We start from the raw sequence: 144,179 nt of genomic DNA, 5'->3' as shown, positions 1-144,179 counted from the left end.
AATAATAGCCACAGTTGCAGCTGCCATTCTGGACATATTTATTGTTGCCATAGATTAAATAGACCTCAGATTCATGGTATACAGCTGTTGATTTGGAAAATACATTTATTTTTATCTCAACAGAGAAGAAGTTCCAAATCATTCCATACCCCCTGGACTGTACAACAATATTCATTTACAGTTTTGCCCCAGGCCTATGTTATATTTCCTTTCCTCTGTTCAAAGTGCTCTAGACCATCTGGAAATCCCATAGAATATCACTCTGAATCATTCTATCAATAGCATCATGTTGATCAAGCCGGATAAACATGAGATAGCTAGCCTGCTGAAGGCTTTTGTAAGCTACATGCACTCCATACAGTGACAGATAAACATTTTGAAGATTGAAGAATCTGCAACTTCTGTAAAATATTTAAGGATACATCAAACGGAATACAGCAAGAAATTCCCTCCAAAGTAAAAGTCACTTTGCTGCATTTTGCATCATCTACTGCAAAGGAGCCACACTGCATGATAAGCCTCTTTACATTTTGGAGGTAATACATTTTACAGCTAGGGATACTGAAACTGCCCCTGTTCTCTGTGACATGGAAGTCTGCCTGATTTCAGTGGAGTCAAATGTAAGAAAGGGCTCTTCTCTAAGTTAGGGTACAATACAAATAGCCTTACCCCTTTGGGCTACACAATTGGAGACCTTATGTTGTTAGAGGTATCATTGGTGGGATATGACCCAGTATGGAATGGATGGCCAGACCCAGTGACAGAATCACAATGTGAGCCACTGGACCTTTGGAACAAAGCCATGCTACCTGTACTGGAGTATTACACCTTTCAAGAAATAGGTTTTAGTATGTTAGTAGTTCTGATAGAGACAAATGTTTGACTCTGGGTTACTAAGTGCCCATTCATTTGGAACTGCTCATTATGAGCTAAATTCTATTGGACCTCCCAAGACATGAAGATGGACCAGCTCAGCATTAGTCCATCATATGATGGAAATGATACATATAGTGTCAAGCCCCAAGAAGACCAGAGAGCATGAGTAAACAATACAAGCAAGTAGCTCAGACTTGCATGAAACTCCATGGTATAAAAAAGGGTCCTTAGCTTACATATATGGCTACAAAGAAGGGGGCTGGTTCCCATTCAACTATGGGAATGAGGAAGAAAATCTTGAGCTATGTTGATAGGTCTGCTCAGTGGGTGCATGTAGCTGAAAAATGGATGGCAGCTACATTACAGGGGCATTCAGGGTTTTCCTTGAGAGGTAATACTGAGATAAACTCTTAGCAATGAACAAAAAGTTCATTCAATGAATGAAAAGTTTCAAGAAGTGCACTGATCATCCACTTCCGTGAGAGGTGAAGTGGTCTGAGGTAAGAATATATACAGAATTCTGGGCAGTGGCTCATGACATAGACTTCTGGTCAGGTTCTAGAATAACAGTGTCTAGAAGATCTGAGACAAAGAGGTGGAATAGAATCATGTACATGGACATATGGGATTAGACAAAAAGTGTGAGCATTTATGTATTAATGTTAAGGCCCACCAGAAAATATCCACCATGGAAGACACACTGGAAAACCAAGAATACAAAAATGAACTGGCTAATCAGTATCAGCCAGCCTTTGTTATTAGCCATAATGGAATGATGGCCACAGGAATGGAATGATCACAGTGGCAGATATAGAGGCTATATTTGGACCCCAAAGCATAGACTCCTTACCAAGGTCAGTCTAGCTATCGCCTCATGTGAATGTTTAGTCTGGCAGAGATTAATACAGATTCCCCCACTATGGCACTATTCCTCAAGGAAAATAACCAGCCACTTGGTTGCAAGTTGATATCTTTGGGCCTCTTCCCTACTAGAAGAGCCAGGGGTTCATCCTCACAGGGACTGATACATTTTCTGGGTATGGGTTTCCTTTTCTTATTTGCAGAGTTTCATCTAGCAACACTGAATGGGTCCCTACCATGTGTTTGACCCATAGCCATAGAATCTTATAGACCTTAGCATCCAGCTAGGAGACATTCACAACAGTGGAGGTGCAGAGTGGGAACATGACTTTTTGATCTGCTGGTTGTATCATATGACACACTATCAAGAAGCAATCGGCCTGATAAATCTTTGGAATGACCTATGGGAGACAAAACTGTAGCGTCAGCCAGAGAATATAAAGTACCAGAGGAAATACTCTGGTACCATCCCTACCCATGACCTCCTACTAGAGAACTTTGGCCTCCTGTCCCTGAAACTCTAAGCTCTGAATGATTAGGAATGCTGGTTTCCATAAAGGCCACACTCTTGCCAGGGGACATAGCAAGTATCCTATTGAAATGTATATTATAGCTGCTATCTGGGCACTTTGAATTCTTTGAATCCATTGATTAGTGGGTGGGAAGAGTCACCCTTTTGGCAGGAATAATTGATTCTTATCAACGGGAGAAGCCTACTGTTTTGACACAGTTGGAGCCAGAAAGTATAGAACCCCAGTGATTTACCTGTTTGCCATTTGATTCTCTCTTGCCTAACAGATACGGTGAGTAAACAAATACAGCAACCCTGGCCTTTAGAAGCATAATATTATCTAAGGCTCAGAGGATTAGTGAATAAAAGTTTGGATAACATTACCAGGAAAGTATTAATAAAGACCTACAGAGGTGATAGCTCTGAATAAGGGGAATTTAGAATGAATAGTGCGGGGAAGAAGATGATTAACATTTGCAGCCCTAAGACCATCACTAGTGACATGAGCTATAATTTGTCCAGCTAACTTCCCTCTTCTAAGTTTCTCCTCAGATGACAGGCTACAGAAAACCTGGAGAATTCTATGCTAAAAAAAATGTGGAGGATTGATGCAGCTCAAGAGGTGTAAGAAGTCAGCTATACAGGCTAATAAGTGTGCCACCCAGATCTCCCTTCAAGTGAGAAACTGATCTGAGAACTATAGACAACAGCCTCTAGCTTCTATATATTTCTATTGAATTCATTGTAGCACCAAGGCCACATTCTCTCTGGGCTGCCCCCAGCCAATGTCTAAGCATGGCAAATGTACTAGAAGTACTATAGCTGTAGTCTAAAGTGCTTCCTACTATCTACTTTCCCTTTCTTCCCCTTCTTGTTTCACAGCTATTAGATGTTCGTTGAAAGTTTTTCTTGCCAACCCCTGATCCTTCTCCTCTTCACCTTTCCTAGACATTAACCTTAATAAATCCCATTCATGTTTAATTCTCTCCATGCTTCTACTTCTTATAGGACCCAACATGGCACACTAACTCTACCAATCTACTAACTCTTGCACCCAGAGGAAATGAAATAAGACCCATAGCACTAGTAGTACCTTAGTTCAATTATAGTTAATCCATCACAAGGTACATTTTCTAACTGCCACAATATGGCAGATAGATATAGATATAGATATAGATACAGATATAATCTCCAACTATTGTCATACATGTGCACATATAAATGAATGAGATATGGTCTTTATTGTCAAGAAACAAAGGGTCTATCTGGAGAGACAGATACATGCAAAATTACTAAAATCACATTCATTCAGTGATAAGACCATGTCATAAAGGAAATGTATCAAAGTGTTTTGGGAGGAGAGAATCTCTGGGAGGATTTTATAGTGAAAGATTCTAGCACTGATCTACTTGTGGTACATTATATTTTCCAAAAATGACCATAAGAGCATTTGTAGTCTCACATGATCTTTCAGAAACTTGTTACTCTCTCAAAAGGTAGAGTCCATTTCCTCTCCCTTGAACCTGCTATTGTATTTGAAACTGACAATGAATAGAATGGAGCAGAAGCGATACTGCATAGCTGCTGAGTTCTAGGTCCTAAAAGGCAATGCAGTTTCACCTCAGGATAGATGAACTAATGCATAAAAAACAAAACAAAACAAAACAAAACAAAACAAAACCACTACCTTAAAGATTCCATGTTGGACAGACGCAAGGAAAGACTGAACAGAGATAGAGGAAAATGGTCAAGGAGGCCCAACTCTAAAGCCTCCTAGTCCAGGTCCCAGACACATGAGTAAACAACTCATCAGATGATTACAGCAAGCAGCAGCCTTCCAGCTGCTCCAGGGGCAGCAGAGCCTAGCTTTCCTTTTCAAGGACTTTCCAAACTGCAGTCCAAATCACGACTAAAACAAATTTTATTTTAATCAGTTAAGATTTGATGTACAAAATGAGGTCAAATCTACAAACTTCCAGTTATAAATAAATCATGACAATGTAATGTACAGCATGGTGATTATAGTTAATAATACTGCACTGCATATTTGAAAGTTACTAAGAGAGTAGATCTTAAAAGTCCTCATCAAAACAAAAAAAGAAAATTTATAACTATGAATGGTAACGGATGTTAACTAGACTTATTTTGGTGATCATTTCGCAGTGTATACAAATATCAAATCAGTATAGTGTACATTTGAAAGTTATATAATGTTGTATTTCAATTATACTTCAATTAAGAAATTTGGTGTAGTTTTCTAGATTCAATTGTAAATGAATTTCAACAGTTTTTCAATTGATTGATAAATAGAAGTGTATATGAGTGTGCATGTATTATCTGTTCATCATATATTCATTACGGGGACTTCCACTCATCGATTTGTATGAGTTCTTCATTTTTAAAATATGATATTAGTATGATTCATAACTGTTATTTTCAAATGACAAAAAGTTTCTCGACTGAAGCTAAAATGGAACTTACCAATTCATAGAGCCAGAAGGGCCAGGCATTTAAAAATTCCAGACATAGACTCAAATGTTCAAGCGATATTTTAAGAATCTTCCATTTTATCTTTCAAATGTAGTCTTATTTTTATGTTGTTCATTTTCAATCAGTCTCTCTCTTTGTGGTACTAAAAATGGCCCTCAGCAGCTCTGGATTCCATGATCCACACAGTCAATTATACCATCAAACTCAGACCATTTCTTAGAAAGCCGTTGTAGCATACTTCCTGAAGATGATCCCTTGGGTTGGCTGGAGAAATATATTCATCTGTGAATTGATACGTATGGCCTGAGAGATGGATTGCCCTCATTCCCTCAATCTTAGGCCTAAGTCATTGGTTAAGCTCCACCACAAAATACAGACAAATTCACTGAAATATCCTTTTAAATCATTTATTACAAATATATTTTCCTGTTTCATTTTTGGCCATTTTTTAAGGTATTTCTTCTTTGATTAATAGTTTTTCATTTTCATGTAGACAAGAGAATTTCTCTTTACCTCTTTTCTCTTTCCTTCAGCAATTTCTAATGACTTTGTGTATTTGATAGAAGTTATTTTCTTCTACTTTTAGACAGTTTTTGGTATTTATTATATTTTAATTACATAAAATTTGAAATTGATCTGAGCATCTATATTGATTTATTTATCCAAGTGTTAGCATCTTATCTGAACATCATTTGTTGGATAATTCTTCCTTTCTTCATTGATTTGTAAATCGTCTTGTCATAAATTAATTTTATATGCATAGTAAGTATATTAAGGATTATTTGGGGTTATGAATGTCACTAAGTTGTTGGCTCTATTTTTTATCAGTAGCACATTTCTTTGACTTCTATATGTTCTCATAATTTATTATTCAGGAGTTTCACTGATTCTACCAATTTAAATTACTCATTTTTATGCCATGCATTAGCCAGTAGTTCAACCCTCAGAAATATATTTGTTGTAATGAATTGTCTCAGCTTTCTTTCTTTTGGAATGAATTACACTTACTTTGTAACAGCTTTATTGAGGTAAAACTGACATACTATAAAGTCCACATGGAAAAAGTGTAAAATTTGATGTTTTGACATATGCATATAACTGTGAACTATCACCTCAATCAAGGAAATAAACATACCCATCACCCCCAAAAGATTCCTCATGCCTTATTTTAATCCTTCCTTCCTGACCTTTTCTACAGTTGACGTCTTGTAGTAAGTGGTCTGCGTTCTGTTAATACATGTTAGTTTGCATGTATAAGATTTTATATAAGTGCAATTCTATAATATGCATTCTTTTCATCTGGATTCTTTCACTCACCATAATTGTTTTGAGCTTCATCCATACTGTTGTATTAACAGTCTCCTCCTCTATATTGCCAAACAGTATAATTCATGTGTCAGATTTGCCACAATTTGTTTATCCATCCTACTGCTTATAGCTATTTGAGTTGTTTCCAGTTTGGGGCTAAAACAGAAAAATAGGCTTCTATGAACATCTGTGCAAAAGTCTTTGTGTAGATATAAGCATTCATTTTTCCAGATAAATAAATATCTAGAAATGGAATGGCTAGGTCTCATAGCAGATGAGTGACTGACTTTCCTTTTCAGTGTCTAGTCGTGTTTTAATCTTAGATTTAAAATGAGGAGTCAGCTTTATACCTACTTGCTTTCATAGGAATTATCATCTGTTATGAATCAGATGAGCAAGGAAAACAATACAAAAAGAGACAAGACCATGGGGTCCTAGAATTTAAAGCAAGAACAACTCTTGATGATCACAGATTCCTAAGCCCTCATTTTACAAAGGGAAACAAACTAAACAAAACAAAACCTCAATATCTGAGAAGAGTAAGTGACTTGCCCAGAATCAGGACAATTTCCAAAGATAATTGCTGATCTATTTATTTTACCACTAACATTGGCTTTAAATTTTTTTTTCAGTCAGCCTTTTTAGGCAGGAAAACATGCAAAAAAATTTTTTTTAATATTTAGAGCAATTTCACATTCACAGCAAAACTGAGCAGAAAGTACAGAGATTTTCCATATACTTCCCGCCCTTAAACAAATATAGCCTTCCCTATTATCAAGAGTCTCCACCAAAGCAGTACATTTGTTACAACTGACGAATCTACATTGACATATCTTTGTCACCCAAAGTCCTTAGTTTACATTCGGGTTCACTCTTGGTGTTGCACATTCTATAGGTTTGGACAAATGTATAATGACATATACTCACTATTATAGAATCATACAGAGTATTTTCACTGCCCTAAAAATCCTCTGTGCTCCGCTTCTTCATCTCTCTCTCCCCCTAATCCCTGGTAACCACTGATCTTTTTACTGTCTCCATAGATTTGACTTTTCCAGAATGTCACAGAGTTGGAATGACACAGTATGTAGCCTTTTCAGATGGGCTTATTTTACTTAGTATGTGTGCACTTAAATTTCCTCCACGTCATTTCATGCTTGATAGCTCATTCCGTTTTACTGCTGAATAATATTCCATTTTATGGATATTCCACAGGCTATCTCTTTACCTACTTACTGAATGGCATTTGGTTGCTTTCAAGTTTGGGCAATTATGAATAAAACTGCTATAAACACCCTTGAGCAGTTTTTTGTGTGGACAATAATGGACTTTTAAGGAAACTACAAACTGTTTTCCAAAATGTGTAATTTTACATTTCCTACCACCATTTTATAAGCATGGAGCTTATTTTCCAATTGGAGCAGTTTCTCCAATTCTCAACCAATACTTAATATGGTCAATCCGTTTCATTATAAATATTCTAATAGGTGTTTTCGTGTATCCTATTGTGGCTTTATTTTGCATTTTCCTTACAAGTATTTGTTGAGCATCTCTGAAGGAGCTTTTATGAGACCCAAATATCACTTGACATCCAAATAGGATATGATTTGACATCTAAATATCAAATAGTTTTCTCATTTTTGAGCTTTCTGGTTCCTTTACTGATTTTTTCAGAAATTTTGTATATTGTGGATCAAAGTCCTTTATCAGATAAATGATTTGGAAATATTTTCTATCATTCTATGAATATTATTTGTCTTTTCTTTCATTTGACATCATTTAAAATCAAAAAGTCTTTCAATGATGAAATTCAAAATTTATAATTTTTTCCTATTTTGGATTGTGTTTTTTGTACTGAAACTAAAAAATCTTGGTCACTGAAAGTAACAGATATTTTCTCATTTTATTGTTGGAGTTCTATACTTTTAGGTATAGACTTATGTCTATGATCCATTTTGAATTTCCATTTGAATTTATATATGAGGCAAGGTATGCATTCAAGTTATTTATGGTTAATTTCCATTATGTACATAGAATACATTCAGGAAGATAAGTTTTGATAAATTGAATACTTTAACATTATGAAATAAGATTCTTTAGTGCTTTTATCATGATTTTATCATCTGAAACCTACTTTGTTTGATATTAATGTAGTCACTCCAACTTTTTCTTTCAATTAGTGTGAGCATGTGTGTCATTTTATATCCTTTTACTTTTAATCTATTTGTTTATTTATATTTAAAGTAGGTTTCTAGTAGGTAGCATAGAGTCGTGCCTTCCTTTTTGTTCCAATCTGACAATTTCTGCCATTTACTGGGGTGTTTGGATACTCTATATTTAACATTATTATGTATATGTTATAGTTTTCAGTTTAGGTCTGTTCTTTTGACATTTCCTTTGTATTTGTCCCATATGTTTTAGTTCATTTTTCCTCGTTTTTCTAACCTCTTTGGATTAATTGAATATTTTTTATAATTTCATTCTATCTCTTTTACCTATCACTCACCAAACGCTGATGGCAAAATGACATTCATTAATGTTTCCACAGGGGAATATCTCTGTTTTATAGTTCCTACAGATTATATAATTGTTTCACCATTTTTTTCCATTAGGGGTTTTGCATACAATAGTTCATCTTATTTTTTTAGACAAATCATTAATCTCTTTTTAAACTATAGTTACTCTGTTATTTATCCAGTTAACAGCTGATGTTTTCTGCAGTGATAGGCTATTCAGGTCTTTCTCCTGGATCACCCAAGATTTTTAAAAGAGAAATGCCCAAGAGTCCTGGTCAACATGACACAAGATCACAGTGAGAAAATATATTTAACTACCATCCACCTTTGGTCACACCATTCTCTAAACTGAATGTTAAAATCAATTGCATATTGGGTTTTACAAATGATTTTATTCTTTGGCCCTTTAATTCTATTGATTTGGGCACCCTACCCCCAAACTTCACTTTGCCTGACATTCGTTGTCCATTCCCTAAATCATACCATCACTTCCATCTCTGCATCTAGTACAATTTTGTTGCCTAAGAGAATACTTCCAAATATTATTTCACTCTAAATTATTTTGAACTATTTTAAATTGGTTTAATTCTATTAAAAGTCCAAGGTAAAAAAAAAAACACACTTAAATATTTAAATGTTAATTAACTATTATAATTGTAATTGATTTGACAAGTCCATAAGACCCTTAAATGTATTTATGTAGTATTTTCTCTAATGTGTTCTAAACATCAGTTTATAATGTACTGTTAATTCAGCAAGAATATTTTATTAAGCACATGCTATAAGCCATGAACTCTGCTAGATGCTCTGACAATTCATGACTCAGAGTATTTCTCAATTAGGTATTGCTCTATCATTTACAACCACTCAGATTTATGCTTAATGTGTTTATTTGAGCTGCACTCCTTATTAGGAAAACAAGCATTTGAACAGACCATACCATTCACCATATTTATTTCTATCAGTTATTTCTTGCAATTTAATATTAAATAATTAAGATAGAAATGAGACTATTTGCATTTGTATTAGTAAATTGATAAAGTTATGGTAATAGGCTCAGATAAACAACTTCACATTATTATCTGAAAAAAGCTATGGACAATGACAAATTTCATGAATTAAATATATAGAGGTGTTTATCATCACGACAATGCAAAAATGGAAGAAAGTTGACGTTTTTAAAATTTATTTTTTGATTTACTCATTTGTAATTGCTTTGTCAAATATTTGAAAGCTTTTGATTCTTGCTGGTCATCAACATAAAATTAAACACAATAGGTGTTCTGTTTGATTCAAAATAACTAAAATTTCATTATAGTTTTATCATCTGCAATGAAGCTATGACAATGAATAAGTAATTTAGATTTTGCCAATCTGAGATTTTATGTTGTAAGAAAATACATAGTGATATCAAAATAATTGCTTACAGTGATACTTTTTTTGACAGTTTCTAATTCTATCAGCCTCCTAGTATGGTATGGAATTAAATATATGTTATATTTTGCATAAGATAAGGGCCTCACAATATGCAATCATCAACCATATTGACTATAAATTGGCATATGTGAAATTTCTAAGAGGAAAATCTTTAGATGTAAGTCTGTGAAGTAGAGATAATTATCCCATCTTTACTTTGACTTCTGGAATGGATATACTACAGATACATATATATATATATGCATATATATGCACACACTTAAAAGCCCTTTTATTTTTCAAGGACAGATGAATAAGATATAAATAACTGTCTAATTCAATGACTCACAGTGAACACAAATTAAATTACTATGGTATATGAATAGGAATACTCTATGCAAGGTCTGGGACCCAACCCAAAAAATAACAGTACTATTCTGTATCATAGATATGAAGATTATTGTTTTTATTTGGTAGAAGACAACTCAATATGCCTCCAAATTTCAGTAGTGCCAAAAAGGCAAAGAGGTTAACTATAAAACCATTTGTGGGGAGTGATGATAATTTATCTTAAATATCAAATTAAGATACCATTTACAAAACTAACACGACATTGTACATCAACTATATTTCAATAAAAAAAAAGAAATATCATTTGCAATTCAGGAGAATGCATTTATCACTGCTGCTAAGGTATAGTTTATTGGGTGTTATAGATTTTGAAAAAAGATACACAAGGTTTGATATATATTCATACTGTAGAGTGATTTCCTATTGCAAATGATTGGAATACACTTCTGGCATCCTAATGTTCCTGTGCTGATGGGCTCTTGTTTTGTTCAACGTGTCTAAAGCAATAAAATCTGCTTGTAAGCTCTCCTCTGGCAGCTGAGCACTGCATGCGTTCAGGTCATTATGGCGGTAGGGATGCTCAGTTGGGAAAATGGTACATAAATAACGATAACGTGAGCAGAGTCTGATTAATCCTTACTGGCCAGTGACTATTTTTAGGATCCTCTTGCATTTCGAAGGATTTATTCTTCCGAGGAATTGAATGTAAGAGTGTGAATGCTAACTCCATTCTGACAGCACAAGAGGAGCTTTTAGAAAACAATTACTTTAGAAATGAGTCATGAAAATCAGAGCATTTTTAAGTATACTTATGTAGTTTTTAAGTAAGTATGCACTATGTTTTGAGAACTATTACTATGAGAATATTTTATAAAAGTCCCCTCAAAATGTAAATCTCAGGGAAAGACAACAGTTGTTTTCCATTAGTATTATATTCTATTTCTTAGTGATAACTTTTTGATGTAGTCTCTGCAATTCATTTTATTTTATTTTATTTCATTATTTAAAAAAAATATTTCTACCTGGTACGCTTTCTCATTCCCTCCTTTCTTCTCTCTCTCTCTCTCTCTCTCTCTCTTTCACACACACACACACACACACACACACACACACACACACACACACACACCCCATAGAGATATAAAACATTTTTTCCCAAATAAAGAAATAAGGTAGAACTCAAAGAGCTGGATACATATATTCATGCATCTGATATTTGGGATATTTATATAATTGCATTTCCAGTTATACAAAGCAACATGGGTAGCTTCCAAACAATTAAGTATTTTAGCTCTATCAATTAAGAGAAACAAGCTTATATTGTCAGTTAATAGCATACATCTTCATATCAACTGTGACTACATATTTTAACGTTTTCATTACCTCAAAACCACAAAACATCTGATCAAGCTACACCTGTCTATTATTTGAAGCTTCTTCTGTGCTGGTAGGATCTAATGTTTGACAAACATTATATAAGCTCTATCAGACACTTAATTTAGATTTATAAGTACACTACCACAAATATTTTGTGTTGATGACTTAACCAGATTGATAGTTATCTTAATTCCAATATGATAGACTTATTGGTGCTTTCGTCTAGCCAGTCTTTAGATGACCAATAATACTGACTGTGATTATTTCTCCTGGTACTAGCCACCAATTTTTGAACATTTGTAAGAGATGCTATTCCAGCTATTCACATTTATGATTTATAATTATCAGACCTACTGTGAATGTTATAAAATATTATCCCTATTATACAAATAAGAAGGGTACTACAGTTCAAGGGTAATAGCTTGACCTATATAACAGAACTAAGTTAGTGAGCTAGGTCTATAATGTAAAGCTGTATGTTTCCAAAGCCATGTTATTTTACACATTATGTCATGCTACCTGAGGTTGATTTAATTTGATTTCTATTTTTAAATATTTTTGCAATCTATCTGAAATCTAATCACAATTTGTCATTATCTCTTACCATAGGCAAAATGAATTCTTAAAACTAGTCACAGCCATTTATAGTGAACATTTGTGACTCATGTTGGCCATGGGGCACTACAAAGATGAATGTGATAAGACCATAAAAGAAACACATTACAGATTATAATGAATAGTATTAATACACAGTTGGGATTTAAGAATGCTATAAAGGAGTAATTAATTTTAACTTGTACAATCTAGCAAGCCTTGTAGGAGAAATAGGTCTTGACAAATAAGTAAAACTTGAACACATAGATATGGGGACAAAAAGGGGAGATAAAAGATTTTAAGCAAAGGCACTGAAGTTGACAAACATTAGACTGAAGACTGCAAACATGGACAGAACATAGTTTTGCTTTCCTGAGATGGTATATGTCTAGGATTTGTGTTTGTTGTAAGATACAATGATAATACCCTCACTACCACCACCACTACAACTTCTTTACTTCTTTCCCTTCCTTCTGAAAATACTAAAGTCGACAACTAAATATAGTAATTGACTAAAATTATAGATTCTATAATATATAATGTGCTTTTATACACATTTTAGGTTATTTTCATTATAAAATAGTAAGCCAATTCTATATTTCAAAATTACCTTTATGACCTATTGAGAGTTGTTATGAATGAAACTGCTTGGACACTGGGAATAATTTGATTTGATGATTACAACTCACCACATTCTAAGGAAGAATTAAACTTGGAAAGAAATTGAACCTATGAAAGAACATGTATATACATGAGCACATTTATTAACTCTTATCTCCTATATCATCTCTCAGCATTTTGTACCTGCTTTTAATATATCAGTTAGAGAACTGTATTTGAATTATTTATTTTTCATGTTTGTTTCTCCCCCCAAATTCAGTCTCTTCTGAATGAAGTTCCACATATTTTCATTCTTTAGATTAATAGGACAAAATACTTTGTCATATTTTCATCTTTTGAAAAAGTGTAAAGTTGATTTATATTTAATAATGCCTTGTTAAATTCAGAGAATAACCTTTACTATGAAAGCACAAGTATTGTCATATTTCCTACAGAAAAATATGCACGTGTATGACTCTGAACCAAATGCATCTATTTTATGAGCACTATCGTTTTTGTAGTTTAAGAAAGCTCAACAATTATTTCAAAAATGATATCTTCAATTAGGGTATACTAATGTAGATAAACATGCATAATTCATCTGGATAAATGCCTAATGAAAAACAATGAGATAATTCTATTTTAAAGAAGGAGAGACATAAGTCATTTACAATTGTTAAAAGAAGTATAATTAAAACCATAACAAAGAACCAAACAGAAATTATGGAGTTGAAGAATAAAATGAATGAAAAATTTTAAAACTGCAATGTAGAGTGTCAACAGCAGACTTGAAGCAGAAGAAAGAATCTGTAAACTCAAAGACAAATTATTGGAAATTACCCATACTACCCAAAGTGATTTGTAAAGTAAAAGCAATCCCTATCAAAATTCCAATGGCATATTTCATAGAAGTACAAAAAGCAATTCTAAAATTCATATAGAACCAAAAAATATCCTGAATATACAGATTAATCTTGAGAATTAATCTTGAGAATCTTGAAAAAGATGAACAAAGTTGGAGGCAGCACATGTCATGATTTCAAACTGTATTACAAAGCTATAGTAATCAAAATAGTATGGTACTGGCAAAAAACAGACACATGGATCAATGGAGCAGAATAGAGAGCCCAGAAATAAACCACACATATACAGCCAACCAAACTTCAACAAAGATGGCCAAGAAGACCCAGGGAAGAAAGAATAGTATCTTCAAAAATGATGCTGGGAAAACTGGATATCAACATGGAAAATAATTACATTGTACCCTTATCTTACATCATACACAAAAACCAACTTAAAACGAAGTAAAGACTTAAATGTAAGACCAGAAACTATAAAACTTTTAGAAGGAAACAAAGGGGACAAACTCCTTGACATTGGTCTTGGCAATTTTTAAAAAATTTGATACTGAAAGCACAGACAACAAAAGCAAAAATAGACAAATGGGACAGCATCAAACTATAAAGCTTCTGCACAGCAAAAGAAGCAATCAACAAAATGAAGAGGCAACCTATGGTATGGGAGACAATATTTTCAAATGATGTATCAGATAAGGGGTTAATATCCAAAATATATAAGGAACACATTTACTCAACAGAAAAAAAAAAAAAAACAACCAAAAAATGCAATCTGCTTAAAAATTCAGCAAGAACCTAAATAGACATTTTTCCAAAACACATACAAAGGGCCAAAAGGTATATGAAAAGATGCTCAACATACTAGTATTTCAGAGAAATGCAAATCAGAACCACATTGAGATATCACCTCACACCTGGTAGACGGTCATTTCCAAAAAGTGAAAAAAAAAAGTATTGGTGATGATGTGAAAAAAAGGAACTTTTGTACTCCATTGGTGGCAATGTAAGTTGGTACAGCCATATGGAAAACAGTATGGAGTTTCCTCAAAAACTTAAAAATAAGACTATCAAATGATTCAACAATTTCAATTCTGGGTATATATCCAATGAAATAAAATCACTATCCTAAAGAGATATTCTTCTCCACATTATCCCTGACCTCCAGTATCATTGTCCTCTCTCACCAAATGCACATACTCTAATATATTTCAATTCTGTCCTTGGGTATATATCCATCCTCATAAAATATTTAATGTTGTGTTTGTTTATAGGAATGTATGCATATTTCCCTTTTTATTTTCATAACTGCTATAACTCTTTAGATTTTATTTATTCCTTGCTCTTTAAATGTACATAGTTATTAAAGTACATGTATATTTGCATTTGTAAATGCTTTTCCTTAGGATTCCCTAACCGAGCAGCAATTTTAGATTTTTGTATTTTTTTCTACTTTATTTCTATTTTTCTAAATTTTAACATATCTCCATCCTAATTTTAACTTCCGCTTTAATCATACTGAAACTCCTTTGGTCCCAGGCCACTTGACATGCTTTTCTTTCCTTTCCATCCTTTTCATCTTCCTAAAATCCCTTTTCCTTTCCTGTGTGCTTGAAAACTCTCTTCCAAATACTGTTTCTTTAACTTTTGACATTGCCTACATTATTAGTAAGTTAGTTAAATAAATGAAGTAAATTAAAACTTAAATTGACTTAAAACACACACACACACACACACACATACACACACACATATACACTCGTTAATTTACAGAACCAGAGTCTTAAAGAGAAGGCAGGTAGATGATTAAAGCAAGGACAAATTGTTTTGCTAAAATCCTGGCTTTGCTCTGTCCCCAGCAAGTTGCTACATCCTGAGACTGGACCCTTCATAACTGCAACAGCTATTTGGGCTATGCTTCCTCATGCATAGCTGTGAGCAAGGGAACCTGTCTTCCTCAGGTTGTATTTTAATGGTAAGGAAGCTTCTTTCCATGAAGACTGTATCAAATTCTTCTCAGGTTAACTGACCAAATTTGCTTAGGCTTGCCCTTTTGTATGTCAGAAACTTGCACGGGGGAATGCGTTTACCAGGATTAGATTAGACTGTTTTGAACACATCAATCAGTTTCCCTTGAAACACATGGGTTGAGATCTTGAGGAAGCATATGTGCATCAATCAGGTTTCTCTTACAAAAGGAGAAAGCAACATTTGTACACTGAGAAGAAGCAACATGGATACCAAACAGACTCACTCCTTACCCTGTTTAGTAAAAGTAAATAAATGTTCCTATCTCAGACTTACACAGCACAATAAATATAAACATGCATATGGGTATCATATGTTTCATTGTGGAAGATCAATACTTTTAAAAACTGGATGAATATTAAAGAGTTAACTTTATTAGATTTAGCTTCCTCATCATTAAAGAAGGGACATGATGTTAATCGCCTCAATGCACGGTTGTAGTTTTTAGCACCATTATTAGCACATCATACTTGGTATCGTCCTAAGCCTGGGTTGATTATTCAACAGTGCTATTATTAATAACTCTCCATTTGAGATGAGCATGAGCTCTGCAGTTTACCATTTTCTAGTATGATTTAAGTTATAACATTTGGCTAAAGTCAAAGTTTAAAAAAAACAGCCTCTTTCACTCTTGTTAAAAAATTATATTATAATTGCAGTTGTTTTTGAAACACACATTTACACACACACAAACACATACACACACTCCCATACACACCCTCAGTGTAGAGATTCTCAATTGCAGGTGAGATAGTATCAGGATTTCTTTTCAGAGATATTTAGGAACACCCATCTATTACCTTAATGTATATTTAATGTTTTTCATTCTCAGATATCCTTCCTGTCTTAGTACACTCAAACTTGCCTATTTATCTTCTTTTGATCTTTCACACTTTAACACGAATGTCTTTTCAGCAGAGACAGCTTCATTGGCCCACCCCTCCAATACTAGGACCGTGTTTTAAACAGATACCTAGGACCATGTCCTTTGTATTCATAATTCAGAAGATTTATTAAGTAATAAATTATACATTTATTTGTAATGATTTGATTGTCATGTTATTTTCAACAACACTCTTTTTGGATTTTGTTCATAATATTATTCATTTCCTACCACACATTCAATAAATATTTGTTAAATATGGTGTACTGGCTAAGACTCTCTGGAGGCTGTTAATTTATGAGTGTTCTGTGTGGCCTGGGGGAAAAAGTCAGTATTCTAAATGGATATCAATCTCAGGCTATAACCTCAGGTATTACAAATGTAACTTCACTTTTCTATTAAAGAACTTAATTTATAAATGAGCTTTATTACATTACATGATAGAGAAACATTATTCAATCAATAATGAAAATCTCAACCCATTATGTGTTTCCCCAGTCAAAACAGGGCTCTTTCACCCCATAGTGAGTTCTATTATCTGGGGCTTAGGTAGTAACCTACTTGGAGGGTGAGATTATAAGTTCTTTGGGTATAGTCACCTCACCCCACTGGCATCTGCTGAGTCATCTCCATCCTCACCAAGTATCACAGAGTCAGACCATATAAAGTGTTGTTGAGGCCTCCTTCTCCCAATCACAAGACTTCTCTAAACCTGGTTGTCAACACCATGTCCACACCTTTCTTGGGCACAACTGAAACATAATGTTACTCATACTGGTACATAAAAACCTAACAACACTTTCTCAGGCCCCTCTGACTAAAGAGCTCTTGCTAGTGTTTCTATCCTATGACGTCTGAACTATGCTGGATGCCATAAATGCAATGAGGTGTGCCAACTTCTCAGGCAACATAAAGAAAGCAAGGCTACATTAACAGTGTCAGTTAGAAAGGTCTGATTGATAAAGAAGAATCATATGACCCAAAGTAAAAATACTTACATACTCATAGTCTATTGCAGGAAAAAATACAATGTGATGACAGCATTAAAGTAAGGATATGTATCACAGATGAAGGATGCCTCATAGGAAAGTGTCCAAAGAAGCCAGGTGTGAGCCACAATTGCCCTGCTTCTGTAGGGTTTATCAAACAGATTTTCCCTCTCAGATCGGGACCATTATATGTATACAAAATACCTCAGAAACAGAACCCAAAATGGGGACTCCCTTGAGGTTTCTGATGGTTATGTAAGCATATTCTACCTAATCAGACCCAACTGCAAATTGTCCCAGAAACCTCACAGATAGCAGGTACAAATCATCAATCTCACTGTTATCAATAGAAGAATGCTGACAAGCTGATACAAACCATCTCCAAACTCCATAGACCTATGGCTACCAACCAACACTATTTAATCAATATGTTTCATGCCTCGATCAGCATTCAGTGCCCTGCAGGTAATTCAGCAAACAGAGAAGGCCAATTCCAGGGTGGAATTAAACTCAGCACAAAGGAAGAGCCTGGATTTATTTGAGCAATGTCTTCCAAAATATATTTACACCTAGATTATTTCTCTCCTTTTATCCTCCAACAACAGTCTATAAATATTTAAATCATTTGGAACTGCACCAGTGTTCTGGCAGGAAAAGAAGGCACATTCAAATACAGCAATTAAGGAGCCTTCAATAAAGAGACATTTTCAAATGGCGGCTGGTTTGACCAATACAGGATGTTGCTATTCCCAGAACTAAAAACAATGGTAAAATATTAGCAGCCCTAGGTCAGAGTAGCCAAGGAAATAATACCTTCTGGAAATAAGAAAAAGTAACTGTATGGAAAGGATACCTGATGGAAGGTCCAAGAGCTGTGCACTTCAGATACTGGATGCAGCCAACTAATGTTGATCAATACCAATATGGCTCTAGGGGAATGAAGAATACATACCCTGGCTGTATTCTCTTCCTTGACTCTGATACTCTTCCAGAGGGCAGGGGAAGTCATTGATACATTCAATACTGTGCAGAGTCAGAGACACACAGCACGCGAAGAATATGAAGAATGCATCTGGAGAGGCAAGAGGAGAATATCCATTATGGTGTCAGGGAAAGTTAAAAACCTGGCTCTTGGGGGCTTCCCTGGTGGTGCAGTGGTTGAGAGTTTGCCTGCCGATGCAGGGGACAGGGGTTTGTGCCCAGGTCCGGGAGGATCCCACATGCCGCAGAGCAGCTAGGCCCTTGAGCCATGGCCACTGAGCCTGTGTGTCCGGAGCCTGTGCTCCACAATAGGAGAGCCCATAACAGTGAGAGGCCTGTGTATCAAAAAAAACAAACAAACAAACAAAAAAAACTGGCTGTTATGTCATGGTGTATTTTTGAATATCCATAGTATCCATGGAATATAATTTATGCTCGACTACCCTCAAGGATTGTAAAGTAACATTGCAGGACAAAACAACATGAAACCATAGGCATTTCATACTCAGAGTCATTTTTTTTTCTTTTAATTGGGGAGATTTATTTTATTTATTTATTTATTTATTAATTATTAACATCTTTATTGGAGTTTAACTGCTTTACAATGTTGTTTTAGAGTCTGCTGTATAACAAAGTGAATCAGCTACATGTACGCATATATCTCCATATTCCCTGGCTCTTCCATCTACCTCCCACCCTCCTTATCCCACTCCTCTAGGTGGTCACAAAGCACTGAGCTGAACTCCCTGTGCTATGTGGCTGCTTCCCACTACCTACCTATTTTACATTTGGTAGTGTATATATATTTATGCCGTTCTCTCACTTTGTCTCAGCTTACCATTCCCCCTCCCCGTGTCCTCAAGTCCATTCTCCATGTCTGCATCTTTATTCCTGTCCTGCCCCTAGGTTCTTCATAACCATTTTTTTTTTAGATTCCATATATATGTGTTAGCATACAGTACTTGTTTTTGTCTTTCTAACTTATTTCACTCTGTATGACAGACTCTAGGTCCATCCACCTTACTAAAAATAAATCAATTTCATTTCTTTTTATGGCTGAGTAATATTCCATTGTATATATGTGCCACATCTTCTTTATCCATTCATCTCTCACTGGACACTTATGTTGCTTCCATGTCCTGGCTATTGTAAATAGAGCTGCACTGAACATTGTGGTACATGACTCATTTTGAATTATGGTTTTCTCAGGGTATATGCCCAGTAGTGGGATTGCTTTGTCATATGGTAGTTCTATTTTCAGTTTTTTGAGGAACCTCCATACTGTTCTCCATAGTGGCTGTATCAATTTACATTCCCACCAACAGTGCAAGATGGTTCCCTTTGCTCCACACCTTCTCCAGCATTTATTGTTTGTAGATTTTTTGATGATGGTCATTCTGACCGGTGTGAGGTGATACCTCACTGTAGTTTTGATTTGCATTTCTCTAATGATTAGTGATGTTGAGCATCCATTCATGTGCTTGTTGGCAATCAGTATATCTTCCTTGGGGAAATGTCCATTGATTTCTTCTGTACTTTTTTGGATTGGATTGTTTGTTTTGTTGATATTGAGCTGCATGAGCTGCTTGTATATTTTGGTGATTAACCCTTTGTCAGTTGCTTCATTTGCAAATATTTTCTCCCATTCTGAAGGTTGTCTTTTGGTCTTGTTTATGGTTTCCTTTGCTGTGCAAAAGCTTTTAAGTTTCATTAGGTCCCATTTGTTTATTTTTGTTTTTATTTCCATTTCTCTAGGAGGTGGGTCAAAAAGGATCTTGCTGTGATTTATGTCAAAGAGTGTTCTGCCTATATTTTCCTCTAAGAGTTTGGTAGTGTCTGGCCTTACACTTATGTCTTAAATCCATTTTGAGTTTATTATTTTATATGGTGTTAGGGAGTGTTCTAATTTCATTCTTTTACATGTAGCTTTCCAGTTTTCCCCACACCAGTTACTGAAGAGGCTGTCTTTTCTCCATTGTATATTCTTGCATCCTTTATCAAAGATAAGGTGACCATATTGTGTGGGTTTAACTCTGGGTTTTCTATCCTGTTCCATTGATCTATAGTTCTCTTTATGTGCCAGCATCATACTGTCTTGATTACTGTAGCTTTGTAGTATAGTCTGAAGCCAGGGAGCCTGATTCGTATAGCTCCAATTTCTTTCTCAAGATTGCTTTGGCTATTCTGGGTCTTTTGTGTTTCCATAAAAACTGTGAATTTTTTTTGTTCTAGTTCTGTGAAAAATGCTATTTGTATTTTGATAGGGATTGCACTGGAACTGTAGATTGCTTTGGGAAGTATAGTCATATGCACAATGTTGATTCTTCCAATTCAAGAACATGGTATATCTCTCCATCCCTTTGTATCATCTTTAATTACTTTCCTCAGTGTCTTATAGTTTTCTGCATACAGGTCTTTCATCTCCTTACATAGGATTATTCCTGGGTATTTAATCTTTTTGTTGTAATGGTAAATGGGATTGTTTCATTCATTTCTCTTTCAGAATTTTCATTATTATCATATACAACTGCACGAGATTTCTGTGCATTAATTTTGTAACCTGCTACTTTACCACATTCATTGATTAGCTCTAGTAGTTTTCTGGTAGCATATTTAGGATTCTCTATGTATAGTATCATGTAATCTGAAAACAGAGACAGTTTTACTTCTTCTTTTCCGATTTGGATTCCTTTTATTCCTTTTTCTTCTCTGATACTTGTGGCTAAAACTTCCAAAACTATGTTTAGTAATAGTGGTGAGAGTGGGGAACCTTGTCTTGTTCCTGATCTTAGTGGAAATGGTTGCAGTTTTCACCATTGAGAATGATGTTGGCTGTGGGTTTGTCATATATGGTCTTTATTATGTTGAAGTAAGCTCCCCCTATGCCCACTTTCTGGAGGGTTTTTATCCTAAATTGGTATTGAATTTTGTCAAAAGCTTTTTCTGCATCCACTGAGATGATCATATGGTGTTTCTCCTTCAATTTTTTAATATGGTTTATCACATGGGTTGATTTGTGTATATTTAAGAATCCTTGCATTCCTGAAATAAACCCCACTTGATCATGGTGTATGATCCTTTTAATGTGCTGTTGGATTCTGTTTGCTAGTATTTTGTTGAGGATTTTTACATCTATATTCATCAATGATATTGGCCTGTAGTTTTCTTTTTTGTGACGTCTTTGTCTGATTTTTGTATCAGAGTGTTGTTGGCCTCGTAGAATGAGTTTGGGAGTGTTCCTCCCTCTGCTATATTTTGGAAGAGTTTGAGAGTGATAGGTGTTAGCTCGTCTTTAATGTTTGATAGAAATCGCCTGTGAAGCCATCTGGTCCTGGGTTTTTGTTTGTTCGAAGATTTTTAATCCCAGTTTCAGTTTCAGTGCTTATGATTGGTCTGTTTATATTTCCTATTTCTTCCTGGTTCAGTCTCAGAAGGTTCTGCTTTTTAAGAATTTGTCTATTTCTCCCATGTTGTCCATTTTACTGGCATATAGTTGCTTGTGGTAATCTCTCGTGATCCTTTGTATTTCTGCAGTGTCAGTTGTTACTTCTCCTTTTCCTTTCTAATTCTATTGACTTGAGTCTTTTCCCTTTTTTCTTGATGAGACTGGCTAATGGTTTATCAATTTTTTTATCTTCTCAAAGAACCAGCTTTTATTTTTATTGATCTTTGCTATTGTTTCCTTCATTTCTTTTTCATTTATTTCTGATCTGATCTTTATGATTTCTTTCCTGCTGCTAACTTTGGGGTGTGTTTGTCCCTCTTTCTCTAATTGCTTTAGGTGTAAGTCTAGGTTGTTTATTTGAGATGTTTGTTGTTTCTTAAGGTAAGATTGTATTGCTGTAAACTTCCCTCTTAGAACTGCTTTTGCTGCATCCTTTAGGTTTTGGGTTGTTGTGTTTTCATTGTCATTTGTTTCTAGGTATTTTTTTGATTTCCTCTTTGATTTCTTCAGTGATCTCTTGGTTATTTAATAGTGTATTGTTTAGCCTCCATGTGTTTGTAATTTTTACAGTTTTTTTTTCCTGTAATTGATATCTAGTCTTGTAGCACTATGGTCAGAAATGACACTTGATATGATTTCAATTTTCTTTAATTTACCAAGGATTTATTTGTTACCCAAGATATGATCTATCCTGGAGTATGTTCCATGAGCACTTGCGAAGAATGTGTATTCTGCTTTTTTGTATGGGATATCCTATAAATAGCAATTAAGTCCATCTTGTTTAATGTGTCATTTAAAGCTTGTGTTTCCTTATGTATTTTCATTTTCGATGATCTGTCCATTGGTGAAAATGGGGTGTTAAAGTCCCCTACTATTATTGTGTTACTCTTGATTTCCCCTTTTATGGCTGTTGGCATTTGCCTTATGTATTGAGGTGCTCCTATGTTGTATGCATAAATATTTACAATTGTTATATTTTCTTGGATTGATCCAATGATCATTATGTAATGTCCTCCTTTGCCTCTTGTAATAGTCTTTATTTTAGTCTATTTTGTTTGATATGAGAATTGGCTCTCCAGCTTTCTTTTGACTTCCATTTGCATGGAATATCTTTTTCCATCCCCTCACTTTCAGTCTGTATGTGTCCCTAGGTCTGAAGTGGGTCTCTTGTAGACAGCATATATATATATGTGGTTCTTGTTTTTGTATCCATTTACAGTTAAGGTAACTATCAATATCTATGTTCCTATTACCATTTTCTTAATTGTTTGTGTTTGTTTTTGTAGGTCTTTTCCTTCTTTTGTGTTTCCTACCTAGAGAAGTTCCGTTAGCATTTGTTGTAAAGCTGGTTTGGTGGTGCCAAATTCTCTTAGCTTTTGCTTGTCTGTAAATATTTTAATTTCTCTTTCAAATCTGAATAAGATCCTTGCTGGATAGAATAATCATGGTTGTAGTTTTTTCCCTTTCATCACTTTAAATATGTCCAGCCACTCCCCTCTGGCATACAGAATTTCTGCTTAAAGATCAGCTGTTAAACTTATGGGTTCTTTCCAACTCCAATGTTGAGTGGAGTTGGGTCTTAACTTTGAGATGGAGAACTCTGGGAGAGCTTTTGCTGATTGATATTACATGGGCTGGGAGGTCTCTGGTGGTCCAATGTCTTGAACTCAGCTCTCCCACCTCAGAGCCTCAGGCCTGACCCCTGGCTGTAGCACCAAGGCCCTGTCAGTCACACGGCCAGGTACGTTGGGAGTTTCTTGTCTTTTGGGAAGTCACAGGTCTTCTTTCAGTGTTGTTCTGTAATTTTCCACATATATATGTATTTTTGATGTATTTGTCCATTGGAAGGGAGTTGTTCTCCACGTCTTACTCCTCCACCACCTTGAAGGTCCTTCCCTATAACATCTGAGAAGCAGGTGTTCTGGCCTGGGTGATCTGGCTTTTTGTGTCTCTGTGAAACCAGCCTCACTGCATCATGCTCCATCAGATGAATTTTTAATAACCCAAGGGGCACTGCTGAGGTCCCAACACATCTTTAACCTGATGCTGTTTTCAAACTCATAAACTCAACATATTGAGAGGCCACCCAGAAAGTATTCATATTCTTAATTTTCTTTATTAGCAGTATATATGAGAACAAGGTTCTCTTTTTTTCACAGCTCTCCCAGGAATCATGAACTGAAGTATGAGAAAGGCAATTATGTAGAGCTGTGATGGAAATTATCAACTAAAGCAGTGCCATTCGAATTGAACTCTGGATACAAATGCTGGTCCAGGAACCATTTGATTCTGGTCTTTAGATGGCTTGCATGAAATAGATTTTTGGTTAATTATAATAAGGTAGAATGGAGGAGACTCCTTGCCTGACAGCTGTTTTCCAACAGCCAGATGAAGAGACACATAAGGCGGGGTCCTGAACAAAGGAGCTCCTGTCTTCATGAAGTTTGGGGATCTCTTTGGGTCGGTGGGAGTTTCTCACCCTCCTCCCCTTCTCGCCCATTCCCAGCAACTGGAGAGGTAATCACAGAAGGGACCAGAGAGTTGGCGGCAGGGAAGAGGGCAGCAGCTGTTGCAGCCTCCTCTGGCTGTGGTGTGGTGACTCCCGCATAATCATTTTCTCTTCTGTTTTTTTAGGGTGGAATTCCGTCCTGCATGTAGTGATAAATTGGCTGGGGAAAAGGCTATGGGGCAAAAAGAAATTACCAAAAGCATAAAAGACATTGTGTTAATATACTAAAGTATCATTTACTACTATGGTTATAAATCCTTTGATTTCTATTATCTCATTTTAATTGATAAGGTATTTATATCTTTAAATAATGTTTTGATATTTATATATTTATCAATATATTTAAGCTAATCTTTTCTATAGTTGGACAAATAAGGATATTTAGGCTCCAAGAAATTAAACCGCTCTTCTAAAGTCAAACATATAGTGGTTGTTTAGTCATACCTAGAATCCACACCTTGTTCTCTGATTCATTTTTCTTTCTACTATAAATCTGACTATATAAATCACTTATTTGATGTAGTATAATAAATAAATAAGCAAACAAAAATTGGCCATACCATTTCTTCTAAATTTCAACATGACACTGGGGCACAAATATTAGAAAAAAATACAAAAGTTATGAATTTTGAAAAATGAACTCAATTATACAACAACATAATAGAGTATACTACACTGTGACTATTTACATATTGGGATAATATTAAGAGTCAGAGATTGAATATTTTAACAGCATTCCAAATGCTACAAATTAAAATATATATAGTTACCATCTCATTTTATGAATTAGATTTTTATAGAAATTACAAAATGAGATATTTCAGACATGAAACTTATTGATTAACATGCCCAAATAAAAATCTATAATTTTTTTGAAATTAATGTTTAAAGTCCATCACAGGTAAGTGTTACATTGTTATTTCCTGGAAAACTTTTGAGTAGTCAACTATACCTATATGGTACTAAAATGAATTTTCATGATTTAAATTGCAATGACTAATCCAAAAGCTGAATTATTGGGTGTGATGACAAATTTTCTATGTCAACTTGGCTAGGTACCTAGATAGCTGGTCAAATATTATTCTAGAAGTCTATCAATATGTTTTCTACTTTCTTGTCCAGGTTCACCATTAACCACTATTTCCTGTTCCAGGGCCTCTAGGTAAATAACCCAATGAAGTTTGTATTCATTGGTTCCTAAACATTTCATTCTTTATGCTTCTTAGTCTTAGCTAACTCTCCTCTCTCCTTGTCTTCAATGATTTTTCAGCCCTTTCCTTCCACTCTAGAAAAATCATTGCTTATTCTTTAATAGACTGCCCAAAATTGCACTCTGTTAAGTCTTCTTTAACTTTTCCAGACAAATTTGTCATTTCCTTCTCTGTGCTCCCACTGTATTACTCACACTTGACATGTACTATTAAATATTTCTGATATTCAAAAGCATAAACAATAATTTGAGAGAATCATGCTCACACAAGCTATTGTAAGAAATAAAATATTATCAGTAAAATAGAGGCCACCTTCTTCTCAGAGTTAACCATTATCTTAATATTGGTATTTGTTGTTTTTATAGATATTTTATGTTTTTATTACATTTTATATCCTTAAATATATAGAGATATACAAATATATAATATATATATATATATTATTTGCATGTCTTAAAGTTTTAAATTAATATTCTCTATGTATGTATTAATATGTATGTATTAATATATATAATATATGTGTATGTACGTGTGTTTGTGTGTTCTTTCTTCTACAACTGATTTTTTTGGAAAAGAGGTTCAATAAATTTGTGGTGTATATATTTATGAGGAAATTTGTGGTATCTTTGCATGGCATAGATGTAACTTATTTAATTGTTATCCTGATAACAGACATTTTGGATGTCTGTAATTTTTTTTGCTGTTACAAAATCTGTTGCTCCAACATCTTTGTACATATATGTGCATTACTTTCTCTAGGCCTCACACTAAGAAGTGGAATTGTTAGCATCTAGGACATGCATATTTTACCTTAAGTTTTATATACTATCAAGTTGTTTTCCAAGGAGGTGTTCCAATTTTATCCAACTAACAATGCATAAAAGTTCCCATGGCTCCATATGTTTGCCATCATTCGGTGTTGCTAGATATTTTATTTTTCATAATTTAATGGATGTGACATAGTATATCACTGTGCTTTTAATTTATTTTCCACTAACTTCATATCCTCTTGGTCATTTATTTTTTTCTCTTCTGTAAATTGTCCATTCATTTTTTTTTCTTCCAGTTTACAAGACATCTTTTCTGTAGCCTGTGATAGCCTCAAAGACAGAGGCAATGTATTATTCATTTTTCCACCCTGGCATTTTATGATGCTCAATTAAATGTTTGATGATTGAAAATCATAAGTTCCTGATAGGGGCTAGTGCAGGCTAGGCTTTTGGTATCTTTCTCATGTGATAGCCACTATATAAGTTCTTACATTTATGTTTCCAGTCAGGGTACAGTTTCCTATTGTGCTTTGAATTTGATGTGCTTGGTTAAAAATGTTAATTCAAAAAATATTCTAGTGGAGAAGAATGATACATTTACTAAAAATGCTGCACATGGCTTCCTCTGCTTAGCTTAATTATAGCAATTTTAAGTAGTGAAATCCTGTGGTGGAAAATACTTTTTAAAAGTCTGTCTTTATTTTTGTAGTCTTAAGTATATGGCTGGGAATTCATAAGGCATAACATTTATGAAAGTCATAGTGGAAATATTTTCCTTTGTTTTCTTTTGAATGTTGCTGCAAATAAATTGTATGTTAGCTGATGCCTATAAGTATTTAGATTTTATAATAATGCTGTAGTTTAAATAGAATTTGTTCCAAATGATTTTGAGCTTCATATGAACACACTGTCCAATATTTTTCTGTCTATGCCAATTTTTATACTTAACAATTATTGGGCTTCTGTAATGTACTGTTTGAAAAATATAAATTATATAAAGCATTTAGTAGAGATAATTCACATTGTAGAATTTAGAATGTAAAGATGTTCAAATTGCTACATACAAGGCAACCAAATTTTGACATATTAAATGTTGTGACCTTCCTTTTTATTTAGGAGGTATTTGGAAAATTCTGTGTTCACTTCTTTCATATAAAAAATGTGACTCTAGGGGGCTTCCCTGGTGGCGCAGTGGTTGAGAGTCCGCCTGCTGATGCGGGGGACACAGGTTCATGCCCTGGTCCGGGAGGATCCCACATGCTGCAGAGCGGCTGGGCCCGTGAGCCATGGCCACTGAGCCTGTGAGTCCGGAGGCCTGTGCTCCACAACGGGAGAGGCCACAACAGTGAGAGACCCACGTACCGCAAAAAAAAAAAAAAAAAAAAGTGACTCTTCAGAACAAAAACATTGAAATGGTTGGCTTTTGATTTTGAAAGCTAAGGTCTAGGGACATGCAAAAAAAAAAAAAGGGGGTCAGTAAAATGATGACAAAGTTTGCTTTTCCTAACATTGAGTATTACCACAAATTAGTTTGACAGGGAGGAGGGAGAATATAAAGTAACAAGAGCAATAGAATAGATATAGTATAGATATCTGAATAGAGGGTCTCTGAATTGCAGGGTACTCTGGAATGAGGCTGAAAGGCCCATAATACTGTATGAAGGAGTTCAGATTTATACCATAAGGAATGACAAGGCATTGCAAAATATTAAATATGGGAGTAGCAGGATTAGATTTGCATTATACAATAATTAATATGACTGAAGAGTGAAAGATAGAGGAGGCAGTGGTTAAAAGTAGGGGCACTTAGACATCAATGGCAGGTCTTAAGGAGAAATGGAAACTGAACAATTGATATACAATTGGGAAAGGGAAGAATAAAATCTAGAGTCGTTTTCCCAGATGAATTGAGAGGGCTTAAGAGTAAGAGTAAAAATAGCTAACATTTATATTGTGGTTGCAATATGCTAAATAGTAGCTAAGCAATAGTGGCTAGTAAATGCTTAACCACCAGCTCTCTTGAACCAGGGCTGGGTCAGGGGAGGGCCCTGATTTGTAGTTTGTCCATTGTTTTGGTGTAAATACCCCCAGTATGACCAACTTCAACCTACCAATAAAATATCACTCAATAGCAGTTGGTCAGAGATGTGAAAAATCTGCTCTCACAAGCTGCTGTGAGTTGGCTCCAATATGCCACTAAAATTTTTTTGACATGTGTTAACTTATAATCCTCATGACATGTCTAAGTCAGGGTTTCTTAACCTCGATACTGTTCACATTTTGAACAAGATAGTTGTTTGCTGCAGGGTGCTGTCCTGCAAGTTGTTGAATGTCTAATATCATCCTGGCTTCTACCCCCTAGATGCCAGTAGTACATCCCCCACACTAGTTGTGACAACCAAAAATGTCTCCAGTCATTGTCAAGTGTTCTCTAGGGGGGAAAAAATCAACTCCAGTTGAGAATGACCACTTTAAGGCATATAATTTTCTTCTTCTTTTCCATCTTCTTTTCTTCTTCCACTTCTTCCTGATACTTTATTTTCTTCTACTTCTTTTTATCTTTGCAAATGAAGAAATTGAAACTTAGAAAAGTTAGATACATTTCCTGTTGGACCATTCAATATATAAGCTGATAGTCTGACCCCAAAGCAGATAGATGGAAGGACAGATAGATATATAGAGACATAGACATAAATATGTAATCTCAATGCTATAATTATTGGATAGGAATTATCACAAGTCAACCAGTCCTTATACTGACACCCATTTTGCATGGTCATTAATTTCATCCTTCGTTTAATAGAGAGTTTCTGCTTGTAGAATAAAACAATATATTAAAATTAATAAATGATTAACATTATTTTAAGATAAAATTTTTTTGTGATTGTTCATAATCATATCTCTGTGACTCAGTTTATTTTTTGTGAAAATGGGATAGTAATATATCTACATCAAGAACTGTGATGCAAAAAGTAAAATAAGAGAAAGACAACTACTATATGATATCCCTTATATGTGGAATCTAAAATAGCTGAACTCACAGATACGGAGACTAGAATGGTGGTTACCAGGGGCTGGAGGGCAGAGAAAATGGGAGACATTAGTCAAAGAGAACAAATGTCAAGTTATAAAATGAATAAGTTCTGGGGAATCTAATGTACAGCATAGTGATTATAGTCAATAATAATGTATTATACACTTGCAAGTTGCCAGCAGAGTAGTTACATCAGTACCTGTTTTCACTAACTGAAAGAAATCTGAAGAGGATTTCCACTTAAGAAAAAAGCCATTACTGCACTAATACAGATATTTTGGACAAGCAAATTGGCATGACTGGAACTTTTGGAAAGCAGGGGAACACCCTTTGCTTTAGGCCATTTCGGCTTAGGAAAGGTTTCAAAGGAATACTCGACTTTCAGAAAGCATGGAAAACCTGTGTTAGCTAACATTATGGTAGTAATCATTTTGCAATATATAAGTGTATCAAATCAACAGCTTGCATACATTAAATTCACACAGTATTATATTTCAATTATATCTAAAAAAAAAAAAAAACGGAAACAATCGGCTTGTTATGCATATTAACTAAGAGACCTACCCTGCTTAGAATAGTACCTGGCACATAATTAGCTATGAATGAGTCTTAGTATAAAACAAACAAACAAATAAAAACAATGCAGAGAGATACTATTAAAGAGTAGCAATGGTTTGCGTGTTTTCAGTTTTATCAGATGTTAGGAAAGTTTCAGGTACAAATTTGGGGAATCATTGGTTTCTAAATCTACAAGATAAGCAACAAGACCTTGCTCTAAGCACATCACAAATGTTTTAAGAAAGTGTTATGACATAAATTGTCCTACATGTATAATATATTATACGTCCTCTAAGACACATAATGTTATGGATATGCATACCTAAAAGTTTGGATTGGTAGTTTATCAAAAGAAGAAGAGGAAGGAGTAAGAGGAGAAAAGGAAGAAGAAAGAAGAGGAAAGGGAGAGAAAAAAATTATTTGGAAAATTTGTCTACTTCAGTGTCATTTTTTTTTCAAAATTTTTAATTATTTTGGAGTATGTTCAGAGGTCAGTAGGAAACTCACCATAAGTCGAAAGAACAAGAAGCCTGGGAATCAACTTAGGAAATTATTCTGAACACATGTGCCAGTACATGGTTTAACTCTCAGTAAGCAGAAAAAGTCTAAAGCAATTTAGTACAAGTAACATTTTTTATATGTCCCTTTTAGTTTTTGTTTAAATATCTATTGTGCCTTGATTAATAAATGTGATTAAATACAATGCTCTCTAATTTCCCCAACGAAGTTAAGGAGAAACTGGACTGAAGGTACAAAATTCCAAGTCCAGCTGCAAAATTATATTATAAAAGTTTCCATTAAAGGAAAGTGTTTTCAGTCCCCTCCCATCCAGACCTACTGATATCATCTCCATAAAACTTAACATTTCAAAAGCTTTTGTTATATATTTGATTTGTTTTTGGTTATTTGAATGAAATAATTTTTAGATCTTCTAAGGTGAAAATTTTCAAACATATTTTGTATAGTCCTTTTATCTTTATATTATTGTATTGAATACTGCAATATCTCGATCCTGGTGAGTTAGGCAAAACAGAGCTTTCAATCCAATTTTTAGAATAAAGAAATTGAGACTCAGGGAATCTTACATTATAACTTTAGTACACACAGCAGGTAGCTGCCAGAGATAGTAAGAATGTGATCTTCCTATCCTTAGTGACTTAACCAAGCTTGCTTTACATTATAAAAATTCATTCTGATTTCATTTATGAATGTAATTTAGTTCTCTGTGAACCCTGCAGGGGTTCTTTCTTTTCCTCCTGGGTAGTTATAACTCATAATGAGTATGTCATGTTTGCAGATTTCATATTTTAAAAAGTTGAATTAAAATATACTTTCCATTTTAAATTTACTAACTTTTGATATTTCTGTCATAATAATTTCCAAAAGTTGTGAGCTTTCAATAATTAAACTATCTAAATAGTTTCCCCACGTTTCCAATTTTGTAACACTCATCCAACAAATATCAAATGCTGATTAATGCCAGACTTTGTTTTAGGCATAAGGGATACACTGGAGAATAAGGACTAATCCTCTCCTTTTTGTGGAAATCATGGTAGAGCTGGAGAAGCAAGTAATAACGAGATAAAAAGACATACTTTAAAACAGTGATAAGTGTTCTGAAGAAAAGTTAGGAAGGGAAAGTGGTAGGGTATTTTATTATAAGATACAAAGTAACATGATACCCCTAGAATATTACCCCAAGAATTTGGGAGTTGACATTCTTTATAATTTGGGAATTTCTGTCTAATCATAAATACAATAAATTATCAATAATTTTATATGCAAATATCTACCCTCATCCCAGGAATTGGTTGATTAATTTGGCTGTTCTTGTTTTGTAAACTACCAAGTTTTCTTTTAATATATAACTTATATTGGTGTCCTTAATATTAGTTGACTTTATTCTTCAGTCTAAATCTCTAATAGTTGGATCATAGCTCACAAACTTAGAATTTTAAAAGTAGGAAGAGATCTAAACATAGAATTCCAAAGTAGGAAGGGATTAAGGAATTATATTTTGCTGATAAGGGCCATTTGGGCTTAAAGAAGTTAACCAAATTTCTGAACTCCTAAGGTGACTTGAAAACCCAGCTTTCCATTTCCTATTTTATTATTTGTTTTATATTCTTTGTGTTGATATGATACACCTTACACATACCTATAATAACCTGTCATCTATGTGATGCAATCTTAAGGGGAAATATTAGAGACTCCCCATACCCTCAAAAATCACCTCTCACGCTGGATGATGCCTATAACCCACACAGTTCATGAACAGTTCATAAATATTCCTTCTTAAATTTCACAAAGCCCTGGCAAGTGTGATATAGTGAACATTACTTGTTATTCACCCATTTTTTATGAATTAAGCTTATCATATGATTTCTGAGATCAGGATTTAATAGTGTGGAAATATAAGAAATCTTATTACCAAGGGGATGAGGATTGATAGGCAGCCATATGGAAAACTCAAAAAGCAAATGTTGCCAATTTCACAGTTTGGTTTAATAAACACAGCCATGAGAGTAGAGAGGTTCTCCAAACACTGAATTGTTTTCTGTGAGAAGGAAATGTGGAGGTCATATCCTATAGGAAATCTTTATCTCCTGCTTCCAGTTCAAACACTCCCTGTCCATTACCTGAACTATTTCTTAATTCCTCATTCAGTCTTCCATTGCTATGCTCTATTCTAGTCCATTGCATGGATACCAGGTTAGTTTCTCAAATTCAGATCTAATTATATCACATTCTTCTCAAAAGCCTAACTTTTCCCTCCTTCTATTATCTATGAAAAGAATCAAAATTTCTACTGTTAGTCAAGATTTTCCCAATCTAACCCTGCCTATGCCTTTTTTCTCTTTACACCTTGTATCATTATGTGTCTTTCTATAGCCTCAATGAACATGCTCTTTAAATATATTTTCAAGAGAATCTTTAGAGGTAATTGTTTTATGGAACAAAAATAATCATGCTAAGGTGGTATATGGTTCAGAGAAATAATAAAGGGAAGGAAAAAGAATTATATAAGAAATGGTGAACAACTAGAAGAATGATTTCTAATTATATCTACTATAAAATGATCTTTTCATAAGAAACATGAATTATGCATTGTGTTTCAATACAGATGCATAGTTATGTTATAATAAAATATTTCACAGCTCTAAGATTTGTTTCTGGCCCTCCAAAGTTCCTGGTCCTCAAGTTCCAAAATAAGCTTCTAAATTTATTTTTAATCCTACCACTCAGGTAGGTTAAATCCCAGGAGGAGGGCATAACCTCCTCTCTGATCCTCTGTTTATTCAGAAAGTAAATTTTAAAATTGAGAACCTTTAGTTATTATACAGAGAACTTACCTACCTTGAACAGATGAACTAAATGGAGAAACCTCAATCTGGATTAAAGGTGGGAAAAAAAAGGGTTTCTAGAGAGTAGGCTTTTTAAAAATAAAGTTATAAAAGACTCAAGATGATTCAGAAAAGCATTATGCAAGGATGGAGAGAGTAGAATAGGAAGATAAAGAGGAGACCTAGTAATGGGTTAGGTCAGGGATACCCTAATATATATTATTAGAGATCTAATTCTGAAACTGCCTTTATTCAACAAAATCAATTTTTTTCTCTACATTTTCATATGTTAATATAAGTAACTCTTATAAATCTCTTCAGAGCATGGATCTGAAAATTGGAATTATTCAACACCAGGGATAACCCAATTATTCTGGGAATTGTCACTAATATCTGCTAAAAACTTGTTTTCTAGTATAGTGAATGCTAACAAAAGGTTATTATCACTATAGATTATAAAGCGATATGCACACAAAAAGTTCTGTTAATTTCTCTGGAGAATGAGATAGTGGAATTTGAATTGCATTTTTATATTTAACTCGCAACTAGAATATCAAAATATAAGAACAACATGAAAGAGAAACCCTTTGAAATCTATTTATTTTTCCATAACTGTATATTATATTAGCTTTAAGAATGCACCACCCAAGACGTATACATTAATTGATACTTTTGGTTCAAAAGAATCGTAGTTCAAACAACACCATTTTATTTGTATTTTCTTAATAATAAATGACACATCTTATCTTGAATTTATTATATTAATTTGAGCCTACCAACCTGCTGTAATTAACATTTAAACACTTAAATGTTTACTGAATTTACCTCAGATGCAGCACAGGTACATCTTTATTTTTACTAAAGTGTGGAATTGTGAGTTTACCCAGACAAAATATTGTACAATTCCCACGGGCCCTATCTTAGCCTGAGTCCCATACAAAATAAATTGATATGAGGCAAAAGTGTATGTGCTAACAGTTAATTTAGTAGTATAATTGCAAGGAAGCAAAAGTGAGAGATAAAAGGGATATAAAATGAGGGAGAAAGGAGAGCAAGTACAGGAGATGTTTTTCTAAACTAGCCACAGTTTCCAAACGAGCTCAATTTCATAGGGCAACTTCATAGCTTCCCCTTGAATTATTGTGCCTGACAAAATCCCATGGGGGCTATAAGTGGTAGAGAAGCATATGTCTTATTTCTAACCACATTTTCTTTCCCCCTTCCCCTTCCTATCCCATTTGATTACATTTGCCATTATCTGCCTTGCACTTCCACAAGGTCCTGTCACCGGTCTCCTCTAGGTGACTGATGCAGAAGCCAGACTCTGCTATGCACTGTCTGCCAATGCATAAATACTTCAGTGTATACCTCTTTGTCAGTCTGTGCTGCCCATAGCGCCTAGGGATCTGTAGGAACAGGAGTGGCAGTTAGCTAACACCACAAACTTCTGCTAGAGCCACATCAGAATCTGGAGTAACACATGGACTGACTTTTGTAGAGATTATAACCTTTCCTACTGTAGTAAAATATTTTGGGTGGTCTTCTTATAAAAAAAAAAAAACCACAGTTGTTTTTGTATTAGTCACGTTTCTTCAGAAAAACAGAAGCAATAGAATGTGTAAATATAATATATTAAGAGATTTATTTTATTTTGACACAAACCATCATGGGGACTGGCAAGACCAAAATCTGTAAGGTAGACTGGAGACCCAGGGAAGAGTTAATATTGCAGCTGAAGTCTGAAGACAGTCTGCTGGCAGAAATTATTCTTTCTTGGAGACCTCAGCCTTCAACTGACTGGATGAGGCCCACTCACACTATGGAGGGTAATCTGCTTAACTCAAAGCCTACTGATTTAAATGTTAATCACCTCTCAAAAAAATACCATGACAGCAACATCTAGACTGGTGTTTGACCAAAAACTGTGTATGATGGCCTAGACAAGTTGATACATCAAATCATCCATCACAGTCACCTTACCTTAAATGTATAAAATGTGTGTACGTATGGGTATATGTATGTGTGTATACATATATATTTCCTTTTCGTTCACATTTCACTGATCTGAAACATCTTCCTGAGGGTTCTTCCAGAGGTCTTTTTGATTTGCAATCCAGACTTCAAAATCAAATGAAAAATTTTTCCTCATTTTAGGTTACCTTATTCTCCAACCTCATGTTTATTTCTCTGATATCTGTTGTGTCTGATGCTAAACCTCATTCTTGGTCCCTTTCTTCAATTATTTCAACCTTAACCATGCTTTATTAACATTCTCCACTCTTGGAAGAAGTAATTTTGATGATTCCAATGATCTAAACTCACCTATATTTTTATCTTACCAGTTAAAAATTCCTACAAAAAGTTTTTTAAATTTTTTATTTATTTATTTATTTTTGGCTGTGTTGGGTTTTCATTGCTGCACATGGGCTTTCTCTAGTTGTGGCGAGTGGGGTTTACTCCTGTTGTAGTGCATGGGCTTCTCATTGTGGTGGCCTCTCTTGTTGTGGAGCATGGGCTCTAGGTGCACGGGCTTCAGTAGTTGTGGCACGTGGGCTCAGTAGTTTTGGCTCATTGGCTCTAGAACGCAGGCTCGGTAGTTGTGGCACACAGGTTGAGTTGCTCCACAGCATGTGGGATCTTCCTGGACCAGGGCTCGAACCCATGTGGCCTGCACTTGCAGGCAGATTCTTAACCACTGTGCCACCAGGGAAGTCTAATTTAAAAGCAATACAGCTCATCAATGAATTCAGTAAAGTTTCAGGATACAAAATTAATATACAGAAACCTGTTGTGTTTCTATACACTAAAAACGAACTATCAGAAAAAGAAGTAAAGAAAACAGTCCCATTTATGATAACATCAAAAAGAATAAAATACCTAAGAAAAAACCCACCTAAGGAGGTAAAAGACCTGTACTCAGAAAACTATAAGACACTGATGAAAGAAGTTGAAGACAGCACAAACAGATGGAAAGATATGCTGTGTTCTTGGATTGGAAGAACTGTTAAAACACCACACTACCCAAGGTAATCTACAGAATAAATGCAATCCGTATCAAAATACCAATGGTTATTTTCACAGAACTAGAAGAAAAAATGTTAAAATTTACAGGGAAACACAAATGACCTGAATAGCCAAAACAATTTTGAGAAAGAGAAACAAAACTGGAAGTATCATATTCCCAGATTTGAAACTATTCTACAAAGCTACATTAATCAAAACAGTATGATACTGGCACAAAAACAGACACACAGATCAGTGGAACAGAATAGAGAGGCCAGAAATGAACCCACACTTATATGGGTGATTAATCTACAACAAAATAGGTGAGAATATACAATGGGAAAAAGACAGCTGCTTCAATAAATGGTGTTGGGAAAACTGAACAGCTACATGCAAGAGAATTAGATCAGACTACTCTTTCACACCATGCACCAAATTGAAAATGGATTAAAGATTTAAATATAAGACCTGAAACCATAAAACTTCTAAAAGAAAACATAGACAGTACTCTCTCTGACATCAGTCTTAGTAATATTTTTTGGATATGTCTCCTCAGGCAAGCAAAACAAAAGCAAAAATTAAAAAAAAAGTGAACTACATCAAACTAAAAAGTTTTTCCACAGCAAAGGAAACTATCCACGACATGAAAAAGGCCACCTACTGCATGGGAGAAGATATTTGCAAATGATATATCTGAAAACTGGTTAACCCTGAAAATATACAAAGAACTCAACATTTAAAAAAACTCAAACAGTCCAATTAAAAAATAGGCAGAGAATCTGAATATACATTTTTCCAAAGAAGATATTCAGTTGGCCAATAGGCACATGAAAAGATTCTCAATATCAATAACCATCAGGGAATTGCAAGTCAAAGTAACAATAAGATACCATCTCACCTCTATCAGAATGGCTATTATCAAGAAGACAACAAATAACAAGTGTTGGTGAGGGTGTGGAGAAAAGGGAACTCTCTTGCCCTCTTGGTGGGAATGTAAGTTGACACAGCCACTATGGAGAACAATATGGAGACTCCTCAAAATTAAAAATAAACTGCAATACAATCCATCTATTCCATTCCTGGGTATTTACATGAAAAAAAAAACACATTAATTAGAAAAGATATATGCAGCCCTATGTTCATTGCAGCATTATTTAGAAGCAACTCAAGTGCCCATAAATAGATGAATGAATAAAGAAGATGCAGTACATATATACAATGAAATATTACTCAGCCATAAAAAAGAATGGAATCTGGACATTTGTGACAACATGGATGGACCTAGAGGGTATTATGTTAAGGGAAAGAGAAAGACAGAGAAAGACAATGATGTCACTTATGAGTGGAATCTGAAAAACAAAACAAATGAACAAACATAACAAAACAGAAACAGACTTATAGATACAGAGAACAGTTGGTTGCCAGAAGGAAAGGGGAGGGTGAGGAGAGGGAAGAAATAGGGAAAAAAATGTTAATAAATAAAAATAAAAGCAATACAAATTTCCTGTATCAAGATGGTGAGGTAAGACATTATACTTCCCCTTATTTTATTTTTTTTTATTTTTAAGCTCTTTTCATTATGAAATCTATTGTATACATAAAAGACTGGATGGCTATACTTTGCCAATATATGTGATGCTCTCTGAGTATTCTTTTTTGACTCTATTCCTTTCCTTACCTCCAATATATACACTATTCTATATATTATGGTAATCATCCCCATGTTTTCCTTTAAAATTATCACATATGTGTATGTCTTTAAACAACATGGTGTTTAGTTTTTACTGGATTTGATTTTATATAATTGGAATCACATGTTTTTCTGCAGTTTATGCTCAATGTTACGCATTATTTATTTATTTATTTTTTGGTTGCATTGGGTTTTCGTTGCTGTGTGCGGGCTTTCTCTAGTTGCAGCAAGCGAGGGTTACTCTTCATTTCAGTGCAAGGGCTTCTCATTGTGGTGGCTTCTCTTGTTGTGGAGCACGGGCTCTAGGTGCACAGGCTCAGTAGTTGTGGCTCGGTGGCTCTAGAGATTAGCCTCAGTAGTTGTGGCACATGGGCACAACTCTGCATGTGGGATCTTCCTGGACCAGGGCTCAATGCCATGTCCCCTACTTTGGCAGGTGGATTCTTTACCACTGTGCCACCAGCGAAGCCTCAATGTTATGCTTTTAAGAATGCACAGTATTAGTGGAATCAAACAGTATTTGTCTGCACCTAATGTAATGTATATTGGAATGCATTTTTAAGGTTAACTTAATATGTGTCATGCAAACAGATTGTATCTTCTTTCTTTTTACCCTATGCTATACAGTGGGCCCTCACCAGCCATCTACTTCATATACAGTAGTGTACATATGTCAATCCCAATCTCCCAGTCCATCCACCGGCACCCCCCACCTTGGTGTACATACATTTGTTCTCTATGTCTGTTAATGTTTAATGGGGACAGAGTTTCAGTTTAGGAAGGTAAAAAATTCGGAAGATGGATGATGGTGAGAGTTGCACAGCAATGTGAATGTACTTAGTGCTACTGAACTGTACAGTTAAATATGGTTAAAATAGTATGCTTTATATTATGTGACTTTTACTGCCATAAAAAACATTTAAAAAAAGAATACATAGTATTGATGCAAGTAGCTGTATTTCCTATACCTCCTCTTCTTTAAAAGTCATCTTAAATACAGAGAAAAAGAAACACAAATAGCAATTTTGATGAAACTAGGAGACAATTGTAAATCTACATTACTGTGCATGAAGACTGAAAGTAATTAGAAGAATAGTAAATAATTTTGTAGAAATTAGGAAGGTTATCTTCAGGCCTGCAGAAGAAAATACCCCTGAGCAATAGGTTTATAGAGCTCATGTACCTCTTCAAAGTCAGAAAGACACTTAACAAAAGGTGTGTGTGGGGGGAGGTGAGGGATGAAAATGCTGAAAAACAAGAGAATTGTATTAGCATCTGTTTAAAGAGCAGTTAGGCCTAAGGACTGATTGTATCCACTTCTATCCAATTCTGAAGGAACCAGGTATATTCTCTAGGTCAGAAGACTTAGGAATCCTGTCACAGATAAGGACTGGAATAATGTTCCAAATGAAAATATGCCCAGACCATCAATGTGCCCTATTCAATCCCAGAATTCTAGGTGTAAGGCATTTTTATCCTAGGAAGGTGATTATAGCATGATTCTGTGGAAAAACTTAACTGACCTAGAGAAGCAATGTGCCCCAAAGAAAAGACCACAAATCCTTTTTGAATGTAAAACTGAAGGCCTCCAATTATTCAAAATAGCATATGAAACCCCAGAAATTGATAAAGCCCACTCACACCTCTTTAGAGATTAAAATCACAGATTCAACATTATATTAAGATTCTGTTAATTATTGAAGTCTGCTTGTCAGAAAAAAAAAAAAAAACAGGGGTTGGGGTTGGGTGGGAAGGAATCATACTACTTAATTCCCTGGGCAGTCTCCTTCACCTACCTTTTTTTCCCCCTTTTTAACCCACCTTTATTTTGAAACCATTATCCTGACTTGGCCTACTAATGTAAACAAACAATCAGGTTTATGAGATGCTGGTAGGTGACTGCTGGTTGAGTAGAGTCTTCCAACAACACATTCCAGTAACTCTTAAGGGCTTCATTCAAATATAATACATAAAGAAGCATCATTGGACATTTGTGAAGAACTTCCAACATGAAAGGGAAAAAGCCCACTAAAGAGAATTAAGGGGACTAGGAAAAATCAGAGAAAATGCAATGAGCAGAAGGGGTTATAATTCATTTAATAAAGAATGGGGAAATAAGAACGGGATGCTACATAGTAGGGAGACCAGAATGAGGCTGAGGCACATAGACACACACACACACACACACACACACCGTTTACAGTAATTATTTAAATGCTGAAATTAAAAAAAAAAACAGTGAAGGCGTTAGAAGATAAAATTGAAGAAATTTATTAGATTGATTTTCAGAGTAAAAGCAAGAGAAGTCTCAGATGACAACCAAACCGTAGCACTATGGAGAACATTCCAAATTGCAGCAAAGGCATGCAGGGCCCTAGTGCTTCAGAAAAGAGCAAACGCAATGGACAAATTTCTTAAATAGATTTGGTTGTATGAAATTAGATACAACGGTAGGTTTTGCAATGTTATTAGGTAGGGATAACTTAATAATGGGTTTAAAGAAAATTAAGCACACAAAAAAGAGAATTATCAATGCCAAGAATAACAGAAAGTTGCACAAGAAAGGAAATTTAATCATAGTAAACTTCTTGGGTTCACAGTGAGAAATTATTCATAAAGGCATACAATATACAACATTTACAAAGAACATACAAGTACTAAGCCAAGAAATTGTGATTGAACTATTTTAGGAGTATGGTCAGAAGGTAGAGTGATGGAAGGAAGTAAAATTTTTCATCTACTGAAATTGTAGATTTTAAAGTGAATTTAAAACTGATGAATCGGGAAACAATTTTTGGTAGAAACACCTAGGAAAATACCAGAAGCAATGCATAATAGTTAAAAGTGATTGTCTCTGTTGAATGGGGCAATGATGGAAAGGGGAGAGTCACAGGTAGAGCACTATATATTTTTTAATCTTTTAAAAAAATGTCTTTTAATGTTTCTGCACATTTTGCTTGTATTCACTCACTCCTTTTGTATTTAAAACTAATTAAAGGGGAAACATAGGTTTTTCAAAGGAATTTTGGAAAAGAAGATAAACAACATTACTCAAACATAAAACTGCTAACATAGTTGGATTTCTTCCCACACTCTGCAAATTTTAATAAACTAAACAATTTAAATACTGATTTTTTCATACAGCATGACAAATTAAACAGTTTGATGTTATTACAAATTCAGTATGAAGATTATTTTTATTTGTTAAAATACAATTGCTTCAAATAAATATTCCATAATTTATCTATTTGCCTCTCTTGGTCTGTTAAGTAGTTTTGTTGTGTGATATTATGAGTTCAGAAATGACAAGATGAGAACAAACATCTAAAGATTATTTTCTCAAAATACACTTTCAGAGTTGTAAAAACAAATCAAAATTTTAATGCTTGACTCTGTATTGCCAAAGTGCTATCCAAAGTGATTAAACTCACATACACTACCATCAGAAATAAGTATAAGTGCTTATTTCATTATGGCTTCTCCACTTTTTCCTTGGCATTCCTAGGATAGTTTCTAAACTGCTAATCAGAAAATCTATCCTCCTCCCATTTCAGGGTTTGATAGAAGAAGTGAATATTTCCCCAAGCAAGTGTTAAATGAAAGTATATTCGGTTATTATTATTACGTGTACTGATATCTCCCTATATTCCCTCCCCATACAGAATATGCCCTTACTTCTAATTCTGTATTCATATCGTCAATCTAATTAAATGAAATATGAATTGTGAATGCCAGACATTCACCAAGACAGTTTTTGGATAAGAACAAAGGATCTAAATTGGACAAACAGGGGAAACAATATAACTTTACCCCCTTTTCAACCAATATAAGCATAGCATTTTAACTAAAAAAAAAAAAAAAAAAAAAAAGAGAAAAAAAACCCAGGAGGATTTACAATCGTCAGTTTCAAAATGGAAACTTCAGGGCTAGGAAAGGAGGAAGGAGGGAGATAGGTAGTGACTGAGGCTATAAAAGGGTAGCATGAGGAATGCTTGTGATGGAAATATTCTGTATCTTAACCGTGGTACTGGTCATACAGATCTATACATGTGATAAAACTACACAGAAATTACATAGAATTACTGTGTACAAAATACACATAAACATACTCAAATGGTTGCATGTAAAACTGATTAATTCTGAGCAAGTTTGATGGATTGCATCCATGTCAATTACCTAGTTGTGATAGCGTATCATAGCTATGCAAGTTGTTACCATTGGAGAGACAGGCAATCCAGGATCTCTGAATCTCTCAGTATTATTTCTAACAACTGCAGTACAAAACTCCAAATATCTCAAAATTGGATTTTTTTAAAAGAACAATCTTAGAAAACACAGAAAGGGGCCTGAGGTCTATTTTTTTCATGTCCTCTTGATGGGTTCCCTGATTTCAAGACACTATAGGAAAATATTAATCAAGTTTTAATTACAAATAAATGTTATCTTTCATAACTGTAAATCTGTATATATTTATTATTTAAAGGTCAATAAAATACATGATACAATTCTATAATTACAAACTCTTCAAATGAAGGTCTAATTAAGTAATTTTTCCCCACTGTGGTCAAATAGTTAAATATACAACAAGCATAGGATATCTGGACAGACTAGAAAAGTCTTTTAATTTAATCCATATAAATGATCTGCAAGATTTGCAAAATACATTGCTCTATTACATTAAATTCCTATATAACAAATTTTAATAACTTAAACTTTCATATAAGATTGCTTTCATTTTCTTCCTTACTTAAAATGAAAGAGTCATAGCACAGTTCTGGAAAAAAATGAATGAATGAATGAATGAATGAACAGTTGGGGAAGTAACCATGATGATAGGGGTCTAGAAAAGGAAGTCGTGCAATTTTCTGTCTTGGAGCTCTCACAAATTTCAACTACTGAGAAAAATCTACTCTTACACAGGAGAGAAAGGAATAAACAAATCTTAGATCTGTTAGAAATTTTCCCTAAGGAGAAACTCACAAAAATTCTGTACTTTTGGATCAAAAAAATATAAGTAATTTCAGTTAAGGGAATTATTTTATAATCACCAAGAGGAGCAATCCCCCAATGATTCCTGAGACTACCCCCCAAAAATGAAAAGGACTTATCAGATGGAGCCCATATGGCCTGGAATCTTGCCCTATTAACCTGCATGTAAAGAATGAAGAAAATTCTTATTTTCTTTCATTCAATTTGTTTATTCATGGCAGAATTCTTATTGAGCAAAATTAATTTTTACCTTAAAGATCAGAGGGAGGACATAGCTAACCTCAATTTTAGCAAATATAAATGAAAATTTAGTTCCACATTTCTTGACACTCCATGCCTTATAACTTTAATGTCTAGCAAAAAGGAAAAAAAAAATCAACATGATTTTAAAAGATTGCAGCACAGGTTGCTATGGGAGAATTGAGGTTGGAAACTTAGCCAAGCTTGAGAGTTCAAGGAAAACTTCCTGTAGGTGATAATGCTTAGCTGAGAAAGTGCAACATTTGATCCCACACTTGAAAAAAAAAAAACAAGGTTATACATTGAACCTATAAAGGGAAAGGGGGGAGTTAAGTTCTTTAGACACTGTTTTCAACTGTTTCCTCTTTTAATTTTCTAGAAATTTGCTGGGTGTTTCAAAGTTCAAGCTGTAAAGATATTTGCTTTCAAAAAAGGTAGCAGGAGTTGGTTTTGTTTATATTAGATGCAGAGCAAAAAGCAAAAACAATAACCAAAATGAAATAAAAAGCACGCTCATTTCTTCTTTTATTACAGCACCAAAAATACACATGATTTTTTTCTATATAAGATAATATAAACTAGAGAAGATACATCTAGTTAACATTTCCAAATCAACCAAACATTTTTATATTTTCCTCTGGGGGCAACACATTTAACCTCTTAACACTTTTTTTTTGGATTCTGTTCTTCTAATGGTTTTAATCTTCCCTCCATGGCTGCTCCTTTTCAGCCACTTTAGAAAATACCCATTCATTGCCTTCTCTCTTAAAATCAGTTTCCCTAGGGGTTTAACCTTGTCCTCGTTGTTTGAACCCTCTCCTTGGGTAACCATATTTACATGCATTACCCCACATTAAATATTCAGAAATCTACATATCAACACATACCTACTCACCAGTTTCCATCCCTACTCACCACATCATATGTTGGACATCTCCACAAGCATCTCTAATTCAACATTTCAAAACCTGCCTTCCCTTCAGTATTTCTTGTTTCAATGAACGGCGCCATCAAACCCAGTTACCAAGTCAGAATGTCACAGTGACTCTTTCTTCTCCCTTATTGACATATTCAGTCTATTATCAAGTCTACTGTCTTCTTCTATCATACGCTAAAAATGTTGTTGTTCTTTATTCTAAATGCCAAAGCATTGTCCAGATCATCATCACTTAAAATATATTTCTAGGAGACCCTCCTTACTAATCTTGATTAATTCACGTTTACCTCATTTGAAATCATTTTTTGTGATGAACCTGGAATAACCTTTATTGTATGTGTCCCTGGATAACTCTCTTCTCAAATCCATTCAACAGCTTTCCATTGTATTTAGGACTAAGCACCACTCCCTCAACAAAAACTTCCAGGGTCTTGCATTCATGATTATGTCTTGTCTCATCTATTTCCACTTCTAACTCTACCTTCCAAATATGACTTACTTCTCATCTCTGGATAGTCACACATTCTGTTTTCACAACCTAAAATACTTGCCACCTTTTCACTTTACTTAGGAAATCCTATTACCTTTCAAGTTTCAGCTTAAACATTGCTCACCAAATATATGAATTCTAACATTTAACTTGATTCTCACTGGTGTTTTTTAGGATGACAAAAATAAACACATAAATAACTTCTTCAATCAACAGAAAACGAAAAGAGTCTTTCCATGAGGAGATAAACAGGTCACTAGATAAGAGGCTTAACAATGAATTTAATATAGAAACCAGAATGACTATAGGAAAAAGTATAAGAAGATATCTTACTAATGCTCATATTTCCTTCAGTCTCCCATTCCATCTTCGTAAAGCAAAGTTATCAAATCTATTTTTCAGAAATTTACTCACATGACATCCTAATTGTGAGATTTATTGGCAATTGTTTAGCTCCTTATTTGTGCTGGTCTATCTTTAAAGAATTCTCCAATCATTTATTTCTTTCTATCACTCAAATAAAAATATTAGTGAGCCATACTGTCAGAATGCATTTAGTATCAAATTCAAATGCCATGATGTAGAAAATAAGTAATCAAAAACATGTATATTGTCACTTTCTGTCAAACTCCTAAGAGTGGGTAAAACATGGTAATTAGGAACAAAAATGTAAAAGCCAGGCTGACTGTATTCAAATATCGGCACTGCCATTTCCTGGTTATGTCGTCTTGGATCAGCTAATTAACCTCATCTAAAAAATAAAAATAATTTTAGCACACATATCATAGGGTTTAATGCTATTTGAAAGAATTACAGGTGTAAATTTTGTAGAACAGTGCCTGGCACAGAGTAAACATCATGTTAGTGACAGCTATTATTATAAATTATCTGTGCAACTACGTAGAGTTTGATATGGGATTTCAGTAAAAGAACAAAACTGCAAAGTGAAAGAAATAACCTCATATTCTAATCTCTCACTCACTCCAATCTAGTCATTTTGCATACATAAATCAGAGGATGCAGAATTGGCATTCAAGGAAACTGCAGAACTGTACCAGCCAGCAAATGATACAGTGATCAGTGATGACTGATATAAATTAAATTATACAAAAATATACAAATTAACATGCACTTCATACTGGAATTTTCTACGCTAAAAGCTAAGTCGTAAAAATAAACAATGGGTCTCTCACTAGGATTCAGGACATCAGAGTTGCAGATAAAGTGTTCTCTTTTCTTTTTTTTTCTTTTCTTTTTGCTTCTCTTTTCTCTTCTTTATTCTTTTCTTTTCAGTAGAGAGCTCTCCTATCATTTTGACACTATACCAACTCACCTATTTGTATCAAGACTCTGTCCATATTGTCATACAAAATCGAGGTACTTTTGTCTTAGAATCCAGTTGGTTAATGTACCTGTCTTCAAAGAGCTGTCACCACACTACCAAACATATCCTGTGTGCTTTGTGTCAAAGGAGGGAAGATGTCAAATGCCTATAAAAGCACCATCTGAGAATCATTTTATTTCTTAGTACAAGCTTAGTGCCTGGCTCATAAATAGTACTTAATTAATATTTGCTCAATACATGCCTTATTTATTGGAATTCACATTAGAATAGCTTTCATCATAGAATGGATCCCATGAAATTATTTTGGAATCACAAAGAACTTAAATACCAGCTACATAATCAACCTAACTCAAGTACATATATTTATTTAGCCACTGTTTTTAAGCACCTAAGAGGAAGTATAACATGGAAGTTATCTGGGGAGTCTCTGATATCTGACTTATCTTAAACATGGCTTCACCACATACCAGTCATGTAAATGACTAGTGTCCACATCAGTAATATGGGAGACTATGTATGTCTATAATATAAATTCATATATATTTATAAATTCATATATATTTATATATACATATAGGAGAGAAAAATTACATGATGTCAAGAAATATTAGTACCTCATATAGCCTTAACTCAAATAGATATGTCCTAGAATACAGAAGAATTATAGAACATCAAAAAGCTTAAAATTCAGCTTCTAAGACAGAATTGAAGTCACATAATACAGTTGGATGACAGAATTAATTAGTACCTAATGGAGTCTTGGCACAGGACTAAGTGCATGGATGGAGGGGGGGGGTTAGAATACATAGGAATGATATAACATTCATCCTACCTTCAAGAAGTTTTCGAATACTAAATGTAGCAAAGTCCAGAATTCTTAATTGCAACATAAAAAATCTGGACTGGTCTTTGTCACAGTTTCTTCCCAATCTAATATTCTGTGTTCAGTGTACCAGTAGCAGCAAACAATTCAAGAAGTTAGAGCCTAAGCACTTGATGCAGTCAGCAAGTGTTGTGAAGGTGAGAGGTAAGAAAACTCAACAAGTATTACATTCTGTGTATTTTTATATCAAATCATCACTTTGTATACCTTAAATATATATATCATTTATTTATTAAACATAAATACATTTTAAAAGAAGAAAGAAAGAGGCTGTGTAAATTTTGAAGAAGTAAGTGACATAACTAAATAGTCTAATTACTCTGGCAATAGCAAGGAGGATGTATTGAAAAGATCAAAGCCTAGAAACTAAGGTTATCAGTGAAGTGACCCTTTCTGTAGTCGGACTGTAAAGAGGTAATATGCCAGGGTAGAATCATAATAGTGAAGACAAAGGAGAAAGGAACTGAGACGTAGCTTTCAGAAGTTGGACAAATACAGGACCTGAAGGAAAATAATGACTAAAAGATTACTTTCTGGTTTCAAACTGAAGTGATTGGAAGACTGGGGATGCAGCCAACAGAAACTGAAATAAGAGGAGGGAAGTGTTTATTGAGGAAAGAAATACTCTTCATTTGTGACATATAGAGTTTTAAGGGATGGTTAGTTAGCTACCACACAGAAAGTTGAGTGATGCAGCTTATAAATCAATCGGAAAAAAAGGCAGAGATTTGAACTATGTAGGCAGCCACGTAAAGCTCAGATTGTGAGCCTGGGTAATTCTGCAAGGAGAAAAGAGAATGTTCCAAGAGTTGAGTTTTGGAAAAAAACACTATTAAGATTCAAAAGAGGGGAAGGTGGATCAAGAAGCTAAATTACCTATGAAACGTCTATTATAAGAAATTATGTAATGTCAATTGGCCCAATAGCCCCTGGAATGGCACATATTTATAGCCAAGAACAATTTTAAAAGTCAAAGAATACAAATTAAGTTAGAAAAGAAATATATGTCATTTCATCAAAAATAAATTTTGACATTTTAATTAGGCATGCCTTTCCTCTCCTACAAGCCCTGTGTAACACATAGTACATGTGAATTGAACGTGGGCTGTTTGTGAAACTGAGCTTGAATATTCAATATGGTTGGCAAAGAGAACCTTATCTGGTAAACTGTGACTATTGCTTGATATTGTGGTAATTAATTTGAATATCTGAAACCATGTATCTTACCAGAAAATTCATAAGTCTAAGATGGCTTTTCTTTTGCCTGTCTAAAAGGTGAGCAATCATTATTGTGTATTTGTAAATTATTTACAGATTATTCACAGGAAGAAACATTTGTCTTCTCTCCCATTCTTCTTCATATGTAGATTTTTGCTAATTCTTTTTCTCCTTTTTTTTTATTTGTTTCTAGATTCATTTTCTCTTGATGCTTTTATTTTACTTTATTTTATTGGTCTTATTAGTATTATTTTTATTAATTTTATTCATTACTTAGATTTCAGGGAACATTATAGTTTGTGGAAAAATATTCTTCTATGTGCATTTGTAAAAAATAACAAATTTTAGAATCAGAACCAATATTTCTGATTTTTTCAACATTCAACATTTAACATTTTTTTCATTTAATTTGCAGCAAACACAAACATAAGTGCTTTATGTGCACTAACGTTCCATGTACAAGACAATGTTATGAGGTAGGTATTTCTGTTACACGAATGTTTTGAACATGAGAAAAATGAGTCATGGTGCAGTTAAATAACCTACTTAAAACCACACCTGTAAGACATCCCAGCTGCTTTCTTAAGACCTCTGAGATTTAATGACAAGACAAATTTTTTTTTTGTTATTGTAGAGGTGAAGCCATTAGAAAACAAAAAATATTGGGTTGTTTATTTTATAGTTTCATTTTATTTTCCTCCTCATCTGCACTTTGTGAAATCTGTTATTATTTTAAGTTTGTCTAGCAATATTACTTATTCATAACTTACTTATTTCTGATTATCTTCTAGGCACCACTATGACATTTTAGGCACCTGACATCAAATGAAATAAAGTGACTGAGATTTTGGTTTTATAGATCTAATGTTCGATTTTCTACTAGTGTGAAATAATAAAAGAGAGAAAACACTTAGCACAGTTCATTTTGCTTTTTTTCCCCAAGAAACATATTGTATTAGTTTGCTAGAATACCACAGACTAGATGGCTTAAACCACAGATATTTATTTTTTCACAGTTCTGAAGGCCAGAAGTCCAAGATTAAGGTGTTGAGAAGTTTAGTTTCTTCTGAGTCCTTTCTCCTTGGTGTGTAGATGGTCACCTTCCGGCTGACCTCATGTGATATTTCCTCTGTCAATGTGCAGCTATAGTGTCCCTCTGTTTGCCTAAATGTTCTCTTTGTATAAGGACACCAGTCAGATTGGATTAAGGCCCCACCATAACACCCTTATTTAGCCATAATTACCACTTTAAATACCTTCTCTTCAAATTCAGTTACAGTCTGAGGTACTGAGGGTTAGAACTTCAACATATGAATTTGGGGAAGGCATAATTTAATCTATAATGTATTATTAATAAATTCATAATATATACAATCAATAAACACTGATTTTGCATATATTTTTCAGTAATTGTTACATTAGTGGGTAAAGTTTTATAAAAGGCAAATACCTGGTTACCTTTCTGATACCAGATTTAAGTGTTACTAATCAATGTTAAATGTAACTTTAGTCTAAACCAAGTCTGAAGTATTCACTTTGAAGTATCTCTCTGCAATTATAGTCCTGAAGGGAATATCTAGTTTGTTCTGAGTTTTAATTATAGATTATTTTAGGATTTGGCAATAAAGGACTTTTACGAATACTTCCCCCATTCTCTATCTCTGTTAGAGTAGGTCTTGTCCCAATCTAGTAATGAAACCTATATTTGAATATAAGAATCTTTAGCTTCACAGACTTTTATTTTGATTAGTTGATGTTGGCCAAACTCAAATTATTGTGGTTGTGGGCCTTTTGAAGTATTGTTTTAAATTTGTTGTTTGTCACTTATTATGGGTCACAAAATAGATTTAGTTTGTGAGAGCCATTATTATTATTCCAAATGAAACAGAATAAAAGAGAAATAACAGAGTACAGTATAGGTTTTATGCATTTCAGGTGTGTGTGTGTGTGTGTGTGTGTGTGTAGTGTCATGATGTAGAAAGTGTATTTTTAATGTGCCAGAGTTAAGAGGTTCAAAAGTCACCATTCTAAACATATTGTAAAAAGGATAAGTATCAGATTTGCTTCTGAATCAATAATCAAAATCCCCTATTTAATTAATTACTTAAAGATTTTAAGTAATTTCTGAGCCTTTAGAGAAGAGAAGAACTACTTTAAGCCTAAACACACAGGTACTTAATGAAAAACCTTTTAACTGGGGCCATAGTAGCCAAGAATAAGCACTTATTATCAGCTATAGCTATACACTTTATTTTCTCATTCCTGAGAACCACTTATACACCAGCCATATCACTTAGAAATAAGTGTGGCTTGTGATGAATGTTGTAGACAGAAGTCTCCTTGGAATTCAATGTTACTAATAGGAAATGCTCACCTTAATGGATGACTCCAGATAAACTGAGGGGTCATCTAATTTTCAAGATATCACCTAAAGGATCAAAACAATTGGGCCACTGTCTCCAAGATCAGTCAGTTCCTACTCTGTTGTCAAGAGTAGGAGATTCTTCCAAGAGGAACATATGTACCTGAATTTTGGGGTCAAAAATACACTGTTATGTTTTACTGGCATATTTTCTTATATATTTTAAATGATATTAACATTAGACAACAGCATAACATTACTGCAAATTTTCTGATAATTTAAAAGATGTTTTATCTTTTTCAAAATTGCACTATTAGTAAATAAATATATTTGGTGTTTTTATTATTTATTCTCCCTAATCAGTGCAATCAAATCTTTAAAAGAAAGCCCCTGTACACACATTTCTTTATAGGGATCCATGATAGTACTGCTATCATGAAAAGATAAACAGGGAAATAAACAAAAAAAATGAAAACAACACAGATATTTTGGAAAAATATTTGAATGAGATAGGAAAGAACAGTTGAAAGATACAACAGATAGAAGAAGAACATATTTAATTTTAGGTAGAAACTATTTAACAATTGCACCAGGTTTAAAAGAATAATGTATTGCTTAAAAAATGAAAGATAACATAGTAGAATAAAATAAAAGCATATCTGATAATGCCTAGAATAGACATTAAGGGGAAAGCAACAATGATTTCATAGAATTAAAAAAATAAATTATTAACACCTAAAACACATAATTAGCACTATTTATAATAAAAAGAACATAGTATAAGCTTTAGGACTCATAAAGAGATACTAATAAGATAGACCCAGGAAAGGAAGAGACTGTCATTAAGAAGAGAACAAATAAAACATAAGAGAAGTGAACTTTGCTGAAAGAGCTTTTGTATGCAATTTCAATGTGTTTTAGTCCCATAAAATTTACCAAGTAAAGCAAACAGATGACCTAGAACATAACCAAAAACAAAAATGCAAGCTATTTCTAGGTCTATTTTCCTTAACATTAGACTTCAGAAGACAGAAGACAGAGGAAGATAAAATAATGAACCCCCAGATTTTTCAAAACGAGAACATTTAGAAACACTTATAATGGCAAACAAATGAAATAATGAATAAAACAAATAGTCAAGAATTCTGAAAGTATGTCATCCCTTCATAAAAGGAAATATAATTTGAAATTAAAGAAACCTATCAAAATAAAGTTACAAGTAGGGAACATATGAAACATATGAAGTACAGTGCTTCACCACTTTGGAGCAGGAATATGGGAAGGGAGGAATGAAACAGGGCAGAATTCTTGTTTGAACTAGGACCCTCAAAATCTGTCTTGGGGTCTTCTAGGATATTGCTGTTTAAAACTGGCTTTTTTTTCAGGGTATTTTTAGGGACTTTATGAGATAAAAATCCCCATCACCAGGCACTTCCCACCAATGGCTGTTTTTACCCAAGAGAGTAAGTCCTTGCTTCATGTGGCTGCAAATATTTCTTTTCTCAGTTCCAAGACTTCTCTTGATTCACAAGTCTCATTCTGCTGACCTCTCTTCTCCTCTTCAGGTGACAGCAGTATGCAAAACTTAACACAACTTCATTTATTCTTTTTTTTTTTTTTTTGAGGTAGAGTTGATTTACAATATTATATGTTTCTGGTGTACAACCTAGTGATTCACCATTTTTTTTAGTTTGTTTTTGTTGTTGCGGTACGCGGGCCTCTCACTGTTGTGGCCTCTCCCATTGCGGAGCACAGGCTCCGGATGTGCAGGCTCAGCGGCCATGGCTCACGGGCCCAGCCGCTCCGCCGCATGTGGGATCTTCCTGGACCGGGGCATGAGCCCGTGTCCCCTGCATCAGCAGGCAGACTCTCAATCACTGCATCACCAGGGAAGCCCCACCATTTTTAAAGGTTATACTCCATTTATAGTTATTATAAAATATTGGCTATATTCCCTGTGCTGTTCAATACATCCTTGCAGCTTATTTATTTTATACATAGTAGTTTGTACATCTTAATTCCCTAACCCTATCTTGCTCCTCACCTTTTCCCTCTCCCACTGGTAACCAGTAGTTTGTTCTCTATATCTGTAAGTCTGTTTCTTTTCTGTTATACTCACTAGTTTGTTTTATTTTTTAGATTCCACATATAAGTAATACCATACAGTATCTTTCTCTGTCTGACTTATTTCACTAAGCATAATACTCTCCAAGTCCATCCATGTTGTCGCAAATGGAAAAATTTCATTCTTTTTATGGCTAATTCTTAACAAATGAATGTTTTCACAACCTTCTCTTATTATTCTTCAAGTAAGGGAAGGCGTTTAAGAGTCTTCAACACTCCCAAAACAAGCTCTCTCCAATTCTTTTAACAATCTGCATGTTGCATTTGACATTTTGTTTGTGAATTTTACACCTACTGTATGTCCATGTCATACACCTTTCTAGGAAATGAATGAATAAATGTTGAATGAATCAACAATTAATGAGTGAACACAAGAAAAACAAAACAGTCATCCTCATAAGCAATAAGATACAAAGGACACTGATTTTTGAGATTACCTAAATATTTCCCCATATCATTCTTTCTTGTCATAAATTTTAAATACTCTTAACATTATAAGTGCATGGAGGACAAACATACACACGCATTTTCTCACACATACTACATCATTTGCTATTCAGGTCTAAGATCCTTTCATCCTGCTCAATATTTTTACTGTATTCACAGCTTTAGAATTTTGTTTGGCAAATATGCAAACATATCTTATCAAAATGAAGTTCTCATTTTAAAAAATGCACTTTAGATACTGGAGTCAAAATTTACTTAGTAGTCCTTGATTTTTGTGTTTTAGGGCTTTTGGTTTTCAAAGAAAGCCTATTTTAGAAAGCCGAAAAACTACATCCTATTGCACACTGACTGGGGCCATACCAAAACAATTTTTTTTTTCCTACTCTCTGAAAATAAATTATTAAGTAAGGCAGAGAACATTTATTTTATGTTTAAATATTTAAAAAAGCATTTACAAAATTAACTGAAAGAAATCTTTATTCTTTTCTGCTATTTTTTCAGTGTGTGACCATCTCTAAAACAACAAGGGCACAGTCCCATAGGTCTGGGAATGATATGGACAGATGGACAGAAAAGTCCTCTGGGTTCTTTATTAGTTTCTGCCATTCTTGAAGTGGTAATCAATAAAAAAAGTTTTCTCATAAAATAAATTGAATATTTCACTAGTAAAAAGTGATTATCTTCTTTACTCCCATGGCTGACCTTAATAACTCACAAACTCCATAGGCATTTTGTGTTGTCTATGAGTTATGAGACTTTCATACTCATAAAAGAAATAGAATAATCACCCTTCACTGCAGAGATATTCTACACTCCTCATATTAAATCAGTAAGAGGCACATGGTTCCTTTTGATTGCAAGAAGACTGAATAAACATGTCAGGTATCTATCTAAATTCAGATGTATGACACCTGAGGATCACTATTTTGAAAAGGGATTTTATGTCTGTATTGCCAATAATTTTTTTTAAAAAGTCCAGATATTTTATTATACTTGACTTGAATTAGGAAAATATGATTCTGTATAGCCTATTACATTTTAGGAGGGCTCCTTGACTTATTTTGTAATTGCTTATTTAAGCATATCACCTTCACGTTAAAAAATACAATTAGATTATTTTAGTCTGTCATCATTATATTTTTATAGAAAGAAATTTAGCAATTATGTTAACTTGTAATTTGTATGTATCATCTGCAGAACACCCACTGTGGTATATAAAACCGTGGGGATTCCAACAAAATTGGTTCCCTGACAAAAACAAGGTACTGCATAGACTGCATTAACAGAAATGACTAGATCAATTGAACTCTCCTGAGAAACATAAATAATGTATCTCTCTATACTTACTGAATAAATAACCCTAAACAAGACACTGAGACAACATTTTATATTTTAGAGGTAGCAGTCCTTTAAAAATAACAGTATTTTTCTCTTTTCATTTATGAAGAAATGCTGGCTGGAGAAGTTGAATAATTTATTCAGGAATACAAAATTATATTTGGCCAACTGAAAAACTAGAACTAATTATTATTTAATTAATTTTATTTTTTAAATTAACAAATAGAAAATTTGAATCTTCTTGGTGTACAACTTTAGCACATCTATAGATTTGTGTAATTACCACTACAATCAGGACATAGAATGATCCCATTGCCCCCAAAACTCTCTTGTCCTGCTCCTTTGAAGTTGTATCCTCTTTCTACCACTAACCTCTGGCACACACTGAATATTTTTTGTCACTTTAGTTTTGGCTTCTCCAGTATGTCATATGAATGGAATCATATAATATATAATCTTTTGCAACTGACTTCTCTCAATCAGCATAATGCCTTTGAATTCATCCATGTTGCTAATTCTGTCAGTAGAGATTATTATACCAATATATATAATATATATATATATATATATATATATTTATATATATATATATATATATATTTATATTTTGGGGGGTTCATGCTAGCTCTCCTGTGCCTAGTAGAGTATAGGCAAGAGTAGAAAAAAGAAGAAAGGTAGGACAGTAAGGAGGCTAGAGCTATAATCAAATGTGAGAAATGGTGACATATTCTGGAGGTAGTCATGGTAGATGTGAAAAGAAACAAATACAATATATATTTGGAAGTTGGGATTGACAGAATTTGCAGTGTGAGGGAAAAGAAAATCAGGCATTATTTTTTGCTGTCTTAATTTCTGTTGGCTTTGAGGTTTCTCTGGTTTAGACACCTCTGTACCACCTTATTCCATCCTATATTTCCTCTCCCTAGCCCTAGTTTTTCACTGAGTGAGCAGAGTAACTGTATCATTAGATTCGGTTACACAACCCAAATAGGACACCATATTTAAGGTGTGGAAAAAGATGTTAAATGTCTTATTTATGTCTTTGCCAATGAAGAACCTAAAATCCACTCAAATACTCAAATACAGTAGAAGAGATATTGAAAAACAGGTAGAATGTCTTCAAGTGCACACTTAGACTAAATGTCATACCAGACTACTGAAGAATTAAGTATTTGTTAAATTATTTTTATTTGCACTGCCTAACTTAGCAGCTTATAGAATTATTGGATTGAAGAACTGGTTGTAAATTAAAAACAGCACACAATAATATTATTGATTTAAATTGCACTGTTTATATCTAAGTAAAATGTTTATCCGTTATCTATGTATGTATCTATCTATCTAATATTTCATATAGATTCTCTTTATCCTCCAAACCTGTAAGTTACATTAACTTTTTACAATTTTTACATTATTCATGTTAGTTCTGTTCAAAGCAAAGGGGATCTGTGGTCAGATAAATAGAATAACCCATTGAGTGTATGACTCTTACCCTTTCCAAAGGTAACTTATGCATACTTCAGATATATTCTAAGAATTCATTATTTAAATAAAGTATTATATTTTATACTTAGAAAACATGGTTTTCCTAGGATTAACTCCAGGTATTAAAAGAACTTGAAATTAACCGTGGATACAATTTTTATTAATATGTTGTATGTAAATTATTAACAGATTAAGAAAGTAATCAAAAGTCATATCAAATATTCTTATTTATATCTAATATATATGTCCATAATTTTGCAAGAATATACATACATACATATATAATCATGAGCAATAGAAAATACAAATTTTAATAAATAGAAAAATAGAATGACTGAAGAAAGGTAGCATAAGGAAATGCCTCTGGAGTAGGGAGTATTTTGTTTTCATGTTTACTTGATCTGCTCTGTTTGCCTGGATCTCACGAGTCATCTATTCACCAGGATTAAACATTCATGAGTCCCTTAAAAGCAGGTGTTTAGTTTTTCCAACTCTGAATATGGGAGTTCCAAAAAGTCTTCACAGAAAAGTGAAGCTCTCATAGGGGAGTGTTTCTTTTTGAAATACTTAATTAGTTTTCAAGACTCTCACTGAATTTCAATAAAGTTGAGCTATTGACCAGAACACCTGCTTGGCTTTGAAGACCACTTTCAATTTAATTTAGGCTTGTTTAGTTTTCAGTAAAATTAAAAATATACCAGCAGCATTTAAAAATTAAGATGGTATTTGCATTAGTTCCTTTGGTAAATACTGTTACAATATCCATCTAGAGATACTCACTTGATAGTAATAAGGATATTATAAGAATATCTATGGGGTTTCATAATAATTTAAAATTAGTTAAAAGAACTATTAGTTTAAACTGTAATCATTTTCAAACACAATAAACACAAGAAGGTCTTAGTATTTAGTGTTCTTAGTATTTAGTGTTTTTAAATTATTATTTATAATACATTACCTAGAATCCCTCTTTCCATTAGCACTTCCCATTAAATTTTATCAAGTAATATACAGTGGAATTAAAATATTTTAATGCTATTAAAACAAAAATTTTATTCAATCTAAATCAGTATTTTTAAACCTAGAAATTTGTTTTGGGGAACACGTATTTATATGTGTGTGAGTTTAACACTGTGAAATATATACACACACATATATAAACACACATTCATACATGCATAAATATGTATATATATAATGCATTATTACAAAACACGCACTTTTTTTTTTTTTTTTTTTTGCGGTATGCGGGTCTCTCACCACTGTGGTCTCTCCTGTTGTGGAGCACAGGCTCCGGACACGCAGGCTTAGTGGCCATGGCACATGGGCCTAGCCGCTCCATGGCATGTGGGATCTTCCTGGACCGGGGCACGAACCCATGTCCCCTGCATCGGCAGGTGGACTCTCAACCATTGCGCCACCAGGGAAGCCCCAAAACACACACTATTACTATAAATGACATTGAGCTTGAAAACTGAGGCCATTTTTTAATGAATGTGGTTATTTTTTTCCCCATCCGTTTGTTTTGATCTATTTCATATAACAGGGTAATACCTTAGTGAATACATTGCTGGAGGAAATAGGCTGAGGAACCAAAAAGGGATGAATATGATGTCCACAGCCTTCTTTTCCCTCTTCTTCTACACTGTGGCCTCTTCCTTCATTCCCAGACATCCAGGGCCATTTGCCTATGCTTAAGCCACCCCTTTCACCACTTTTGGGTAGTCTTTTATTATTGATTTATTTTAGATATAATTTTATAAATACTTGTTTCATTGTAAATTTTCATTGAAATAAATTAAGATCTTGGTGTGAAAAAAATTATGACTCACAACTCCTCTAACAGTTATAACAGGTTTCTACCATAATTCCATCTGGTTTCTTTAACATCAAAAATCCAGAGCACAACTTAAGTTTTAAAATAAGTAATGCAACTTATTTTTTAATAACCATGTGCATGTTTTTAGAGTACTGAAATAAGAATTTAGAACTTGAGTTCAAATTCTGAGTCTTAATGTATGATGCTTGGGTAATTAACTTAAACATCCATGGATCTAATTTGTCTTCTCTGTAAAATCAAAGGGTTTTTACTAAATTTCTAATCAAACACTGATAGCAAACTATTGAAATGAGAGCACAAATCAGAAAAACAAAACAAAACAATTTCCCAATGTTAGGGAAGTAGCTAAATGTGGAGATATGGTTGATAATCTGGTGCCCTATGCAAACATTAGAATTCATGTTTTATATAGCATATACTAGGGGACAACACTCCTGATATCATGGCAGAAACAAGTCCATTAACAAAGACAATGAACCTAATTTAACATAGAAAATAAAAATACACCTAGGAAAAATGTCTAAAATGAAACATACTACAATTTTATTGTATTTTCCCCTGTTTTAGGAGTATGTGTACTTTTTCTATACTTTTATACTTTTTGTTTTATAGAATTATTATAATTTCTCTTATTATTAGGAAAACCATGCTATTTTTGAAAATGATGGATTGATGTACTTTTAGGCAGTAATACCAAGGCAGTGTTATCTTGATCTCTTGCCTAGTTGATCTTAGTAGCATAAACTGTGAGGATCCTGGGAAAGACAATCACAAAGAAAGCAAAGCAACAACTTATTTATTAGCTAGGATTTGGCTTACTCCTATGGTAGAGCTCTATCATGCTGAGCTGGAATATGAACATGGCACATTTCTGCTGTAGTAGGAAAGCCAAAGTCTGGAAATACATCTTTTCTTTAAAGTCAAAACAGGTTTTCTATTTATGTACTGATTTATTTGTACATCAAGTATTTATTTTGCACCTGCCATTTCCTCCAAGCAACAGGAAAAAAAACCCTATAAAAACCCCTGCCTACATGGAGTTTATATTCTAGTGGAGGAAGAGGAGATAGACATTAAACAGGTAAACAAATAAAAGGTAGGTACATCAGGTAGTAAACAAATAATAAAGTCTACTAACACAACATTGTAAAGCTACCATACTCCAATAAAAATTTAAAAAAGAAGAAGAAGAAAAGAATAGGCACATTATAATTTGTACTATGGTCCTTTAAAAATTAGGAGCAATGATAGGAAAAAAGAAAGATGTATTGAATCTAAATAAATCTCCCTGCCTGTGCAAAATTATTTTCTTCAATATACTTTGTAATACTTCATCTAGGCTAGTTTTAAATGTCTCCAGGGATTGTATTAGAAATATTGTACAGAATAACTATTCTGTAAACTTGCTAACCATAATGAGTTGTAATAAGGATGAAGTGGCAGCCAGAATAATATTTCTATTAAATTTTTGTCAATTTAAGTAAAAAAAAAAGAAAATAATAAAATCTAAAACTTGAATGTTAAATAGAGAGCAGGGAGAGGATACAATGATTGATCCAAGCATATTCTCTGCACCAGAGTAGAAGATGGTTTAGCTCATGAACCACAGAACTGTGAGCCTTTGAGCCTAGGGCATCAAGTAAAGAAGGATGTCCTATACAACAGCATCCATATTATGGCATATGAATGGGAGAGAGAGAGAGAAATACATGAAAGAAAAGATGGTAAGGCTTTCTTTCTAAAGAGCCCTGGGTTTATGTCCCCTTGAGACTTGTGCAAGTGAGAAAGCAGGAAAGGAAACTGATTCCAATTAAGGGAGCACAATAAATTAATGAGCACCTTCTTTGGAAAAATGAACCTTGCTGTTATTTCTGCTCCAGTATGTAGGAAGAAAAATGCAACAGCAAAAGAAGTCTCAAAAAAAAGGAAACCACAGAAAATAGTCACTAATTTTTACTACTTTAGTTATATTGGAGAAAGTCTCAAAAGGGACCATAACTATGTACATTTGAAATTTTAACTCAGTATACCAATATTACCCATTGTCATGGTTACTCATTTTATTATTCTAAAACCTGAATAATCCTTTTAGTCTCTGGGGATGAAGTGACTTGACCAATGTTTGGAGACTGGAAGAGGATGCTATGGAGGAGTTTTGAGTTACCTCTAGAAATTTAACAAGGATTGTTTTTAAAGGGATTATGATCTATGATATATAATCTAGCAGTTACAGATCCACCAGAAATATGATCATCAAATGGCTCTGTCTAAGCAGAAATACTAAATATACCACTTAGGCATACTAAATGGAGGACAAGGGACACAAGATTTCCTTCAGCCATTATAATTATATATCCTCTTCTTTCTTGGATTTGATGTAGGCCCTTAATATCTGTTGTTAAAATGTCTTCTACCAGTCTATCCACAGTTGATACTTTTAAAATAGTGGCTTTTATGGTACCTAAAAATTTTAAATGACATACATTAACTCAACACTGAAGTATGCATTTTCCATATATAAACTCCTGTAATTTTCAAGCGTGTATACACACACACACACACACACACACACACCTTATCTGTTAATTTATAATTATTCAAAATTTTACACATCAAAAAAACTGAGGCTCAGTGTAAAAGTAAGGAAATTACCAAATTTTATACATATTGTAAGTAGTGGAACCAGAAGTGAAATCCAGTTCTTGTTTCCAAGCCTCTTCACTTTTTACTGACTAAAATTTTCCTCAGGCATGATGACAATGATAAACCCATATCTCTTAGAGCTTTACTTTAGAAAGCATTTTATTTCTTTTATGTCAGGTAATCATATCATCAGCTTTATGAAGAGGGTAGGATACGCATTTTTATTCCTATTTGACAGGAGAATGTTTTTGAATACAAAAAGTGCTATACAAATGTAATATGATATTATCAATGTCTTTGAAAACTAAATGTCAGTGGTAAACAATTGAAACACTATTTACTGTACAATTCTTCCATTTACTGCATCAAGATCCCATTGATTTTCTAGTGTGTCTAGGACTAGGTCGACAGTATGTTTTTAGTGATGAAATACAATCTAAGTTGATGATAAAGTTGTCAGAAGAAAGAAATATACAATTATCAACATTTGTGCTAAAACTTCAGTTGTTAAAAATGAAATGCTCCTTCAGGATCATTGCTTAAAAATACAGTTTTATTTCCTACACAATGCACTCTCTTGAATTCCTGAAGTTAAATGAAGCATAGATTGAGGATATCCACCATTCTCATCACAGCTGTTGCAAAATCATGGAGCACATTGCAAGCTTAATGGGAAAGAAATTAACTGCCCATCTGTGCAGTATATATTTTTTGGCTTCTCATGCTTGATTAGTGGAAGGATTTTTCAGTATACAATAATCTAACTATTTCACAGAGATTATGTGTGAAACTGAAACATGAACGATAAGATCCTTCCTTTACCTGGAATCTTCTAGAAACAATTAGGACCTACTGCATGAATAAGTTATATTATTGTGATTTAACAAAAATATTTGAGAGAATTAGTATCTCTGAATCAGACAGTTAAGGATTAATGGCCTCAAAACTAGCATTTGATGGACATTAGATATGAGCCCTTTAGGAGTAAAGTAATAGCTATAATATTGAAAGGGGGTTAATATTTTTGTGACAAAAAAATAAATGCTGCCTGAGAAATAAATGGTTTGCATATGACTTTGCTAGTCCTCATTAGAGAATCACCAGCAAAACATGGGCATATTCTGCTCTAGTAAACAGAAAAATTTTCACAGAAGAAGTCAACATATATAATCAGTAGACTTATACAGTGAATATAAAGGAATTTAATGGAAACTTGATAGTAATCAGTAAAAAGCAATAATCAATGTAATAAAATAATGTATGACTTAAAATGATTGAGATATTTTTAATTATGGCTATTTTACACAGTGCAAAGTCTGAACAAGGACTAGAAGATGGTGAAATAAAAGTATAACATTCATGTTCAATCAATATTTCTTATTTGTCTACATTAGCTCACTTATGGAGCAGGAAGATAAAGTTCAAAAGATAAGGAGAAGAAAGACATTCTAAATCAAAAGTGCACTCTACTTTGTAACCAATAGCAAAAAGGTAATATATTCAGTAAGATGTTGCATACCACACAGTCATAGCCTGAAAATTAATTCACTATTTAGGTAGCGTTCAGCCTTTCATTAAAGAAAAGGAATGCAAATAATAGATCTTCCAATACAGTTAACATTCAAATTATCTCTAAATGTCAGCTCTTTCCTTAAACATTTTAAGGAAGAAACTTAAAAGCAAATTATATGTGGCTTTGCTATAACAGAAGTGAGAGCCACAGGTTATGAAAAGAGGGAGAGGGATGGGGATAGGAATCAACTAGCCAGGCTGGGTGAACTTCGAGCTTAATTTGGAAAGGTTATCAGTCAGTTTTTGAAACAAAAATGCTGTTAAAAATCACTCAAAATTCAGTGGTTTATTACAGCAAACATTTATTCTCATATTCACAGGTGTGTGGATTGGAAGAAAGCTTGGGTAATGTCAGCTGGGCTTGAATGGGCAGCTCTGCCTCAAGCAGTGGTTACATTCAGCTTAGATCCAGTCTGTGGGTAGAGCCCACATCTGTCTTGTATTTTTTATCTTCCTTGGTTAGTGGCTACCCAAGACATGTTTTCTTCTAGAATAGTGGTAGCGCAAGGGCCAGGTCAAACTATACAAGCACATTTACAGCTTCTGAATATACAACAACCACTCTAATCCACGGGCCAAACCAAGTCTCATGGCCAACGTCCAAATGAGAGAAATAAGAAAGTATACTATGCTATGATGAGAGGAGGTGCTGAAGGCATTCATAACATAGGGACTCTAGGAAACAAAGTCATACAATATACTATAGACTGGAACAAAATTTCATGGGGGAAACAGATAACACACCCTTAAATGGGTCTTTGTTACTTGCAGTGAAAATCACAGGCAAAGTGAAGAAATTGATTCACTGAACATTTTGTTCCATGATGAAAGTCCAAGATTTGCATTGATTTTATTTTCAACACAAACCAATTACACCAGGTGAATATAGAGAATCTTTGAAGGAACTGTCCATGATAACTACTGGGTGAAGGTGCAGCTAATATTACAGAATCTCAGCTAAACCTGGAGTATATAGTAGGGTTTATTTCCTTTTTGCCTTCAGTTTTACTCTGACTTTTATTTTTCATGTTTTGCTGTCAGCAGGAAATAAATGTATAGGAAGGTGTCCAACCAGAAAAGCAAAGTAAAATATCCATGAGTATGTATTAATATTTCCCTTTAGGGCTTCCCTGGTGGCGCAGTGGTTGAGAGTCCGCCTGCCGATGCAGGGGACGTGGGTTCGTGCCCCGGTCTGGGAGGATCCCACATGCTGCGGAGCGGCTGGCCCGTGGGCCATGGTCGCTGGGCCTGTGCGTCCGGAGCCTGTGCTCCACAACGGGAGAGGCCACGACAGTGAGAGGCCCGCATACTGAAAAAAATATATATATATATTTCCCTTTAAAAATAATATTTTAGTTGCACTAAACATTGTATATCTGTACTAAATAAATCAAATATATAGGGAAATTACAAATAAACTCATGTTATTACTCTAAATTCTCAGTCCATTATTATTCTCTAGCATACTTTAAGCACCTACTATGTGTTAGCCACTGTGTTTACTCCTGTGGTTACAAGGATGAAAATGACATATTTTCTGACTTGAAGAACTAGTGTAATTGGGATTAGACTCTTTAGACATTCTTTCTATCCTTACAGTGGTTGATTTTTTTTTCTTTTAAGAAAAAATATTGGACAATGATAGGAAATACACTTGACTAAGATTTAGGAATTTGGATTTTAGCCCTAAATTTGTCTCTAATTATACATGCTACTTAAGCAAGTGATGAGAATACACTATCTATTTCCTCTTCTAGAGAGTGGAAATCATGGTATTTGCCACACATATTACTAGAGTTTCTGTGAAGGTCAAATAGAAGTGAACATAATATCAAGTTAAAGAAAACTATGGAAATTATTCTTTCGGGTCTGTATCTTACTTGTGATTCTTTGGTCACTTGACATGAAAATAATAAAACTTAACATTTGAATTTTGCTTTTAATTTTTAAAAATATTTCCCATATATTATTGTGGAATAATGGCTCCACAAGTGTTCCTGTGTCCTAATCCCTGGAACCTATAAATATTTTTCATTACATACTAAAAGATACTTTGCACATCTGATTTAATTAAGCATCTCGAGACAAGGAGATTATTCTGATTTATTTAGATGGGCCCAGTAAAATTACAGGATCCCTATAAGAAGGTCAAAGCGAAGAAATGTAAATGTGATGGAAGCAGAGGTTAGAGTAATGTGACCACTAGCTAGTGAAATTGGTAGCCTCTAGAATCTTGAAAAAGCAAAGAAAAAGGAATGTCCTAGAGCCTCAAGAAAGAACCAGCTCTAGTGACACCTTGACTGATTTTGGACTTCTGACCTCCAGAACTAAAGGAAATAAATTTGTGTTTCCCTATGGAAATGTGTGGCAATTTGTTTTAGCTACAGTAGGAAATTAATATACCCATGTATTACTTTATCTCTTTATTTTGTTATTATATTACTTTATTCATAGTCTTATCTCCTTATTACAAATTCTTTCCACTTCTTTCAATGCAAGTCACTGCTTTTACTCAGTATTATTTACTATAGACACATATTTTTCCCCTTTAAGAGAGAAGTGATTAGTCATTTCAAAAAACCTAACAAATATTAATTTATTATCTATATATAAAATTTCCATCATATAAATAATAACTATTAATATATATTCATTTAAGACTAGTAAGAATAGTAGAATTATATTTTTAACTAAAACTACACACGAATGAGAAAGAATTTTCACATACAACTATGAGAGAATTTATGATATTCAAATATTTGCTAGAGTTTATACAAGAGTGACAATGGAAAAGCTTACCACTAGTTCAGAGAACCTAAAACTAGGAAAATGAACTAATACTTAGCTTATACACTGAAAAATGAGATTTTTAACCACAGGTTATACACCATGAAATCAATGATTTGAAAATTATCAAAAACCTAACAATTGAAATAGAGCCAAGAAGAGGCATAATTTGAAATAAAAGAAGAGGTAGATGAAGAGGCCAAGTAACGTTGTAATTGAAGCAAGAGAGATGGACCTAAGAGTAGAGGCAACATAAAGAACATTTGGAAGTCAGTAAGAGAGAGAAAGGGAGAATGAGGGGGGAGAGATAGCGGGCAAGAGGAAGAGAAATAAATTATATTATAGTGCAAATAGATGTCAGACCATCTATCCAATACTGGATATAGATTATGTAATTAGTATAGTAATATTTTATATATGTAAAAAGTTTTGAAATTCAGGGCTTCTGCTAGTTTATATCTGTTAATTAATTACAGATTTTCTAAGAATTTGATTCTCTGACAGATAGAAAAATTTTAAGGAGTACAGATTTTCTTGGCCCTATTCTGACAAGTAAAACAAACATGGAAAACAGGAATAATAAAATACTCATATTGATATGGCCATACCTAAAATAAATTGTGACTATATAAGCACAGACCCCAGACCCCCTATGCTGGTGACTCTCATCAAAGGGGAAATTAGCCTTTGGAGGCTAAGGAGAAGGAAATATTTAAGTAAGAAGAGTACCTGCTTCAGAGTTTGAAAAGGCAATTGGTGGTCCACATTCAATACCATAAAGACTTGACATATTTTTAATGTAATAAATGTTTATGGTTAAAAAGGAGTGAAGGACAGAAGAAATCATGAGGAGGAAAGGAGACAGGAATGAAGAGAGGAATAAAGGAAAGAGAAGAATAAAAGTATTATATGATAATTAAAATCAGATTCAGAGAATAACATGAGTTTGCAGGTATGATAGAAAATGGGTTAACAAATCAAGGAGGAAAGTTTGGTGAAATGCAGCATTATGAGATGCTAGTCAGAAATTGTTTTTAATGTGCACTGATGAAAATTCTGTTCAAAGAATGTAAAATCACCAGAGGCAAGATACAGTCTTAGGAATTGAATAAGTAGAAATTTGATGTGATAGACCTGCATTTTAACCTCTGATGTGATAGACCTGGTTTTCAATTCTAGGTTCCAGTTTTCCTCTTTCTCCACCTCCTTTTGTTTCTAGTATAGGGGTATATGTAGGGAAGTCTGGGAAACTAGCAGAGAAGTCAAGTCTTAGGGACTTAGGCATAAATGATAACTGTTTAAACTGGCGACTCCTCAATGAACAGTAAAGAGCTCTTCGAGGGTTGAGCTCTCTCTCTCTCTCTGTCTCTCTGTCTTCCTCTCTGTCTCTCTAATGTTCACGACCATAACTCTTAGTGGATATATTGACTCTTTTCAGAAGCATCTTAGATAAGGGAGCTATTACTCTCCTGTTGGCTGTATGCTTATTTCTGGCAGGTTTAGGTGGAGATAGTCTTTACATGGCTAGTGAGAATAATGAACTCTTTATTCACATTTGTCTCTCAGTTTATTGAGCATACCATGCCTGTTCTTACTCTAGGGTCTTTATGTTTACCCTGAAATACTTTTTTTTCTCCTTCAAAACTTATGCTTTCTTATAATTTTTCAAATATTTTCCTTAACAGATTTTCCTTGGAAACCCTTTAATAAACATTCATATTCAGTGGATTTTCCCATCATAATTCTTCCACCACAATTGTAATTATTTATTGTTTGATTATTTGTTTAACATCAGATGCCCTCGACTGTAAACTTCCAAAGCATAAAGATGGAATCTCTTTTATTCAGTACCTCTGCTTACCTATCAAGGTGTCTGAAACATAAGTGTCTAATTTTACCAACTAAATTAATCAATGGATGGATAGGTGGATTGAGAGACAGTGTATCAATCTGTGTGGCTCTCCTGAAAATTCACATGATTAAGTTATACAAACAAATAATGAAAGGATTGGCAAGGTACTGAAGAACAAATAAGACAGAATTCTCACACACCTGTAAAAGTAGCATAGGAAATATAAAAACAAAGGTAGATGGTGTTTATAAAAATGCTGAAAACAAAGCTGTTTTGCATATTTTGTTCAAAACAAGAAACTTTAAACAAAACCAAACAAAATAACACTGTTCTGTTCTATGGTTTGACTGTTTTAACAACCTGGATCTGAATTAGCAAGTCCCTTGTTAAGCTGTTGCCTTAATTCTTCCAAAATATTTTTATGACTCAGATAGAATTCAGGATGTCTAACAGTCCTCTACACATGTTCCTGCTGTTTCATTCAGGCTGCTTCTTCTCTAGATATGGTTACTGAGTCTTGATCTCAACGATGACACTGCTTTGTGAGGAACTTCCTCTCTATCAGGTCTAAGACTGATTTTCTAGAATAGATTGCACTGGTAGCCATTCCTGACCCTTCTCCTTTCTTAGTGGCAAAAAATTCTATCCCCTACACACCAGGCTAGTACAGCAGCACAGATGCGAGAAACAAAGGAGACCATGTATTATGGAGAGAGAGGGGTAGGCGTAAGCTTTGCCCGTTCTCTGCTCTCCCATTGGACTTGAAAAAAACATTAGAGTGATCTTGTCCTTGATTCATAAATTCAGATAAGTTTATCTGTCAAATTGTGAACAAGAAGTGGGAAGCATTTGTATTTTTATTAATAAATGGAGACTTGTTTGTTACAGCAAAAATAACAAATAAATAATTAAAAAATAAATAGAACTAAAGGATACAGTTGTAGACGTTGTTTAAGAAGCTGTCCTTGAGGACATTTCAGTGTATCTTTATTTCTGTGAGAGAGCCTCAGTTTGATACTTAGATGTGTTATTTTACTAAAACTTTCAACTTAGAACTTGCATAATGGGCCTGGGGATTCAGTACACTGAGGATAAAATTTTGGGACATTGTCATTTCATGTTACTGTGGGATTAATTGAAAGCCTATGAAGCCTTAGCATTGCTGGATCAAGTATTCAACTGCTTGGATTTGAATTATGAATTATAGCTTCTACTCTTTACTTTCTTTATGAAGAATCTTAAATTTTATGTATCATTCTCTCATCTGTAAAATGGGGATAACAATGATATATAGTTCATATATTCATTTTTTTGTTGAATCAGCTAATACAAATTAAAAATCTTAGCACAGTCTTTGGCACCCAGTACTCAATAGATGTTGGCAATGTTTATTTTAGTCTTCAGAATTCAACAGATAACTGAACGGGGCATGTGGTTATGGCATGAGCAACTAAAACTACCTTGGTTGAGGACATCACTATGGATCATAGACCAACTAAAACAGAGATTAAGAGTTTCTTTACAATGGAACATTCTTCAGGGTGCAGGGTAATATTCTTCAGGGTGCAGGGTAATGTCAGAGTCAGATGTGACAAAAGGGGCCTGAATATTTGTGTCCTGACACTGCTGTTCATGAAGAGGGTATCTTGTCATACAGTTGGTGGTGATCATGCTTGCAGAGTCCAGGAACAAGGTATCCAGTGAATGATGTTAGTGCCCAGATGTGTGGTTTGGCTCTCCAGTGGTTTAATTATTTTTACCTTAATATTTTGTAGATTTCTAGACAGTTTTATAAAATCCTAGTTCCTATCATTTTTGGATATATTTATGTTGAACATGTGCAATTCTCTATTCCACTGTGTCTCAGGTATATATCCATCAGATATATAATCACTGAAAGTCAAAACCTGTGTGAGACAAAAATCACTCCACACAACATGACTGACTACAATGTTTGTCTTGTGGCAAAGCATTCTGTATCTAAATGTCATTCGTTACAGGGTCAATACCCATTAGAGTCAAGCTTCCACTAAATGCTGGTTAGTGACCTTGATGATGAAAAATACACTTTTAAATTTGTTAACTTAAGAGACTATTTATTATTATGCCATATAACTGTCTAGGACTATTATTTTAACATAATGGATGGGATGGGTCATGAGACTATTTTACGTTTGCAGGTTCCTCCTAACTCAAATAATTGTTTTTAGAAACCACACCTTTAACTACCTATAATATATAATCATCATTCTTCCTTCCTGTGACAGATTAAAGCAGCTTGCAAGTTATAAAACTGATTTAATTCTGGGTAGCAATTGCCTTTCCTCAAAATTTAAACACTTTGTTCTATTTTTTACATTAAGAATATTACTTGGTGATAAATATCACTTGGTTGCTGGAGTCTTTTGCTTGTTTGATGTTTTTGTAAACTCAATACATTTTCAATTTTTCTATTATTCATAAGAAAATTCAGAACTGCTGTTCTTTCTATAGTTACAGGATAATTACTTGTTTTCTCTCTTGGGACATATGTGTGAATAAGAGAGGCCACACGGGAAAAATTGGATGCAGAAGAGGGTGCTAAAGTTATGTGGTGGAGTTTACAACAAAGAAAACATAACAAAATGAAGTTTTAAAAAATGCCTTGAGGTAAATCCAATTATGCATGCAAGTTTTATACTTTTATTTAATAATTGTACTATTTTATTTTTGCTGTTCTCCCATGCTCTCTCCCTTTTATAAATGAAATTCAATCTACCAATATTTATATTTATTTATTTGGTTTTGTGGCTGGTGGTGACTTCTGGTTTTACCAGATATTTGATTTCAACAGCTAGACATGACTCTAGTTCTACTCTCAGAATTAGGTGGCACTATATCTTGCATAAAATACATTTTGAAGAAAATATACCTCATCCTTTCAGCATAACAACAAATTTTGAGTAATTTGAACAGCATGGATAACATCTTAATATACTTAATTTCAATCAATGATGCTTAGTTGTAAGGCACTTTCACATATCACATATTTTGCCCGAATTTTGTAGAATGGGAAATTAAATGATAAACTGACTTGCCATTAGTATGGGCCTAAGTGCCAGATCTAAGACTTGAATGCAAATATTCTCATTCCAAATATTACTATGGCTCTAAAAATCTAACATGTGTAAAATCAAAACAACTCTATTACAACTTATGATTTGGAATATTACAATTAAAATAGAAAAGTACATGTTATACTTATGTTGTAATGAACAACCTTAAAAGTGTCCGAAACATAATATTAGAAGCTGTAGCATTTGAGTCTTTAAGAATTAACTTTGGCCACTGAAATTTCTTTAATTTTAAAGAAAGTAAATTCAGTGCATCCATTTCTTCTTCCTTCAGAGTCTTTGAAATAATTTAAAATATATTTCCATGTAATCACTGAACAAGTCTTTATGTATGATAGAAAGTAAAGATTAGATAATAATCTGCTTAATTTGAAAAATGTAGTCATACTCTATGTGTTGTATATTTTTGTCTGTATAATTTTGTCTCAAACATGAACTGGGGTGTGTTTATTTTTATGTTTTGCCCTTTTTTCCTCTAAGTTCAGCAATCTGATTCAGTTCAAAATATTTGGTGACTGCTACAGTTCTACATTGTATGATCTTCCTATGTACTGATAACTGTGCTAAAGATTATAGGGTGAAAAAGAATAGTTCTGTTCCTCATCAAGTTGATAGTCTAATGGGAAAGACAGGTGTAGTGAGATCATTTCAATACCTAAGTTAGAAAGGTGCACAAGAAGCCATAGGATCACAGAGGGCAAGCATTAAATGTAGCTGTCACTTAGAAAAATAATACTTAAACTTGTCTTTCTTGGTATAATTCTTTTAAAATATTTGCTCATTTTACATTTAAAAAATGTTGCAGAACATCACTTTCTTTATTAACTTCAGTAGTTATATACTGTGATGGAAGAAGTTCCCTGGGCGTCAAACTATGTTCCTGCAACAGTCCAGGGGAACATAGACCTTTTATGTCTCCATGACCACTTACATCCCTTAATATTGATTTCTTTTTATATAGAACAGGAATTTGAGAAAAGTAACATGGGTTTTTTCTCCTGCAGCCCATATGCTGAACTGGCCCCCTGGAAGTGGACTGCTCTAGATGTTATGCACATGGCCAAGCCCTTTGAAGGTATTAAACCTCTAACTTAACCACTCAAATTGAGTTGGATGAATTCATATTCCACTTATCATACTGCCCTGTAACTGTCAAATTACTAGCCTGTATCTCCAAGATCCTGTCAACTCCTCAAAAGCAGAGATTTTCTTGTGGATTTTTCTAGTCATTGAATCTGGAGTTGTAAAAAGCACATAGTTCAAGATGCTCAATAAATATATGTTGAATTAATTAAGACAGGATTTAATCCACCTCTTGAAACTAAAACTCTTTTTTTTTAACTGTTAGGATACCAATTGTGTTGTGTCCTAAATTCTGTGTGCCCTGAAAAGAGGAAAAGAAGTTTTCCAATGTAATAGTAAGCAGATGCTTAAAACAGATCAAAATCATTTAAAAAGGTTTCCTTCCTTTTATAGGAATTTGACTCTGGAGAACATTTGATTCACTTTGGTTATTCAGGGCTGTATCTTTGGTACAAGAAGTCTAAGTCTCTGAGTGGTTACTGTAACTTGTCAATGAATCAGAATCCTTAGGGAGCAAATCTGTTGACAAGTTACAGTAACCACTCAGAGACTTAGATGTTTTACCAAACGTGTTTTTATTCTGTTATGTGTGTGTGTGTGTGAGTGTGTGTGTGTATGTATATATATATAAATATATATATATATATACCAAAGATATATATATGCCAAAGATACATATATATATATGTGTGTGAATAAAAATAGAATATATAGATGTTAAATAGAAAAACGATGGGTGAAAAGAGCGAGTAATCAATTAATTAAAGGTCAGGGAAAAGGGAAAACAAAAATAAATAGAAAAATAAAATTAACAAAAAATTAAAACTAAAATACAAAATATGTATACACATGCAAAATCAATAGTTATATTCTACAGTTCTTCAAACTGGATGGACAAAACCCAGGTATTTTGTTTATGAGCAATACAACTACAGAAAATGCTTAATATGAAGGTTCAGGAAAGGCTCTAGTAAAGAAATGTGAAAATAAAGAAACAAAAGCAAAAGACATAAAAGACAAAATAATCTCTATACCAAAATAATTATTAGTAATAAATAGAGCCCTTACATATTGGTAAAATAAATAATACAAATAACATGCAAAAATATTGTACCTGAATTCACTTCACAATACATTCTCTACATATGTAAGGCAAAATATGAAACACTGAAAAAAGAATTAGACAGTCAGTCATAGTAGAAAATCTAACAGGTTTGTTTCAGAAAATATTCAATGAAGTATATAATTTAAGGATATAGGTAATTCGAGAAACACATGAGCAGGTGGATATACATAGATTTCTACATTCAATAATTAGACAACACTCAGTTTTTTTTTTTTTTTACAAATGCACACACAACAGTTACAAAATGGAAGTCATAAATAACAAAGATTGGATAGCATAGTAATCTGTCAAATTAAAAATTAGAAATCAGTAACTAAAATGTACCCCCAAATCTCCATATTTTGTGAAATGTAGCATCTATACACTTCTAAATACCTCATGGATCAAAGAAATCATAGCAAAGTAAGTATTTATGAGAGAAAAATAGGAAAACACTACATGTTTAAACTTGGATGTAACCAATGCAGTACTTAGACATAAATGTATGGCCTTAAATGCTTATATATTTGAAGAAAAAGTAGAATATTAATGAAATACTACAAAGTAAAAATGGAAGATTAAATTCATTCATTATGTTCCTTCCTGAAAACTCACTATGACAATAATAAAGAATTAATAGTGTATAAACTCACACCTACAAAGAGGACAAGAGACACATTTTGGAGGATGGAAAGAAAATACATTAATTTTTACTGACTTACAAAGTGCAAAATGCAGATTTGTAATGCAGGATTCCCCTTTTCCCCCCACTGCAACACACACATACACACACACACACACACACAAGACCAGGTGTCAGAAGCATGAAGTTTCTTTAAAATTAAAACTCGTGATGGATTTAGGGAAGATACAAGGCTAAAATGAGGATGGCTGCCTACAGATGGTTAATTCCCTCACCAAGCTTGCCCAGACAGGAACCCCTTCCCATAACACAGTACCTAGAAGAACTACAGAATTTTATGCTTAAGGTAATTTAACTAGGTGAGATATGGACTGAGGAGCTTCAAAAAGTTCTAGTGGCTGGGATGAGGCAGACTTGGTGGGGTGTGAAGAAAAAGAGAGAGAGAGGAAATGAGAATGAAAGAGCTGCTATGAACATTTGCATGTAAGTCTTAGTGTGTGTGGATATAGTTTTCATTTCCTTGGGTAAATACCTAGGAGTAAAATTCCAGAGAAATGCAAATCAAAACCACAATGAGGCATCACCTCACACTGGTTAGAATAGCTATCATCAAAATTCGACAGATAATAAATGCTGGAGAGGATGTGGAGAAAAGGGAACCCTCCTACACTGTTGGTGGGAATGTAACTTGGTGCAGCCACTGTGGAGAACAGTATGGAGGTTCCTTAAAAAATTAAAAATAGAGTTACCATATGATCCAGCAATCCTACTCCTTGGGCATAAATCCAGAATAGATGAAAACTCTAATTCGAAAAGATACATGCACCCCAATGTTCACAGTAGCACTATTTAAAATAGCCAAGACATGGAAGCCACCTAAGTGTTCACTGCCAGATTAATGGATCAAAAAGATGTGATAAATATATATCTATATAAATATAGATATATACACAATGGAATATTACTCAGACATAAAAAAGGAATGAAATATTGCCACTTGCAGCAAGAAGGATGGACCCAGAGATTACCATACTGAATGAAGTAAGTCAAAGACAAATATTATAAAATAACACTTATATGTGGAATCTAAAAAATAACACAAATGAACTTAGTTACAAAACAGAAATAGACTCACAGACATAGAAAACAAACCTATGGTTACAAAAGGGGAAGGGGGAGGTAAATAAGGAGCTTGGGATTAGCAGATACAAATACTATATAAAAAATAGATAAACAATGTCTTATTCTATAGCACAGGGAACTATATTCAATATCTTGCGATAACCTATAATGGAAAAGAATATGAAAAAAATATATGTGTAACTAATCATTTTGCCTTACACCTGAAACTAACACTATATTGTAAATCAACCATACTTCAATAAATAAATAATATATAAATGATAGTGTTCTTTTGTCTTTTGAGCTAGTTAGATTACAGTGTTGTTCAAGTCTTCTACTTGCTTACTGAATTTTTGTCTAGATGTTCCATCCATTACTGAAAGTGTAGTATTGAAGCCTCCAACTCATTATAGAACTGTTCTCTATATCTCCTTCCAATTCTACAAATATTTGCTTCGTATGTTTTGAGGTTCTATTGTTTGTTGCATATATGTTTATAACTGTTATATCTTCTTGATGAATGGACTCATCAATACACATATTGCTCTTCATTACCTTTTATCACTTTCCTTTTCTTTTTTTTTAACATTTTTATTGGCATATAATTGCCTTACAATGGTGTGTTAGTTTCTGCTGTATAACAAAGTGAGTCAGCTGTATGTATACATATATTCCCATATCCCCTCCCTCTTGCATCTCCCTCCTACCCCTCTAGGTGGTCACAAAGCACCCAGCTGATCTCCCTGTGCTATGAGGCTGCTTCCCACTAGCTATCTACTTTACATTTGGTAGTATATATATATCAATAACATTCTCTCACATTGTCCCAATTTACCCTTCCCCTCCCTGTGTTCTCAAGTCCATTCTCTACATCTGGGTCTTCATTATTGTCCTGCCCCTAGGTTCTTCAGAACTTTTTTTTTTTTAGATTCCATATATATGTGTAAGCATACGGTATTTGTTTTTCTCTTTCTGACTTACTTCACTCTGTATGACAGATCTATGTCCATCCACTTCACTACAAATAACTCAGTTTCATTTCTTTTTATGGCTGAGTAACATTACATTCAACATAGGTGCAAAATCTTCTTTATCCATTCATCTGTCAATGGAAACTTAGGTTGTTTCCATGTCCCGGCTATTATAAATAGAGCTGCAATGAACATTGTGATACATGACTCTTTTTGAATTATAGTTTTCTCAGGGTATGTGCCCAGTAGTGGGATTGCTGGGTCATTTGGTAGTTCTATTTTTAGTTTTTCAAGGAACCTCCATACTGTTCTCCATAGTGGCTGTATTAATTTACATTCCTGCCAACAGTGCAATAGGCTTCCCTTTTCTCCATGCTCTCTCCAGCATTTGTTGTTTGTAGATTTTCTGATGATGCCCATTCTAACTGGTGTGAGGTGATACCTCATTGTAGTTTTGATTTGCATTTCTCTAATGATTAGTGATGTTGAGCATCCTTTCATGTGTTTGTTGGCAATTGGTATATCTTCTTCAGAGAAATGTCTGTTGAGGTCTTCTGCCCATTTTTGGATTGGGTTGTTTGATTTTTTGATACTGAGCTACATGAGCTGCTTGTATATTTTGGAAATTAATCCTTTGTCAGTTGCTTCATTTGCAAATATTTTCTCCCATTCTGAGGGTTGTCCTTTGGCCTTGTTTATGGTTTCCTTTGCTGTGCAAAAAGCTTTTAAGTTTCATTAGCTCCCATATATCTATTTTTGTTTTTATTTCCATTTCTCTAGGAGGTGGGTCAAAAAGGATCTTGCTGTGATTTATGTCATATAGTGTTCTGCCTATGTCTTCCTCTAAGAGTTTTATAGTGTCTGGCCTTATATTTAGGTCTTTAATCTATTTTGAGTTTATTTTTGTGTATGGTGTTAGGGAGTGTTCTAATTTCATTCTTTTACATGTAACTGTCCAGTTTTCCCAACACCACTTATTGAAGAGGCTGTTTTTTCTCCATTGTATACTCTTGCCTCCTTTATTAAAGATAAGTTGACCATATGTGCATGGGTTTATATCTGGGCTTTCTTTCCTGTTCCATTGATCTATAGTTCTGTTTTTGTGCCAGTACCATACTCTCTTGATTACTGTAGCTTTGTAGCATAGTCTGAAGTCAGGGATCTTGATTCCTCCAGCTCCGTTTTTCTTTCTCAAGATTGCTTTGGCTATTCAGGGTCTTTTGTGTTTCCATACAAATTGTGAAATTTTTCGTTCTAGTTCTGTGAAAAATGCCATTAGTACTTTGATACGGATTGCATTGAAACTGTAGATTGCTTTGGGAAGTGTAGTAATTATCACAATGTTAATTCTTCCAATCCAAGAACATGGTATATCTCTCCATCTGTTTGTATCATCTTTAATTTCTTTCATCAGTGTCTTATAGTTTTCTGCATACAGGTCTTTTGTCTCCTTAGGTAGGTTTATTCCTGGGTATTTTATTCTTTTGGTTGCAATGGTAAATGGGAGTGTTTCCATCATTTCTCTTTCAGGTTTTTCATCATTATTGTATAGGAATGCAAGAGATTTCCATGCACTAATTTTGTATCTTGCTACTTTACCAAATTCATTGATTAGGTTTAGTAGTTTTCTGGTAGCATCTTTAGGATTCTCTATGTATAGTATCATGTCATTTGCAAACAGTGACAGTTTTACTTCTTCTTTTCCATTTGGATTCCTTTTTCCTTTTTCTTCTCTGATTGCTGTGGCTAAAACTTTCAAAACTATTTTGAATAATAGTGGTGAGAGTGGGCAGCCTTGTCTTGTTCCTGATCTTAGAGGAAATGGTTTCAGTTTTTCACCATTGAGAATGATGTTGGCTGTGGGTTTGTCATATATGGCCTTTATTATGTTGAGGTGAGTTTCCTCTATGCCTACTATCTGGAGGGTTTTTATCATAACTGGGTGTTGAATTTTGTTGAAAGCTTTTTCTGCACCTACTGAGATGATCATATGGTTTTTATCCTTCAATTTGTTAATATGGTATATCACATTGATTGATTTGCATATATTGAAGAATCCTTGCATTCCTGGGATAAACCCCACTTGATCATGGTGTATGATCATTTTAATATGCCGCTGGATTCTGTTTATTAGTATTTTGTTAAGGATTTTTGAATCTACGTTCATCAGTGATGTTGGCCTGTAATTTTCTTTTTTTTGCAACATCTTTTTCTGGTTTTGGTATCAGGGTGATGGTGGCCTCATAGAATGGGTTCAGGAGTGTTCCTCCCTCTTCTATACTTTGTAAGATTTTGAGAAAGATAGGTGTTAGCTCTTCTCCAAATGTTTGATAGAATTCACCTGTGAAGCCATCTGGTCCTGGGCTTTTGTTCGTTGGAAGATTTTTAATCACAGTTTCAATTTCAGTGCTTGTGATTGGTCTGTTTATATTTTCTATTTCTTCCTGGGTCATTCTCGGAAGGCTCTGCTTTTCTAAGAATTTATCTATTTCTTCCAGGCTGTCCATTTTATTGGCATATAGTTGCTTGTAGTAATCTCTCATGATGCTTTGTATTTCTGCAGTGTCAGTTGTTACTTCTCTGTTTTCATTTCTAATTCTGTTGATTTGAGTCTTCTCCGTTTTATTCTGGGTAATGGTTTATCAATTTTGTTTATCTTCTCAAAGAACCAGCTTTTAGTTTTATTGATCTTTACTACTGTTTCCTTCATTTCTTTTTCATTTATTTCTGATCTGATCTTTGTGATTTCTTTCCTTCTGCTAACTTTGGGGGTTTTTGTTTTTCTTTCTCTAATTGGTTTATGTGTAAGGTCAGGTTGTTTGTCCACTGCCTCAGTTTTAGGATGATTCATTTTCTATTCAGGTATTCCACAGATGCAGAGTCCATCAAATTGGTTGTGAAGGTTTAATCTGCTGCTCCTGAGGCTGCTAGGAGAAATTTCCCTGTCTCTTCTTTGTTCATACAGCTCCTGGGGTTCAGCTTTGGTTTTGGCCCTGACTCTGCATGTAGGTCACCTGAGGGCGTCTGTTCTTCGCCCAGACAGGATGGAGTTAAAGGAGTGGCTGATTAGGGGCTCTGGTTCACTCAGGCCAGGGTGTGGGGGAGGCAGAGGGAGGGGTACGGAATGCAGGGCGAGCCTGCGGCCGCAGAGGCCAGCGTGACATTTCAACAGTCTGAGGCACGCTGTGTGTTCTCCTGGGGAAGTTGTCCCTGGATCACAGGAACCTGGCACTGGTGGGCTGCACAGGATCCCAGGGAGGGAATGTGTGAATTGTGACCTGTGCTCGCACACAGGCTTCTTGGTGGCTGCAGCAGCAGCCTTAGCATTTCATGCCCGTCTCTGATGTCCACGCTGATAGCCGTGGCTCATGCCCATCTCTGGAGCTCATTTAGGCGGTTCTCTGAATCCACTCTCCTCGTGTACCCCAAAAGAATGGTCTCTTGCCTCTTCGGCAGCTCCAGACTTTTTCCCAGACTCCCTCCCAGCTAGCTGTGGCGCATTAACCCCCTTCAGGCTGTGTTCATGACCCCAGTCCTCTCCCTGGGATCTGACCTCCGAAGCCGGAGCCTCAGCTCCGAGCCCTAACCTGTTCCGGCTGGCGGGTGAGCAGACAAGCCTCTCGGGCTGGTGAGTGCTGGTTGGCGCTGATCCTCTGTGTGGGAATCTCTCCGGTTTGCCCTCTGCACCCCTGTTGGTGCGCTCTCCTCCGTGGCTCCGAAGCTTCCTCCACGCCCATCCCCCGTCTCCACCAGTGAAGGGGCTTCCTAGGGTGTGGAAACTTTTCCTCCTTCACAGCTCCCTCCCAGAGGTGCAGGTCCCATCCCTATTCTTTTGTCTCTGTTTTTTCTTTTTTTCTTTTGCCCTACCTAGGTACATGGGGAGTTTCTTGCCTTTTGGGAGGTCTGAGGTCTTCTGCCAGCATTCAGTATGTGTTCTGTAGGAATTGTTCCACATGTAGATGCATTTTTGAGGTACTTGTGGGGAGGAAGGTGATCTCCACATCTTACTCCTCTGCCATCTCGAAGGTCCCTCCTATACCTTTTTATTTACAGTGTATTTTGTCTGATATTAGTATAGCCACCCCAGCTCTCTTTAGATTACTATTTTTCATGGGCTATTTCTTCCATCCTTTCACCTTCAACTTGTATGAGTCCAAAGTGAGTCTTTTATAGACAGTGTGTAGTTGGATCATGTCTTTTATCCATTCTGTCAATCTCTGCTTTTTGACTGGCAAGATTAATCCATCTACTTTTAAAGTAATTACTGATAAGGAAGTACTTCTGCCATTTTGCTATTTGTTTTCTGTATGTCTTATACCTTTTTGTCCCTCATTTTCTCCATCACTGCTTTCATGTTTGATTTCCTTCTCTCTCTCTCTATTTTTCTTTGTGCGTGTGTACATTTCTTAGGGGTTATGGTGACAATGTGTTTTTACAAATCAAGCTAAAGACCTCACACTACGTGTCATATGTTGAGCCCTGTGCTGTGTGTGTTTTAGTGGCATCTCCTCAACGTTCTATAGCTCCTGAAGTAAGCAGTGGTGATTGAGACCACAGTGATCACAGCCAGGGTTTGACCTCAGTGAGCTTCCTATATTTATCCATTTTACAGATGAAGAAACTGGGGCTTAGAGGTTTTGAGAGATTGAGTGACTTGCCAGGTTTACAGAGGGGTCACTGAGCTGGGTGGCAGATGGGTGGGGCTGAGGAAAGTGTTGGAGAGTTGGAGGCAGGAGTCCCTGGACCTGATACTAAGCAGGGCTTAGTGCAGCGGATATGTGTGGATCAGTGTGGCAACTGGACAGTGCTACAAGAGGAGAGTGCAGAGCCCTGCCTCTGCCTCCTAGTGACAGTGGGCTAAGCAGCTGCATGCTTTAGGTGCTGAATCACAAACTCTTTGTACTTACTCAGCTCCTTCCCAGCTGGGCCAGCGTCTCTGGGCCTCATCAAGTTCCTGGCCAGGCTGACCATGGCGTGCCTCCCTGGAGGAGTTGAGGTTTGCACTCTGACCCAAGATGGATCCCTGGTAAGTACTTGGGTCTTGCTTCCTTGGAATTTGTTTCTGGAAAGGGAATAATATTTACAGTTGAGCATGTGGGGGAAAGTGCATGTGGGGAATGTTGGAGACAGATTTAACTGGGGTCCCAGCAAGCTACTCAACTCCCAGGAATGGGGTATGGTCAGGACTTGTTTCTGCAGCACTGGTCTCAGAGGAAAGGACAGTGATGCTGACACTGGTAGGGAAAGGCCAGGCAGCACAGTCTAGGGGACAGCTGTATTGCCCCCAGGGCAGCTTCGCAGAAGAGCTTTCAGGTCTAACTAGGAAGATCCTGTAGGTCCTTAGGTTCCCAGCCAGACCATGCTTTCCTGTACCATATCCCAATGGGAAGATCATGCCATGTCCTCAGGGTACTGCTTATGCTCAGGATGAGACATGAGAAGTGATGGTTGTAGATTTTAAGAAGCAAACCAATAGGTTGTGGTCAAAGAAAAACTTAGTGCAACAGTATCAGTAGTGGGTTGATGGTTCCCAGGATGCATGGGGACTAGCTGGCAGGAGCTTCTGAACACGAGGCCAGCCTCACTGGGAAAGGGGGTATATGGGTGCTATCCCTGACCCCCAGGCCCTTCTGGAGGTGGGGTAGGATCCAGCCCTGTAGTTACCATGGGAAGAGCTTATAAAAGTGACCTTCTGGGGCTTCCCTGGTGGCGCAGTGGTTGAGAGTCCGCCTGCCGATGCAGGGGACACGGGTTCGTGTCCCGGTCTGGGAAGATCCCACATGCTGCGGAGTGGCTGGGCCCGTGAGCCATGGCCACTGAGCCTGCGTGTCTGGACCCTGTGCTCTGCAACGGGAGAGGCCACAACAGTGAGAGGCCCGCGTACCGCAAAAAAAAAAAAAAAAAAAAAAAAAAAAAAAAAGTGACCTTTGCAGGAGGAAGCTTACCTTGGATTGGGACGTAGATGGGTGCCAAGCAGCAGAGAGAGATGGCACCCTACCCCTGGCCTTTCTGGGTTCCCCATGGTCCCAAACCCTCTCCTAACCACCCAAGGGTCGGCAGCATCTACTCCTTGGGGTGCATCTGTGTCACGACAATTGGTGGGGCTGCCACAGAACAAGGGTGGGTAGGTGGTAGGTGCTCCCCTGTGCCTGCCTCATCTGGCCTGGGTTACCCTTTGGTGAGGTGCTCTAGGCTTGGGGCATGGGGTTCACGGGGTTGCAGCAGGACAGCTGAAGCCATTGCCACTTCTTCTGTGCTGGGACAGCCGTGATTCGTGGTGTCCAGGGGTCCCAGGACACAGACCCCAACCAGTGGTGAGGAAGCCACAGCCTAATGGACGCACCTCACTGCTGCCCCTTCTTCTCAGACAGCTCTCCATCATGCTCATGCTAGTGCAGTTGAACCCGCTCGTCCAAAGGTCATGAAGAACTGGAGCGCTTCAAGAAGCAGTAGCAGCTGGAGCAGCTGAGCCCGGCCAAACTGCTGCTGCTGAGCAGGAACAGGGGCCCCTGGGCCAACTGGCTCCAGGTGTACAGGTGGGGCCAGCCATGCGGCCTGGCGGCCAGCAAAGCTCCAAGTTGTCGGGGTGCCAACTGTCACCATTTCCCCATGAGGCGGCCACAGATGAACCCCGCCCCCCATGCAGGGAGCCAAATGTGGGAGGGGTGGGAGTGAGGGGCTGAATTTGCGGGAAAGCCAGAATCCCAGAGTTCCACTAGGAAGAAAGAGAAGCGCGCTGCCGCCGCCGTTGCCTGGAGCACTGAGCGCATGCGCGTCATGCAAGCTGAGCGCCCCCTCCCGCGGAACTACAGCGCGCAGAGCGCCGGTCTACGCTGCCGAGCCGAGAACCCGCACATCTCAGAGGCAAGGAAATCCCTGTCCCTTGTCTGTCCCTCTCTTCATTTTCTGAATAGTGCCTTCAGATGGCCAAAAAATTGTTAATTTTCACAAAGGTTAATTTGTCATTTTTTTCCTTTAAGTTTTGTGTATTTTCTGTTCTATCAAAGAAATATTTGCTAACCTAAGGTTACGTTTTTTCCCCCAAGTTTTCTTTTAGATATTTCTGATTTTAGCTCTTATATACAACTCTGTATAATCCGTTTGAAATTACTTTTTATACGTGTCATGATGTAGGAGTGAAGGTTATTTATTTATTTTTGTGGTACGTGGGCCTCTCACTGCTGTGGCCTCTCCCGTTGCGGAGCACAGGCTCCGGACGCGCAGGCTCACTGTCCATGGCTCACGGGCCCAGCCGCTCCGTGGCTGTGGGATCTTCCCAGATCGGGGCAGAAACCTGCGTCCCCTGCATCGGCAGGCGGACTCTCAACCACTGCACCACCAGGGAAGCCCGAAGGTTATTTATTTTTTTCCACATGAGTATACAGTTACTTCAGTATCCTTTGTTGGAAAGACCGTACTATTCCCACTGAATTATCTTGTCACTTAAAAAAAATCAAATTGAATCCATATATGTGTGTGTCACCATGTGGGCCCATGCAAACACTCCTTTCTGTTCCAATAACATATATTTAATATCTATGCTTGTGACAATACCATACTGTCCTGATTACAGTATAACAATAATGTACTGCAACTCCTTAACTTTGTTTTTTAATTTTAAAATTTGTGTTGCCTTTTGTAATGTCAATTTTTTTATTTATAAAAATTGGGAATAAGCTAGTCCTGCTAGCTTAAAAGGCTTGCTGAGATTTTGTTTGGGATAGTGTTATATCTATAAATCACTTTGGGGAGAATTATCACTTTTACAAAACCGAGTCTTACAAATCATGAAAAGAATGTAGTTTGCCATTTGCTTGGGCCTTCCTTAATTCTTTTCAGTAATATTTTGTAGATTTTAGTGTATAGGGCTTGCACATCTTTGTTAATATTATTCTTATTTTCTTTTAATGATACTATGAATGGTTAAAAACCATTAATTATAATTTATTTTGGAATACTCACTTCAAGCATATATAAATAAATCAATTGTTGTAAATTGATTTCCTATTCTACAAATTTACTAAATCTACTTAGTTAATTCTAGTAGAGTTTTATAATTGTTTTAGTATTTTCTATATATACAGTAATGCAGTTTGAATATAGTTTTTTTAAACTCCTTTTCCAATAAGTTTACCATTTATTTGTTTATTTTTGCCTCATTCTTGTGTTACTGTAACATATTTATATTAGCTTCCTTGAAGTCTTTTACTGCTAAATTCAAAATCTGAGTCCACTTGAAATTAAGTTTTTATTTATTGGTTTTTCCTGCTGAAGGTTGGGCAGAATTTTCTGTTTCTTTGCATGTCTAGTAATTTTATTTTTTATTATTTTCTTATTCAGATACAATGGACATATTACATTGTGTAAGTTTATGGTGTGTAATATCTTGGTTTTATACATTTATATATTGCAATACAATTATCACCATAGTGTTAGCTGACACCTCTAACATGTCACATAATTATAACTTTTTTGGTGGTGAGAACAATTAAATTCTAGTCTCTCAGAAACTTTGAAGTTTATAATACAGTATCATTGACTATAATCACTATGCTGTGCATTACGTCTCAGGGACACATCTACTTACTAGTTGCAAGGGAGATGTTGTTTAAGGGTAGTACTTTTGTTCAAAACTTTGGGCATTTTATATAGTTGGTTGCTGCTTTTTAGTAGACAATATACTTATTAATATTTAAGATTTGCCTGCACAGTTCCTGTTGTTATTGTTTTTGCCTGACTCTCTCTCCTGTACACAAGTAGTTTAGTTTCTGTGTAATATGATTTCTTATTTTCAATATTCACATCTTGGAGTTTTGTTCCCAATTATCTATAATGATAATATTCTGCCTCTCATAATGTTCATTTCTTCGTCCTTTCTTTTCCATTCTAAGAGCTTTTCCTCAAACTTGCTCAACAACTGATGAGTTGTTTTAGTGGTTTATTGCATTTTTTTGTTGTTTCTATTGTTTTGTTTTTAGTTTGTTTTTTGTGTTGATTGGATTAATTCTGCTCTTTACTCTTTTTAGTATAGATTTGAATAGATTTGTCATTTCCATGACATTTTTCCTTATTTCTTCTATTGAGTATTTAATATTTTCTTGCTTTTTAATATTAGCCAGCTTTCTCCTGGTTATTTTAGATGTTATGCATTGAAGCCACATTCTTGTTATCTATTAAAGAAAAAAAGACTACAAGATTATCCAATATTAGGGAGTAGGGAGTACCTGTTTACCTTTCAACCTCCTAACAAGGTTTTGTTTTGTTTTTTTAAAAAAATTTATTGGAGTATAGTTGCTTTACAATGTTGTGTTAGTTTTCACTGTACAGCAAAGTGAATCAGCTATAATGTATACATATATCCCCTCTTTTTTGGATTTCCCTCCCAGTTAGGTCACCACAGACCATTGAGTAGAGTTCCTTGTGCTATACAGTAGGTTCTCATTAGTTATCTATTTTATACATAGTATCAATAGTGTATGTATGTCAATCCCAATCTCTCAGTTCATCCCACCCCCTCCCTTTTCCCCTTAGCATCCATATGTTTGTTCTTTACATCTGTATCTCTATTTCTGCTTTGTAAATAAGATTGTCTATACCAGTTTCTTCAGATTCCACATATATGCATTAATATACGATATTTGTTTCTCTCTTTCATACCTACTTCACTCTGTGATAGTCTCTAGGTCCATCCACGTCTATACAAAGGACCCAATTTCGTTCCTTTTTATGGCTGAGTCATATTTCATTGTATACATGTACCACATCTTCTTTATCCATTCCTCTGTTGATGGACATTTAGGTTGTCTCCATGTCCTGGCTATTGTAAATAGTGCTGCAGTGAATGTTGGGGTACATGTGTCTTTTTGAATTATGGTTTTCCCTGGGCTTTTTCACTTTGTTTTTCAATTCTCCAGCTAGAAGTGAACTCAAGAAATACCAAACTTCTAGCACAATTCCTTGATTTTAGCACTTTAATTTTTTTATTCTTTTCTACTGGTGTCTTCCTTTTATTCTGTTTGCCTGGCTTTCAAGTTCTTAAAGCTTTCGTGTGTACACAAAGTCATAATTCTCTTCCACTTCATGACTGGACATCTCTAAATATACAATGCTACCACCAGTCAGTTCCTAATTTCAGTGTGTCACTTGTGATATTTACAACTACCTACCCTGCTTTTAAAATACACCGTGAATGTGGAGAATATGGAATTTCAGAGGTTGAAGGGAGGGATCATCTTAACTTACAAGTCAATTCCCTATGTGAGGAAGGAAATGTCTGCCATCTTCTCTGAGCATTCTGTGCCCCAAATTTCTGGGTCAGCAGATGGTGGGTAATAGATATAAGAATGAAACAACTTTCTAACTTTTTCCTTAGTGGCTTCTCATGAAGCAATTCTGGTACGTGCTGTAAGTTCAATTTCAGCTAGGTTTTTCAGATTTGGATGCCATATCTTATCATTAATAAGAGATTCCCCCTCATACTGTCAATTTGTTTGCCAGTCTTTCTTTTTCCAAGTTGCTGAGAGTTTTCATTTTTCTATATATCCATGCATAAAAAATTTGGAAACTCTACAGTGGTGAAAGCTCAGCCACTTGTCATTTTGATCTAGGTGTGTCTAGAGATACATTTGAAAGCTTTATCATGATTGAACCGTATCTATTCCCTTTGACAGAAAACTCTCCTTGATTTTATTTTGTGAGGTTATGTGGGGAAGCTGTGCTATAAATCCTTCATCCTCTTCTTGTTCTTTCATAAGCCCTCTTTACTCAGTAAAACTTTGATTTCAGAGTTTTTGAAGTCTATTTCCAAAAACCTTGCTACCAAGACTGCATCCAAAGAGACTATAAGAACTGGACTCATACTTTTGACAAGATTTCAAGTAATTTATAGCATTTAAAACAAGACATTTTACCTCGTTGTGTTCTGTTGCATTGTGGATGAAGGGGTATAAATTAAAGATGTAAATTACTGTGATTTTAAAAATTAAGTAGTAGCTAAAGAGGAATTACTAGTTTTAGTAATTATTATGTTGATTTCTGTGTTCTCTGCAAGACTTTAGATTTGATTAAGGATGGGTAGCTCTTCTCATCAGTGATTCATTTGTGCTAGCAATAAATAATTATTCCATTAACTCTTAGTATGGTGTTAATTTATGCAGATTAAATTTGATATCTTTTGCCTTTGTTACTTAGAGCTTGCTGTAAGACATGACAAATAGGGTTAAGAGCCTCAAGCTCTCCTTTTGTTTTCTTCAGTTATTGCTTGTATGAGTCTGACCAGGTATCTTTATTTTTTCTAGTACAAATTCTGCATCTTAGAATGCTGATAGAATACCTGCATTGCCTTTTTCATGTCTCCCACCCCTAGGATTGAATATGGTAGTATATGAGATAAATTTAGGCTATAGAGTGATATCAAAATGGATGTCATTACCATAAGTAATATTAACCATCCAGTTTATAGAATGATTCTGGATACACACTTACTCATTAGATATGTGGAGAAGTGTATCTAACTGCAGTTAAATCCTTACAATATCCTCCCAAATGCCTCCCTTGATTTCAGTCACTCCACATGCCATTTCACCTTAGACCATTCCCTCACTGTTCATTTTTTATGTTTCTTCTTATTGCCAGTAGAAAAACTTTAAAATGTCTTAGCATGGCAAGTTGAGTACTTCATAAAATTTCTTCTTATAAGTTCATATAATCTTATCTCTTGCTACTGAACCCTCTTCTTCTGCTATTCTTTACGTATTTTGTAGGTACCAAACTGCTTGTTAACACCTGGACATGCCAGGGTCTTTCTTGACTTGTCTTTACTCACAGCCTTCAATATCACTGAAGTAATCTAACTTTTTTTGTTTGTCCCTGCAAATCCAGGGTCAAATATTACCCTATCTGGGACTCATGCTACATTTGCTAAGGTCAAATTTAAATGCTAACTCTATAGAGCCCACTAATCATTGTGTATATATTCTCCTAAATGTACCTAGTTGTGTTGTGAATTGTGTGTTCCATCTATCATTAAGTAATGAAAGCTTTGAGAGCAGAAACCAGTTGTTCTCAAATTTGACATAAATGCAGAATACACTTCTGGCAAATAAACGAGTTAAAATCGTGTACATTCATATAGTTGAATGATACTAAGCAGGTAATTTAACTTTATCTCAATTTGCACATTTATAAAATTGAGATTATAATGTCCAGGGAAAAAGCTTGTTCATGCAATTAAATGATATCATTTATGTTATTATTATTATTATTGTTAGTATTTTTAAAACCTGTTGGTCACAGTATTCATTTGCTTCTCCTACCACACTGTATTCAGCACTCTGCTCAGATATATGATAAGTGTTTGTTGAAAAAAATTCTCAGAAATTTGACTATCTGCCTTTTCAGCTGTGTTTTACAATATCACTTGTTGAAAGATGTATACTCACTGCTCTAATAGACTCATAAAATGGACTACACTTAAAGGACATTTATAGTTAGATACTGGTCTTACATTTCAATTAGGAATTGGGTTGCTGATAAAATATTTAAAGCAAGAAGAACTTGATATTAAGTTTTACTTTAGGTAGTAACCAAGTTAAACACTGCATCTAAGTAAAAGTAATACTCTATTTACTGTGGGATTGCAATAAGCACTTGGTGACACTCTTGCTATTGTATTCTCATGAGGCATGACCTTCCATTCTGCAAAGTCTTCAAAATACTGAATGAACTGGCCATTCATTGATTATACCTTCATACTAATGCAGTGTAACGTTTCACATGCAATTAGGACACATTACTTTGAAGAATAAAGTGGCAGAATGAATCTCACTGGGCTGTTAAAAGCCAATAACACTGCACAAAGTATTGGATTATTTGATGTTAAAATGAGCACATGTTTTATTGGTATTGCCTACTTTCTTTTTCAGACGTTTAAGATATATGTTAATTAGGCAATGTGAAGAGCCATAGTAGAAAGTTCCTCAATAAAAAGGGAACCGAAAAAAGGATTACTGTGCTAGGAGTCAGGATGTCCGATTTAGACTTAGCTGTGCTACTGGCTAAATGTTTTCCTAAGAGGTACTTCACCCCTATGAGCCTCAGTGTCTCTCTGAGTCGAAAGAGAATTGACTTGTAACTTCAATAGTGATTACCTTTGTAATCATTAAAACCTTTGTAATAGAGAGACATTAAATATATCTATTATGTATACCTTTATATTTATGTCTTTATGTGTACATAGCTGTATCTATCTCTTTATCACATGTATCCCTATATATGTATACCTAAATACAGATATGTTTGCATTTCTATTTGCATGCATAGATGTAATATAGCTTAATGGTGTTTAATATAGAGCATCACTATATTATATAATTTTATTTTTGGAACATAATACACAGTTTATTCTCCAATTAGACCATTTTGAGGATAATAACGAATAAAGAATCTTCGGTTTACAACACATAGAGTCTTGAAAAAACGCTCAATGGTTTATTTGGAAAATGTGCTTGAGTGTTGTTAAACAAAAATTACATTACAATTTAAAAACACAAAACAAACCATCTGATTTAATTGAACTCAAAAGATGCAAGGATGTCCATCTAATTTACCATATCATTAAGTAGATAAAGGCTATTGACTTATAAAATTGGTAGTTGTTTTTTTTGTTTCAAAATGTACTTCAGTCATTACTTTCTGAGCAAAGAATCTTTTACTTCAGTACTCTTAGCTATAGAACAATAATTACATTTCTCTATTTACAATCATACGATATCTTGTATTAATAGAACATCTTGTGAGTAAACTTGGTGCAGTGTAGAACCCATAAGAGTGCATGCATCAGAAAGTGCTCATTTCTGTGAAGTGTTTAAAAAGAACCCTCAAAAAGGGAATCAATGAGTTCATTTATCCATAATTTATGAACTAAAACTCCAGTATGATGGGTTCTATACATTAATGGAATGTAGCTGAAAATTATATACTCAGTTCTTAATTCAGTAACTTGTTATCTTTAGACTTTTTTCAGAGCACAAAAAAAGTTTTCTAAGTTCTTATCCTCAACTAACTTCATATCTTGATTTAGATGTAAAATGATGGAACTTAAAATATTAGTTAATACAAATGACCAATATATTTGGGTGAAATTGGTGTGTCACAAACTTTAATATTCTTAGGGAATGCCTAAGGATATTGATAAAATGAAGATTTCTGATTCAGTAAGTTTCAGTAAGTCTTCTAGATGATGACAAAGCAGTTGCTCCCTGGCCCCATACTCTGAGTAGCAAAGTATATGCTTTAAATGATGGTTAATCTACTCTGTATGTTAAAGGGGTTTATAAGAAAGAGAAAATTAAAACTGAAAGAATTTCAAAGGGAGAGAAATGTTCTCTTGAGGAAGGAACTTGTAATGTCACAGCAAATTTAAGGATTAGCTAGCTATTTCCCAGAGATTGATGGTCATTTATGAAGTAACTATATCCTGAGTAAAAACATCTTTCAAGGGCTCTTGGATATAAAGTCTAGGGAGAAAACTAATATCAAGAGACTCAAAATACTGTCATAGTTGCCTTCTTACAATGGGATTATACAGAAGCACTGTGATTAGGATAAGGACTTGGTCCTGGTCCAAGGCCATGCCACAAGTCTATTAGTTTACAGATCCAATCATTGGCTGTTTCACCTATTCCTGAGTGTATAATTAGAGAAGGTAAAGTTAGCACAACACTGACATTTGGTCCGCTGACCTATGCAGTAAGAACTACTATTGGGGAAAAGGCAAATGGAAGTCTTTAAAGCTTCCCTCCTTTGACAGATTAATGAAACTGACACAACATTGTATCACAGGTGTAATGACAGAAATTAGAACCACTCATAATATACAGACTTAAAGAATGAAGCACTGACTGTGCCCATCATATTTATTTTTATTTTATTAGAATTACCTATGCAAAACCCTGATGAATTATGGCAGAAGATAATTAAACTCAGTGAGCATGCTGGGATAACTCCTCTAAAAAAGGGGGTGGCAATGTATTTCATTTTGAATCTCCAACAATTAAAAGAAGCACAGTGTTTAATCAGCTTCTTTTGAGTTTTGGAAAGATTGTATACAGTACTCTTTGGGAATACTCTTCTGATATATTTGCCATGTGACTCAGAAGGTTGTCATTTTTGAGAAGGCTCTGCAGCAGGTTCAGGCTGTGGTCCAAGAGGTATTTATGGAATATAAATATGCCTTGTGAGGTTCCTGACAAGTCATGATAGGGTATCTCAGTGCAGACCTCTAGGTTCTGGAGCAAGGGCACATCCCTCCAGGCTTAATGTGTAGCCTCTTCAAAACTATATTTTAGAAATATTTCTTAATCATGGATAATGGAGCAACCATACCACTGTTAGTGATGATTTGTGTCCCTTCCCTTGGTCTGAGCAAATTACCCACAGAGGACATCTCTCAGAGACTTTCACATTAAGAGGACTCTACCTTTCTTAGAAGTCATTTTGACAATCATCTTGTGTTCATTCATGCTTCTTGAGGACCTCATCCCAATCTAATAAGTTAACAGTTATATCTTTCAAATATATAGTACTGCATAGTTTTCTCCATATTGATCTTTTCATAAGAAACACTCCAGGAACTCAAATAACATGTTTATGTAATAGATTCCAAAACTCAGTATTATTTATAACAAATATTTTGCTTTAATAATAATCTTGGTGCTAGCATTATACTGTTTTCTTGATGAATATTGAACTTCACAATTTGTAGAACAGCATGCTAATGATAGACATTTCTCAATTAATATTAGAGCATGTTGTCATATATTTAACACAACAACACTAATAAGCATGCTACTGTCCAAAAATGTAGTAGGGATTTAGAAAAAATAAATAAATACTTGAAAAATTATGCAGACATGATATATTTTTTCATGACTATCCAGGGAGTAGTAAGATTTCTTCCACTGAAATAATTGAATTTTTTTTTTCAAAGAAAGAATGAGAGAGAGACAGACAGGGAATGAATGAAAGCACTTGCAATAAGACTGAAGGCTTGGACTCTTGTTCCAGTTCTGCCATTTATTTTAGTCTTGGGCAAGTCACTTCACCTCTTTATGTCTTACAGGATTTTGTGTAGAACGAGAAAGAATACATAAAGTTCTTTGTAAATAATTAAATTAGATTATTACAATACTAAAGATACCTTTTAAAAGTAATATAATCCTTACAACCCAAAATGTGTAATGTGTGCGTGTGTGTATTCAAGTTTTTTGCCACCTGGATATAAATTTTTCACAGTTAAAATAAATCACATAATTCTGCTTTTAATTTTTGGTATGGCTTTATAGACTAATACATACATAACAAACCAGTATCTTTATTTGATTAGCTTGGAGTTGGAAGTGTGGTAATACAAAGGTGAGAAAATGAGGAGATGGCTGGTTATTTAAAAATATCACTTTAGTGTTTCAGTGATCACTTTGAAAATGAGTTAATCTCTGTAGTTCTCATATATTATAAAAATAAGGTAAAAAAGAAAACTAAATTTGTATTGCTATCACATTTAATTGAAATACCAGCAAAAACCAAAACGAATAAAAATTATTTATGTAATCATTACCAAATTAATCTTAATTACCTCAGACACTAGTGTACTTTCTTCCAGGCTTAGGTGAACAACATAGTGATATTATAATATAAAGAAAATGTGCAAAGAAAATTGCCAAAGCTTTGGAGTCAAGCAACCTGATTTTCTCTCCCACCTATCTTACTTTCCAGTTATTTGATAAGGAACTATTTTTTTAACCAATATTCACAATGCAAAGTAAGTGATGAAAAGTTAGTTTGTTTGCTTACATTGTTACTTTTGTACAGACATCTATACTGCAACCTTGAAAAAGTACCTAAGCTTCTATCAGTTGGAATTTATGAAACATCAGATGATACATAAGCTCTTCATTTAGAATAAATGTAATGGAAGCCCAATTATCTTTTCTATTTGCCACTCCTTTTCTCTTTAGTGTGGATAAAAAATAAAGACAATATTCCAAATACTACTGGCTTTGATTAAGATTGAAAATACTATTAAACACTTTTGTTATTTTTATTTATTGGGCTTTTATTTTCCTCAGATCTCATTCATGCTATATACTTTCTCTGAAAATGGAGCAGGATTTTGATGAAATTTCTTCAAATAAAGGACAGATTAAAGGTATCCATCAAATAGGCCCAAAACCTATACTGGGGGTCTGGGAGATGTTATATCTTTGGGCACTTTAGTTAACAGTGCCTGATTATGTTTAAAGGACCCATTACATGTTTAGCCTATTTACACTTAGCTTCTGGGTAGTTTTTATATTGCCATTCTATGCATCCAGATACACACATATAAATTTATAAGCATATTCACATCTGTACACATGCTTTTATATCTATCTATCTATCTATCTATATGCATTTTATATCTATATATGCATCCATCTACATTTAAGTATTTGCATAAATTTAAATATATTTGAGTGGCCCCCTTAATCATCTCTGCTTGGTAAAAAAAATTACCTATAATAATAGGATATGACGCTTATGAGTATGTTTAAAAGCTATTTGGTTATGTGACATGTATATTCTGTGTGTTCCAAAATACCCCTCATTAAACATATAGTACTTTTCCATGTATGCATTCAGTATTATTTTTAATATGTCAATGGCCTTTCCCTGCATTCATTTTTTTCTAAATTCTGGAATATATTTATGGGATATAAATGCTCCATTTTAAATGCTAATTTAGTTTCATATGTCAATCTGCATCTTTGCAGATTGATTCATTCAGATATCTAGACAAAAGGCTTTTTCCTATAATATTAGCCCCACATTGTTTTTAAAATGGACTACCTCAACGTGAAATAAAGTCCTGCCTGAGAAAAAGTGAAAACGAAACTGCTACACTCAGGGATAAAAAAAAAGAATAGTTGTATTTTTTAAAAATTGCATAGAATTTTTCTTCATATATAAGTTTATATGGAATGTCTAAACAATTCCTTCTGATGTAAAAAATTCAGCTTTTAGTAACTATAGTCCTTAGATATTGAACATTGATCTCTCATGTCATCTCTTGCTTCTGAGTGTGCATATTATTTATACATATTAATATTAAACATGCTTAGCAATATTTATTTTAATCAGGTGATTATCATATTCTTTACCCATTAAATAATATATAATATAGAATCAGTTTTTTATAGCTGAATATTTTTCTAACCAATCTTTGCACTTATGATAATTAAATATCAAGGAGTATAATGCCAATGGTAAACCTTTCTAATATTGCAATGGATTTTCACATTTAACTTTGAAATATATTTTTATGAAAATGTACATACCATTTTTTGTTAAAAATGCATTATTTCATACTGAAAAAAAGTGTCTTATTGATATTGTTGTTTTTATCCCTCTACCCCGATCAGTTTTGATAGTTTTTAAACATTCCCCTGATGTAGAGATATAAACAGTTTTTATTTTTCCATTTCCCTATGGCAACTTACACTGTCATATTAAAGATTTGAATTTCTATAATTCCAATTCAATCCTAATGTAACAGACATATTTAATAGATTTTAATTAAATCATTAAAAAGTAACAGCATTCAGAATTTGAAAACTTTTCTCCTGATTTTTCTGATCTAATAAAATTGAATTTATAAAAACAATCATAAAACTTGATTTTACTGGTAATGAAAATAAGATGCATGTTTAACATAAGTATTGTTTGAATAAGAATATGAATATCTGACCTAAGTGGTATATGTGAAGAAAATTATATTGAGCTTCAGGTCTTTATATACAATCTTCTAATTTTTATATCCATTGCTTCTTTCCAAATACTATGCAGGGAGCTGTACCTTTGTACTCATAATAATTCAACTGTGATACTCACTTTTGTGATATTCATTTTTTCCTTATTTAGGTATCTCTGAAATTGAAATTTTTCTTTGGATTTGGATGCAATGATTCGTTTCATACTATGTTTCAAGGACCATTCATCCATTTACTCATTTATTTAATATATAACTTTTAAGTAACTAATATGTGGAACACTATGCTCCACTTATTGTAAGGAGATATAAAGATGAATTAGAAGTTGGATGTTACCTTCAAGCAGAGGATACCATATTTTTTAATTTTTTTTTATTTGCAGTACGCGGGCCTCTAGCTGTTGTGGCCTCTCCCGTTGCGGAGCACAGGCTCCGGACGCTCAGGCTCAGTGGCCATGGCTCACGGGCCCAGCCGCTCCGTGGCATGTGGGATCTTCCTGGACCGGGGCACGAACCCATGCCCCTGCATCGGCAGGCGGACTCTCAACCACTCCACCACCAGAGAAGCCCTAGGATACCATATTTTAATAGAAGAATGTCCTGCTTTTATTTTAAAATCATAATACAATGTAGTGTATTATCAGTGCCATGAAATAAATAGGTTTGTTGATAAGATTAAATGAGGGGACATATGTAAAATGTATCAAACAGTGCTAATAAATGTTAGGTAATAAAGCTGATGATGGTGGCTGTGCTGGTAATGATGATCATGATTATCAGTGCAACTTGGTATGTGGCTTGAATTTGCCCAGCTCCTCATTCTTTTTTTTTTTTTTTTTAATTAAAACTATTTTTCACAATACTCATTCTCCCACTCCAGCCAAGCTGGTATGAAAGTGAGACTGCTCCATTCTACCATTGAATTTGGAGGATATGGAGTCATGGCAGTAATGCTTGCCACAGAAGTAGGGTGAATTGCAGCAGCTCTTCAAATTTAAGAGCCACTCATGAGTTCAGTATACCTATTTTATAAAACTGAATATTCTAAAACTATTTATTAACTGAAAATGATATAGGACTCAATGGCTGAGAGCCTTGTGTACCCTTTAGCTTGTACATTTATTCTTTTTCCTTTTTCTTTCTTTTTGTGGGTCTCATGCCCCCTTCACCCATTTGTCCCACGCCCCCATCCTCATCCCCAGCTCTGGTAACCACCAATTTATTCTCTATATCTATGGGCTTTTTCTTTTCTTTCTTTTTTTTTTTTTCAGATTCCACATATAAGAAAGATCATAGAGTATTTGTCTTTCCTTTCTCTGACCGACTTATTTCACTTAACATAATGCTGTCAAGGTCCATTCATGGTGTTGCAAATAGCAGGATTTCACTCTTTTTTTAATGGTGGAATTACATATAATGTATGTATATGTATATATATATTAAACAATTTCTTTATCCATTCATCCATTGGTGGACACCTAAATAGTTTCCGTATCTTGGCTATTGTAAATAATGCTGCAGTGAAAATGGGGGTACATTGTTACTCGCTATTTCTAAGTGTCCCAAACTGCTTTATGTATTTGTTTTCTTACAAGCATTGTATTTTTAAGTCTATTATATGTATCTATAAAAGAGGCTACATAATATGGTGATTAAAAGAACTGAACTCTAAAACCAAACTTCCTGTTCAAATTTCATCACTCACTTATATCTGGGTGAATCTGGGCAACTGAATTTCTCTCTGTACTTCAGTTTCACTATCAATAAAATGGGGATGATAATAAAACCATTTACTTCATAACAGTATTTTGATTATTGAGTTAATCTCTTACATTAGAAAAATATGAAATATATAGTAATTACTTTTCAAATTGAGTTATTTTTTATTGTGAAACCTCTAAGCTTCTCTTTGCATTTGGCGGGGGCAAAGATAATGTGGGGGCATAGATAATGAGTTTTCCTGACGTATAGTTTCCTTTGTTCTATAATCTGAAAACTTTTGTTGAGTGCCTAGCATGTTTCAAAGACTCAGTTTTCTTTATCCCATCTACCTTAAGTTTTGGCCTAGGAGCTGAACTTGTAGTGAAATCAGCATCAATTATGAAGCCAGGGATACTTTGAATGAATTCCAGTTTACTTATTAAATATGCAGTTCAAGAATATTAATTTAATATTTATGCCTTAGTTATCTTGACTGTAGAAGGGTAACAGTGCCTGCCTGATTTAAGCATAAATCAAATAACATGAAGAAAATATTTCACCCAAATCCTGGCACTGTTGCTCCTTCTGTTTAGTTATCTCCTAGCATACTCCTATGTCCTGTTGACACCCAAAAATATGAAAAAGAATGTTCTTCAATCTAGTTAAAGAAAACTATGTCTGTTATTTCAGAAGTCTTTAAATGTGGAGGATCACAAAACACACATGATATTTCCAGAATCAAAAGCTATCTACCTAACAACAACAGAAGTGGTTGAAAAAGCCATATCATTTGTTGCTACACAAATGATATATAGCTATAGTACTACATGCACAACTTATTTTCTTGCTGGTGATGGGAGAGCAGGGCGACACTAATTGTAATGAAAAGCGAAGGATAGGTTAAAGTAGTCTATGTCTGCCTAGTACCAACATAAGTGGATGTAAAATTAAAGTATCAATTTAACCCCATGATTGTTAGTTTGTTTACATAATGACAATTGAATACAAGCTTTAATTATACTTATCATGTTAATTTGCATGGCAACTAAGTGGTGAGAAGATGTTAAAGGAGTCATGAGTTTAAGCTGAATGCTTCCAAAGGAAAATAACCTCCGTAGGCTTATAACGATGACATAGAATAATCATGAGAGAAATTTAAAGTGTGACACAGAGAGCTAAAAAGACAAACTGCGTACACCATTATTTCACAGAAGTGATTTTAACACATCAATCATACTCAGTTAATAAATATATTTTATTGGAGAAAGGAAAAATTTTTACCTTCACACGTTTCAAAGCTCACATAAACTTACTAGGATTAAATTACATTTCTATTTTTCAATATTTATGTATACATGTATCTGCTACAACTAGACTTAGATATCATTTTAAATATTAAGGATTATGTGTAAACTTTAATTAGAGGATATATATATATATATATATATATATATATGTAATGTTTGGTATAATCTACAACACAATATTTAAAACAATTTGTTTTGTTGTTTTATATTTCATTTTCTAATTTCTTTCAGGGAACAGATAATTGAAGTTATTTACCATTTTTTTACTTAGTATCTAGAAAGCTAAACTAATTGAAGACATTTAATAGATAATCTCTTAGTAAACAATTGAGAAAATGGAGCAAGTACAGGTTTCTCTTTAAGGAGTACTTCTGTAGGAATATGATGCTAGATAACTAATGGTTGTCAGCCATTAAGCTTAAATTTATGTCCATTTTTAGGGAATAAAGTCGCTTATTGGCCTGGAATGGCTGGAAACAGAGGATGGAGAGACCTAAAGGTATGGAACTTGATTTAACTTGATGGTTAAAATTCTTTAAAGAGAAACCATTTTCTTCCCAAGGTGACATACCTTATAGCGGAGCCTTACCTTAGACACAAACTTTCTAGACTCCATTTTTACTCCAACACAAAACATGACTGGAAAGAATATTCTAAACAGAAAAAAATGTTAAATCCAAAGTAGACAAAAAGAAGTAATTAATACAGGTAAAAGTTGAAATCTGTGAAATAGAAGACAATAGACAAGTAAGCCAAAATCTTTTGAAAATATCAATAAATTGATATAATTGGACCCATATAGGTTAGACAAAAGAGAACACAGACATATTATTCTTATTTGGAATGAAAATGGGACATCATTATAGCTCCATATGCATTTAATATTGAAAAGGAAATGTTATGAATAACTCTAAACAATTAATTTAACATCTTATGTGAAATGCACACATTCTTTGAAAGTCACAAACCATCAAAGCTCACTCCAGAAGAGATCTATAGCCTGAATAGTTTTTATCTAACATAAGTAATTAAATTTGTTTTGAAAAATATCTTAAATGAAAATTCTAGACATCAGTACAATGACTTTCACAAAATATTGAAGAAGAAATAGTATTACATCTCTACATAGTCCTCCAGATAATAGAACATAGGAAAAGAGTTCAGCATTGCCCTGACACCAAACGTAGACAAACACATTCTAAAAAACAAAAACTGGAGACAGATATCCCTCTGGAACAAAAACATAAAATCTTCAGTAAAATTTTATAAAGAGATAATATAACATAATCAAGTATGTTTTATCCCAGGAATGAAAGGTTGGCTTAAAAAATAAATGAACATAATCAGCCTCATTAACACATTTTTAAAATGAAAAAAAAAAAAACATATCATTTCAATAAATGCAGAAAACATTTTTTTAAAAAGCTCATATTTTAAAAGTTCTCAGAAGATTAGGAATATAAGACAACTTTCTAAACCTAGTAGATAGTGTCCACATTAACCTAAAGCTCACATCCTATTTATTGGTAAACTCTGAGTGTTTTCCCCCTTAAATCTGGAATAAGACAGGGACGTGCTCTCTCACCACTCCTATTCAGTATCATACTGGATGCCCTTGCCAGTATAATAAGGCAAGGAAATAATTTTAAACATTGAAAATCTTAAGGAATCTATAAAAAATTTCTAGAAGTAATAGTTGAGTTTAGCAGGGCAATATTTAAGGCATACACACACACACACAACACTAGCATCAAACAATTGGACATTGAAATTGAAAGAGTCATGTAAATATCACCAAGTTATGAAACATTTAAAGATAAATTTAACAAAATATGTCCAAGACCTGTACCCTGAACACTATCTATAAGATTAATAATCAAAATAAATGGAAAGAGAAGCATGTTCATGGACTGGAAGATACCATATTGTTAGGTAAAATTATATATTGATCTATAAAAGCAAGATAATTATCATCCTAGAAAAACATTTCATAGAAATTGATTTTCTACAACGTATACTAAAATGAAAGGAACTGAGAATAAGCAAAGCAATTACAAAAAATAAGACGAAGATGAATGAAGTACATTTGCCATAAAACTGTAATAATGAAGACAGTGTTATGTTTGTGATAAAGATAGACGTATAGATCAATGGAACAAAATAATGAGATCCACATGCATGTGGTAAATTGATTTTTTTTTTTTTCTGCGGTTCGCGGGCCTCTCACTGTTGTGGTCTCTCCCACTGTGGAGCACAGGCTCCGCACGCGCAGGCTCAGCGGCCATGGCCCACTGGCCTAGCCGCTCCGCGGCATGTGGGATCTTCCCAGACCCGGGCACGAACCCGTGTCCCCTGCATTGGCAGGCGGACTGTCAACCACTGCGCCACCAGGGAAGCCCTGGTAAATTGATTTTTGACAAAGCTAACAGGTGATTCAATAGGGAAAATATAGTTTTTAAGCATGTGGTGTTAGAAAAATGCGTGTCCATATATAAAGAAAAAAACCTATACCTTTACCTCCCACATATAGAACAATAAATAAAAATGACTCATACTCCTATTTTAAGAACTAAAATTAGAAAGCAGGAAAATCTGTGTGACCATTATTTTTAGCAAAGATTTCTAATATTAAACAAAAGAATAAAGGAAAAAGAGAATAAACTGGGCTTCTGAAACCTTAAAACTTTTGCTCTTCAAAGGATGCTTTGAAGAACATTAGATGACAAACCAAAAACTGGCGGAACACTTTGCAAAGCATGATTCTGAGGAAGACATGTGTATATAAAAAATTCCCTAAAACTAAATATTTGAAGAAAAATAGGCCTCAAATATTGGACAAATACTTTTGATGGGTAATTCACTCGAAAAAAGAGGAATGAGAAATGAGCAATTGCAAACATGTTTGATATCACCAAGCATTAGGGAATTGGAAATAGGTACACCTGCACATCCACTAGATTCGCTAGAATTAAAGAGACAGTAAAAAATATGTTGGAGAAGATATGGAGCTAAAAGAGCTCTCTTTCATGCTGGTTGATAGAAAATTGCTGCAGATACGTTGGAAAGAATTTTGGCAAATTAATTTGGCATAAAATTAGTATTGGACCTAGCAGTCACACTTCTATATATTCATCCAAAACAAACAAAAACAATGTCCACACACAAAAAAATTGTACTTAAATGTTCACAGTAACTTTATTCATAATAGAGAAAAACTCCTAAAAATAACCCAGATAGTTAGGCCAGTTGTATCAATAGAATTCTAGTCAGCAGTTAAAAGGAACACCTATTGATAAATGCAACAACAAGGATGGACAAAAAAGCATTATGCGAAGTGACAAAAGCCAGGCACAAAAACCTGCATACCATATGATTCCATTTATATGAATATTCTAGAAGAGTGAAAACTAGTGGCAGAAATCATAAAGGTGGTTGCTAAGGGGCCCCAGGTTGGGAGATAGGGTAGAGGCCTGATTGCAGAAGAATACCAGGGAGTTCTTTGGGTGATGGAAATGTTTAGTTTCAGATTGTGGTGGTATTTCCATGAAGTGTACATTTCCCAGAACTCATCTAACTGTAAAATTAAACTTGGTGAATTTTATTTTGCATAAATTAAACTTTAATATAGATGATTTAAAAAGTAGTACTATCCACAAGTTCTTTGCTGTACTACATATCTCCAACAGTGGGGTAGCATGGCATCTGAGTGTGTGTACATAAAGAGAGATGCATGTGTCATCACAGCATTCAAGGGTAGGCAAAAATCTGCCTTTGCCCTTTTCTACTCCACTTTAGGGGAGCACCTCTTTAACGTATTAGTTAAATTTTTCCCCTTTCAATGCTGTTCACTGATTCTTCATTATTTTTGCCCAGAAGTATCCCTTCAACCCTGTCCATGCTTCCAAAAAATTGAGACATTTTCCTTCACAACAAAATTTATCTTCATAGATGCATTTGACTAAAAAGTATTGTGTCCACTGTATGCCAGATAATTGGGCACGTTCACATACATTTTTTTCTTAATCTTCATAATACTTTTCTGAGACATGTATTATTTCCAGATCAGGGCAGTGGTATTCAAGGCAAGAAGCCTAAAGAGGTTCAGTGACATCTCAGTATTACTAGTTCACAAGCACTTGGTTTGTTCCATGCTGCCTCTGATCCTGTAAGATAGGGTGTGTTTTCCAGTATAAAATTGTTAGGGGCTAATGATTAGTTGAATATTAATGTTTCAAGTACATAGTTTGATTTTTAAAAGTCAGGTTAGGTGTACATAAAAATGAATTGGAGGACAATTCATGGATTGATGCTAAAATTACTATAATCAAATGAAACTTTAGAAATAAATACACAAGTAATTTAGAAAATCATCATTATAAGACATAGAGATATCATCTGATTATAAGACATAGAGATATACCATTCTGTTTAAATAGTTATATCTGATAGCAGAAAGAAAAGAAACTTTGGAATAACTTTAAACATAATGACAAAAATCTTTTTAAATAAAGATAACTTTGAATATGCCCATATTGTACCTTAAAATTTTTTTACTAGTCACCAATAGTAACTACAGATTGATGAAAACCTTTTCTTGCCTCCTTAAAAGTGTGCCTAAATCAAACAAAAATAAATTTAGAAGTAATATCGATAATAAGAGCCAGTTCTTGAAATTCAGCATGTTGGAAAATTTCTCAGTTGTTTTCTACTGTCTTCTAAGTGAGTCACAGTTTTCTTCACTTGGCTTCCTTTGTTGCAATAGGCATAATATACTTAAGATGAAATCCCTGAATTTAGTTTTATTATCATATTATCATTATGAAGGTTGTCTTTTCATTTTGTTTATGGTTTCCTTTGCTGTGCAAAAGCTTTTAAGTTTAATTAGGTCCCATGTATTTTTTGTTTGTTTGTTTTTAATTTTCATTACTCTAGGAGGTAGATCCAAAAAGGTATTGCTGCGATTTATGTCAGAGAGTGTTCTCTCTATGTTTTCCTCTAAGAGTTTTATAGTGTCCAGTCTCACATTAAGGTCTTTAATACATTTTGAGTTTATTTTTGTGTGTGGTGTTAAGGAGTGTTCTAATTTCATTCTTTTACATGTAGCTGTCCAATTTTCCCAGCACCACTTATTTAAGAGACTGTCTTTTCTCCATTGTATGTTCTTGCCTCCTTTGTCATAGATTAGTTGACCTTAGGTGCATGGGTTTAGCTCTGCCTTGTTGGAAACTTATTTGACCTAGTGTCTGCATTAGACACTTTTTCACTATTTAACTACAAATTATTTTTGGACATATATCCTCTCATAAATTGCTTTTCTAAGATCTGGAATTCTCTAACATTAAAAAAAAACAAATAAACAAAAAGCATCTTCAACCATTCTGTCACGATTAGCTGTAAGATGTTGGGCAAGAATATGATTTCAGAATGGTCTCGTGTCAATCCCTCGCCTAAAGCAATGGTTAAATCTGAGTCTATGAAAGTTCAAATCGTCTAGGTATTTGAAGGTGAAATAATGACCATTTTCTACAAAATTTAATAATATCCTCCACACAGATGGCTGAAATGGCCTTCAGAGAAAGTGTCCTATAATGTAATTATTTAATCTTATTGACCTGGTCTTAATACAGGTCAACCTCAAATGCAGAATCTTTTCACAAGAATGTATCCTTGAAGGGTTATTTTCTTTATAAAGGGAGAGTGGACATTTAATACTTCTTGGTTTTTATTATAGTTTTCTTTAAAGGAATTAAAAATAGCACCAATTTTACAGAGTTGTGTAATAATTAAGTTGATCAAAGCATGTAAATCATTAGAGCAGTGTATTACACAAAATGAAAAGTAAATAAATGTTAACTTATTATCTTATTAACCTATAGATGTTATCTGGTAGCTACATTCTAAAATCAGGGACAGGTACATGATCCAACCTAGATCATGCACATATCTCTTTGAAGGCTGAAGTTCAGTGTGTTCCCTCCTAATCCATTTTCTGTATATCAAAGATCAAACCTGAGATAACCCTTTGAAGACAACGACAGTTGTCCAGACAATAGACTGGGCATATTTTATTGCTGTTCTCAACATTAGAGAAAGGGAAAAAAAAAAAAAAAGCTCATGGAATAAGGTAAATCCAACAAGGCTGCATTACAATATCTAAATGTTAGAGTGTTAGTTCCCCCTGCAGCTCACTAGCTTTGTAATGACCTCAAATCCTTTAATCTCTAAGCTGAGGGTTTCCCACAAGATGTTCTTGAAGGCTCCTTTATGTTTTAACTTTCTGTGATATTATTGTTCACTCACATAATATTTTTTTAAAAAGTGATAAAAGATAAAAATCCCTTGAGAATGTATGTTTATTTTAAAATTTCAGTTATAAAATCCTCTCTTGAACATGTACCACTCAGCATTCTATTTGGCATGCTGTGATGTCTGAACAAAAAAGTTAAGAGATGCCCAACAATTATTTGAATGTTGTAGCCGCCGTTATTAGACAGGAAACAAGCCTTGGATACCCCAACTAAGAGTGGAGAGTTGGATCAAAATATGGTTTAATGATTATGGTTGTTTCTGAAAATTCAAGTCACATTGGCCATATATATTTTTATTTTTCATCGAAGTTTCATATATGGATTGTACATATGTAATTATGACATTATGATAGAAAGTAAAGATATGTACCTACGTTGACTTGAGTTTTGTAAACAATTATAATTATTTTATACTTACTTCCATTTTGCATTTGTTTTTAAGTTCCTAAATAGCTACTGAAACATCCTTCAAGTTTGCCTTGTGATTTTGTGTGACAGAGATAGAGATAGAGAAAGAGAAAGGGGGTTCAGGGAGAGAAAGAGAGAGGGAGACTGAATTTGGAAACTAAAACTGAAAATAATTTTTTTTCATATTTTTCTTATTTTAATTTGTAGGTCAAAATCTTAGTAAGACTATATCTAAGTAAGAATGTAAGGCAGAGGCAGAAGAAAATACTACATATTGAAGGTGTTTAAATACTGCATGTTGTGAAGGGCTGAGGATTCAAGGCAGTAGACCTGCTAAACTTCAAGCCATGGAATAAGACTGGCTGCTTTTTTTAATTATCTGAATCTGGTGGAACAGAATTTTATTGGCCGCTTTAATTTATGACACTTACCTACCCTGGTTGATTAAATTTTAATTGACTACTTAATATTTTGTGTAGGTGGACTTTTATGTGTTTTGTTGATAAACTAACTTGATTTAATTACAGAGTGAAAGTTACACACTTCACATGCTAATTGTAAAGAAAAGGTGCATTATGTATCATATTTCAGACCAAAATATGTACCATGTATTAAATTGTGCTAAGAAAAAGACACAATCTCTTGGAGGCAAAAATATCCCTGGAATTTCCTAATTAGAGCATTTTGCTCTTTAAAAATAACTCAGCTTATTTCTAGAAAGCCTATTTTGTATATTCAGAACCTTAAAATACCCAGTGAATTGGTGAGTTTTTAGATCATGAGTTGACTGATGAACATATAATAGTAGAATGTAATCAGAGATGTTTCTTTTATGTAGACATAATTCACATAGAGGTCTGGAAGAAAAGCTTTAGTGACAATATATCTTTAATTTTCATACTAAATATGATTTAGGCAACTTCTGAAAATTTGATTAGCATCAATGCCATCTGGGAATCTTATAGGAAATACAAATGACTGGGTCTTTGTCCCAAGTGAGAGAATTGTAACCTCTTTATCTGTAAAAAATGAAGATAATAGTAACTAGTAAGATTGTTGTACAGATTATGTAGCTAATTCAAATAAATATTTGGTCCCCTACTAAGTATTTAATATGTTAGCTATACTAGTTGCTGTTATTATTATTAATTTTGGTGCACCCTGAAATTTGAAAACGATGTATTTACCTGTTTTCTATTATGCTTTAATAATAGTAGGAAAGAAAATACTTCAGAACCAGTAATGCTTTTTAATACACATATACATATTTAATGTTTTCAAAGTTGCTTCACGTCACTGATGATTCCGTCAAAAATGGCGAACCTCTAAAATTTGACGCATTTGTTTTGCAATTAGCAAAGTTCGCTGATCATTCTAAAAATTTCATTTACAGACCTAGACTTCAAAACTAGAGTTTTGTCTTGGTTTGTATTATTATCTGCTCCTGAAAATGATTAGAAAGAAATTGGAACATGGATTTCAGAATTTGCTAAAATGTTATATTGAAAATCTCTGTCAGTGCTTGCATTTTTAATGATCAGTGCAAAAATTACCCATTATTTTCACTCATATGACAAGTTAAATTGTGTTTCATTTTATTATTTTATAGAACAATATTTTTCTCATAAATCTCTAGGACTTACAGCTGAGAATAGCTTGATGAAAGTTATTTCTCTTACTTTTCTTCTCAAAAATGCTCTTCATCTGGCATCTCTAAATAGACAGCAAATTGCTACATGCATTGTACATTTTTTCCTTAAACTGACAGTTCAGTAACTGGCTGTGCTTGTGTTAACTTAAATTGCTTCGGATATTGCCTGTGAAAACTATCAATCATTTCTTCAATTAATAGAGTGAAGATAATTTCAATTGAAGACATAAATATCTAAATAACAGTGGGCTATATTTTTGTGCATATGCGCATGCAGTTCTCTTTTAAAAACTGGGGCTTTTTTCATCTCATTTTCTTCATCTACTTTAGATTTATTTATCATATCTATAGTTTCCTTGTTCCATAAGAAATGTGAAATAGAAGAGCATGAGATGTGGACTTACATAAGTCCTTAAATTGTTAACATGGAACTTCTGACTATAAAGTTATATTCAATATATTCAGTATATATAAATATTTACAATCAGTGAAGAACAGCGACAGACTCTTCTGTAGTGTTCAATAGAAACTTTTTATGTCATTCTAAAAATGTAAAAATAAAGTAATGCTTACTGAGTACTTACTTGTTATCATCAAAATCAATTACTTTATACTTCATTTAACTGTATCACAAAACTGAGAATCTTGTGTTATATGTGAAATTAGAGCATTGAAATTTTATATAGCTACCAAACTTCATACAACTTAGAGGTGACTGGGATCCTGCCCTGGATTAACTGATTCTAAAGCCCCCCTTTTTTTTTTCTCTCTCTCTTTTTTTCTTTTTAAATTTCAGTGAGTTTCTGACCTTTTGTCTATCTACCCCTTCTTGCTTATGTTCCTTCCTGGTCCCCAGAGAGATGCATTAGTATAATTTGACTCCAGTCTTACTCAGAGGTAGCTGATGCATAGTAAATTTGCATAATAAGAAGTAAAACCTTTTCCTCATTTTTAAAAATAAAAATTCTACTTTCTCCCACCTTCTGTTTTTGCATGGAATCTGAAAGTACTCAGGCATTAAGCAAATAGTCAGTTTCCCTATTCTTATTCCTCCTTTATACTTCTTTCATTGCACACTAAGTCCTGCCATCTCTTCTGACATAACTGTTTTAGAAGTTTCTCGCAGGCTGCTCATCATTGATTCCTTCCCACTCCCCATCATTTACAGTGAACACACCAATATCAATTAGTCTTGAGCTGCTTGTTATTTTTTGACCTTTAAAAAGGCCAAGTCCTTCCATTTATTTGTTTTCAGCTGTGTACTTGACAATGTTGTTTCCCTGATGGAGGGTCATGGGTCGATTCTGATTTGATAACTTAGAATTTTTCCTCTCAATTTTGTAACTCAATGAATTTTTGACAATTTCAATTTATCGACTCTGTGCACATGTTCCTTGACTTGAGCTCCTTCTATAATTGTTTCAGATTTTATACTGAAATATAGTCGCGCTTGGGAATCATTCTGAAAAGTCATTACATCTGCCTAATTCTTATTCAAAACACTGCACTCTTCCTTCGTCCTCTCACATTACCAAGGCCACACACTCTCATATCTTCTGCATAGACTACTATTCACTATCTTTAGAAAACTAAATATTTGAACAAGTAAATTGACTCATAATCAGAGGGAACACAATATTCTTCATTCATTGAGGGTATCTACTTGATTGCAAATTTCCACTGATATTGCACTTGTCACAAAAAACGAGTTCAAAATGTTGACCATTGCCACTGTATATCTAGCTCTATGTGAGAGGAAATGATTGAAGAACTTCGTGCACTTTTTGGATTTTAACCTTTTGTATTAGATTGAATTGTATGAAATGTCTACTTTTATAATTCAAAAACAGTTGAACATCAATGACTTATTATGGCCCTATATGACCTGCATTTTAATGATGCCTTAATACTTACATCCATCTACACCTTACTCCAGACACAATATTAAAAACCTAATGCCAGGTCTGTAGCTCCTAGCTGGATTTCCTGTAGGGACTGTATTCATCTTCTATTAATGCATAATAAATCACCACAAATTTAGTGCCTAAAATAATACCCATTTATTATCTTGCAGTTCTGTAAGACACACAGTTCTTTAGCTTGGCTGGCTGTGCTGGGCTCCCTGCTTAGGTTCTTACAAAGCTATAATCAAAGTATTTTCTGGGCTGTACTTTTATCTGGTGGATCTGAGGAAGAATTTGCTTCCAAGTGCATGTGGTTTGTTGGAAGAACACAGTTCCATGAGGTTGTAGTACTGAGGTACCCATTTACTAGCTTGCTTTCAGTCAGGATCTAAGTTTCTCTAGGCTTCTAGAAGCAGCACACATTTTTGTTATATAGCCCTTCATCTTTAATCTAGCAATAAATCCTTCTTTTACTGAAAATCTTTTTGACTTCCCCTTCTGCCACCATCCAGAGTACTCTTCTTTTAAAGGGTGTGCATCTTCCTTTTCCCAAGTGATATAACATAATCATGGGAGTGAGGATATATCATCATATTCACAGGTTCCACCCATACTCAAACAAAAGGGAGAGTCTTTGGGGGTCAATTTTAGACTCTGGTCTACCATAGGCACTTTACAATCAATACCTTCAAAAGTGAAGTATTGACCTCACTCAAAAAGCATCAGTCCTATTATTCTGCTCTTTTCTCAGTTAAGTTGATAATACTATCAGCAAAGTTACCAGTGGCAGAATTGAAGGAGTGAGTCCCTATTTCCTCACTTTCTCCTGATTTCAACCAATTAATCCTTCACCATATTCTACATACTTAAGATATTACTTGAATGTACCCTCTTCACTTTATTGTTATTGCTATTGCATTAAATCTAGCCCTCAGCATTTATCTACCATATTGCATTATTCCATCATATCTTTACATTACTGCCAGAATAAATATCAATACACAAAACTAAGCATAGCACACCTCTACCCTAAGTCACTTGATGAATGGTTTTCAGTGGTATAGTGCAAGAGCTATATCAGAATAAACTTGGGATATTTTTCCAAATGCTTCTGCCTCCTTACCCCACTCCTTTCATTCTTGTATTTTAACCCAGTCTCACGCTGATAATCTGCTTGCTGATGGCTGTTTAATGGTTCTCTGGTTTTTAGATGAAGTTCAACTTTCACAGAGTCGTAATAGAGCCTCTATGATCTGATTTTTGTCTCTATCTTGATTTTCTACTCCTCCATGTCTGATATTACACTATTTCTGGTACTTATTACAGTTATGTCATTATATTTAAACTTGGCATTACCACTCATAAAGTTTACTTTCTAGAATTTCTCGACTCTCTTTTTGTCTTTACAGATTACTTCTCATTTTTGGTGGTTACTTCATATACTAACTTCTCTAGGTTGATATTCATGATCTCTTCTTCCATTTGTTCTCCATAGAGCAAATTAGGTCCCTCTTGTCTATAGTTTTCATTTTGGACTGTGTTTGTCTTGGGTCTTAGAAGTTTGATTGGCATTTCTATTTATTTCAGTCTCTGTGGTGGTCAAACTCTAAGGTGGCCTTCAATGATCCCCAGTGCCTGGTGTCCATGACTTTATGTAGTCCTCTTCCTTGGATGTGGGCAGAGATGTGAATTTCTTGTAATGAATAGAATATGGCAAAGGTGTTGGGGTGTCACTCTCATTATGTTACGTTATTTTAGATCCTGTCTTGTTATAGCAAGCTTGCCCTAGTGATTTTCCTTGCTGACTTAATGAAGTAAGTGGCCATGTTGAGAATGCATCACGTGGCAAGAAACTGTGGGAGCCCTCTAGGAACTGCAGATAACCTCTAGAAGCTGAGGGTGGCCTCTAGATACTGAGAGCAGACTCCAGCAGGAAAAATGCATCAATAAGTCAGAGCCCTCAGTCCTATAACCTGAAGGAAATAAATCTTCTCAACACTTGAGTGATTTTGAAAGCACTCTAGTTAAACATAAGATAAAAACACAAACTGGCTGACACCCTGCTATCCACCTTTTGAGACCCTGAGAAGGGGATTCTTCTAAACCATGTCCAGGTCCTGAACCAGACACTGAACCACAGAAACTGTGAGATAGTAAATGTGTGATTTTAAATCAAGCTGCTAATGTTTGGCAATTTGTTATGCAGCTATAGGAAACTAATGCGTCTCCAATGCTAAATATTGACATCCTCAAGAATAGATTTTTCTTAACAATTGTTGTGTATCCACTGTCTGCAGTAGAGTCTAATAAACAGTAAATGCTGTGTGAAGGATTTTTGAAAGGATATGAGTTATACAGAAGACATAGACACTAGCATCCTTTCTTCTGTTTTCTGTTTAAAACCAGTTCATCCACCCAGAACTTCTTGTCTTTTAAATGCAAACAGCCCTGAACCTCAACAACCTCAATGCTGACTTTCATATGCTTGTTTTTATCTTTCTGACCTTGATTCTTGATTCGAATCTATACCTTAATGTTTCCTTCAGTGCAATATACTCAGACTTTTGTCTTAACTTCTTGAGATTTCGAGTTCCAGGATAATGTCATAACACCTTGATTTTAGATATTTACATCGTGTCACTAAATAAACCTCCTGATTCCAAACCCCTTTCTTTCAGAGCTATTCTGCTTGCCAGATGGGATAAAAAGGGAATTCAGATAGTTGTTTCCTGATAATCCATGGTTCTAAATTTTATCATTTTTCTCTGAGAGTCAGCTGTTCTTCAGTCCATCTCCATTGAAAATAATTTGTTATGGGTAAAAGAGCACCATGAACAGATGCTTATATTTATACTAAAAAGAACAGATGTGAGTATAGAGTAGTTGGTGCTGTGTTTCTAGTCACCACTGATCTAAGTACCTCTTTTCCTACTAGATGCAATCAGAAAGGTGTGGGAAAAGAAAGTGGACAGAAGCCATACTATTATTTTTTTTCTATAATTACAGTGATATAAGAACAAAAAAGTCTATTGTTTTTAAGGGACTCTAATCTGATGGGTTTCTTCAAATCTCACCAATTTAATGATAGACTCCTCCCCTATCCATTACTCATGCATCCCCCCCAACAACTATATTGATTAGGATTTCTAGTTGTTTAACACTGAAGGATACACAGCAGAAAAAAAGGCTTTGTGGAGCCCTGAATATACTGATTCTAAAACAGACCCCTTCTCAAGGCAGAAAAGAGAAAACCCACAATATTAGCTAGCTACCTGAACCTTCTCCCTGATGACAAACATAGAATAAGTATACTACCATATTAGTGGGTAATATCTGCATTTTGGCTTGAAATATCCCATCTATAGAAACCTCTGACCTAACTGTTTAAAAATACCACACCATGTTCTTCCACTCCAAGTAGTGCTACTAGCATAGCCCTCAGGTCTCATCAGTTTTAGTTTTGCTGCTCCTCTCTTGATCCTAAACAGGGAACAGTTCAACATAACGAGAACTTGGCTTTTTCCTAGGATTCATAGAATAATGATATTAGTCTTTTCTCTATTTACTTTTATATCCATAGGAACTAAATTTCCCAAGAGAAGGATGACCTTATTCTTCCCCCAACTATGGCTGTGGCATTGCTTTTCAAATTCTGATCATTCCTGCCCCAATCCTGCCCTGTCCTGGACATGCATTCTTTCAACCTTATAGTGAAAGTTACCTTGTTTCAAGCTAATTTTGCAAAAGAAACTTTGTGTATTCACTTACAAAATGGTATCCTGGTATAAATTATCACACTTGGATAATAAAAAGCTGAGATCATTGCTGTCTTCAAGTTTAGGAGAGATTTACCCACAAAATTTTATGCTAGCACCATGAAGATGTCATTCTCTTTGTCTTGCCGAGATTCCCCATCTATTTTCTCTTTAAGAACGCCAAGACAGTTTTTGAAAATACTGTTCAAAGTCTTCTATATATGTATTTTTTACATTCCCATTGTTCATTACCTGCAGATTAATAGAATTTCAGTAGGATTTTGTTAGCACACATGCTCTACAGAGTCAAGAAAGAACATAATAAATCCAAACTTACCAAATCAGAATTGTATATACCAATTAACCATAGTATTCTGGCAAATACATTCTACTCCACTCAGTTTATGCCTTCTCTGCTTCCTCCTTTCAATGGCAAACAAAACCACCAAAATAATAAACATAACATCTGTTCAGTATATAGTGATTCTTTATGAAAAAAGAGCAGGATACAGAATGTCTTACATATTACAAGTCATAAATTATTTTTCTTTAACTTGTCGTATTTTATTTTCTCAAATGTTGCTTATTAAACACCTAGCATCATAGCATATGTCCATGTATTCAGATTCATAAACTATTCATAATAAGCTAAAAGAATCCATGTTATATTGACCAAGATGACCTTAACATCCTCCTCAGCTTGACTAAACTTTAGACCAATTTCTTCCTGACTCTAGATCTCTGGCCACTGTTTTCTTACAGTTTTACTTTAGAAGACGTGTAACTGCAAATTATTTTTCAGCTCCTTTGAAATGGAGATAAATCCCCCAGTTTATTGTCAGTTTTATAACCCAGGAATGTCTTTCTCAAGGACCTGGGAGCTATTCCACTGAAACTTAACCATCAAGAAAGATAGGATTCCTCTCTCACTGTCTCTGTGTAAGGTCAGGAATCTAACTTCAGTAAGTGCCAATTAGCAAAAACATATGGCCTAATCACACTGACCAACCTTCTTCCTAGTGTTCTTCATTACTTTTTCTTTTTCACTAGCTAACCCAGGGTTTAAAAACTATACTGTCTTTTGTTTCAATGGAGTTTAGTTCATTCTTTCTTCCCTATTACAGTAGACTCGCTCCTTATTGCAATAGTCTTGAATAAAATCTTCCTTCTTTATTTAACTCTATCCAGTGCAAGTTTTCTTTCTTTGACAATATCTGTGAGTCCTTATAAATTTATTAACATGAAATAAGTTTTCCATTGTGTGATGAGAAACAATAATAAATCTAGACTGTGTCTATGGAATAACTATCAGCAATTTTATTCAGTGACTGATCTTATATACAGTACTTAATCTGCAATGTTTTGTACAATTTCCATATTTAATTATTATTAGATTTAATTATATTTGATTCCAAATTCTGCATTTATGATAGCTGATAACATTATAACCTAAGTAAAAACACTACAGAGTCCTTACTGAAGCTAATTCCAGATGGGCCATGGAAAATGGTTAAAATGCAATCACGGGCTTCCCTGGTGCCACAGTGGTTGAGAGTCTGCCTGCCAACACAGGGGACACAGGTTCGTGCCCCAGTCCGGGAAGATCCCACATGCCGTGGAGTGGCTGGTCCCATGAGCCATGGCCACTGAGCCTGTGTGTCCGGAGCCTGTGCTCCGCAATGGGAGAGGCCACAACAGTGAGAGGCCTGCATACCACAAAATAAAAAAACAAACAAACAACAACAAAAACAAATGCAATCATGTTAATGAAAACAAAATGTTTTACCTAGTCAGTTAGCTTTCAGAATATACAGCACAAGCAAAACATAGTTTGTCTAGTTTTTTTGTTTTGGATAATAGCCAAATTAAGTATAATTTGGATACTAGTAAGTTTAGTCTTTAGCCAAAGAAACCTAATTTACTTTTAGAAATAGAATTTTCTTCATATTGATGTTATGAGAAACAAATATTAATAGATTTATATCCTCTCTTTAAAAAACAAAAGGCTAGTCTAGGCTATAGCTGAACCAACCTTTACTATGCCTACACCTAGGTGATTGACAAAATATGCCTTTTTTGTTTATATGGGAATGTTTGGTATCTAAAATCATTACTTAAATACTCAAAAATAATTTTTTATGCTTTTTAGAAAATACTAAAGGAAAATACTAAAATTTTAAATTATGCTATATTTAAACTGCTCTAATATATTTTGAGTGGGGCTCTCTATATAATAGGAATTGCCTTTTCATTTTCTACATATATCGACTGTGCCAAAGAGTAACTTACTGAATGTCTTCAGACATAAGTAGAGAACATAAAGCCTTATCTTACAAGTATTATCTAAGCATTCCTCACTGGATAAAGGGAGATAGGCTAAGAAGTTATAACCTTCCAACCATCAAGATTTAAAGAGCTGTCGTTTATCTCATATGTGACTGGCACTGAATATTGATCTATGCATTAGAAAGGCTTAACCACATTTCTCAGTAGTATGTGTAATAAGTGTTGATGGTATTTAGTAGAACAGCTTTTTGACAAGAAAATTACACATGTCCAGTATAATCATTCAGACTTTGATAGTTCAAACACTTATCCTAACAGAGATGACTTTGCTCTTGCTAGTAAATGAAACTAACATACGGGTTGCTGAAGGAAATAAAATATGTGGCATTCCAATTTCAATGTTAAAAAGAGTCTTCTCATTTTGCTTAAGAATTCTGAGATCCATATGGTGATTAAAAACCTAGAAAATTTGAAAACATTATGCTAGTTTTGTTTCAGCCTACACATTTTAAGTATTCACTGAGTAGTCAAAAGGATTTATAGTAATACAAGAATGTCTGTGTAATATATTATGAAAAGATTCTTGAATGAATTTGGAAAAATGCAAATGAATAAAAGGTTTGAAATCATTCAGAATCTGGACACATGTTTAGAGGTTGGGGTTCAAATATCTCTCCAGATACAGAGAGCTTTTGAGAGTTAGTTGAGTATCTTAAAAATAATCTGTGATTGTAAATAAAGGACAATTATATGGATATTAGAAGATGACAATTATTATTGGAGATTAAATTTTCAGAGAGAATTGCTATAATTATTGAAGACAACTTTTAGAATAGTTAATGAGTGTACTGAAGGAGAAAGTTAGTTTAATGGAAGAAACATATTTTCAGTACAGGCATACCTCCTTTAATTGCACTTTGCTTTATTGTGCTTCACAGATAGTGCATTTTTTAACAAATTGAAGGTCTGTGGCAACCATGCATCAAGCAAATCTATAGGTGCCATTTTTCCAACAACAGCGTTTGCTCACTCTGTGTTTCTGTGTCACATTTTGGTAATTCTCACAATATTTCAAACTTTTTAATTACTATATATTTGTTATGATGATCTGTGATCATTGATCTTTGATGTTACTACTGAGACTTGGTGAAGGCTCAGATGGCTAGCAGGTTTTTAGTAATAACGTATTTTTAATTTAAGGTCTGTAATCTTTTATAAAACATTCCATTCAACAAGAACAGAATATATATTCTTCTCAATTGCACATGTAACATTATCCATTATAGACCATATTATGGACTATAGAGCAAAACAACAATTAAAAAAAATACACATCATGCAAAGACCATAAAAGAAACTAGAAGTCAATAACAAAATTATATCTGGAAAATTTGGCAATTATGAATAAAGCTGCTATAAATATCCTTGTGCAAGTTTTTGTGTGTACACAAATTTCAGATTTCTTGGGGCAAATACCAAGGATCTCAATTGCTGGATTATATGGTAAAATTGTGTTTAGTTTTGTAAGAAACTGCCAAACTGTCTTCTGAAGTCATTGTACTTCTTTGCATTCCCACTAGCAATGAATGAAATTTTCTGTGGCCATCCTTGCCAGTGTTTCATGCTGTCAGTGTTCCTGATTTTGGCCCTTCTGATAGGTGTGTAGTGGTATCTAATTATTGCTTTCATTAGTATTTTGCTGATAGTATATGATATGGAACATCTTTTTATATACTTGTTTGCCATCTGTATATATTCTTTGGTAAGGTATCTATTTAAGTCTTTGATCCATTTATTAATCAGGCTGTTTGTTTTCTTTTTCTTACTGCTGAGTTTTAAGAGTTCTTTGTATATTTTACCCTGAGAAAACCATAATTCAAAAATAGTCATGTACCACAATGTTCATTGCGGCTCTATTTACAATAGCCAGGACATGGAAGCAACCTAAGTGTCCATCAACAGATGAATGGATAAAGAAGATGTGGCACATATATACCATGGAATATTACTCAGCCATAAAAAAGAAATGAAATTGAGTTATTTGTAGTGAGGTGGATGGACCTAGAGTCTGTCATACAGAGTGAAGTAAGTCAGAAAGAGAAAAACAAATACCATATGCTAACACATATATATGGAATCTAAAAAAAAAAAAAATGGTTCTGAAGAACCTAGGGGCAAGACAGGAATAAAACGTAGACGTAGAGAATGGACTTGAGGACACGGGGAGGGCGAATGGTAAACTGGGACGAAGTGAGAGAGTGGCATGGACTTAAATATACTACCAAATATAAAATAGATAGCTAGTGGGAAGCAGCCGCGTAGCACAGGGAGATCAGCTAGGTGGTTTGTGACCACCTAGAGGGGTGGGATAGAGATGCAAGAGGGAGGAGATATGGGGATGTAGGTATATGTATAGCTGATTCACTTTGTTATAAAGCAGAAAAAAAAATAAAGCAGAAACTAACACACCATTGTAAAACAATTATACTCCTGTAAAGATGATAAAAAAAGTTCTTTGTATATTTTAGATAAAAGCCCTTTATCTGAAGTGTGTGGTTTTCTTTTTTTCCAAACATTTTCACTCAATCTGTGGCTTGTCTTCTAATTAGCTTGACTTTGTCTTCTGAAGGAAAGATTTTTTTTTCTAAAGTCTTTATTGAACTTGTTACAACATTACTTCTGTTCTGTGTTTTGGCTTCTTGGCCACCAGGCATGAGGGATCCCAGCTCATCAACCAGAGATCGAAACTGTGCCCCCTGTATTGGAAGGCAAAGTCCCAACCACTGGACTGCCAGGGCAGTCCCATGAAGAGCAGATATTTTTAATTTTAATGAAGTCTTATTATTTCTGATATTTTGTATCAATGACAGATCAAACTGGAACATAAAATTCTAGATTTCTCCCAAACTCAGGACAGTTATAATGGGCTATCCCAGCAGAGTGCTTTTCATGAAATTGACTAAGACCTTAGGAGGCCCTACATTACAGCTAAACTTTTCTTTCTGTTCAACTCTACTTACTTGCCCTCCTTTCCAAATGTGTTGATCCATAATATTTTACATGTTAATTTGTCTCAGATTTCACTTTTCCAAGAAAACGGCTTGAAACAGAGATTGTCAAAACAGCGGGTCAGCTTTTCAGATTCTTGTCTAATGATTTTGGAATTAACTAGAGGAAGATGGCTGGGTTTCAACCTTCTCTTTCTAGTCTTGATCCTTAAACCCTACAGTGATTTATCAGCTTCCCAGTACCTTCAAACAAATTTTTAAAATAAATTATTCAGCTCTTCTAAATAACATTAGGAAGAGGGCCAATCAAAATGACCTATCTTCCATTCCCATAAAACTATTCCTTTATTCAGCAAAGCAATTTAAAATTTAACTCTAGTATTATACTTGTTTAGATAACACAGTGTATGTTGATGCCATTGTCAGTACTTAGATGGATAAAATATAGATCTGATTAATGTCTAATATTCTTATGCATGTCCTCAATAATATTTGTTCCAAATGTTTTTTCCTTTTATTCTAATATAAATTAATTTTTAATTAAAACTGGTATAATTGTTTGTAAATACAATATTATTTGTTTCCAAAAGAGAACTTTGGAAACCTCTATTTTATATAAGAACTTAGGTCACAATTTTAACATATATATATATTTTAAAATAAAATAGATACATATATATTTATACACACAGATATTCTCTGTCTTTCTGCATTTATGATGACCTTTCTTCACTTTCACATCTTAGATTTTAAAGCATTATCTGTATTACCTTCCTTAGGACCCTACTGTAAGTAAAATAGGAATTGTTGTGTTTATATTGGTTTATTTGTGTTTTAGTTACCTCATATTCATGTCCAGCAAAATTTAGCTTAAAAGTAAAAATTGCATTTGGTTTTATAATTTGGTTTCATTCTTGAATCAATTAACTGTTCATTTTTGAATTATTAGGCCATTGTTCTTGGGATCAGATAACTGTCACAAATTCAGTACATTGCCTCCTATAGAATTTTAATCTCTCTTTCTTAAGTTAAAAAAAATATTGTGTTCATATCTCTGTTTCTTCCGTTTCCTCCAACTGCCCCAACTCCCAGATGCAGCCCTTCCATGCACATATAGCAGTACCTAGAATTTAGTTTGAAAAGAAGTAAATGATTACATATTGTGTCTTTATGAACTGAATTAAAGGATAATGACTGACTATATGATTGTCAGGGAGCACCATATATTTTAATTAGCACTTTTTACAAAAGGATTATAAATGTTGAAAATGATCATGAATAATATGCCTACTAGACAATAGTACTTTATTCTTCTAATGTTGATAGCAGTCATAGTGCAACAGAAATTCATTTAAAGACATTGACAGATAATGAGCAGAAACATGTCTTTTTACTTATGTATACAATTGTAAGCATTAACGAGTTTTGAGAATGTTTTCTATGTTTGTATTTCTCCATATCTACATAAAAATTGACATTTTATGTTGTAATGTATCACCTTGACTTCTTTAAATAGATAAAAATGGAGCTTCTTTCCTAGTCCTCAAACAAGGTGGAATTGTCCCTTACATATTGACTCCCTGTCACATTTCATAGGCCATGACATAAATATCCAGACTCCATAACATTTAATTGGAATAATCAGTCGTATACTTTCTTTTTGATGAAATTCCAGTGAATATGTAGGTGTACCATTCCCAGAATAAACAACAATAAATTTAATGTTATAACACATATATTTACTTCATATAATTTGGTTTCATAATTTTTTCATGTCAAAACTACTTATATAAACTCTAAAAAATTTATTGTAGAATTACATAAAAAATATTCACTAGGAGAGAACATGTTAAACCTTTTAAAGTAAATAATTTAATCACACAAAGGAATAATTTCCATGTCACATGGATACAGTACTAATATACTCAAAGTAGACACATTAAATTTTCAAAATTTTAGATTTTAATTCTTTTAACTTCAGGACCTATAATTTATTAAGTGAAGCACAGTGTTTTTGGCTGAAAAACACTCTTCAAATTGATATTTATTTTATATTTCTATGATGGCTCCTGTATTATAGAAGAAAAACTAAGAAGGCTATTAGGTCACAGAATTGAGTTTAAATTGTAGGTCTTATTAATTCTATGACCTTGAGTAATTCTGAGGCTTTTTTTCTTCTTCTGTAAGGTAAAGATAACAGAATCTGTTGTATTTTTTCTAAAAGATTTTGTGGAGACCAAATGAAATAATTTATAAAAAGTTCTGTAATTGTTAGATGCCAATACTACTAAGTAATAAATTTTATCAATAACAAATTTGCATTATCCTTAATGCCTTCTATGTTATAAACTAGCAAAACAAATAGACAATTTAGAGTATATTTAGTATAAGATCTTATTTTTTTTTTTTTTTTTTTTTTTTTTTTTTTCTTTTTGCGGTATGCGGGCCTCTCACTGTTGTGGCCTCTCCCGTTGCGGAGCACAGGCTCCGGACGCGCAGGCCCAGCGGCCATGGCTCACGGGCCCAGCCGCTCCGCGGCATATGGGATCCTCCCAGACCGGGGCACGAACCCGTATCCCCTGCATCGGCAGGCGGACTCTCAACCACTGCGCCACCAGGGAGGCCCAAGATCTTATTTTTAACATACTGATTGTATCTTTTCATTCTGTGGTTTGAATTTAGTAAAATTTCATGGTTATTTTTGAAGGAAAATATAAAAGCATTTAATTAAATTCAGAAACATTGACTGAAGGTCCATGAGACACTGTGAGACATAAAAATATGCAAAACTGAATAACGTGTTACTTCCTTCAAAATTACTGAGTATACTAGGAACGTGATGATGAAGAAGACAGAGATATGTCAGTAAATAATTGCAATAACAAGTTCAAAAGAAAGAATTGCTCAATAATGTTATATGAAGCTTACCATAATGCCACTGAGCAAGGAGGCGATAATTTTTAATATTAAAACTAAAGGAATATTTCCTAGAAATAGTTAAAATTTACTTAGACTATGGAAATTAAAAAAAATAGTAGAGAGCATAGAAGAGAAACAAGGGAAAAAAGAATAAAGCTAGTGAAGGCAGGACATTACAAAGATGTTTATCCAGAGAACAATTCTGGTATAGTTGTAGAGAGGGTATGAGTTTCAGCACTGGAGTAGCTTCAGAGATATGGATTTGTCTATTTGGTAGATGGCCATGCAGGTCCTATTAAGGATTATGAACATTTTTTTTTTCTGTAAAGAATGGAGAGCTATTGAGAATTTTAAAAAGAAGATATGGATTTTTTTGTTTGTATTTGTGGCAAGTAACTCAAACTGGGGTCAATAAAAGTTGCCAAATGGAATATTTGGGTAAATAAAGTCAAGTGAGGAAATTATTACAGTAAATCAGTTGTGAAATAATGAGATCTGAATTGGGATTTAACAAGAATATATAGTTGACCAATATACATTGTGGAATTAATGTCTGACTGGATTGCATAGGGATGAAAAAGAGTATTTGAAGGTAGCTTTGAAATTGCATAACAATGAGAAAACTTTAAATGATATAGGAAGTAGTAAATAAAAGAAGAATTTTGGGGTGAAGAGAGGATGAGGAATGATTAAAAGTATTTACTTATTCATGTTACAAGTATTTATAGCACTCCTAATATATGCCAGACAGATTATCAGGCCTTGGGGATAGCTGGCAAAGTGTATGGACTGCTGTTAGCTGTGTCTCCATCTTCTGCCATGTCCTCATTGCCTGAAATGGGCCAGGAAAGACTCAATAGCCACATTAACAGATGACAGGCCCAGCATTGATAACCAATGTTATTTAGTGACCAGAGGCTTCACTTTCTCTTGCTCCATTCTTGTGTTCTCATGTTACATAAGCCTCAGGAAAGAAGCTACACAAATGACTATTTTGAACTCTCTTGTAAAGTTTGCAAGCGGGAACACAGAGCCAGATACTATCAGTTTTATGGAATAATAAAAAAAAATAGCTTACATTGTTAAGATATAACATAGTAATATTTACCTGTTACACATTTTAAGCCTAAGTGACTCTTTAATTTGACGTTTTCCACATCTATTTTCCAAATATAGAACTGATCATTTTACATCAGAAAAAATGATTGAAACACATATTTTATCATATTATTATGAAAGTACAAGTTATATATAAAATATGTAATGGAAATATACATTAAAGATAAGTTTTGAAAATATTTAATTCTTTTTTTTTCCTCTCGAGTTTAACTTCTAATAAATAAAATATGGTGCCAAAGAGAATATATATATGATAGTGTGTTGTATTAGTTTTCTCAGGCTGCTATAAAAAACTGCCATGGACTGGCTGGCTTAAATGATAGACATTTATGTGCTCCCTGTTCTAGAGGCTAGATGTCTAAGATCAAGGTTCTAACTGATTCGGTCTCTGGTAAGAGCTCTCTTCCTGGCTTGCAGGCAGCCATCTTCTCCCTCTGTTCTCACAATGTCTTTCCTGTTGAGAGCACACACACACACACACACAAACACACACACACAGAGACAGAGAGAATGCTCTGATGTCTCTTCTTATAAAAACAATAATCCTATCAGAGCAGGGCTTCATCCCTATGACTCATTTAACCTTAATTACTTCCTTAGAAGCCCTGTCTCCAAATACAACCACACACTATGCATTAGGGCTTTAACATGTGAATTTTGAGGGGATACAAACATTCAGTCCATACATGTGTCTTGAAAGTGAATAACTGATTTGAGTTGAAATTATTTAATCTACAGTGAGAATTATTCATTTTTAATAATTTCACTATAGTGTTCTCCAGAAGGTTTATTTTCTTGAAATTTATTTTTCTTTATAGAGTGTTACATATTGATGGCTGTTATATCTCATTGTTATTCCTGGAGGAATAGTAAATATAAAGTTGTGTTATATTTTCTTCATCATAAGGTTGGAAATAAAGAATGTTTCCTAAATTCAAGTCATAATGATAAGTGATTATACTACACTATAATATCATTATATGTGCCCATGCACTTACTCAGGGATCTTCCCATAGCAATGGAAAATGAAGGCATGATTCTTTTTTTTCTCATGTATGCTGTGACATATTGGGGGCCTGAAAGGTTTACAAATGCAATTATTTGTGGAGAGAGCAGGCAGCCTCAGAACAAATTCAAGAAGAATGTATACACTCAAGGATGCTCATTTTGGAAGTTCACTTTTCTTGTTTTGTTTTACTTTTCTAATTGGAGTGGTTTACATGGAAGGAAAGAGAGGCATTTAAATTGAAGCAAAGCCAAGTGTAAAATTTAGGTATTAGTTCATTGTCAGTCAGTCTGAGATCAATGAAAGCCTTGTCTAGAAAGAGATTCAGAGAAGACAGAAGTCAGGAAAGAGGAAACAAGATGCAAAAAATTAAATACACACACACACACGTACACATGTATTAAATTGAGAGATAGGAAACCAAAAATATATCAGAATCAATGGTCAGATGGCAAGCACAGAGGTTTGATTTTAGCAATGAAATAAATTGTTTCTGACAAATTCCCCAAGATTACAAGAGTAAAGAATTTGTCTTGGAGTGATTCCTATACACAACTATCCCCATATACAATTGTGATAATAATAGTGTAACATGATTAGATCTGGTGCCATGACAGATTATTTCCCAGTTAGCCTCAGAGACTAAAAGTGACAACTGAAAATAAAGCCACTAAGTGCACTGCATTCAATGACTCATCAGCTCCTAGTGTCACCACCTACATCAGAATGTCACTACCTTAGTTTTTTCATTTCAGCAGATTTGGTGCTCCAGACTCCTACTCCCCATTATTGATATAGGAAGAGTACTTGATGCAAAGATAGGCTATCCTCTGGGAGAGCTCAGTGTTAGTGTAGTCATTTCCTTTCATTTTCGGAGGAGGGGTGATCACGGAGTAGTAGCAAACCCAAAGAAAGCTAAGGAGGATCCAGGAGAATCTCTTAAGAGTTAGGGTAAATCGGATGCAAAGAGAGATTGACATCTAAGTCCTTGAGTGACCGGCTGCTTAGTCATCATGCTTACAAACATTCTTTGTGGTACAGGATTGGGAAAGGGCTTAGAGGCAAATGATATGATGGTATATTCAGGTAGAAAAGAGAAGAGTCCCACACATGCAATCTCATAGTTTATGAAAAATATGGTACCTGGAGCTCATATGTGCATATGAGTTCTAAAAGTAGGCAATACAGGAGATATTCAGTGAGACTGGGGGTTGCAGGTTTTCTTGTAACAGCCCGAGCATGGAACAAAAGGTAAAGCACATGAGAGAAAGTAGGTACATGGCCACAGGACTATGCAAAAAGAACCAATTTTACCTAAGAGAGTTGCAGGGAATTAGATTGGAATGTCTAATAAAAGAGACTACTATTGATGGACATCAAGCTTTCTGGCAATGAACTATATAATGAGCAGTGATCCCAGCAGACTTTACTATAACCTCATGATAGCATTCATTTAAGGAATCACATCATGCCAGTCAAATATAAGTAGATAAGATAAGCAAGAAAAGGTATATATATATATATATATATAATTTATTTATATAATGTAAGTATATATAATGTATAAAATTTTCTCTTTCTTCAAGATTACCCTTCCTGAATTATGTAAATAATTGTATTGAATCTTAATTACTTGGTTATGGAAAGGGAAACAAGAATCTATTAAACACCCCCTTTACTTTTTCTTTTGTTGATTAAAGGCAGGGATTATCTCTCCTCAAAAATAGTAACTTTACCAAAACACCAATATTTTATCAATTTAAACCCCTGTTTATATCATATAAAATCCATCATAACATTTAGGACTTTCTTCTTTCTGGTGTGTATAAGACACGAAGAGAGGGGATAGTGAGTATACAGTGTAATGCCAGATGCTGCAAAAAATAACTCCACAAAAACCCAGTAAAATCTACTAAGGTCTAAAACATGTCCTTTTAATTTGTAGGAGGATCTTCTCTGAAGTACAAATAAGATACTCAGTATGAATGCATCTTTGGCTCCTCCATCTGATACATAACTTCGAAGTTCTCTGTATTGCTTTGCATACAGCTAGCTGGAGAAAAGGAAATAGTATGATGATCAAATGTGGAAGATAGTAGTAGGCCTTACTCAGAGACACAACACTTGTACTCATATTCCAATGGCTAGAATTAAGGTATATGACCACATCTTATTGCAAGGGAAGCTGGTAATTTCAGTCCAACTATATGCCCAAGAAGAAGAGGAAAAGAACTAGAATAACCAGTTACTCAGTTTCTTCTCTGGTTTGACAGTTTGTCTTCCTGGCCTCTTTATAACCCTTACAAATGATAGTCACTTAATTCTCAAGGGATTCAAGCAGAATCTATCAGAATAATTTAGGCTATGCTCATTAACTGACAAAGGCAGTGTCTCAGTGGCTTAATGCCACTTAAATTTATTTGTCTGTCCACAATACATGCCTGATCCAGTTCGGCAGAGGGGCTCTGATTATAGTGATCATTTAGGGATTCAATTAGGTGGAAACCTCATAAAGACATATACCTCCATGATCAGAACATGGCAGGGGGAGCAGAACATGGAACTCACACAACTTCTGCCAACATTTCATTGGCTAAAGCAAACTACTTGTCCATAACAGATTCCAAAATTGCAGGAAAATATGTGCCCAAGAGGAGGAGAAATGCAATATATATGTTAGATCTTTGTGATCTTTCATAATTCCAGTTATTACATTCAGTTCAAAGTCCCAAATATACAGTAGCTGTGAAGCACTTTCCATTAGGTCATTGTTTGTATGGTTCCTCATGAATTGTCAAGCTATGAACTAAAAAGAAAAGTTATTTGTCCTACTCACCCAATATGTAATGGTGAACAAGGAGAAAATGACCACTGTGCACACTCCCTTTCAGAAGAGTGGAGATGGGAAGTCACACACAGCAATCATTGGTTTATAACAATCATGAAATCCTACTGAATAGCCTTTGTAAAAATTTCCTTCCCTGTGGGAGGTCTCTAGTTCTTTAACTAGACTCAGATTCTGCTCTTTGGAAGGAATAACATTGTCAAGTCTCTTCAATGTCCTGTGTGTGTGTGTGTGTGCAGGTGTGCACACACGTGCATGCACACATGTGTGTGTGTATACCCACTTTAGTTATATCCTTCCTCACTCATCTTCCTTTATGGCATCATCTAAAGTGGTTACTTGGAAATATGTTCTCATTGGGGTCTGCACAGCTTCCACTGCTTTTATCCTACTATTGAAAGTTTGGGGTCAAAGGAATAATTTAATACTTAATAGACAAAGCCACTTTTACATTAAGCTCTTGCTGTTCTTGGTAATACAGTTTCTTCAAGAAAAAAAAAACAGAAAGCTTCGTCTGTTTTCTTCTAGAAATGTCTGTGTTCCAGTAAGCTTTTTTTTTTCCCTAGACATAGGTTTTAGGTTGGCTTTATTTCTCAACTTCTTTAGATCTATTCATTCTATTTCAACACAAGGCTATTTGAAATTATCTACTTAGGTGGGAAGTAAAGACCCTGAGTTTGTACTTTGTTACAAGGCTGAGTGATCTTATTTAATGGGAAACTTAATGGACATTTATCACTCACACAACTTTGGTCTCATTTACTAGATTTTGAGGCCAGAAGCAGCTGGGTTTTCAAACTGGCAAGCCCACACATTTCTGGACTTTATTTATTCTCTTACATTTCTGCCTGAAAATCATCAACTCTTTTCTGTGCTTGAGCTCATTTCTCTTGTTTAGTACTCTGGTAAAAGCAGGAAATAAATGCCAACAAATACTATCATTCCATTTCTTTCCAAACACTTCCCACAGAGCTGCAATCTTGTTAGGAACATGGACTGCCTTCCAAGTTACCAACCGTAACAATTTTGCCAACTGTGTTGTTTCTTCATAAAATGAATCTTTTGTTTTCTAACTGTTGATATCAATTTCCTCACAGATCACTGCTAAAATGCTTATCTAATTGTATCAGTTACTATGGTCCTCTGATCATCAAATAATTTCTGCATTAGTTAAAGAAACTCTGAAGCCTGAAACAAATAGCTCCAACATGAATAATGGTACAAACTGCACAAAACTACTTTCTAACTAATATGTTCCAAACACATATTCCTAGTCAGTAGTGTATTCTTTAAAAATATGTTTATATTTCCCAGGAAGCCAAGTATATATCAGCTGATATGAACAAACATTTTATCTTTTCCACACAAAGCACAATATGACACAAAACAGTTTTTATCCCACCCAGCTCCTTTGTGCTGTTAGTCACAAATATATTTCTATATGCTATAGCCCCAGCAATATAGTATATGCATATAGTTTTTTAAAATTGATTGTTAAACCCATTACAAGAAGAATGAATATTCCTTTATAATGTCTTTTATAATTATATGATTACCTATACTGTTTTTCTTGTTTTTCATGTGAGTTCATATCACTGTGTGGAGTCACTTGCTTTCAGCCTAAAGAGCATCCTTCAGTATTTCTTATAAAGCAGATCTGCTAGCAGTTTTTGTCCATATGGGAATGTCTTTATTTTTCCTTCATTTTTGAAAGATAGCAGATAGCTTTCCTCAGTATAGAATTCTATTTGACAAGTTTTGTTTGCTTGCTTTTTCCCTTTGAACACTTCAAATATGTCATCCCACTTCTTCATGACTTCCATTGTTTCTGATGAGAAATAAGCAGATAATCTTAGCGGGGTCCACTTTTAAGTGAGTAATCAATTCTCCTACTACTTTCATGATTTCCCCTTTGACTTTGTGCTTCAACACTTTTACTACAATGTTTCTACTTGCAAATATCTCATTTATCCTACTTGGAGTTTGTTGAAGTTTCTAGATGTGTAGGTTAATGTTTTTCAAAAAATACAGAAGTTTTCAGCCATTATTTCTTTAAATATTTTTCTACTTCTTTCCTTCTCTCATATCTGGTACTACCATTATGTATATAGGCATACCTTGGAGATATTACAGGCTGAGTTCCAGACCACCTCAATAAAGCGAATATTGCAATAAAGCAAGTAACACAAATTTTTTGGTTTCCTAGTGCATGTAAAAACTATGTTTACATTATAGTGTAGTCTATTAAGTGTGCACTAGCATTATGTCTAATAAAACCAATATTTTCATACCTTAATTAAAAAATATTTTATTGCTAAAAATTGCTAACCATCATCTGAGTCTTCAGTGAGTCAAAATATTTTTGCTGGTGGAGGGTTTGAAAAATTTTAAGAATTACCAAAATATTACACAGAGATACAAACTGAGCAAATGCTGTTGGAAAAAATGGCTCTGATAGACTTGTTCAATGCAGGGTTGCCACAAACCTTCAATTTTCAAAAAATGCAATATCTGAAAAGTACAATAAAGTGATGTGCAATAAAACAAGATATACATGTATGTTGTTGTGCTTAATGGTGTCCAACATTTTAAAAGTTTCTTTTCATTTTTCTTCATTCTTTTTTCTCTCTGTTCTTCAGATTGCACGATTTTCATCATCCTATTATCAAGTTGACTAAAGCTTTCTTCTATCAGTTCAAATATACTGTTAAACCACTCTAGTAAATTATTATGTTTCTATTTTACTTTTCAACTCTGTAATTTCCATTTTATTATTTTTGAATTATAATTTCTACATTTTTGTAGACATTCTTTATCTGATATTATATTGTCATTATACCATTCTTTACCTCTTTAAGCATGCTTTTCTTTAGTTCTGTAAGTATATTTATACTTGCTAATATAAATTCTTTCTTTAAATCCAACATTGGATGACTCTAGCAGATGGCTTTTGTTGCCTGCTTATTTTCTTTGGTGTATGGGTCATACTTTCCTGTTTCTTTGGCATATCTCTCTCTCTTTTTTTTTTTTTATTGGAAACTGGACATTTTATATAGTATATTATGGCAGCTCTGGGTACTCTTCCTCCCCCCAGTCTGGGCCTTGTTATTGTTATTTGTTTATTTCCTTGTTTAGTGACTGACTGGATTATTCTGGTGAGATTTATTCCAACTCCCTCCACCCTCTAGTGTGAAGCATCTTATGTTACTCCTAAGGGATATATCCTAGGGTATGTCCATAATCACTGTAGAATGCCAATGATTTTGGCAGAGCTCTCTTTAACTGTCTTTCTCTGACCATATTAATTGCTAGCTGGTTGCCATATTGTTTTTAACAGTATTCTGGGGCATACTGTGCTTCACAGACTAATCCAATCAAATTAAGGCTCCTTACAAGGGAAAGTTTCAAAAGTCAGTATTTGAGATTTGTTCTGATCTCACAAGTGTTCTTCTCAGCTATGTATTTCACTATTACTCTCTGAAAAACTAGCAGACACACAGTTTAGCCTATATCTCCAATGGATCTATCCATTTCCCTTAATTAGTTCTTACTACCACTTCCACCATTTCTGAGGGTAGTGTTAGACATAAACTTCTGCACAGTCTGTGGCAAATGAAGCCCTCTCTTTTGGAGAGTATTGCACCTGTTTGTTCTATGGCTTTTTCTCCTCCCAGGAAAAATTTCTAAGCCATAGCACTGGTGCTGGGGATGGAGAAAATGCCATTCTTCTCTCTAAGTGACACTCCTGCTTTAGCTGCTGAATGCTCAGCTCATGGGGGAAACAGTCTTAAGTCTCCTTAGTTTGCCTATCTTGGCATGGGACTCCCATATGATTAGCCAAGAAAAGCATAATCAGTATCCGAATATTACCAGTTGCATCCTACCTTAGGTAGAATTTCTGTTATACAAATGGGGGATGGACAGAATTAGAGGGTCCCCACCCTTCAGTTTTATTTTCTAGAACCTAGTACCTGAAAGCGGGTTACAAAATGCCGACATATTTCCCCTCCTGAGCATATAATCCTCTGACTGGGAGGTAGAGGGGAGAGGGAGCCCTGTCTTACTGGCTGTAACCAGTCTAGAGTAGAGTTTCTGCCTCACTGAGCTCAGAGGAGGAGGGATGGCATGGGTCTTGGTTAATATAGAATAGACTCTTACAGTTCTTACTGACTTTTAGTATATTTTCTTGGACAAGTGTTTTAATTTGCTTTATGCCATCCAGTCCACTTCCAGGGAATTTAAATCTTGCTATTCTATCTATTTTATCATTCTTACCAGTTTTACTTGGGAGCAGAGCCATGGAACTCCTTACATGATCATGGTGCAATTATCTTTTAAATGAAAATTTCCCAAATGCCTCACTTAGTGCTGTAGTTACTGGAACCAGGCTTCGATCCATAAGAGACTAAAATGTATTTCTTTAATCATTATATACACATGGCCCATTGACACTGACAGAATTGATGCTCATCATATTCAATTCATTAGCAGCTCTCAACTCAAACTATTTAAACTATTAGGAAGCCAAGAGACTTACCCCAGGTCCAGGGTGACTACTCAGGATAACAAATTCTAATTATAGTCTCTGAATGAAGACTTTTAAAAATATGTTAGAAGAGACCAGTTTAGACGAACAAATTAAAATATGTGTGTTTATTTTAGTGATTTTAACAGCAACCCTTTCAGATCAAAAAGCATTTATTTGATTTTGATAAAAATATGCAGATTGAACTTGTCTTTAACATGTCTCACTTCCAAACTTCTAGATAAATGATAAATGGGTGGTGGACACACATTGGGGACTAATATAAAAGGAGAGGAAACAATAGTGGAAAGCACATTTTAATAAATTTGGGGAATATATAAAAGATGGAAGAGTAAGTGGTAAGTGGTGAGCACAATGGGGAAACATATCTATAGGGAGATGTTAAAGTTCATCTACATTGTAGAACACTAAATTTTAAGGAGTTTGAGGCATCAGTTTCCATTGGAAGCAATGATAAGAAAGGGTTTAAACTTTAGGTGATGATTTGTATTTATTGTGTCCCTCTAAAATTCACATGTTGAAGCCCTAACCTTCAGCACCTCAGAATGTGACTGTATTTGGAGACAGGACTTTTATGGAGGTAATTAAGTTAAAATGAGGCCACAATTGAGAGCCCTAATCCAACCTGACTGGATTAGGACATAGAGAGAAACATCAGGGATATGTATACAGAGGGACAGCCACGAAATGAGGCAGTGAGAGGGTGATGGTATGCAAGTGATGGAGAGAGTCCTCAGAAGAAACCAACTGTTTTGGCACCTTGATCTTTGACTTTGAGCTGCCAAAACTATACACACACACACAAAAAAAATTCTGTTGTTTAAGCCATACAGTCTGTGGTGTTTTGTATGGCAGCCTTCACAAACTGATACAAATGATGGGGTGAAATTTTTGTACACAAAGGTTGATGATATGCAGCAAGGGATTATTTCATTCTCCCACTGGTTCCTTCCTATGTAACAGAAATGAAGAATACCTTCCATAAGCTTATTAAGAGGCTGGACGTGGCTGAGAAGAGAATCTCTGAACTAGAGGATATATTAATAGATCCCTTGAAACCCAAAAGCAAAGGGAACAAAGACTGAAAAAAGAAAGCCAAACAGAATCTCCAAGACCTGAGTGACAACTACAAATGCTGTAACATTCAGATAATAGGAACGTTAGAAGGAGAAAAGAGAAAATACCAGAAGAAATATTTCAAACAATAATGGACGAGAATTTTCCCAAATTAATGTCAAACACCAAACCATAGATTCAGGAAGCTCAGATAACACCAGCAGGATTAATGCCCCCACCAAATGGCCCCCTACAAAACAACAACAACAACAAAAACCGATGACTCCTCGGCCTATCATTTTCAAACTATGGAAAATCAAGGAGAAAGTTCTGAAAGAAGTCAGAGGAAAAAACACTTTACATATAGAAGAGTGAATTTATTTATTTTTATTTATTTATTTTTATTTTTTAACATCTTTATTGGAGTATAATTGCTTTACAATGGTGTGTTAGTTTCTGCTTTATAACAAAGTGAATCAGTTATACATATACATATGTTCCCATATCTCTTCCCTCTTGTGTCTCCCTCCCTCCCACCCTTCCCATCCCACCCCCCTAGGTGGTCACAAAGCACCAAGCTGATCTCCCTTGCTATGTGGCTGCTTCCCACTAGCAATCTATTTTACGTTTGGTAGTGTATATATGTCCATGCCACTGTCTCACTCTGTCCCACCTTACCTTTTCCCCTCCCCATATCCTCCAGTCCATTCTGTAGTAGGTCTCTATCTTGATTCCCATCTTGCCCCTAGGTTCTTCTGATCATTTCTTTTTCTTTTTTTCTTTTTTTTAGATTCCATATATATGTGTTAGCATACAGTATTTGTTTTTGTCTTCTGACTTACTTCACTCTGTATGACAGTCTCTAGGTCCATCCACCTCACTACAGATAACTCAGTTTTATTCCTTTTCATGGCTGAGTAATATAGAAGAATGAATTTAAGACTCACTTCTGACTTCTCCTCAGCCCATGAAAGCAAGAAGAGAGTGAAGTGAAATAAAGTGTTGAGAGAAAAAAGTACAACAATCTAAAATTCAGTACACTGAGAAATTATTCTTTAAAAATGAAGGAGATATAAAGACTTTCCCAGGCAAACAGAAAATGAGGGAATTTGTTGCTAGTAGATCTGCCTTACAAGAAATGTTAAAAGTTCTTTAGAGAGAAGGAAAATGGTATGTCAGAAACATGAATCTACATAAAGAAAGGAAGAGCATCAAAGAATAAATAGATGAAGGTAAAATATAAACTTTAATTTTTTTCATCCTTAATTGATCTAACAACAGTTGGTTCAACGTAATGATACCAACAATGTATTTGATTTTATAAGCTATGTATGTCATGAAAAAAATGTGCTTATGTACACTTATTGTAGGTGAAATGAATGATAGCAATAAAACAAGGGATGAGAGGAATGAATTAGGATTATTTTGTTGTTATTAAGTCCTCACACTACCTGTCAAGTGATGTAGTGCAATTTTAAAGTAGATTTTGATTAGCAACACATAAAAAGGTAAAAATAAGAAATATAAGAGATATGCTAAGAAAGGAGAAAAAAATGGAATCATGTAAACTCTTAAACCACAAAAGACAGAAAAAGAGTGGAAGATGAAAATAGAAATGAAGAAATAGAACAACAAATGAAAACAGTAAGAAATATGGCAGATCCACCAATAATCACTTTGAATGTCAATGGTTTAAATGCACTGATTAAAGACATTGTCATAGTGAGTGAGAAAACAAGACTCAAATATATTTTATTAATAAGAAATCCATTTTAAATGATGAAAGGAGTGCTTCCTGTGTGGCCAAGAGGTATTAACATAGACCATATTTACCCTCCCATGTAAATCAACTAAAAAACTCCAACCAATCAAACACACAAAAAAGGCAAAATACTTGAAATAATGTAATGTGTGTAATATGGTCATGTAAACAGAATAATCTAAGGTAGAAAATAAAGAATCCCATGAAGAGTTAGATGTGCTTCATATGTTATTTGAATTTTAAAGGAGGGGTTTAATTGATAGAATCGCTGTGATCTGTTCGTGTTGTGTATGTGTAGATTATAGAGGGATGATAAATAGCACCCTTTTTTAATGCCCAAGTTTGGAACCATTTTGGAGAGAGAAGAAAAATCAAAATTTAGTTTTTTCCTTATAAATCTAAACTGGAGAAGGTGTAATGGAGTGTGGCCTAATGGGCCTCTTGATGTATATTTCAGACAAGAGACCTACTATTCCCCAGGCAGTGTTGGACAGCTGACTGTCACCACAGATCCTAGTATCCTTTCTGCAGGCAGGCAGTTTCCAAAGAGAGAGCTCCCAATGGCAGAGTCATATTTACTTCCCTCTCCCAGTTGCATGTATCAGCTAAATAACTCCGTCCTGGGAAAAAGTGAGGAGGCTTAGAGTCTCTGGAATGTTCCTCTCCTGCTGTTCTTTCCTGAAATGGTATGAAAAGTCCCTTCAAATATTGCAAACACAGGGGTAAGACTTGTGTCCTCTGTCATGTGTAAAGAGAAAATACTGACTTGTCTCCGAAGTAAAACACAAGAAGCCAAAGTCAAATATTATTTACTTCTTCTATCTTTTTCTTCATGTAAAAAAAAAAATTCTTAAAAGAAGTACTTGGGAGGTCAAATTCAAGTTATTATTTCATCTTATTTGTCACATACAAAGCTACTCTTCATTTAATTATTTTTAAGTTTTCCTCTCATGAAGATGAAGTAATCTTTTTACCCTTAGTTACTTTAATTTGATTTTGTTGGCTTTTGTGCTTTGAGCAATTTGAATTTGACAGTTCACTTATAGAGAATTTTAAGAAGGAGAGTCAGTTAAACATCTGTCCAAATTATCCCTTATATATACAACAGTGGGATGTAAATTTGCATTGCAGTAAGATTTATTAGAAAAGTTTAGCTTGCTATCGCCTACTCTTACTGACTTTTGTTTTTTAAATGAGAGGTTCAGCCAAATGCTGTTAGAGTTGATGAAGGCAAACATTATAAAACAATATATTACAGTCAAATACACTAAATGTTATTTTAAAGGCTATCAAAAATATATATTAGTTGAAATGATGATTTTAAATCTTTCCTTATTCTCTGCAGTTGTTCTTTCAAGATATCTTTTTCAATCATCTAAAAACATATATACATTAGCATACTTGTTTGTACAACTCAGACAGATTTTTAAAACTCTCAGCTTAGTCACTATAAGTAGCTACCAGAATGATTATCAGGTTTCCAAAAAAAATCATAAAAGAATATTAATGTCAAATTGTATCCTTGAGTTTCACTGATGGAATGACTTTTTCTTTCATGCATTGCTTTACTCAGCTGAAAATTTAATTTGTTTCCAACAGAATGATTTCAGATTCAGGTTCTTATTTCATAATGCCTTGGTCCTTCTATATAAAATATGATTTGAGGATTTGTTCATTCAAATTCCTGACATATGAAAAATTTTTGAGTCTCTTCAGAGGTGCCTTTGAGTCCATAACTACTTGTTAGCTGTGGGAAAACTAGGAATTGTTGTCTCCTATTAAGCCTTCAGATATTCTGTGTATTCTCTTCTAATGTAATGTGCTTATCCCCTGAGCTTTCCCCAGATGATAAGTTTCATGAGGGCATAAACCTAATTTTTGTAGCTTCAACATCTAGCAGGGTTTGCATGTATTCGGTGACCCAAACATTTACAGAATGAGGAATGACTATGTTTAGCCTTGTAACTAGTCATCTCTTGCAGGTCGCTGAGTGATTTATATGCCTCCCTTTTAAATCTTTTGAGATTGATGAAGAAATATTTGTTATATAGGTCCTTTGGATTTCATGCATTTTTCTCTTCTTTATTGATGTTTAACTTTGATGCTTGAAAGATTTCTACTTAAGGAAGACTTCCAATCTAAATACTTTAGTCTGATGAGGCATAAACCTCAAACTCTTCAACAGCACAATAAAATATATGAAAGTGTTAATCATTTTTCCTGAAAAATAAAATATTGGCATTAAATAATATTCCACTACATAGATATAGCATAATTTGTTACATTACTCCCACTGTTTAATATATAGTTTTTTCCTATTAGTTTGCCCTTATAAATAATTAATTGCCATATGTGTACATAAATGTTTGCTGTATTGACTTGCTCTTCAGAACTTTCCAGCCATTGGTATTATTGGGCAATATTTAGGGACAGGTTAGAACTACAGCGTGTCCAATTTTATTAAATTCACACCAGTTCATGGATGCAGATAGGTCTTAAATGTATAATTTTTTTTTGTTTTTTTCTAAACTGTTATTTAACCATTCTTTATACACATGTAGCATGTGAGACTATTGCTTATCATACACAAGAGGTGTACAAGACTTAAATTATATTAGTTTAGTCTGGCTTTGGAGAGTAACTGCTCTGAAAATTAAATCTGAAAGCTGCTGAAAGCCATAAATAGCTAAAAAAAATTAAAGTATTTCCATTTAAATTCTGCAGGGATAAAGGTTTGAATTTTATCCTAAATAATATTAGACATGAGCAATCACTGAAGTAATTCCCTCAGTTCCAAGATCATAAAATAACAATCTATCAATCAAAACAAATTCTTGCTTGTTATTGTCTGTTTACAGCTCCATAAAGGATTAGATTAGAGATCAAAGGGCACATATATTGATGCTGACACTGAAAGCCAAATATTCAAAGAATTTACACTTTGAGGATGTGACACCCTTCAGATAAGAGACTGACATCTTGAAACATGGTAATGGTGTATGACAATTTGAAGTGCAGGGTCCTGACTGTATTAAATACAAGGGTTCAGGGGGTTTTAAGTCTTTTATGCTAACTGACTTGTCAAGATGACATGTCTTGTCAAAGAAAGGTTGGAAAACAGAATCCTGTGGTAAATTAAGACAGTTTTTTTTTTTATTAATGTTTCTAACCCACTGGTTTGATGTTTCATGATTTTTATAAACTCATGATAAAAGAAACTAGGATTGTAATTTAAATTTATTCTGAATATATTACAAACATTATAAACTTTTATAACTAGGTTATAAATTAAAAAAATTTTTCTCAGAAAATGTTTTACAGAAACTTAAAATCTGAAGGCAAAACCAAAAAGATGGAAGCCACTTTCCTTAAAGTCATGTATAACCATAACCATGAACTTGAACAGATTTACTATTTTCAGTCCATTATTCATTTGTAAATTAGTGAAATGCAGAAAATCTTAGAATATTTACTCTAGAAGAAAAGTTTCGATTCCTATTTAAGGAGAATAATGTAGCTACCAGATACACTGTTTCTAATTTTGATACCTTCTTCACAAAGCAATTATGATATACTGCTTGGACTTTTAATTTTTTCAGCGTGTATATACACCTAGAGTTTTAAGGATAAACTCATGCATTTGTTCATCATGAGACCATTATTAAAACTTGAAGAAAATAAAAATACCTGGTTATATACACTTAATACATTGATATATCAATCACATACCATATCAAAACAAATGTTTCTTTAATGGCAATACATGCATTATATCAAACACATTTACTCAAATAATATTACTTCTAGATTCGTGTATATACACACAATGATTTACCCTAGTGTATTCCTTTTCTTGGTTATTATTATCACTATTCATCTAATTAATGTATGCATCATGGGACAGTTTGCATAAAGACTCACTTGGTTAATCACGTGCCCTTCAGACAATCCTAAAGTAAGGAAAAGCTAAATTTCACTATTGGAAATAAAATCATGCATAAAAAAGATGTTTAAAATATATATCAAGGGACTTCCTTGGTGGCGCAGTGGTTAAGACTCTGTGCTCCCAATGCAGGGGGCCTGTGTACTATCCCCAGTCAGGGAACTAGATCCCACACTCATGCTGCAACTAAGAGTTTGCATGCCACAACTAAGGAGCCAGTGAGTTGCAACTAAGGAGCCTGTGAGCCACAACTAAAGAGCCTGCATGCTGCAACTAAGACCCGGCACAATCAAATAAAATAAATAAATATAAAAATAAATAAATAAAAATATATATCAAGTTTTACCTGTTAATTCAAGTTTTGAACAGATGATTGCATCCTAGTCTCTTACCTTAAAGAACATGATGGAGAATGGAAGAAGGCTAAACATATCAGAATGAAATTGGACTCTCCTACTTTATAAATTTATAATGAAGTACACATAATCTGATAGAATAGATAAGAAAAGAACTTCGTATATAGAATCTAGCAGGCAAAAATGAGAAGATTCTTAAATTCAAGTAGTTTTAAATTTTATTCTCAGAAGGTTCACAGTCATATGCTTAGTCAGTCATTCATATACATGCTTAAAGCAGTATTTCGTTTCTATTCCCTATATGCACAGCGTGGAAGAAAGGTAAACTATTCTCTGTTTTACATAGAAGTGGTTAAGATTAAACACACACACACACACACAAATAGCTCAGCAAACAATGGAAAAGTACTTTTCTATTCTATTTGTCTGCGTTAATGGAGAAAATTTCAGTTTAAACACTAAAGACAACATTTGGCAGCTAGATACTTTTTAAACTGTTGGTTCTCCACTCATGCTACAGATCAGGATCAACTTAAGCAACTTTATAAATATACTGATGCCAAGACTTTACAGCAGAGGTTTTTATCCATTGTTCTTGGGCCTGGGTCTTTATTAGAATAAAGAGTGAATGTACAGGCAGAGTTGAGAACCACTGTTTTAAGCCATTCTCAGAGATAGACAATTATTTGAAATATTACATATAGTGGGAAACACCTTAGAAGAAGGATCAATACTTGTATCTGCTAAGCTGCCAAGTAAGCATGTGGCCTTGGGCTAGGTAGGACCTGTTCTCTTTGGGCCTCACCTTCCTTATGTGTAAAATAAATAGTTTGAACTAAATGATGTTTTAAAAATTCCAGCTCTAAAACTTCTGATGTTGTAATCACTTATACATACATTTACAGAATTTGATAGGAGCCCAGTGACAAATAAAATTGCAGATAACTTATAACTTGTTAGCAGTTGTTGACATGGTTTGTTTATTGGCAACACCTTGCTCTGAAACTTACTAATATTAAGTATACTATATTTTTATAGGTGAGAATTATGATGAAATAAAAAATTATATTTGACATCATAAGACGTTTAAATTTCAGCTCTGCCATGTACATCTTATACAGCCTTGTATATGTGGTTTGACTTTATTAAACTCTGGTGTCCTTATCTTTAAAGTGGTGGTGGGTAGGATAATACATGGCCTAATTATTCAGAGAGCTGTTATGAAAATGGAAATTGCATTGTATGTTTAAATTTCTTTTATAAATTATTAGAGTTGAATTTTTAAGAATTGAGAGAGTCTTACAAAATGGGAGATAGAATATGAAACTCTGAAGATTAAAAAGTTAAACAGTAATTTATAAATTGGTAGACAGGTCATTTGGAAATGATTTACTGATTGCAGCTTTGGGCTTTCAAGGGAAGGTTAATCAAGCAACCCTAGACAAGTTTTTAAGATCATATAAAATATACTTCACCTATGATTTAGTTTGGGGGCTGCTTTTATTGTCTTTGGTTTTATTTATTTTACATCAGTGGACATATGATATTGGCTTTGTGGGATCAATGTATCTCAGAATGAAGCAGGAATAAGACCCTCAAGTAGTTGTAAATATGTTACCTTGATTATTGATGAGTATGAAAAGAAGATGTTTTTCTGGATATATGAGTATGTTCTTAAGATCTTTTGGTCCAGCCACAACACATCTGTGAAACACTATACAAAGTGAGTTATGATGATAAAAATAATAAGTTCATTCATTTATTTGTTCTTTGAGCGATTATTGACTAGGCACCTACTATATACATTAGGAAGTGAACAAACAATATACAGGATCCCTGATCTCATAGAGTTTTCACAGTAGAGGAGGAGCTGGACATTATCATAAAATCATTAAAATAAATTTCCAATTTTAAATGTTACAAGTGCTAGGTAGTAAAGTGCTTGAGAACATGAGGGCATTTATGAAGAAGAGATAGTGTAACTAAGTTCTGAAAACGAGTAGGAGTAATTATTTGAGAGGGAGGGGAGGGCATTCTAGATAGAGATATTTCACAAATCTCTCCCTGGCTTCAGATGGCTTCTGCCCTCACTCTGCACACCTCCATTTCCTCTTTGGTGTCCTGATACCTTATCTGGCTTGTGTGCAATAGCGGAGTGCCTGATGCCTCTCTCTAGGATCCAACTCTCTTTCAGTTTACTTTATCTCAACCCAGGGAAATTTTTATTTTTAATGGAGGGGTGTAGTATTTCCAGGGAAAATTTCAAATGTTTTGCCCATTCTTTTCTCACATACTTTAAATTTATATCCTGAATTTTCCAAGTTTTGCAAAGTGAATGCAAAATCCAAAAAGAACTCCACATTTTTTTTCCTCTTTCTGCATTTCCGATCCCTCACTTTAGGCAATGTACATCTTTGCTTGAAAGGCAGGAAGGGAAGTAGACCAATACCTGCTAAAAGAATAAAAGAAACCTGACTATATCAAAAACTTATTCTGCTAAATAGCTTGAAATGCCTTTTGGACATTTGAGTGAATATGTAAAATATGCAATTAAAAGTATAAATACAGAGTTCAGAAAAGAGGCTTAGGTTGAATATAGAAATTTGTGTTGATTTTGATGTTACCTATATTTGTCTATACAAATATAGACATTTGTGTTGATGCCAATGTTATATATTGTTGATGAAATATATATATCTTTATATCTACATATATATTTTTTAAATTGCCACATCAATACCTCTGACCTTGCAATGAATAAAATAGTATGTACTATAGCATACATGTTTAGCAAGACTAATCTAAAATTAGAAGATTACTCAATGTTCAGTGTTCTAGGAGTATCTTTGAGAGTGATGATAATATCCACGTTCACTCCTTTAATTGTACAGAATTTCTGACCTTTGAAGAATATATTGGATTATAGTTGTTGAACATGACAACCAAAGTAATGAACACTCGTTCTCCTGCTTTAAGTAAGAATTAGTCATTAATGATATGAATTATGTACTATTAACAAAATTTCAATACAAAGTTTATTGTTACTACCTTAAGTCACTTCTGATATTACTGGACCCCTTTCCATAAGATTTGTAGCTCTCAGGAGCCTGGGTATCTCATCATTCCATCCTCACTCACACCACATGGATCATGCCTCTTGGCCAACCATTCTGGTGCTCAGCTCTTTTAACATTCCTTAGGAAATGATAAGGAGACATCTTTTATATTCAAAATTCTTTTAAACATTTTCAGAATAAGATTATCAACTCTACACAAACTAAGGCTAAACTTAGGTGCGGTTTATTTATTGAGAAAAGCAACCTCCTGGCAGCAATTTAGGGAAAAGGAACATGATGCAGGGAAAAAGTAAAATCGAATACACACACACACACACACACACACACACGTACACATGTATGGAATTGAAAAATGCTGAACACTAAGTCATTTATAGAATTGAAATTTATAGAATTTTCAGCTTAGAAGTATATTTTGTTTTTCAGGGAAGAACTTTATAATACAACCTCTGTTCCTCGATACTAGGCCTCTAGACTTGGCTCTGCCAGTTAACTGTAAGTTCTTGATATATCACTTAATATTTCTGGGACTCACTTTTCTTCTTTATTAAATAATATATTGATTGGATTACTGGTTTCTATCACTGATTGAACAACAGAATCACGGAGGAACTGATATTTTAAAAGCCCAAACTGATGTTTTGAGGCCCAAAATAAGTTCTACTGGATAAAGTAGTGCCTAGTAAACTGTATTATTACTATTTTGAATTTCCAAGGTTTTTGAAATGAGCAGTCTCTTTTGAGAATTGCTAGACTAGATTACTACTACTACCACTTCTGTTCTCAGCATCTTAGGAGTCTGTGACTGTGCTAGAAATAAGAAATAAATATCATTACACTGTTAAAATTACATGCTTCAAATGCTTTTTATCATTGGTGTCACAATATTTTACTTTTAGCTTTTGAAATAAAAAATAATGATAAGAAAGTTGAATGTTTATACATACAACCTGTTTTAGACCCATTTCTTCTAGGACACAAAGGGTCCTTAAATTGAGAGCTACATGTATATACAATGCCTATTTACTTTCAGCCAATAGGATTTGAAATTCTCAAAGTATTATACTTCTACAATTTTACTTTATTAATTTGACATTAATTCAAAGTACATAATATTAAATAATTTATTTAAAATATTTCACATTTGAAGGAGTGAATTATGCCAATTGAACAAACCTAGCCTAATAAACAAAATTTTAAGATTATTTGCTTTGTTTTGAATCCATTTGTTTGTAACTACATATATGAAATTAGTAAGAAAACACATAATTAATCTAACCTAGATCGTAGTCTCCACATCTATACCTATTTCCACTCAAGTCCATTAAAATGGAGTTACTTTTAGATGTCGTCACTATATTCTATTTGCTCCAAAATCTTCCTTAAAAATCTGATGAATTAGAGTAAAATTGTGAATCCACCATGCTTCTGTTTACACCCAAATATGAAATATAATATTTTACTGCAAAATACAATGTTATATCCTGTATCTTTAACAGCAGTTATGAACAGATTTACATCTTAATGTATGTATAACAGAATATATACTGAATGATCAATTTACTTTTCTCTGTGGATAACAGACATACCTAAATGTCCCTTGCATTAACACAAATGAAAGGATTGTCTGTATGGTATTTGAAAAGGTTGCTGAAGCTCAGTGAGGTGCTCATCATTAAAGGAGAACCCACGCATAAAGCTCCCATAAATGTAATAGAAGTGAGACAAATTTTACTCTATTTAGCATTTATGCAGCACTTTTGAAAAGTACATTTTTATTAGAGTCTCCTCATAACAGTCTTGTGAGCTTCATCTCGTTTTATTATGCTCACTTAGAAATGGATAAATTAAGGGCCACAGAAGCCAGGTATTGCTCAAGGTCATGTGGCAGCCAGGCAGCAGAGGAAGTCCAAATGATGATTCTGAGACCTGACATTTCCTTCCTGTTATTTTGATTCCATGAGGCACACTACCCACTTTTTCCTCAGAGGAAACATTTTTAGGTAAAATCAGAAATATAGCATTTATATGTAAGTTGGTAATTTACAGATAACTATTTTCAAGAAGACAAATGATGGCAAACTGTCACCATTATTACTTATGTGTGTAACACCTATTCTTAGCTCATGGTGACTCTTCTAATAGTATATCTAACAGCTTGTTGCATATTTTAAGGTAATTTATAGGTTTTATATATTTATATATTATTTTAAGGTACCTTAGAATATCTGCTTCCTTTGGGGGAAATAGTAAACAAGATTCCAAGACAGGAACTGATTATGCAAGTGAGAAAACAAACAGGCAATATTGGAGGTGGACTGCTGAAAAATAATCAGTCTTAAAAACTGGAGTGGCATATTTTTCTAGGTTTTAATGAGGTCTAATATACCTTTATGAGCCACTAGTTATTCTGAGGAATTGATACAGCATGCAGATAAATTCCTGTTTCTGCAGTGCCAAACAAAACTCCAAGAGAGTCTGTTAGTTTTATTCAGTAATGTAAGAAGCATGACCACAATAATGCTTCTTGTGAATGGCACATTTCTATATTGACCTGAGCAAATGTCTCTTTTAACTTGTGATAGTCCTCATATGTCTGCCATAGGAGACAGATCTTGAAATTATTTTTTTTCCTTAGCATAAATGCCTTCTACTTTTGAATTCTAGCTTCATTTCTTAAAACAACCCTTATTCTTTGGCCTACTTTCATTCATTTTTACATAAGATATGACCTGGAGCAGGACGAATGTGAAAATATTAGTCCTTATGGAATTACTTTTTATTCTTGATAACTCGTTAAAAGATTTTTATTATGGGAATACTGCTTTTCTGTGCTCAGTTGTGCTTTTTACTAAATTTTCTTTTTGCCCTCTCTACTTTCACTTTGGTAATTCCTAACTCTTTATCCAAACTTTGAAATATACAGAACTTACAGTATAGTTTTAAACAATAAGGATGTGCTAAACACATACCTCATAATTGGACTTTGGTTCTCTAAAGGGGGGTTTTTCAACCTCAGCACAATTGGCATTTGGGGCCTAATAATTTATTGTTCTGAGAGAGGCTTTCCTGCTCATTGTGAGTTGTTTAGCAGCATACCTGGCCTCTACTCACTAGATGCCAGAAGCATTACCCTTCCCCCTTCCCCAGATCATGCTAATCAGATATCTTCAGACATTACCAAATGTCCCCAGATGGAGAAAGGCAAAGTCTTCCCCGACTGAGACCCTCTTTCTAAAGGTCAGTCCAGCCTCTTTTCTCCAATTCAACTGCTTATCATGTACTGTCACAAGTTCATTTACTCAAAGATTATTATAGGGCTTCCCTGGTGGTGCAGTGGTTGAGAGTCTGCCTGCTGAGGCAGGGAACACGGGTTCGTGCCCTGGTCCGGGAAGATCCCACATGCCGTGGAGTGGCTGGGCCCGGGATCCATGGCCACTGAGCTCGTGCGTCTGGAAAAAAGATTATTATATCACATGTTGGCTTACTTATGATTAGTTTATTTGTATCTGACAAGGCCTTACACAATATGGTTCTTGTTTATTTCTCTGACATTTTCTTTGCTTTTAACTCACTTTGTTACAGCCTCACTATCCTCCTTGCTTTTGTTTAAACTTGGCAGGCAACTGAGAGTCTTCGTTTTCCACCATCTTAAATACCTTAGTCCCAGTTAACTACATGGCTTAAGGGCTCACTAACTTCAAATCTTTGCTCCAATCTCACCTTTTCAATAAGACCTACACTTATCGCACATTTAAATTATAAACCCTCCCACTAGTATTTCCAAATTCATTTATTTTACTTGATTCTGTCTGTAGTAGTTTTCTGTTCCTTATACTACATAATTTATTTAGTTCTAACATATTATATAATTTATTTATTTCTATTAACAGTCTCCCCACATGAGAATGTAAGTAAGCTCCATTATTTTCAAAATTTTTGTCTAATTTTTTTCACTGTTGTAACCTGAGTGTCTACATTAGGTTCTGGCCCACAGCAGATGCTTAATAGGTATTTGTTTAATTAATTAATTAACATAAAATTTTGGACCTCATTCCCCATCATTCACCTTGCGCTAAGTATAAATCAAACATCAAAAAATTCTCTGAAAGTACCATCCTTGTTTTCTTCTAGGAGACAAAGTGCACACACATTTGGTGACTGAAATATTGGCATAGACTGTTGCATGGTGAAAGATGAAAGGACACGAGGGAAAAATTAAGCACTTAAAAACAAACTCTACTGATTATAGCAGAAGGACTGACACTAGTGATGTTACTCTGTCCTTTAAAAAGTGTATGCAGGGCTTCCCTGGTGGCGCAGTGGTTGAGAGTCCGCCTGCCGATGCAGGGGACACAGGTTCGTGCCCCGGTCCGGGAAGATCCCACATGCCGCGGAGCGGCTGGGCCCGTGAGCCATGGCCGCTGAGCCTGCACGTCTGGAGCCTGTGCTCCGCAACGGGAGAGGCCACAACAGTGAGAGGCCAGCGTACTGCAAAAAAAAAAAAAAAAAAAAAAAAGAAAAGAAAAGTGTATGCAAACAAGTATATGCATATTCTATAAAATCATTTAGTCCTGGACTTGAGAACACTCTATTTGGATTGCACACTTTCACCAAGTTGCATTCTTCAAAGGCATGCACTACCTGAAATACATCTATAATACTGATTCTGCATTCCTTAACAACTCTAGGAGTTAAGTAAGTCAAACAGCTACATTTCTGTTCTCAGGGAGCAAACATTGTAAAAGAGAAATCAACAATGAGCATGAAAATAAAAAATGATCAAGATTGTTGTATATGGTGGTGAGTGTCATGAGGATGATTTGTGATAGAAAATGAGGAGGTATTATTGGAGCTCTTACCAGAAGGGAAAGAAGGGGCCAATCATATTTTCATAGGGGTGTGAGGGATTAAGGAGGAAAAGCACTCCAGAGAGGAAATACTACTGCTAAGGCCCTAAAGCAGCAGTGAGCATATATTCCTAGAATAACTGGCCAGAGCATATTTAGCAAAGAGTATTAGAGAAGTGAGCCAAGGGCATTTTATAAAGATATATTTTATTACCATTGATGTGAATGAACATTCATCTTTTAATATCTTAACTAACGACTCATTTCTCAAATGATGAATAATTTTTTAGGGTAAATACAGAGTCCCATTACAAAGGTATTTTATTTTTTAGTTTATAAAGCCCTTTTGCAATTCTTATGTGTTTTAAGTATCTGCAACAAAAATGAGTGTGTATAAATATTATTCTCCTTTGGCGATCTGAAAAATGTAAAGCGAAGAGCAAATTCCACAGAAATCAATTCTCTCAAGAATTTATATCAAGAACTATGATTCAGAATAAAAAGTACTTAAAAATAAAACCAATATTTCAAAAATAAAAGCATTAAATCATTTAAGAAAACAGTGAATCATAGGGTATTTTTTTCCTTAGAAATTATAAATATGTAAAAGATCCTCTTAGTACTAAATGAAAACTATAAACAGAAATAAAAGAATATCTCTAAAGAATTAAGGAAGTTTCTGACAATTTTTTTAATGGCTTTATTGGAGTATAATTGCTTTACAATGTTGTGTTAGTTTCTGCTGTATAACAAAGTGAATCAGCTATATGTATACATAT

This window comes from Mesoplodon bidens, assembly GCF_964165515.1.
Source record: "Mesoplodon bidens genome assembly, chromosome: 5".
Lineage (NCBI taxonomy): Eukaryota > Metazoa > Chordata > Mammalia > Artiodactyla > Ziphiidae > Mesoplodon > Mesoplodon bidens.
This window is presented reverse-complemented; position numbering follows the sequence as displayed.